The 144,179-nt window shown below is 35.5% G+C and overlaps 2 protein-coding genes, 1 non-coding gene and 5 pseudogenes across 12 annotated transcripts; 7 read left to right on the forward strand and 1 right to left on the reverse strand.

Annotated features, from left to right (window-relative positions):
• The first annotated feature begins 2,617 nt into the window (after positions 1-2,617).
• On the forward strand, positions 2,618-3,369 carry LOC149190521 (pathogenesis-related protein PR-1 pseudogene; annotated as a pseudogene).
• Positions 3,370-17,574: 14,205 nt separating this feature from the next.
• Positions 17,575-18,036, forward strand: LOC149190522 (pathogenesis-related protein PR-1 pseudogene; annotated as a pseudogene).
• Positions 18,037-21,684: 3,648 nt separating this feature from the next.
• LOC149190523 (pathogenesis-related protein PR-1 pseudogene) lies at positions 21,685-22,436 on the forward strand (annotated as a pseudogene).
• An 11,423-nt stretch (positions 22,437-33,859) lies between these two features.
• LOC149190524 (pathogenesis-related protein PR-1 pseudogene) lies at positions 33,860-45,863 on the forward strand (annotated as a pseudogene).
• A 323-nt stretch (positions 45,864-46,186) lies between these two features.
• LOC149190525 (heat shock protein 90-1 pseudogene) lies at positions 46,187-46,900 on the forward strand (annotated as a pseudogene).
• Positions 46,901-48,430: 1,530 nt separating this feature from the next.
• Positions 48,431-77,299, reverse strand: LOC149190526 (vesicle-associated protein 4-1-like). Of its 10 annotated transcripts, XM_089412203.1 has the most exons (4): positions 76,435-77,296; positions 73,808-73,889; positions 70,030-70,139; positions 67,065-69,866 (listed from the first exon to the last, which is right to left on the reverse strand). In XM_089412203.1, exons 2-4 carry the CDS (start codon positions 73,857-73,859, stop codon positions 69,729-69,731), a joined length of 300 nt encoding a protein of 99 aa, XP_089268329.1. In that variant the 5' UTR covers positions 73,860-73,889; positions 76,435-77,296; the 3' UTR covers positions 67,065-69,728. The 10 variants fall into 10 exon arrangements, 6 of the variants coding, with proteins under 6 accessions (XP_089268330.1, XP_089268331.1, XP_089268328.1 ...); XR_016255999.1 differs by lacking the exons at positions 67,065-69,866; positions 70,030-70,139; positions 73,808-73,889 and adding exons at positions 65,399-66,245; positions 70,635-70,725 and having other exon boundaries at positions 76,435-77,290; XR_016255998.1 differs by lacking the exons at positions 67,065-69,866; positions 70,030-70,139; positions 73,808-73,889 and adding exons at positions 65,402-66,245; positions 66,833-67,058 and having other exon boundaries at positions 76,435-77,293.
• A 24,349-nt stretch (positions 77,300-101,648) lies between these two features.
• Positions 101,649-105,686, forward strand: LOC149190527 (chlorophyll a-b binding protein 6, chloroplastic-like). The gene is made up of 4 exons (XM_089412206.1): positions 101,649-101,939; positions 102,369-102,471; positions 104,501-104,789; positions 105,407-105,686. Exons 1-4 carry the CDS (start codon positions 101,743-101,745, stop codon positions 105,559-105,561), a joined length of 744 nt encoding a protein of 247 aa, XP_089268332.1. The 5' UTR covers positions 101,649-101,742; the 3' UTR covers positions 105,562-105,686.
• A 6,241-nt stretch (positions 105,687-111,927) lies between these two features.
• On the forward strand, positions 111,928-112,030 carry LOC149190528 (U6 spliceosomal RNA). Its single transcript, XR_016256662.1, has one exon. It is a non-coding gene; the product is annotated as a U6 spliceosomal RNA (small nuclear RNA).
• Positions 112,031-144,179: the final 32,149 nt, after the last annotated feature.

Consider the following 144,179-nt stretch of genomic DNA (forward strand, 5'->3'; position numbering starts at 1 on the left):
GTTTAAATATAAATAAATAAAGTAAAATAAAATCATTTTTCCATTTAATAAAGAGAATAAGACTTTTATTAATATTTTTATATATTTGAGATAATATCACTTTAAATAAAGATTCACTGATAGATCTATGACTTGGTTATGAAGTATTATTTAAATTATGATCTTCAAGATTCAAATCTTTTATTGGTCAAGCCGAAAAAATAAAAATAAAATCAAGAACCATAACCTATGTTAACATAATATGAATTATATATGGCTATTTTCATCAATAATATTTTTATAAGTTGATTGAATTTTATTTAAAAAAAAAAAAAGAGGAGAAAACTATATTTTTAACATAATTTTGTTCACATACTATGAATTATAGAGTTAATTTTTTGAAATTAACTCAATTATATTAAAATAAAATAACACAACTAGATCTTTTTGTTGAAATTTTATTTGAAATAGAATAGATACACAAACAAATAGTAAAATTAATTGATATGATGATTGTCTTCTTGATGAACATTACTTATATCAAGAGTTCAAATTGTTTCATCATTTATTGAATGATATTTATTTCTTGTCTAAAAATACTACAATATAATTAAGACTCTTCATGTTACTTCAATACTCTATTTAATGAGGTTTATCCACTAAATTCTTCTATTATAATTATATATTTGAATTTCAATTAATTCTCACTAAACATAACATATGTCAACACACTATTAATTATAAAATTAGTTAATTTATATGAATAGTTTTTTTACTATTTTCATTTTAAAGTTTACTAAATTTTATATACATAATCAAGCAATTTTTTATTTTTTATTTTTATCAAAATTTGTTTTGGATAGAATAAAAATACACATGAGCAACAAAATTAATTAATATGATTATTGTGTTCCCATGAATATTACTCATGTCAAGAATTTAAATTGCATTGATTTTTGTTTACTATAGGAAAAATTAATGTGTCAAATATTAAGACTCTTCATATTTTCTTGAATGACCCATGTATTCATTGTGTTTTGCAAACACACTTTTCCCTTTCAACAAGAAATGGGAGCGAGACGAGCCATATATAAATGGAACATATATAATTAATTTACTTTTTGATTTCAAAAGTAGTCGTTATACCTAATCTTGATAGCTAAGGTATTCAATGTAAAACTTGACTAAGAACAACTCTAACCGCGAATTAAGGGTTAAAAACCACCAATTAACCCCAATTTTGAGAAATCACATAAAACCAATTGATGTATGATGATATATTCACCACTAGTCAGCTGTTGGTTGCAAAATGGTCCTCCTACAAAGAGAGTAAGAACCCATTGTTAAATGGATGTCATGTCATGCAGGCATGAAGGTTGGTTGCAAAATAGTCCTCCTACAAAGAGAGTAAGCACCCATTGTTCAGTAGATGTCATGTCATGCAGCCACAAAGCATGAAGGATTGAAACTTCAACATTCAAAAAGAAAAATAAACTGTGGTGGAAAATACAACAATCCTCTTTACTAATCTTCCAACCATGGATGTCAATCACTCATGACTCTATACTTAGCATCCACCTATTCAATCATGCATGAGTCTTGAATTAGTATCTACCTTGTTATTTGATAACCAATGCCATCATTGTAGCCTAATGGAAGTCGACCACTAAGCTGTAAGAATTATTGATATAGGGAAATATCTCATTTTCATAGTGATTTTGATTTATGCTCAATTTACTCCTTAATTGGAAGCCATAACGTGTTATGGCACCAATATAAGCATACTTGGAAAATTAGCACTAAAAAAAACTTTGGTGGCTATAATTTCATACTTAAACTAGAATATAAAATTAAGTGCATGCATACCCATACGAAGCATTGAAAATATATTATTTTACACTTCACATATTTATCTACATTCTTTGGGAATCATATTTATTGAAAAAGATATTCAAAAAAATGTTACCTTACTCATGGAATGAAACACATAAAACACATACGGGAAACGGGGTCCTAAATAACGAAAATAATATTGACTTACTAATTGGTAATAATCAGGTTGCGCAAAATATATATATATATATATTCATGAATGACCTCCCCTATGCCGGTGTGTTACAAGATAATAATGTGAATAACGTGTTGTGCTCGTCTGATAGAAAATATTTTTGTGAATCACACGTTAAGCTTCGCCTGTTTTCACTTGATTGAAGCTTCACTTAATAATTAAAATGCACATCGGGAATTTTGGCGTGCGTGGAAGTTATTTAATTTCGTATCGGTGTTGAATATTCCGGCGGAGAATGATAACGTGCGCGGGCAGGTATTCATATTTCAACTTTTGTCTGCGCATATCGATCGTCAATATCAACAGAGCGAGCACCTAGCAATCTGCAGAGAGGTATCTTGAAATTCAAATACATAGAGTATGACACAAACAAACATGTGAAATTAAGAAGTTATGTGGACGCTCTGATAATCGTCAAGCGTTACCTTACGATCAAAGGAATAGAAATTGCAGCTTCGTCCTCCTTCCGGTTAGAGTAAAAGCTAATGCTGATGAATAACATGTGTGGCTGTGGCTATATATACCGATACAGCTTGAGCTAGTTATACACAGTGGTTGGAGAGAGAAAAAGACCATCTTCCAGATATAGCTTGCTAGTTATACACATATTTGCGAAGAAGCAGAAGGAAGTTAGTATTTTTATTCGGATACTAGTACTAAATTCAGCAGCCCGGGCGATTCACAATACTCATGGGGATAACCACGTTGTTGAAGAGCCACTGCAACATTTCCATTTCCATTTTCGTTCTCATTATGATGACGGCAATGTCATCGGTGAATGCTGCAGACATGAACGGTACTGCCGCGTTTATCGATGGCTTTTTGGTTCCACACAATCAAGCAAGAAATGCGGTGGGAGTTGGTCCTCTTCAATGGGATCGCAAACTTGCAAATTATGCGCGCAATTATGCAAGACAGAGAAGGGGCGACTGCCTCCTACAACATTCGGACAGCCCCTTCGGAGAGAACATATTCTGGGGAAGCGGCCATGGTTGGACCCCTTCGCAGGCAGTGGCTGCGTGGATAGATGAGAAGAAATGGTTTGACTATGCCAAGAATATTTGCACCGGACCTGATTGCACTCACTACACTCAGGTTGTATGGAGAACCACCGCCAATGTTGGTTGCGCCAAGATTATATGCGATTCAGGCGATACTTTCATAACCTGCAATTATGATCCACCAGGGAACTACATCGCAAGCAGGCCTTACTGAAATTTACACGCGAACGTATATTTAAATACGAACATTCTTCCTCATATTACACTCATTCTTTCAATATGAATATTTTTTGCACTTGTAATAAGTACAACGATTTCTTACATGGCTTTCTTTTTTGTAAAACACAGTTACAATCAATATAGTTTCTCTGAGATACGGTGGCAATTAATATAATTTATGTGAAGATCATACCTCGATGCTAATAGAGTGGGTTTAAACAACCCAGTGTCCAATATTTTTTATGTTATATTCTCTAAAGTATATGGGTTTCGGTTACAAACATACCTCTCAATCAATAGTAGGCTCATAATTATGCTTTTATGCTACTTTTTCTTTTTTTATTAAAAATTTCTTTTATAATTATGTACTTGAATTAATATTGATTTGAATAATTTGTTTAAATATAGCTAATGTGAACGAACTCTGAATTATATATTATTAATTTGTATTAATACTTTTATTATTATTTTCATTTTAAAATTTACAAAATTATATTTTTAAAAATAACCAAAAAAAAAAAAAAATTCTTAAACTAATGAACCCACTATTAAATTCTCTCTGTACACTTTGTGTTATGCAAACTCGTTTTCCCCTTTTAGCATTAAGCAATCTACCATTAATGGAAGGTAATGACAAGTCGAGGATTCATATATTTAATGTACTTTTCTATTTCAAATGTAGTTGTTATGCCTAATAATGATAGCTAGGATATTCAATGTAAAATTTGGCCAAGACAATTCTCACCGTGAATTCAAGGTCAAAAGCCACACATCAACCCCACAAAGTAAAAAAATTCTCAACCCAAATTTTGAGAAATCTAATGAAAACAATTGTTGTATGTTGATATATTCACTATTAGTAAAGACCTAATGCACAAGTTTGTTGGAGCAGGGTTGGTTGCAAAATATTCTCCGAATCAAATTAAACATATGTAGTTCCAAAGAAAAAACCACTTAGTAAGTCTAGATCAAAAAATTATTGGCTACTATAGCCTCCTGCGAAGAAGGTAGGAACCTATTTTTAAATGGATATTATGCAGGTATGACGCAAAAGGGTTTAAGGGTAAGACTTCAACATTTGGAAACACAAATAAAATGTGGTGGAAAATATAACAATCCTCTCAACTAATCTTCCAACTGTACATATCAATCATGTATGAGTCTCGACCAGGTATCCACCTAGTGATTACCTTACCAATCCCATCAGTGTCGCCCAATGGAAAGCATATCATTGACCACTGAGCTTGAAGAATGGTTAATATAGGGAACTATTGCATTTTCCCAGTGATTTTGATTTTTGCTCAACTCGCTCTTTAAGTGGAGCTCATAATGTGTTAATGGCATCATTGTTACTGCACTAATGGGCATACTTGAAGAATTAGCACTCAAAATAACTTCGATTTCTACAATTTCATACTTGAAATAGAGTATAATTAAGTGCATGCATACAAACACAAGGCATAGAATATGTATGACTTTGCACTTCCCATATTTTTCTAGATTTTTCAAATCTAGGGAGGTTTTTTAAATAACATCCTTTGAATTTGTGTATTGATATAACTATGCGGATTTGAATTTTTGCATCTCTAAATCTTTAGTGTTCATTTGCACCATACGAGGGCTTAGTGAAAATGAGACTACATTAAACAAATCAATTGTAGATGCATAATAGAAATTAAAGTAAACGCTCCAGGGAAGATAAATTCAGTAGTTGGTAAAGAATTAACGGATACAATTATATGGTGAAATTAAGCATTATGCATCATCTACGTCAACGATAAATCTTTGCTTGTATTTTATTTATTAAAAAAAAAAAAAAAAACTTTCAATTTTGTATCAATTTAGTATTGTAATGCTTTTCAAATTTTTATTCCTTAATAGTAGAGGAATATTTGTACAAGTTGCAAGGTTTTATATCACTTTAAATTTAATGTGAAAATTTGCGAAATTTAGCCTGAAAAAATATTCGAAATTTAATAATATTCATTCAAAAAATGTAGAACATTTTTTGGTTGTGTTTATGTGTAAATATGTAATTCCTTGCTAATTGAGTGAATAGTTCATGTTTTAAATTTCTTCTTCCTTTGTGTTCATAGATGTGGAAAATTTAATTCAATTTCAAGAAAATCACGCCTAACAATAAGCTAACAACTTGGAAATCATGTTCAACCATTTCCTCCTATCACACTAAAATCTTCTTGCAATATTTTAAGTCTTATCACAGTCATTGAAATCTATGTCCTAACAAGTGTGAGTACATAAGTGTACAATTCAATCTTTTTTAAGTAACGATATCTTTTCAGCAAGCCAAATTTTTGCGTTCATGTTGAATGTTTTGAGCACCAAGGAGGGATTAAAATTTTAGACTTACCATAATGGAAACCCTATCACCTTCATTCGATGCCATTTTCATGGGACGTTGTTTGCTTCAGGGCTCTGCCTTTTTTCGGAACCCCGTGATCTTGGTGTTATTGTTGACGATTTGGTAAATTAGGGGAAAAAAATTATTGCAGGGTTCTCCCTACCTCCATGCTAACCCCATCACTCCAAATATCTTTAACTTTAAGGATTTATGAGGCAAATCTCAGGGGTTCTTCCTATATGCAAGTAGACGTTGCATATATTGTCTCTTCACTTGCGGCCAAAATTCAGGATCACATAAGAATCCCATCTTTCTTTATTCAGTTTGCTACATGGAGGTACGCATCTTTAGGAAAGGAAGTCACTTAGAAATTATGACACGGTCAAAGACACTTCAATCTATCTAGTATCAATACTAAATGGTGGAGCCAAACGCTAGGGTGCTTCCTCTTCCTCCCAGTCCAAATCCTTCAAGGATGCCCTAAATGCCATGGATTTTTTTCTAAAAACACCATTGCCATTAATAGAATTGATGTCCCCAAAAAAATGATATTTCAATTTATATGGGCTTAAATACGGAACTGGATATTCATATTATGTTATTTAAATTATATGGATTTTTATTGTAATTAATATGATTTTTTTTCTTTTATGTTTTCTTGGAAAGTTTACTTGCCATGTCTTTTGCAAATATAAAATAGGTATTGCTACCAAGTTTTATGTTCAAATCTCCTAATTTCCTAATTCGTGATTGTCTACTAAGAGAGTCTAGTAAACGCAGTTACACATTATAGTCATAATTTCAATGAAAATATTACTCCAAACATAATATAAACCTAAACCCGAAATACAATAATATTTACATGCACCTACAAAAAATATCGTACTAAACTAGCAACAACTATGTTGAATTTCAAAACTGTTATCGCTATGGGCATGACAAAAAAACAAAATAAAATGATTGAGAGAAAAGAAATTTGAATTAGAACTGAAGGAGAGTGATATAGAACTACAAAAATATACGGCAAGATAAGTTTAACAAACATTTTGTATTATAGAGATGCCCATTAATGCCTCTGTGGTCTTACTCTGCACAAACCTCAAATTTCCTTGCATCCGGCACCGAGTGTGATAGTACATTTGACTTGGTGCTGTGACCAATCACCAAAGCTCAAATATGTTGAGGTTATCGTCAATTAAATCACGACCTTGCCCGATCATTATGCAATCCTTAAAACATAACTATGCAAACAGGTCAATGTCCCAATCCCGACAATGGGACAACTCTTGACAAAGGAAACTCTAGTTGCTCGTGTTGTTAACTGACAACCAAGCAAAAAAAAAGGATGTCGACTACAAGTGCTTCAGCGGTATATGGTCGAGCAATAGAGCGGTCGATGGTAGGTGCTTGGTGGTAAATGGGAGAGTTTTGGCTGGAAGCAAAGTTTGATTTTTCTCATTCACACCAGGCGAGATAAGGTCCATCTTATTTCAATGCACAAATGCTACTATGAACAAGTTCCTATTAAAGTGTCTTTTTATTTGTAGCAATTGTGCATCCAAATACGATGCACCATAAAAAAATAATTGCAACATTTTAGCTCCGAGTGAGGTTCACTTCCAGTTATTAACATTGAATGGGTTAGAAACAACGTCGTGTTAACGAACCTTTTTAGTACTTTCTGACTTATGAACATTAACATTTTTTGCAAAAATATCATTTCCATAATACATTAACTTTATAGCATTAAGATAATAATTAAGTTGAAGCCAAAAAGCGATAATATAAGAAATATCAGTAATTAATTGTTCTAGGACGTAGTATTATGCTATATTCTTGTGCGGAACGCGACAACATTGGAGCGATGGAGCAGCTAACTAGGGTTTTTCTTCTTTTTTTTAGCGAGGAGAGTCGCACAGTCGGAAAGATCCTTATATTTTGGGCGTGGTCGATGGCCTCTGGCGTGGCATGGGAACTTCTATGCAAGTCCATGGTCAAGAACTCACGGGATTGCATATGAGGTGTTTTTGGTTTCCATACATTGCGAAGCAATAAGGATGTTTGAATAAAGCCTAAAATCTAGCCCTCGACAAATCTCCTCTGTTACGGTTCTTCTTATGGATGTTATCTATCTCAAAATCGACGGAAAACCCTTAAGAATCTGCTCTAAAAATATGGTGTGGTCGTGGCAGGAGAGTCCATCTATTCAAATGTTTGAACACATTTTAATCTTTTCTTGGGATTGTATTGAGAACTCCCTCTAGTGTTTTTTGCGGCACGGGATGGAACATGTATTTCTAATTTTGTTCCTTTTTCCTATAAGCATACATTCCTTCGTTTTGGTCGATGACGAGTCAATGGATGTAAATGATCCATCACTGTTTACTGTGGGCGTCGATTTGCATGTGACAAAGATGATGAAAGTTGGCAGATACGTCTCTTATTGGGATACAAACCCACATTAAAAGGAAACACGCCCTCCCTGGATGGTGCCTTTCATCCCTCAGGCATGGAGGGATTCATATTCTTTCGAAGTTTTCATTAAAAGTGTGCATGGGAAGGTGTCCCTATTTTGAATATTTATGTTGTGAAACAGAATATTAGGAGAAAGTGGGAAACTCCCATTGAGGTTCAAAACCTCATACGTGCAGGGAAATTGCTCTAGACTACACACAAATCAAAGAAAATGGTATCTTCAGGATTTAATCCATTATTCTGAATCTACGGTTTCACGGAGGAGCTCTTGGATCCTGGACACACAAAATGGATCAGTTACGTACAAGGATGCAGCTGAAGGAAAGGATTCCCTTCCTACCAATCAACCCCAAAATAGCTCTGGACATCAAATCCAAAATAATATCAACCCCTACATTATTGAACAAATGGAAAATGTCCCCGACACAGATAAAAACCTTACTAAGTTACACGCTCTCTCTTATGGTCTCAAATCGAAGCGTATCATTATAGGTTTAATGGTTATTGGCGCAAACCTAAAGCACTCCATCAATGGATGTAACTAACCCTTTGGACACCAAACTGTGACATTTATTTATGCTCTAAAGGTATTTTCACTATACAATTTGACACACAAAAAGAAATGGATATTGTGCTAAATGAATGGCCATGGTTTTTGGGTAATGTTGGCCTTTTCATTTTGCCATGGTTACCCAATTCGATGCCACAACTATGGTGGTTTATACTATGCCAGTATGGGTGGGACTTCCAAATCTTCGCCTTCCCTTCTAGCACCCCAGTGTCATAGAGGACATTGGGAATACTCTTGAAAAAATAAAGTAAGTGGACAGTGAAAGGTATGTTTATATTCTCTAAATTATGTGTAGATATTGACAAGAGTAAAGGCCTTCTTGGTCATATACAAATGAAATGTAAAGAATCCAGCTGGACATAAGTTTAAGATTATGAGAAGACAGTTTTTAGATGTCACACACGTTTTCAATATGTCCACTTACAGAGCACAAGTCCTCGGGCTAAAAAGAACCCAAAAAAGAAGAAGAGGCAGATAAATAAACAAAAGGTGGGGCAGTATTCAAATCCTCACCGCTCAGACGCAGAGGAGAAGGAGATATTGGAGAGCCAACCAGTCCAAACAGAAGAGGGCGCTCAGACACATCATGGCTTACTCATAATAGGGGTTGATGTGACCAATGTTGATGCTTCTCCTCATCAGAATAGGGTAGATAATGAAACCTTCCTAGTTTCATAACGATAGACTAAAGGGAGACACATGGAGGATGGGTTGGTGGGCTCAAAATGTGAACTTGTATCAGAAAGCTCAGATTCAAACAATTATCATCCTACAAAGCTATCCACGAATGTGTTTGCTATGGTTCCAGTTGGCTCCAATCTAGGGGTTTCATTAGAGGAAATTTCAACCTAAAAGCGGCCTCCTAAGGGAAAATAATAAAATAATAGTTAAAATAATAAAAACAAGAGTTATGAATTTTGGAGGGAGAAATGTGTTCGGCACACTTTTTAATGTATCTTCAATTTTAATCAATGTGGGTCTTCTTAAAAGTGTGCATGATGGGTACTCATTGGATGCATAATTTAATTTCGCATCCAACGAGTGTCTACACTTGAAATTTGAATAAACCTATAAGGAGATAAGCAAGAAATACAATTAAAACCAAAAAAAAGAAGAAGTAGCTTTTCTTCTTTTCCCTCCAAAATATTTACATGTACCTCTTTTTAAATTTAAAATATTTTGATTAGTTTACATATTATGACATGAAAATTACGTGAAAAGTTCATAGGCACTTTTAGGCTAAAATTTCCTCTAATGGGAATCAGGTCCATAAAAAGAAAGGAAAGAAGTGGAGGATTAGTGATTTCCACACTTCTTGATCTTCCCCATTGTACCACATATTTATTTTCTTTCTCTTCTATTTTTATGTTTCTCTTACGTGCCATTTTGGTATTTCTCTGTTAGTCTTTAGGCATATACTTTTGACTACGTATGCCACTCTTGGATGTGGGCATATCCAAGGAGAATTCACACGCCTAGCATGTATATACAAAATGTATTTTCCTTCTATTATTGAATGGAAGTACATGTTTTTTTTTCTCGGGAAAAATGCTTAAATTCTTATCCAAACAAGCATTATTATCTTGTTGAATATTGGAGCATTTTATGTTTTTTCGCTTGAACATATTAAACAATTTAATACTTATTTCATGAAGGTGTTGATATTAGTAAAAGAGTTCCCAAATTCATTGTGGATTCAACATTGAATTATATTATATAAGAACATCAAGGAACGTCATGGTATTTTCTAACTAATTTGGGTTTGGACTCTAGAATGGGAAAAAAATTGTTTTGTGACTCTAAGATATTATTTTTGGAAGATCATTCCAAGAAATCTCATTTTTGTACAATAGAAACTACAAATAATAGTAACAATGATATGGATACTCTAGAAACAAGTTAACACGGAGTTATGCTGTATCAACCCATGAAATATTGCTTATGCAGTTATATTGACATGGATTCGTACATTTTACTATTTTGTTGAAAAGAGTCCAACTCGCACCTTGGTTATTGAGTAGATATTTTGTGTGTTGTTCATTGTGTTCCTTCTGTAGAAAAATGTGACATACAAGATTAGTATTTCTTTGATTCTTTCACCATCACATAGTAATTCCAATTGATCAACTATCACAACCACACATACAAAAATCTAAGTTTCCTCTCCTTTTGATTCTCATGCGTAAGTTAATACAAAGGCCTCTATCCTTCCCACCAAAAACAAAAATCTCGAATCTTCTTTAGTGCTTTTGGCTTATAACCTTTCTCAATGACTCGTTCTTTTTTTTTTCCAAAGCCTCCTTAGGAAGGTGAAGATCATTATATTATCACCTTTCTTACCTTTCGATATTTAAAACCTTGTAATGGGTTGTAAATTTTTTCTCTAAAAACATCTCCTCCCTTTTACTCAAGAGGAATATACATCTATCTCTTAAAGCACAGTTCCTTCTATTCTTGGATGTAAAATAAACTATCCAAAATTGTTTGGAATGTAGTAAGAAATGCATGTTGTTGTCAGTTGATCATTCCTCACCCTAATATAGGTATTGTTCTAGGATGTAAAATAAACTATCCAAAATTGTTTGGAATGTATTAAGAAATGCATGTTGTTGTCAGTTGATCATTCCTCACCCTAATATAGGTATTTTAGCAACAATGGGGTTCAGGGCCACATTCCTAATTCACTTCCACAGAAACTCCAAGATTAATAAGTAACACAGATCTTCATTGGATTTTGAATTGTATTAGCTACTTTTTTTCGTTTGAGATACCTGGGGTTTTTCCTCTGATTAAATAAACTTCTACAGTTTGATACTTACTGTGCAGAAACGTTGCCAGAAATGGCCTCAATGGTACTATGTTGTATTCATCCTCAAACATGATTGGCCTCATATATTTGTAAGCTTATCCAAATTAAGTTATTGTATTTAAGATGTGCTCATTGAGAAATTGTCCTAAGAATGGATAAGGTGAAGTGCATAAATTTGAATCACAATCAAATTTTAGGTTAGATGAAAGATATATTTGGAAAGCATTCCAACCAATCTACCCTATAATATTTTCTCAAAATAATACAAAACCTATCATTGTTTTTTAAGTATATTGTAGTTTGTAGTTTCCCATAATCTTGTATAAGAATTTCATAAAATATTCCAGATCTATGTAGGTGAATGCTTTGATTCTTGAGGATTCCTTGGCAATGATAAAGACCAAGGGGAATTCTACATCCCTTTTTAGGAAATGAAAATTTGGTGATGCTTCAAATAGGAAATAATTCCAATATAGACGCTAGTTGTTTAATTTTTGAATTATGTATAAGGAAATGTTAGTATTCATTATAAAAACATATTTTCATATGCCATTCTTTTGTGTAGGTTAAAAGTCGCAAGTATTTTGGGCACTATCTGGGGGCTTCACCCAATGAACCTTTGACATATCACATGCATTCGTGGCATACTAAAGCTTTATTGCGCTCTGTGAGGGCTACTTCCTGTGTAGTGTTTTGAAATGGTTAATTTGACAAAATAAAATCAATGTTAGTCTATTTTTAAATTCATGAAAATCTATTATAAAAATGTTAATTTCATTATAGTTCCTAGGATCTTAGTTCAAATACTAAACTTTTTTTTCAATCATATGTCATTTTGTTGATAACATGGAAGAGGTTTAGGTTGATTCATGTTTCCTTTTTTGTTTTCAATTGAAATACCAACAATATATACACGATTCTTCCACAAGGTTATTTGGTGCCTATTGGATGTTTTGAGCATCCTCGTTATCTACGCTATAGCGATACAAAACTATGCACCATCAATCTCAACCTGAAAACTATAAACCAACTAAAATCGTCCAATTGACGTACCGGAAAACCTCAGTGCAGTAATCCATAATAGAATTAATGCACTAGAATACCTCAATGCATTAATACTTGGTCAATATTCATTTTGTAACTTTTGAAAATGTCTATTTTGTACAATGAAAGTTTGTATGTGGATATATCGTTATATGCATTCATGTTCTTCACTGAGTACAAAATTTCAATTTGACGAATTGTTTCCCTTTTTATGAACATGAACATACTTCTTTCAATTTTATAATTATAATACCTGTTATCTTTTTATCGAATGCTTGATTCTGCTATCATAACTACAGTACAGCTGATGATTTTTTATAATAGAAAGGACATTTTTTATCCTATAAAGATACAAGGTACCCTCACATATTTACTAGAAATTTCACGAGATTATGGAAAAATGGGCTTCAAATGCAACTACTACTCATTCCATTATTGTTGTACATATGTGAAAATACTCTTTGTTTTGTTGTTTGGAAAGGTAATGATGGTGAGCTAATTAACTAATGAACTTTATATTCTCAACAAAATTGACCTTCTCTAATGGTCGTGACAAGGTATCCAAACAAAAGTCAAATCCAAAGTCTGATTTTTTTTTCCAATTGAGCGGTGCAATTTTAAATATTCTTGGCCAATTGGAATCTGAATCATAGTATCACTACCCTGCATTAAGCATGAAAAGATATGTTAGTGGCTTTCAAAACTCTATTGTTAAATATGTCTTACAGTCCCTCTCAATTCATTATAAGAAAATAAATCTATTTAGCAAAGTTAATTATTATTTTCTTAGGAGGTCATCCAATACCATTATAGGTTCCCTACAAATAATAGTTATCTACTTATTGTGATACATTGAAACTTGGGAGTGCCTAACATTCTACAACAAATGTCTCTTAGTCGATTTTACTCGTCCCTTAATTAGATTAATATTTCATTTTGAACGCAACAAGTGTTTACTGATGAGGAATTTGAAACTGGGTTTTGACCCCAGCCTAGCACATTTTCTCGCTAGAACCGAAAAAGTTCAAAAACTCCAAAATTTGAAGCATTTAATGGAATCTTAAATTATACTACCTCTATCACTTACCTTGTTTTTGTTGCATGTGATTTACCACGACGACTAAAAGCATTAGCGAAAAATGCTAGTTCGCTTCATGTGTCATATCATTGGAACTCTCTGTTACAATACAATTTAGCCTCGCAACAAATGTTGCAGATCCAATAGAATAATTTCAAACCTCATGACACTTGATGCCTTATTTACCTTCTCTCGCAATCGACACATTGGAATATCAGAACTAGGTTTTATCAGAGTGTTGGAGTGTGAAGGGGCTGATACGAATTTAATAAATAACTTGCGAGACCCGATACACTTCTGATATCAGGGTTTCGAAGCTTTGTGATCACATGGCTATCTAGCTCAAAGGATGGTAGGCTGATAAAAAAACTTTTGATGACAAAGATAATGATATTTGGTTTTTGACAGAGTTTTGTAAGAAAGCATAGATCAAAGTAAACTCCACTTGTAACAATGTTTCCAAACTCGAAGGCCAAAAGCAAAATGATAATGACTTCTAACAGAAAAGGCCAAACTCTGAGAATACAGTTAACATATTCAGAAAACTCTGAGAATACGGTTAACATATTCAAAATTTGACCATTTTGATAAATTTAGATGTTATAATTAAATAAATGTGGATATTGATAATGATTAACAATATTAATGCAAATTGAAAATCTCAACATTTTAAATAAAATTATAAGTATTTAACATTCAAATATTTTATTCCATGGGATAATGAATATATATATATATATATAATGTTGTATTTTATAAGTTTTAACAACAAACAAATAAATGTTTATATAAGTGTGTTAGTTTTCCCTTTATTAATTTTGATCAAAATTAGAGTTCTCAAAATAGTTTTCAATTTCATATATACAAAAACATTTGATGGTAAATAAACATTTATAAATGTGAATTCTAATACTCAATCAAATATATTTTCATTGAACAATTGGATATGTGATTTTTAATTATGAATGAGATATATCTTCATTAAAATTTACATAAGGAGATTGTTTAAAAAATGTGATTTTAAATGCCATTTTTAATTATTAATCAATTTCTTTTGACATTTTCATTACAAATTAGACACGTAGGTAATTTACTACCCTTTATTAAATAATTGATTTTTTAATTGTATAAACTCTAAAAAAACTGTTCATTTTATTTTATTGATCTCATTTTTTTTAAATAAAAGTACATATTCAAAATTATCAAATTCAATATTTTTAATTTTCTATTGATTAAGTAGAGAGATGTAACTATTTTTATCTTGTTTTAATAAGAAATGTCAAACTAAAATATTTGATTTTAAAAATTAAATTTTTTTTGGAATGCCACTTGTTTGCCACCTCTCCATCGCTTTAATTTGTATTGGACTAGCATGATCCAACTATCTATCCAGTTATGCTATTTGTGACAAGCATGCTATTAATTAGTGTTCATTTTGAGTTCAATGCTTAGATAGTATCATTTAGTTGAGTTCATAAATTGTGGCAGTCTCTAATTGTGATATCAGGCATAGGCATTATTAGATTGAGGTTATCCACACTATAAAGAGAGAATCTAGTATCCTACAAAGCCTAGCGAACATGTCAAGGATTAATAGAAATGGGAACATAACGGAGGTTAGGAGAAGCATGGTTGATGTGAGGTCTTTACTTCTCGGTCTTATGCGAACGTAAGGGAGGTTAGGAGGAGCATGGTTGATGTGAGTTCTTTGCTTCTTTGTCTTTGTTTAGTTATTGTTTTTCCAGTTCATATCATGCCATATTTGGATTATAATTAGTCCTTTGAGTGGCTAAGGGTTCTTTAAGATCATTTTTTTCCTATTGTTTACTCCCTTTCTCTACATAAACTCACTCATCCCAAAGGCAACCATGGAAAGATTAAATTTGGGTTCTTTCGATTTCTTATTCTCTACCATCTAAACGACAAATTTGTGACCTAAAGATGACACACCTATCAATAAATTCGGCTTCTTTCTATTTCTCATTTTCCATCATCATGGAAACCAAGGTTTTGGTGAATTAGTAAAACATGTCTCTGAAAGCCTTGGTGTCCCATGACCTAGAGAAGTGGGAATCCTCTACCCACATTTCGAATTACACCCTTATATACTCAGAGGAGGTTTGTTGGTAATTTTTCATTACCAAATTAGCCTCCTCTTCCACACTGCCCCGCATTTCTAAAGCTAAAATCTATCGAAAACATTTTTGCACCTGAATGGTTTCCCTCTCTATTGTTTTCCCCGGAGGTAGGAAGAGGCATGCCTTGAAGAATGAGTGTGGCCTTTGCCTCTTCTAAGTGCATTTTTGCAACTTGATTATGGGACTTTAGGCTTTGAGATTATGGCTTTCCTTACTTCGAGCATTGCGATTGAACGGGTTCCTTCTGTATCACTTTTCCGTGACGATAGGAAGAGTGCGCCTTATAGAATGAGTGTAACATTTGCCTCGTCTAAGTGCAGTTTTTACAGATTGATTATGGGACTTTAGGCTCTGACATTATGGATTTCCCTACTACAAGCGTTCTAATAATTTGAATACTCTAAGCATACACCATGCTCCTCACGAGTGGGCTACATTTAATCAACAAAACCACTAAGAGAGTAACGCCTTCTAGTGTAATTCGAATGTAATAGGGTGACAGATAAAGGATCACTCTAGAAATACATCGATCTTGAGGAGTCTTGAGAAACAATTGAGATTTGGTATGCTTTAAGTCACCACCCTTCATTGTCAAATTTTCCTCACTCATAATAACTGGTTAGTGTGTCTTGTATTCACTACCTACCTAGAGAGCTTTAAACATGAACTCACTTTCAATATCTTCCCTCCCCATTTTTTTACCCCTAATTTTGAAAATATTAATGTGAACAACATGTCTAGGTTGGTTAGTTTTTGTTTGGTCGAAGCTTTATCGGGCATTGTTGTTCAATAACGTGGCGGAGGATGATGAGGTACGCGGCCAGGTATTCATATTTCAGCATGTGTCTGCCAATACTCATAGTCAATGTCAAGAGAGCAAAAACGTCCCAATCTGTACACCTAGTGAACACAAAAAATGAACTCCCTATCTTGAGATAGAATGAAACACGAAAAACAATCTCGGACTCTGAAGATATGTATCTTGATTTTTACACATAATAACAGTTCATTTTACTGTCAAAGTTAATTTATTGGAACTTACCTTCTATAACATAACCCCATGATTATCTTACCTTCGTATATTAATGTGAATAACGTGTTCAGCTTTGTCCTGGTTGAAGCTTTACTTAGTAATGAAAATGAACATCGGGCAATCTGGCATTGAAGTTATTAAAATTGATATGGTTGTTCAATACTCTGGCGGAGAATGAGAACGTGCGTGGGCCGGTATTGATATCATTCCGGCGGAGGATGATAACGTGCGCGGGCAGGTATTGATATTTCGGCGTGTGTCTGCGCATACCCATACGCATAGTCATAGTCAGCACCTACCAATCTGGAGAGCTATCTATGTTGAAATAGAGTAAATAGAGTAAGACACAAGCAAACATGTGAAAGCAAGCGTTATGTGGAGAGCTATCTATCTTGACATAGAGTAAATAGAGTAAGACACAAACAAACATGTGAAAGTAAGCGTTATGTGGTCGCTCCCGATAATCATAAACGTTATCTTACCTTACGGTCAAAATAATAGAAATTGCAGCTTCGTCCTCCTTCCGAAAAGCTAATGCTGGTGGCTATATTAGTATATATACACAGCGGTTGGAGAGATGGAAAGACCATCTTCCAGATATAACCCAGGATAGCTTTGATTACTTATATGCGAAGAAGCAGAAGCAAGTTAGTATTATTATTCAGATCATCTAAAAGAAGAAGAAGTAGAAACTAGCATTATTGCAACGCCGGCGATTCGCAATACTCATGGGGATAACAACCACGTTGTTGAAGAGACACTGCAACATGTGTTGCATTTTCGTTCTCATTATGATCATGGGAATGGGAATGTCGTCAGTGACTGCTACAGACATGAATGCTACTGCCGCGTTTATTGATGGCTTTTTGGTCCCACACAATCAAGCAAGAAATGCAGTGGGAGTTGGTACTCTTCAATGGGATCGCAAACTTGCAAATTATGCACGCAATTATGCAAGACAGAGAAGGGGCGACTGCCTCCTACAACATTCCGACAGCTCCTTCGGGGAGAACATATTCTGGGGAAGCGGCCATGGTTGGACCCCTTCGCAGGCAGTGGCTGCGTGGATAGATGAGAAGAAGTGGTTTGACTATGCCAAGAATATTTGCACTGGACCTGATTGCACTCACTACACTCAGGTTGTATGGAGGACCACGGCCAAAGTTGGATGGGCCAAGATTATATGCAACTCAGGTGATACTTTCATAACGTGCAATTATTATCCACCAGGGAACTACGTAGCAGCCAGGCCATACTGAAATGAAATGAAATTAAAGGAATCCTGTAAATATATAAGATATGAACACCAAACCTTCAACGCTACTATCGCGATTTCTCTCAATATTCATTCATTCTCTGTTCATGTACGTACAAGTACAGTGAAACATTTCATATTATCTCAATATAAATATTCTTTGATAAGTAAATTTCACAGTATTTGCACGTATTTATTTCTTATTCTTTAAAAGACCTGGCTTTTGACACCGTTGCCATTAATACAATTTCTGATATTTCAATTCATACCGGCTTAAAATTGGAATTGGGTATTTATTCTAATACAATTTTTCTCATATTTCAATTCATATCGGCTTAAAATTGGAATTGGGTATTTATTCTAATGCAATTTTTCCGATAGCTTAAAATTGGAATTGAATATTTATTCATATTTTTATTATAATTAATATAATTTATTTATTTTATTTAAAAGTTTATTTGATATGTAATTTTGAAAATGTAAAATAAATATATGTTTTTTAGTTTAATTTTTTTAAGTTTATTTGATATCTTATTTCCAAAATATAAAATACATATGAATACACTTTTTTTAATTATTTAATTCATGACCATAAGTTAAGATAGTTAGGTTACTTCACTTAGAGATTATAATTATAATTTCTATAAAATTATTGTTTTAGAAGTTAGGTTACTTCACTTAGAGATTATAGTTATAATCTCTATGAAATTATTGTTTTAGCTTTAACATAAATTTAAACACAAAATAGCATAATATTTAAAAGCAATTTTAAAAATTATGGCAAAAGAATGGGTTTAAAAAAAAAAACCTAAAAGATTGAAAATTTTAGAAAAATGACAGAATTTGAAAATCGTTTTTCAAACAACTTTGAAAACTCAAAAAAATAAAAATAAAAATGAAACGCTTAAAAATATCTTATTTGAAATCATCATAATCATTAAATTTAACCTATCATAATAAGTTTCATATATATTTTTATTATGATTTCATAATTATTTAAATTACTCTATTTTAAATAAATAAATATGTTTTGAAGTGTTTAAATATAAATAAATAAAGTAAAATAAAATCATTTTTCCATTTAATAAAGAGAATAAGACTTTTATTAATATTTTTATATATTTGAGATAATATCACTTTAAATAAAGATTCACTGATAGATCTATGACTTGGTTATGAAGTATTATTTAAATTATGATCTTCAAGATTCAAATCTTTTATTGGTCAAGCCGAAAAAATAAAAATAAAATCAAGAACCATAACCTATGTTAACATAATATGAATTATATATGGCTATTTTCATCAATAATATTTTTATAAGTTGATTGAATTTTATTTAAAAAAAAAAAGAGGAGAAAACTATATTTTTAACATAATTTTGTTCACATACTATGAATTATAGAGTTAATTTTTTGAAATTAACTCAATTATATTAAAATAAAATAACACAACTAGATCTTTTTGTTGAAATTTTATTTGAAATAGAATAGATACACAAACAAATAGTAAAATTAATTGATATGATGATTGTCTTCTTGATGAACATTACTTATATCAAGAGTTCAAATTGTTTCATCATTTATTGAATGATATTTATTTCTTGTCTAAAAATACTTCAATATAATTAAGACTCTTCATGTTACTTCAATACTCTATTTAATGAGGTTTATCCACTAAATTCTTCTATTATAATTATATATTTGAATTTCAATTAATTCTCACTAAACATAACATATGTCAACACACTATTAATTATAAAATTAGTTAATTTATATGAATAGTTTTTTTACTATTTTCATTTTAAAGTTTACTAAATTTTATATACATAATCAAGCAATTTTTTATTTTTTATTTTTATCAAAATTTGTTTTGGATAGAATAAAAATACACATGAGCAACAAAATTAATTAATATGATTATTGTGTTCCCATGAATATTACTCATGTCAAGAATTTAAATTGCATTGATTTTTGTTTACTATAGGAAAAATTAATGTGTCAAATATTAAGACTCTTCATATTTTCTTGAATGACCCATGTATTCATTGTGTTTTGCAAACACACTTTTCCCTTTCAACAAGAAATGGGAGCGAGACGAGCCATATATAAATGGAACATATATAATTAATTTACTTTTTGATTTCAAAAGTAGTCGTTATACCTAATCTTGATAGCTAAGGTATTCAATGTAAAACTTGACTAAGAACAACTCTAACCGCGAATTAAGGGTTAAAAACCACCAATTAACCCCAATTTTGAGAAATCACATAAAACCAATTGATGTATGATGATATATTCACCACTAGTCAGCTGTTGGTTGCAAAATGGTCCTCCTACAAAGAGAGTAAGAACCCATTGTTAAATGGATGTCATGTCATGCAGGCATGAAGGTTGGTTGCAAAATAGTCCTCCTACAAAGAGAGTAAGCACCCATTGTTCAGTAGATGTCATGTCATGCAGCCACAAAGCATGAAGGATTGAAACTTCAACATTCAAAAAGAAAAATAAACTGTGGTGGAAAATACAACAATCCTCTTTACTAATCTTCCAACCATGGATGTCAATCACTCATGACTCTATACTTAGCATCCACCTATTCAATCATGCATGAGTCTTGAATTAGTATCTACCTTGTTATTTGATAACCAATGCCATCATTGTAGCCTAATGGAAGTCGACCACTAAGCTGTAAGAATTATTGATATAGGGAAATATCTCATTTTCATAGTGATTTTGATTTATGCTCAATTTACTCCTTAATTGGAAGCCATAACGTGTTATGGCACCAATATAAGCATACTTGGAAAATTAGCACTAAAAAAAACTTTGGTGGCTATAATTTCATACTTAAACTAGAATATAAAATTAAGTGCATGCATACCCATACGAAGCATTGAAAATATATTATTTTACACTTCACATATTTATCTACATTCTTTGGGAATCATATTTATTGAAAAAGATATTCAAAAAAATGTTACCTTACTCATGGAATGAAACACATAAAACACATACGGGAAACGGGGTCCTAAATAACGAAAATAATATTGACTTACTAATTGGTAATAATCAGGTTGCGCAAAATATATATATATATATATTCATGAATGACCTCCCCTATGCCGGTGTGTTACAAGATAATAATGTGAATAACGTGTTGTGCTCGTCTGATAGAAAATATTTTTGTGAATCACACGTTAAGCTTCGCCTGTTTTCACTTGATTGAAGCTTCACTTAATAATTAAAATGCACATCGGGAATTTTGGCGTGCGTGGAAGTTATTTAATTTCGTATCGGTGTTGAATATTCCGGCGGAGAATGATAACGTGCGCGGGCAGGTATTCATATTTCAACTTTTGTCTGCGCATATCGATCGTCAATATCAACAGAGCGAGCACCTAGCAATCTGCAGAGAGGTATCTTGAAATTCAAATACATAGAGTATGACACAAACAAACATGTGAAATTAAGAAGTTATGTGGACGCTCTGATAATCGTCAAGCGTTACCTTACGATCAAAGGAATAGAAATTGCAGCTTCGTCCTCCTTCCGGTTAGAGTAAAAGCTAATGCTGATGAATAACATGTGTGGCTGTGGCTATATATACCGATACAGCTTGAGCTAGTTATACACAGTGGTTGGAGAGAGAAAAAGACCATCTTCCAGATATAGCTTGCTAGTTATACACATATTTGCGAAGAAGCAGAAGGAAGTTAGTATTTTTATTCGGATACTAGTACTAAATTCAGCAGCCCGGGCGATTCACAATACTCATGGGGATAACCACGTTGTTGAAGAGCCACTGCAACATTTCCATTTCCATTTTCGTTCTCATTATGATGACGGCAATGTCATCGGTGAATGCTGCAGACATGAACGGTACTGCCGCGTTTATCGATGGCTTTTTGGTTCCACACAATCAAGCAAGAAATGCGGTGGGAGTTGGTCCTCTTCAATGGGATCGCAAACTTGCAAATTATGCGCGCAATTATGCAAGACAGAGAAGGGGCGACTGCCTCCTACAACATTCGGACAGCCCCTTCGGAGAGAACATATTCTGGGGAAGCGGCCATGGTTGGACCCCTTCGCAGGCAGTGGCTGCGTGGATAGATGAGAAGAAATGGTTTGACTATGCCAAGAATATTTGCACCGGACCTGATTGCACTCACTACACTCAGGTTGTATGGAGAACCACCGCCAATGTTGGTTGCGCCAAGATTATATGCGATTCAGGCGATACTTTCATAACCTGCAATTATGATCCACCAGGGAACTACATCGCAAGCAGGCCTTACTGAAATTTACACGCGAACGTATATTTAAATACGAACATTCTTCCTCATATTACACTCATTCTTTCAATATGAATATTTTTTGCACTTGTAATAAGTACAACGATTTCTTACATGGCTTTCTTTTTTGTAAAACACAGTTACAATCAATATAGTTTCTCTGAGATACGGTGGCAATTAATATAATTTATGTGAAGATCATACCTCGATGCTAATAGAGTGGGTTTAAACAACCCAGTGTCCAATATTTTTTATGTTATATTCTCTAAAGTATATGGGTTTCGGTTACAAACATACCTCTCAATCAATAGTAGGCTCATAATTATGCTTTTATGCTTTTTTTTTTTTTTTTATTAAAAATTTCTTTTATAATTATGTACTTGAATTAATATTGATTTGAATAATTTGTTTAAATATAGCTAATGTGAACGAACTCTGAATTATATATTATTAATTTGTATTAATACTTTTATTATTATTTTCATTTTAAAATTTACAAAATTATATTTTTAAAAATAACCAAAAAAAAAAAAAAATTCTTAAACTAATGAACCCACTATTAAATTCTCTCTGTACACTTTGTGTTATGCAAACTCGTTTTCCCCTTTTAGCATTAAGCAATCTACCATTAATGGAAGGTAATGACAAGTCGAGGATTCATATATTTAATGTACTTTTCTATTTCAAATGTAGTTGTTATGCCTAATAATGATAGCTAGGATATTCAATGTAAAATTTGGCCAAGACAATTCTCACCGTGAATTCAAGGTCAAAAGCCACACATCAACCCCACAAAGTAAAAAAATTCTCAACCCAAATTTTGAGAAATCTAATGAAAACAATTGTTGTATGTTGATATATTCACTATTAGTAAAGACCTAATGCACAAGTTTGTTGGAGCAGGGTTGGTTGCAAAATATTCTCCGAATCAAATTAAACATATGTAGTTCCAAAGAAAAAACCACTTAGTAAGTCTAGATCAAAAAATTATTGGCTACTATAGCCTCCCTGCGAAGAAGGTAGGAACCTATTTTTAAATGGATATTATGCAGGTATGACGCAAAAGGGTTTAAGGGTAAGACTTCAACATTTGGAAACACAAATAAAATGTGGTGGAAAATATAACAATCCTCTCAACTAATCTTCCAACTGTACATATCAATCATGTATGAGTCTCGACCAGGTATCCACCTAGTGATTACCTTACCAATCCCATCAGTGTCGCCCAATGGAAAGCATATCATTGACCACTGAGCTTGAAGAATGGTTAATATAGGGAACTATTGCATTTTCCCAGTGATTTTGATTTTTGCTCAACTCGCTCTTTAAGTGGAGCTCATAATGTGTTAATGGCATCATTGTTACTGCACTAATGGGCATACTTGAAGAATTAGCACTCAAAATAACTTCGATTTCTACAATTTCATACTTGAAATAGAGTATAATTAAGTGCATGCATACAAACACAAGGCATAGAATATGTATGACTTTGCACTTCCCATATTTTTCTAGATTTTTCAAATCTAGGGAGGTTTTTTAAATAACATCCTTTGAATTTGTGTATTGATATAACTATGCGGATTTGAATTTTTGCATCTCTAAATCTTTAGTGTTCATTTGCACCATACGAGGGCTTAGTGAAAATGAGACTACATTAAACAAATCAATTGTAGATGCATAATAGAAATTAAAGTAAACGCTCCAGGGAAGATAAATTCAGTAGTTGGTAAAGAATTAACGGATACAATTATATGGTGAAATTAAGCATTATGCATCATCTACGTCAACGATAAATCTTTGCTTGTATTTTATTTATTAAAAAAAAAAAAAAAACTTTCGATTTTGTATCAATTTAGTATTGTAATGCTTTTCAAATTTTTATTCCTTAATAGTAGAGGAATATTTGTACAAGTTGCAAGGTTTTATATCACTTTAAATTTAATGTGAAAATTTGCGAAATTTAGCCTGAAAAAATATTCGAAATTTAATAATATTCATTCAAAAAATGTAGAACATTTTTTGGTTGTGTGTTTATGTGTAAATATGTAATTCCTTGCTAATTGAGTGAATAGTTCATGTTTTAAATTTCTTCTTCCTTTGTGTTCATAGATGTGGAAAATTTAATTCAATTTCAAGAAAATCACGCCTAACAATAAGCTAACAACTTGGAAATCATGTTCAACCATTTCCTCCTATCACACTAAAATCTTCTTGCAATATTTTAAGTCTTATCACAGTCATTGAAATCTATGTCCTAACAAGTGTGAGTACATAAGTGTACAATTCAATCTTTTTTAAGTAACGATATCTTTTCAGCAAGCCAAATTTTTAGCTCCGAGTGAGGTTCACTTCCAGTTATTAACATTGAATGGGTTAGAAACAACGTTGTGTTAACGAACCTTTTTAGTACTTTCTGACTTATGAACATTAACATTTTTTGCAAAAATATCATTTCCATAATACATTAACTGTATAGCATTAAGATAATAATTAAGTTGAAGCCAAAAAGCGATAATATAAGAAATATCAGTAATTAATTGTTCTAGGACGTAGTATTAGGCTATATTCTTGTGCGGAACGCGACAACATTGGAGCGATGGAGCAGCTAACTAGGGTTTTTCTTCTTTTTTTTAGCGAGGAGAGTCGCACAGTCGGAAAGATCCTTATATTTTGGGCGTGGTCGATGGCCTCTGGCGTGGCATGGGAACTTCTATGCAAGTCCATGGTCAAGAACTCACGGGATTGCATATGAGGTGTTTTTGGTTTCCATACATTGCGAAGCAATAAGGATGTTTGAATAAAGCCTAAAATCTAGCCCTCGACAAATCTCCTCTGTTACGGTTCTTCTTATGGATGTTATCTATCTCAAAATCGACGGAAAACCCTTAAGAATCTGCTCTAAAAATATGGTGTGGTCGTGGCAGGAGAGTCCATCTATTCAAATGTTTGAACACATTTTAATCTTTTCTTGGGATTGTATTGAGAACTCCCTCTAGTGTTTTTTGCGGCACGGGATGGAACATGTATTTCTAATTTTGTTCCTTTTTCCTATAAGCATACATTCCTTCGTTTTGGTCGATGACGAGTTAATGGATGTAAATGATCCATCACTATTTACTGTGGGCGTCGATTTGCATGTGACAAAGATGATGAAAGTTGGCAGATACGTCTCTTATTGGGATACAAACCCACATTAAAAGGAAACACGCCCTCCCTGGATGGTGCCCTTCATCCCTCAGGCATGGGGGGATTCATATTCTTTTGAGGTTTTCATTAAAAGTGTGCATGGGAAGGCGTCCCTATTTTGGATAAATGCCATAAATACTATTTATGTTGTGAAACAGAATATTAGGAGAAAGTGGGAAACTCCCATTGAGGTTCAAAACCTCATACGTGCAGGGAAATTGCTCTAGACTGCACACAAATCAAAGAAAATGGTATCTTCAGGAATTAATCCATTATACTAAATCTACGGTTTCACGGAGGAGCTCTTGGATCCTGGACACACAAAATGGATCAGTTACACACAAGGATGCAGCTGAAGGAGAAGATTCCCTTCCTACCAATCAACCCCAAAATAGCCCTGGACATCAAATCCAAAATAATATCAGCCCCTACATTATTGAACAAATGGAGAATGTCCCCGACGCGGATAAAAACCTTACTAAGAGAAACACTCTCTCTTATGGTCTCAAATCGAAGGGTATCATTATAGGTTTAATAGTTATTGGCACAAACCTAAAGCACTCCATCAATGGATGTTAACCCTTTGGACACCACACTGCGACATTTATTTATGCTCTAAAGGTATTTTCACTATACAATTTGACACACAAAAAGAAATGGATATTGTGTTGAATGAATGGCCATGGATTTTGGGTAATGTTGGCCTTTCATTTCGCCATGGTTACCCAAATTCGATGCCACCACTATGGTGGTTTATACTGTGCCGGTATCGGTGGGACTTCAAAATCTTCGCCTTCCCTTCTAGCACCCCAGTGTCATAGAGGACACTGGGAATACTCTTGAAAAAATCAAGTAAGTGGACAGTGAAAGGATAGAGAAAGGTATGTTTCTATTCTCTAAATTATGTGTAGATATTGACGAGAGTAAAGGCCTTCTTGGTCATATAAAAATGAAACGTAAAGAATCCAGTTGGACACAAGTTTAAGATTATGAGAAGACAGTTTTTAGATGTCATTCAATCTGTCCACTTACAAAGCATAAGTCCTCAGGCTAAAAAGAACCCAAAAAAGAAGAAGAGGCAGATAAATAAACAAAAGGTGGGGCAGTATTCAAATCCTCACCTATCAGACGCAGAGGAGAAGGAGATATTGGAGAGCCAACCAGTCCAAACAGAAGCGGGTGCTCAGACACATCATGGCTTACTCATAATAGGGGTTGATGTGACCAATGTTGATGCTTCTCCTCATCAGAATAGGGTAGATAATGAAACCTTCCTAGTTTCATAACGACAGACTAAAGGGAGACACATGGAGGATGGGTTGGTGGGCTCAAAATGCGAACTTGTATCAGAAAGCTCATATTCAAACAAATATCATCCTACAAAGCTATCCGCGAATGTGTTTGCTATGGTTCCAGTTGGCCCAATCTAGGGGTTTCATTAGAGGAAATTTCAACCTAAAAGTGGCCTCCTAAGGGAAAATAATAAAATAATAGTTAAAATAATAAAAACAAGAGTTATGAATTTTGGAGGGAAAAATGTGTTCGGCACACTTTTTTAATGTATCTTCAATTTTAATCAATGTGGGTCTTCTTAAAAGTGTGCATGATGGGCACTCATTGGATGCATAATTTAATTTCGCATCCAACGAGTGTCTACACTTGAAATTTGAATAAACCTATAAGGAGATAAGCGAGAAATACAATTAAAAAAAAAAAAAAAGTAGTTTTTCTTATTTTCCCTCCAAAATATTTGCATGTACCTCTTTTTAAATTTAAAATATTTTGATTAGTTTACATATTATGACATGAAAATTACGTGAAATTTTGATAGGCACTTTTAGGCTAAAATTTCCTCTAATGGGAATCAGGTCCATAAAAAGAAAGGAAAGAAGGGGAGGATTAGTGATTTCCACACTTCTTGATCTTCCCCATTGTACCACATATTTTATTTTCTTTCTCTTCTATTTTTATGTCTCTTACGTGCCATTTTGGTATTTCTCTGTTATTCTTTAGGCATATACTTTCGACTACGTATGCCACTCTTGGATGTGGACATATCCAAGGAGAATTCACACGCCTGGCATGTATATACAAAATGTATTTTCCTTCTATTATTGAACGGAAGTACATGTTTTTTTTCTCGGGAAAAATGTTTATATTCTTATCCAAACAAGCATTATTATCTTGTTGAATATTGGAGCATTTTATGTTTTTTCGCTTGAACATATTAAACAATTTAATACTTATTTCGTGAAGGTGTTGATCTTAGTAAAAGAGTTCCCAAATTCATTGTGGATTCAACATTGAATTATAATATATAAGAACATCAAGGAACGTCATAGTATTTTCTAACTAATTTGGGTTTGGACTCTAGAAAGGGAAAAAAATTGTTTTGTGACTCTAAGATATTATTTTTGGAAGATCATTCCAAAACATCTCATTTTTGTACAATAGAAACTACAAATAATAGTAACAATGATATGGATACTCTAGAAACAAGTTAACACAGAGTTATGTTGTATCAACCAATGAAAAATAATGGTGGCCTCTAAGGGATAGCGGAGAAATAATGTCTTTTTCCCTACATAAAATATAGTTTTTCCATGTTTTCAAGATTCCATGCTAATAGGAACTCAAAATGCCACTAAGATTTTGCGAAGGTGCATCTATGCCTATATTGCTTATGCAGCTATATTGACATGGATTCGCACATTTTACTATTTTGTTGAAAAGAGTCCAACTCGCACCTTGGTTATTGACTAGATATTTTGTGTGTTGTTCATTGTGTTCCTTCTATAAAAAAATGCGACATACAAGATTAGTATTTCTTTTCTTCTTTCACCATCATATATTAATTCCAATTGATCAACTATCACAACCACACATATAAAATCTAAGTTTCCTCTCCTTTTGATTCTCATTCGTAAGTTAACAAAGGCCTCTATCCTTCCCACCAAAAACAAAAATCTCGAATCTTCTTTAGTGCTTTTGGCTTATAACCTTTCTCAATGACTCTTTCTTTTTTTTCCAAAGCCTCCTTAGGAAGGTGAAGATCATTATATCATCACCTTTCTTACCTTTCGACATTTAAAACCTTGTAAGGGTTGTAAATTTTTTCTCTAAAAACATCTCCTCCCTTTTACTCAAGAGGAATATACATCTATCTCTTAAAGCACAATTCCTTCTATTCTATGATGTAAAATAAACCATCCAAAATTGTTTGGAATGTATTAAGAAATGCATGTTGTTGTCAGCTGATCATTCCTCGCCCTAATATAGGTATTTTAGCAACAATGGCGTTCAGGGCCACATTCCTAATTCACTTCCACAGAAACTCCAAGATTAATAAGTAACACAGATCTTCATTGGATTTTGAATTGTATTTGCTACCTTTTTTTGTTTGAGATACCTGGGGTTTTTCCTCTGATTGAGTAAACTTCTATAGTTTGATACTTACTGTGCAGAAACGTTGCCAGAAATGGCCTCAATGGTACTATGTTGTGTTCATCCTCAAACATGATTGGCCTCATATATTTGTAAGCTTATCCAAATTAAGTTACTGTATTTAAGATGTGCTCATTGAGAAATTGTCCTAACAATGGATAAGGTGAAGTGCATAAATTTGAATCACAATCAAATTTTAGGTTAGATGAACAATCTACTCTATAATATTTTCTCAAAATGATACAAAACCTATCATTGTTTTTTAAGTATATTGTAGTTTGTAGTTTCCCATAATCTTGTATAAGAATTTCATAAAATAGTCCAGATCTATGTAGGCGAATGCTTTGATTCTCGAGGATTCCTTGGCAATGATAAAGACCAAGGGGAATTCTACATCCCTTTTTAGGAAATGAAAATTTGGTGATGCTTCAAATAGGAAATAATTCCAATATAGACGCTAGTTGTTTAATTTTTGAATTATGTATTAGGAAATGTTAGTATTCATTATAAAAACATATTTTCATATGCCATTCTTTTGTGTAGGTTAAAAGTCGCAAATATTTTGGGCACTATCTCGGGGTTTCACCCAATGAACCTTTGACATATCACATGCATTCGTGGCATACTAAAGCTTTATTGCGCTCTGTGAGGGCTACTTCCTGTGTAGTGTTTTGAAATGGTTAATTTGACAAAATAAAATCAATGTTAGTCTATTTGTAAATTCATGAAAATCTATTATACAAATGTTAATTTCATTATAATTCCTAGGATCTTAGTTCAAATACTAAACTTTTTTTCAATCATATGTCATTTTGTTGATAACATGGAAGAGGTTTAGGTTGATTCATGTTTCCTTTTTTGTTTTCAACTGAAATACCAACAATATATACATGATTCTTCCACAAGGTCATTTGGTGCCTATTGGATGTTTTGAGCATCCTCGTTATCTACGCTATAGCGATACAAAACTATGCACCATCAATCTCAACCTGAAAACTATAAACCAACTAAAATCGTCCAATTAACGTACCGGAAAACCTCGGTGCAGTAATCCATAATAGAATTAATGCACTAGAATACCTCAATGCATTAATACTTGATCAATATTCATTTTGTAACTTTTGAAAATGTCTATTTTGTACAATGAAAGTTTGTATGTGGATATATCGTTATATGCATTCATGTTCTTCACTGAGTACAAAATTTCAATTTGACGAATTGTTTCCCTTTTTATGAACATGAACATACTTCTTTCAATTTTATAATTATAATACCTATTATCTTTTTATCTAATGCTTGATCATGCTATCATAATTACAGTACATCTGATGATTTTTTATAATAGAAAGGACATTTTTTATCCTATAAAGATACAAGGTACCCTCACATATTTACTAGAAATTTCACGAGATTATGGAAAAATGGGCTTCAAATGCAACTACTACTCATTCCATTATTGTTGTACATATGTGAAAATACTCTTTGTTTTGTTGTTTGGAAAGGTAATGATGGTGAGCTAATTAACTAATGAACTTTATATTCTCAACAAAATTGACCTTCTCTAATGGTCGTGACAAGGTATCCAAACAAAAGTCGAATCCACAGACTCATTTTTTTCCAATTGAGCGGTGCAATTTTAAATATTCTAGGCCAATTGGAATCTGAATCATAATATCACTACCCTGCATTAAGCATGAAAAGATATGTTAGTGGCTTTCAAAACTCTATTGTTAAATATGTCTTACAGCCCCTCTCAATCCCTTATAAGAAAATAAATCTATTTAGCAAAGTTAATTATTATTTTCTTAGGAGGTCATCAAATACCATTATAGGTTCCCTACAAATAATAGTTATCTACTTATTGTGATACATCGAAACTTGGGAGTGCCTAACATTCTACAACAAATGTCTCTTAGTCGATTTTACTCTTCCCTTAATTAGATTAATATTTCATTTTTCACGCAACAAGTGTTTACTGATGAGGAATTTGAAACTGGGTTTTGACCCCAGCCTAACACATTTTCTCGCTAGAACCGAAAAAGTTCAAAAACTCCAAAATTTGAAGCACCTAATGGAATCTTAAATTATACTACCTCTATCACTTACCTTGTTACCTTGTTTTTGTTGCATGTGATTTACCACGACGACTAAAAGCATTAGCAAAAAATGCTAGTCCGCTTCATGTGTCATATCATTGAAACTCTCTGTTACAATACAATTTAGCCTCACAACAAATGTTGCAGATCCAATAGAATAATTTCAAACTTCATGACACTTGACGCCTTATTTACCTTCTCTCGCAATTGACACATTGGAATATCAGAACTAGGTTTTATCAGAGTGTTGGAGTGTGAAGGGGTCGATATGATTTTAATAAATAACCTGCGAGACCCGATACACTTCTGATATCGGGGTTTCGAAGCTTTGTGATCACATAGCTATCTAGCTCAAAGGATGGTAGACTGATAAAAAAACATTTGATGACAGAGATAATGATGTTTGGTTTTTGACAGACTTTTGTAAGAAAGCATAGATCAAAGTAAAGTAAACTCCACTTGTAACAATGTTTCCAAACTCAAAGACCAAAAGCAAATTGATAATGACTTCTAAGAGATAAGGCCAAACTCTGAGAATACAGTTAACGTCCCAATCTGTACACCTAGTGAACACAAAAAATGAACTCCCTATCTTGAGATAGAATGAAACACGAAAAACAATCTCGGACTCTGAAGATATGTATCTTGATTTTTACACATAATAACAGTTCATTTTACTGTCAAGTTAATTTATTGGAACTTACTTTCTATAACATAACCCCATGATTATCTTAGCTTCGTATATCAATGTGAATAACGTGTTAAGCTTTGTCCTGGTTGACGCTGGTTGAAGCTTTACTAAGAACAACTCTAACCGCGAATTAAGGGTTAAAAACCACCAATTAACCCCAATTTTGAGAAATCACATAAAACCAATTGATGTATGATGATATATTCACCACTAGTCAGTTGTTGGTTGCAAAATGGTCCTCCTACAAAGAGAGTAAGAACCCATTGTTAAATGGATGTCATGTCATGCAGGCATGAAGGTTGGTTGCAAAATAGTCCTCCTACAAAGAGAGTAAGCACCCATTGTTCAGTAGATGTCATGTCATGCAGCCACAAAGCATGAAGGATTGAAACTTCAACATTCAAAAAGAAAAATAAACTGTGGTGGAAAATACAACAATCCTCTGACTAATCTTCAAACCATGGATGTCAATCACTCATGACTTTATACTTAGCATCCGCCTATTCAATCATGCATGAGTCTTGAATTAGTATCCACCTTGTTATTTGATGAAATTAGTATACACATATTTGCGAAGAAGCAGAAGGAAGTTAGTATTTTTATTGGGATACTAGTACTAAATTCAGCGACGCGGGCAATTCACAATACTCATGGGGATAACCAAGTTGTTGAAGAGCCACTGCAACATTTCCATCTATGTTACCAGAAACGGTACGGGAGCATTCGTTTCCGAAGAAAAACGCAAAGAAAACGGAACGGTACGGAAAACGCCGTTTTGTACGGTCGTTTTCGTTTTTCAATACATGAAACTGGTTTCTCGGAAACGAATGGTTTTTTGACACGGTTTTCAGAAAAACGTTTGTTCTGGTTCATTTGTAATGCTGGTCTCGTTCCAATTGGACGTTGAGCAGAATAAAAAAAAAAAAGGCAAAGGTTGGTTTTCCGAGAAACGTTGCTCTGGTTTGTTTGTAAGGTTGGTTTCATTGTAACGTTGAGTCTAATTTTAAAAAATGAAGGTTGGTTTTGTGGATAGTTTTTAGAGGCGGTTTCATGGTCTGCTGTATTTAGTGTAAAATTTCTTTAACAACATTGTTTATTTAGGGATTTTGTTTGTTAAAATTATATTATTGGGATGTGTTGCTTTAATGTTTTAATTATTTTTTCTTAATTTTTGTGTTGGTTTTATTTAAAAGTGTATTTAGTGTAGAATTTCTTATATAATTTTATTGTATTTAATATTTAAAAATTGTCTCTTTATACAAAACTATCAATTTAAATGCACACTGTTACAAAATATATTATTTTTATTATTATAAAGATTAATTACTATTATAATTATAAAGATTAATTACTATTATAATGGATTAACGATAAAGTTTTGAAAGTTTGATGGTATTTTTTTTAGGTTTTGTCTAGTTGTAGCATTTCTGGTTTTCAACCCTTCCGCTTTTTCTATGCAAAATGTCAATGGAGGGAGCAACACTTCTTCCTATAGCAAGATAGTTGAAGGTAGTAGTAGTTCTAAACAACCCTCTACTTTTGGCTCAATTCCCTAATCCCAATGGAGCTCAATTCAATCTTCACCATCCTATTACCCAACTAGGGAAACTACATCCTAGTAGTTGCTTACCAAATACTACAATATAGCCCAAATTTGAGGTCCGCTCAAATAATATGGGAGAATATACACATGATATGCCAAATCATGTACTCATCAGGAAATTTCTAGGGATATGGCCTTCAAAAAAATCCCACTCTCACTAGGTCCAAATCAAGTGGAAATGGAAAGGTCAAATCAAGCTTGAATTCAATGCCAAAGGTTTCTTCACTATTAAAGGATCAAACATGGGTATTTGCGAATGACCTATGTAAGCAACACAAGCTTTGTTTCTCACTATGAATATTCGAGAATGGTCTATGTGAGCACATTATTGGAGAATGCAGATGATGTATGCTTTGTTTTATGTTTTTCACATTTTTCTTGTTTTTTTCTCTCTCCTCGTTTTTTGAATGCGAAACCTCCAAACTTCGTTTCTCGTCTCGTTGTCGTTTCTCGTTTCGTTTCCGTTTCTCATTTCTAGTAACATAGATTTCCATTTCCATTTTCGTTCTCATTATGATGACGGCAATGTCACCGGTGAATGCTGCAGACATGAACGCTACTGACGCGTTTATCGATGGCTTTTTGGTTCCACACAATCAAGCAAGAAATGCGGTGGGAGTTGGTCCTCTTCAATGGGATCGCAAACTTGCAAATTATGCGCGCAATTATGCAAGACAGAGAAGGGGCGACTGCCTCCTACAACATTCGGACAGCCCCTTCGGAGAGAACATATTCTGGGGAAGCGGCCATGGTTGGACCCCTTCGCAGGCAGTGGCTGCGTGGATAGATGAGAAGAAATGGTTTGACTAAGCCAAGAATATTTGCACCGGACCTGATTGCACTCACTACACTCAGGTTGTATGGAGAACCACCGCCAATGTTGGTTGCGCCAAGATTATATGCAATTCAGGCGATACTTTCATAACCTGCAATTATGATCCACCGGGGAACTACATCGCAAGCAGGCCTTACTGAAATTTACACGCGAGCGTATATTTAAATACGAACATTCTTCCTCGTATTACATTCATTCTTTCAATATGAATATTTTTTGCACTTGTAAGTACAACGATGTGTTACATGGCTTTCTTTTTTATAAAACACAGTTACAATCAATATAGTTTCTCTGAGATACGGTGGCAATTAATATAATTTATGTGAAGATGATACCTCGATGCTAATAGAGTGGTTTTAAACAACCCTGTGTAGGCTCATACATACCTCTCAATCAATAGTAGGCTCATAATTATGCTTTTATGCTTTTTTTCGTACAAAAAAAAGACTTGTAAATTACGGCGAGCCATATTTCCCAGGCTATCGAGCCATAAATGAATGGCGGGTGTTTATGCCCACCGTTCCATTTCGGGTTTAGCAAAAATGGAACGGTGGGCATAAACACCCGCCATTCATTTATGGCCCGATAGCATGGATTTTCTCTATCGCGCTAATTCTTTTTAATAAGTGAAAAGTATTCTCACGAAATTTACATTTTAATAGGAGTAATTTTTTTTTGGTATAATTTTTCAAAGTCTTTTCGCGGTCTTTGAAATTGTAAACTTCAATAAGACTGACGCGTACTAATCGATGTTTTTAGCAATAATATCTTTCTGGCCCGTCAAAGTTTATTCTGGTTATTGAAATATTTTAGCCTCAAAGTAACACCATATTTGAAATGTATACAATGGCAATCAGTTATATATATGTACACCATATCTGAAATGTATACCATTTGTTTGGCGATCAGTTATATATATATATATATATATATATAAAACACTCAATACGAGATGGTTTTGTTACGAATTATTATGTAAATAATCAGATTCAAGTTTCTAATTTTCCATGAATCAAGCAAGGGAAAAAAAAAAAAAAAATGTGGTGGAAAATACAACAATCCTCTCGATTAATCTTTCAAACATGGATGTCAATCACACATGAATCTATACTTAGCATCTCCTATTCAATCATGCATGAGTCTTGACTTAGTATCCACCTTGTTATTTGATGACCAATGCCATCATTGTAGCCTAATGGAAGTCAACCACTAAGAATTATTGATATAGGGAAATATCCCATTTTCATCGTGAGTTTGATTTATGCTCAATTTACTTCTTAATTGGAAGCCATAATGTGTTATGACACCAATATAGGCATACTTGAAAAATTAGCACACAGAATAACTCTGGTTGCTATAATTTCATATTTAAACTAGAGTATAATTAAGTGCATGCATACAAATACAAAGCATGGAAAACATATGAAAATGCATTATTTTACACTTCACATATTTATCTAGATTCTTCAAGAATCATATTTCTTGATAATAAAAAAAAATATCCAAAAAAAAAATTCTAACAATTTCAAACTTCACTTACATAGATTTAACTATCATTTTGAAATTAATCTAGTTGTGCAAATATGTTTCATTCAGGACATAGGACAGACTATGATATGATTTGGAAATTGGAGGCTCCAGCTTATGGACGTGGGCACAGGACAGTAGAGATATGGTGGGCATACATGATTTTTGGGAATTTAAGATAGGGGAGAAGGCTTTGTTTTCGGATGAAGCCTGGCAACAATTGCCTTGTTTGAGTGAAAAAAATGATCTTCGAAATCTCCAATTCTTTACCACCAATTTGGGCACAGTAAAGTTTTTTGAGTATGGGAAGCATATGGACAGGACTATGTTTTGGAGATGATGAAAGGATATGAGGTTTTAATCCCGTATAAAAATTACCTACATACGAATTCTAAAACACAGAAAATAAACAATGTGAGAGCATAACACATCAAACCCCGTATAGAAATTACCTACATACGAATTCTAAAACACAGAAAATAAACAATGTGAGAGCATAACACATCAAACACATATACACAGAGATTTTCCCTTGGATCCCAAAACCAGGACTACCAGCTTGATTTTTCCTTATGTTCCTTTCAATGTTACAATACATATTTATACATGCTGAAGCATCCAATACCATGGACCGAAAACCATCGCGTCCAAAACCATGTGCGAAAATCATGCACAAAACCATAGGTAGGTCTGACCAACCTAATATAGGGTCCAAGACCAAAATTTTCCGGGGCGCTGCGCTGGACCCCATAGAGTGGGGTTACCTGCACCCCTTAAACCCCCTATGACCCTACCCCCCCCCGCTACGCAATCGGCGAAACAAAGGGGGGGCTCCAGCACCCTTCTAACCCCCCGATTAACTACGTGGGCTAGTCGTGAAAAGAATATAACACAACCCAACAGGATAAAGAGGATTGGCCCAATCCTTCACAAGAGTTCCCATGGGAGGCATTTAAGGTCAATGGGGATTCTCAGTTTGCAATACAATGTCTTCAAAAACTCTTGAATGGACAACCTATTGAAAAGATTGTTAAGGGTTGGAGATTGGAGAGGGTGGTGACCAATATTAGTACTTTGATTAACAATATGAATTATGTCATTGTTCAACATTCTAGAAGAAAAAGAAACAGGGTTGCGGATTTTTTAGCCAATATGGGGTGTCGATTCAAGGATTTAACTTTGGATGAACCTTGGCCTCTGATTACTTGGGCTGATGAAATGTAAATTATGCCTAATTTGATAAAGGCGGACAAAATTCCCCAATGGGGGGTTACAACTAGGATATTTGATGGCTTTGGGACAGGCGTTGGTGTAACACTTGTTTCAAGTTGAGGTGGCGGTGGATGGACAAAGTAAATTCATTTCCTTTAGTATGTGTGCCTTAATGAGCTTTAAATATTGGTTCATGACAATGGCTAGTTAATGCCTCAAGCATTTGGTGTATGGAGGGGCGGTCATTACCTCGCCCTCTATCTCTGGGGTTTCTGTGTGCATGATTTGGTGGCCGCTCTATGAGTTTTATTTTCTGCAATTACACAAAATTTATCTATATTTTGGCTTGGGAGTGGATTGCTTGAGAGTAGGTGTGGAGTTTGTTGTTCACCCCTCTTCAGCGGTTTCTTCTTTGGGTGAGTTTTTATTCGTGGGTCTCTGTGTATCACCTTAATTTCCTATTCTTCGGGTGTCTATTTGGGGAATTACAGTAAACTGAAGATAGAACATAAACATAAATCTCGGAAGACAAGCCAAGACAAGAGGACACAAGATGTGGCGCTAGCCAAGGACAAACCCCAATGTGGGGAAACCCTCGATCAATTCTTCTTATATGATCTTCAATAGTTCAGCAGAGAGAGAGAGAAAGAGAGTACATTTACAACAGAAGTCAACAATTTGACTTATCTAAATAAGAGCATAGATCATCTCTAAGAAGATGATATATGAGATCAGTTGAAGACATGCTGCTTCCACTGATTCTCCAATGTGACTCCTTCACCTATCATTGTGTTGCATCTCGTTATCACGCTGCACCTCATGACCATGTTGTACTCGTCATACTGTTGCACCTTATGTTGCACTACTCATACAACATGTTTCATGTGCTAGCAGCACCATGCTTGCCACTGCCATCCATGTTGTACATGCTTGCCATGCTGCACCATGCTTGCCAAGTTGTCCATGTGCCTTTGCTGCCAGGTCACAACTGTTGTCCCACTTTGCCTTGCCATACCTTGCTATTGTCCCATATGTCTTAACATACCTTTTTGTTATCCCATGCATCTTAGCAGCATTATGTCACCTTGTTGTCCCATGCATTTTAGCAACATCATGTCACCTTGTTGTCCCATGCATCTTTAGCTCCACCAAGCTCCTAGTTGTCCCATTTACTAGCACTGTTGTTCCATTTGCTACCTTCACTACTACTTATATGGTGACTGGTTAGGGAATCTGGAAGCCCTTACACACCCAGCTATCAGTCCACAAACAGCAACGTATTGCTCTTATTCTCCTCGGCCTAGCTGCTTGCCTTTCCTACTCTTAACCATGCCTAGAAACATTCCTAAACTAGCCCTTAATAGATCCGTTGTCACCTACAGCAATTGCTCCTATCACAGCCCTCCACGTTGTCTCCTTACGCTTTCCCTTAGAGATGACTATGGCCTGGTTAGGAGGGCCTTTCTAGGCCTCTCGGCCATCTAACTTTCACCTCCCAATAGTTGTTGTAGAAGTCCCTTACTGCAGCCCTATACACAGAGATATGCACCTCAAAAACATGCACAAAACTCACCTATAGTCTGCGACTTGATTAGAAAGGTAGGACTGCTCCAACGTGTCACAAAACAGTTCTCAAGCCATCCTTCTTACCTCTTTCAATATGGCTAAGAGTTGCGTCTCTTCTTCTCTAAAATCTGCACCCAAAACAGTGATCAGATACTAGGGTTGTCTACAAACTCGGCTATCTTCTAGACTGCGTAGATACTAGGGTTGTCCTCCTTGTAGCGTAGGGGCTTCTCACTTGACTGTGTAGATATTAGGGTTGTCCTCCTTTTAGCGTTAGGGCTTCTCACTTGACTGCGTCCTCTAGATTAGGACAGCGTTCTTCTTCTTGATTACGGCTAGGCAACCTCAATCCTCCAATGTCTAGGGCTTCCACTCCTAGATTTCTCTTCCACTAAAACCCAAGACAAGTGGAGAGAAATCAAGATAGAAGTGTGTGTGAGAAATGAATCTCAAGTCATATCCTTTTATACTAAAATGTTAAGCACACGTGGGGCTTATTTGGTTGTTGGTCAACCTTGACGAATTGTCTTATAATACAAATAAATTCATAACTCCATGAATACTTATCGGAATTAGATGATCTTTAGATCAATCCTACACCTCTCGATGAGAAGGATCCAAGAAAAATATCAGCGGCCATAAATAAGATGACCCACATGGATTTTTGCCCTAGTTGCCAATTTTAACACTCCCTCTCATCTAGGGAGTACTCCATCTGTTGATCCATATGTCTGACTGTACTATCTCTGCCATCAGTGCCCTGCACTGCTCTGCTCTATTCTATTGAGCTCTGCTCTGCTGATCTTTGCTCGGCTGAGCTCTACCCTACTCTGCTCTATTATGTTGAACTCTGCTCTGTTGATCTTTGCTCTGCTGAGCTCTGCTCTTCTCTGTTTTTTTGAACCATGAAGAAGAAGAATTGATCAAGAATGTCTCGTACCATTCTCTACTGATCCAAAGTCAGTTTTATTGATCCCAGATCAATATCACAAGAGAGTGTCTCAAACCACTCATACTAATCCCAGATCAGTTTCATTGATCCCATATCAATGGAGGTCATCCTAACATAGGGAGTACGATAGATACAACGATGTGTCCATCGATAGTACTACTATGGTCCCTAACCCCATTTCCCTGCTCATTGGCCAGATGAGAGGTACTTCCCATGAGTCCCAGACTGCATGGGTAGGATGCCTCGACAGGAGAACCACTCATCTTGTCCCTAAGTCGCCACGGGGTATCACAGGGGAAGGCTGAGCCATTCACCCTGTACACAGCGCACCATTAGGGGAGGGTGAGTTGCCCTATGGTCGCATGTTTCTCCAATAAGTACCCCAAGCCCCCCAGAGCTCCCAGAGCTCAATGCATGCATCATGCAGAGCCCTCATAAGAAGGTCTCTCAATGAATCCAAGTCATTTGGGAAAGTCACAAATTTGACCTTTCCCCGTAGCTTTGACAGAATGTCTACGACCTGTACATCAGTCTCAATGCGATAGAGCCTCCTTGCTCATCGACGTACCATATCCTAGATAAGGTGGTATCTGATGTCTATACACTGGAGAAATCATAGAATATGGGATTCCTCAAGAATCGAATCCCCCCCTAGTTGACACAGAAGATCACAGTGATATCCATCAGGTGTACAAACAGCTCGCCGAAGAGCTTCCGCAACCATGCAGCTTCACACAAGGTCATACTCGTAGCTATGGATTCGGTCTCAGTGTTGCTTATAGCAACCGACTTCTGCTTCCTGCTCATCCAGGATATCGAACAGAACCCAAAGAGAATCAGCACTTAGAAGTGCTCTTGAAATCCTCCACACTGCCTACCTGGTCAGCATTCGAATAAACATACAGCTTCATATTTCAAGCAATGTATCTCAATCCATGAGAGATTGTGCCCCAAAGATACCTCAGAAGATTCTTGGCACCAATCTAGTGAGGCTCAATCATATATGAGCTCATCATGTTAACTGCAAAACATATATCCGGACAGGAGTTCACCAATAACATCAATGCTAGCATGAGTTTGTGAAACTCAAAGGCATTTCACAAATCAAGTCTGGTATCCATACCACATAACTTCTTAAAGTTAAGCTCCATCGAGGTAGTCGCGGGCTTGTTGTTCACCATTCTAAATCCGGAATCCAACTCCCTCTTACTTCTGCAAATGAGAGAGTCTGCATCTTTCAGAAAGAGGTCATCCTCATAAAGCGCTGGTATGAGAGGTCTATCATCCACAACCTTCGAGCAATGGTTTTGGATCGGTTTCACTCCTTGTGAATCTCAGCTTCATCAGACAGTGATCAATCCTCTCATACTAATCCCGGGGTGATTTGCTTCAAGCCATAGAGGGCTTTCTTCCACCTGCACACATGAGATTCCCGAGCATGAATCTCAAACCCCTCTGGTTGTTCCAAACCTGTGGACCTGCTACATGAGGGGAATGTCCCCTTGTAAGATTTTCTTTCGGTACATCTCAGAGATGTACCTTCATGTTCTTCTTGAATTCAGGCATCCCTGTCACTATCTGACTCACATCGGGTAGGGCCCCATAAGTAGACCTCCGGTGTTATAGATGAAATATGTCAATTGACGTGATCCCTAATGGACCATCCTGCAAATTGATACAAATTTCCAACGCTGAACCCATGAGAAAAAGCATCTTTGAAAATTCTATTTTCAAAGACGTACCTTTCCATCAATGAATGCCACCCTGAAACCTTTGACTTCCATTACCTAAATGGACACTACGTTATTCTTGTGATCAGGTACATAAAAGAGATTCTGTAAATGAATCGAATTACCTTAGTTCAATTGAAGGGTAACATTCCCTACACCCTTTCCAGGATAGGTGGCATCGACTCCAAGTATAATCCCACGATTGTTTCCGTCTCTACCAAATTAGAGAGAATGCCCTCTTATCCGATGAAGTGCCTTGAAACACTACAATCAATAAGCCAAATGTCTAGTCAATTTAATGTCTTAAATTGCTCTACATAAATTATCAATCCGGGTATCGTAAACTGATGAAGTGTGGTGCACTGTATGTGCTTAGTTAACCTTTCTCTTACTTCGTTGTTTTATAGTTTATGTTGTTTTTGGGGTTTTGTTCTTGTTGGTTTTCTAAGGTCTTAAGAATACTTTTAAAGGACAAGTATGGATAAAGATTTCAAGACAAGGCCTATGTCCTTAATGGTAACTTCCAAAACTTAGTACTTCAAAAGAACTTAAAACATGTTATTGATGGAGTTAGTATTTAAACAAAAGTGTAAATATACAACTAGTTCAATCAAAATAAAATGCAATAATCAAATAATGAGAGAATGACTATGAGACCCAGTATCCTTGCTGCTTCAGCAAAAGGACAAGATGATTCTATCACGTCATTAGTTCATTAAAAGGCTATGTGCATCACTAATCTACAATCAACTTGAAAGCAATTTATGTACAATAATATACATGTTAAAAAGAAAATAAAATGCAGTAATTCAAACTATACATTAATATACATGAAAATCAGAAAAAGAAATACAAGAAAATAAAGTAAAGACATCTGTACATTAATATACATGAAATAAGAAAAAGAAATGCAAGAAATTAAAGTGACAACTATACAAGGCAGGGGCCCCCTACTACCTATGAAATCAAAGCAAAATTAAACACACTTGCATGAATTAAAATTGCATGAATGAAAAATCTAATCTACCTTACATTCTACAAAGCAATATTTACAAAATGAAATCTACTCTACCTTACATCCTAATATGCTCCATGACATCTACTTCACATCTCCTTCCATGTTGAGAACATCAAAGCTTTATTCAATTTCTTCAAAAGTGCAAAGTACAACAAAGTTCTCCAAAGCTTTCAAAAGCCATGGGACTAACAAGCTAAAAGGACTAAGAAAGACTAGCAAATGAAGGAGAGAGATCTCCTATTTATACAAAAAGATGAGAGCCATCTCATTATTGATAATCCATAAATCTCTCCCTCTACCTCTAGAGTCCTAATCAAAATAGGAACTGATAAGACACATGTCTTCTTAGAGTTACAATACAATTAGGAGATGTGACACATATCCTCATGATTCCATGATTCTTTCCAACCAAATTCGAATTTGGCCTTAGAGTGCCACATAAGGGTCTTCTAAAAGTCTCCTTTCAACCTACACATGTCAACAAACTCAACCCATTTGTTAGGTATAAGCATATGCACATTATTTTCTAATGTTTAACCACAAATTCACTTAAAAGGCTTAGAAATAATAATGATTGGAAAAACATAAAGGTGGCCCAATGATAATGAAAGTGGGATGAATGTGGTGACATAGTAGTGAAATGGAGGTGAAATGGAAGTGATATAATGGACATAATAGTGAAAGTGTAATGCAAATGAATGACATTTTCAGGACTCAACATACCCCCCAACTGAAGCTATTGCATGTCCTCATGCAATATATATTACATTAACTCTTTTGATCCTTGAGCTTTGGCTTAACTTTGCATGATATCATTTGATAACTTCATATTTCTGCAAAGTGTTTCACTTGAATTGCAACATGGTTGGTTCTTGTGTTACAACCATTTTTTGTTGCCTTCTATTTTGATCTTTGAACTTTGCATAATGATATTTTGATTATTGTTGCAAAGTATATCTTTATTGGATTGCATAATGGTTGGTTCTTGTGTGACAACCATGATTTTGTTTGTATCCAATTTATCCTTTAAGCACTTTTTCAAAAGCCATTGTATGCTCATAATAGCAATGTAATAATTAATATATGTTGGAAGTATGTGAGCTCTTGAATATAATATGGACATGGCAAGATATGAATATGAATGTATTCCCCCCCCAAATGATGGTATTAGCAATTTTATGAAATGAGGAAGAGAAATGTTTTTCCAACAATTATCATTCTAGCTTTTTATGGAATTCTATGGTTAAAAGTTAGAAAATTCCGTACCTTCACTTACCCTTTGGAATGGATGAGTTGTATGTGTGGTGGCTGAAAACTTCTGATCATTTTCTTCTTCAAGTGGCTGATCAAGAGGAGTCATGGATAGAGAGATAAGATGAATTTTTATTGCTTCTACTAAAACTTGCTGAATTTGCTCCAAAATGCTGAAAATAATAGTCTTCATGTCTTCAAAACTCATTGGCACAATTCCTACTATGTGAAAAGATGTTCTGATGTCGAACATAGTAGGAAATTGTTGGCTTAATGGCCATTAATGGATGCCACTAGTCAACACGAGAACTCTCACCATTGATGACAATGAGAGTCAAGATGCCCAAACACATCTTGCTAGGTACGAATGAATTTGCTGATGTCGAGTCACCTAGAAGATCTAACGAACAAGGGACATTAATGTATTCCCATTGTTTGTCAGCATGAGGACTTTCCATTAAGGCATGCAAGCCTCAAGGTGTTTTTACAAAGAACTTAGACTCAAAGGACTATGGACTCAATAATTTGCATTGAAGCAGGGCTTATTTGCGGAATGAAAATGACAAGGAATGGAAAATGAAAATGGAAAATGGCAATGGAGAACAGAAATGGCAATGGCAATAAGCATGTGAATGAGCCTCTTGCTTTTATTTGTGGGTTATGAATGGACAAAAAGAGATGGAAAGTGTATGTGAATGTAAGTGGAAAATATGGAGGAAAATGGGATGAATGGTTTATTATGAGGTATGGATGTGATGGATGGATATGATGGAGACAATAGTATCTGAAAGTTTTTCAAGTGTTTGGATCTGATTTTACATCAGCATATTTCCTCTTTGTTGTTGATCATCCTCTTATGAAACAAATTGGTCTCTTAGAGAGACACCATTCTCTTGTAGTCATTTGTCCTTCCTCCTGAAACCTGCAAAAAAACTAATACTTCTTCTGCAATGGAATGTAAGATTATCAAAGGAGAGAGGTGATCAATCTCTCTAGTTATGATATTTACACACAAAACTAAGAATTTGTATTAATGAAACAAGTTCTCAAAGGAAAAATCAAAAGAATTTATACCTGCTTTGGAATTGGTGTCCAAGTTGAATGTTGCTTCTTTTCAGCAATTTATTTCATTATTTGCCATTTCAAACTCTAATGATATATTTCTCATTGTATAGATCTTGTTGAGATCTTTCCAATGGTACTTAAATCTTCAAAATCTGATTTTGTATGAGAAAGATAGGCTGATTTGAACAATGAGGTTTTTCTAGCTGCGGAATTGGGGAACAGCTCTGTAGCTAAAAATCTTGAATAAAAAGTTAGCCATTCATCTTTCATTATCAGTCCAAAATTAATCAATACCTTCAGAAAAGTGAGAAAATAACTTGTTCATTTCATTGATTCAAAATTATTATTTTTTCTTGACATGCAGCGACTTAGTGTGGCGACTCAGTGTGGCGACTTTGTGATAATACACAATTTGACTTCCCTTTGACCGGGGTCTTTTTCATCAAATTTGACCAAATGAATAGGACACCATCCATGTACTGACATTTCCCTAGCTACCCATGTGACTTGTTTTGCTTGATGACACCTGCAACCTAGAGTTTAACAAAACAGCTGCGGAATCCGGGATTGGCTGCGGAAAGCCTGTGTGAGCTGCGGAAACGCTGTATTGGCTGCGGAAAGCCTGTGTGAGCTGCGGAAACGCTGTATTGGCTGCGGAAAGCCTGTGTGAGCTGCGGAAACGCTGTATTGGCTGCGGAAAGTGCAGAGTGTAGAAAGTACTATGAAATGGAGTGGCTGTGTGCGTGGAAGAGAAAAAAAATGTGGAGGAGTGAAGGCTGTAACAAATTGCTGTCCAACCTCAATAGATACTTCATATCCAACAAGATCTTGCAATCATTCCAAAACTTGTGATGACTCTGTCTACAAGATCTGGTTTCAACATGCGTATAAACATTGTCTTCTGGCTATAGGCTCTAGCCCCTCCCTGGATATCTTTGCATATGATCCTCAAAATGTATATCGACATATGTAACAAGCAAACAGTTGTTGTAAACCTTTCTTGTTGTGATGGTATCGCTAGTCTCATCTCGTCTGGCGGACTTTTTTTATTGTTTGGTGGAAACTTTGTCAACATCGATACCTCATTCGATGTTTTGATGGATGAAATCGCTTGGGATGCCGGGTGAAACTAAGTACACACAGTGTGCTAACTGTTGGTCACATGAGGCTATTGGTAAACGGACTGTAATCAAGGTTTGAAGCACAGCCGTGGAGTTTGCAGCGGGAGTTATGCGGCTGTGAAGAGCCGTATGCAATTGGCTTACGTAACAGAGCCGTCTTCACTTGGATCACTGCTGGTTTTAATGAATTGCAATGGGTGGCATATAGGCAGAGGACGTGGTGGCAAAGAGTCCAGCACATAATCAAATTGGCGTTATCCTTCTTCAGGCACGCGGAATACATCAAACTGTCAGTTAATAACTCAATTTTTTTACGCGGCGGCAAAAAAGAGGCTCCAAAGAACCGAATATTTCTCCCAGACCGCCACGAATTTTCTCAAACGGTTTCTGGGTTATCTAATTAACCCACCTGGCAAAAAAACCCATGTTTTAGTTTTTTGAAATTCGTCTCCATTTGGGCAAATCGAACGTTTGAAGTTTGACGTTTTTCCTGTGTTTACGCATTTTTCCTGAGTTAACAGTTCTGCATTCGGCTGTGAAATTGATTTTGAAATTTTTTTTTTTATATGGAATACTTGGAGGAGAGGCGGCTGAAGGATCTGATCAAGAAGCATTCCGAGTTCATTAGCTACCCCATTTATTTGTGGACTGAGAAGACCACCGAGAAGGAGGTCAGTGACGACGAAGAGGAGACAGAGGAGAAGAAGGAAGATGAAGGGGATATCCAGGAAGTGGAGGAGGAAAAGGAGAAAGATAAGAAGAAAAAGAAGGTAAAGGAAGTGTCGCATGAATGGAGTCTCGTCAACAAGCAAAAGCCCATCTGGATGAGAAAGCCAGAGGAGATTACAAAGGAAGAGTATGCATCGTTCTATAAGAGTCTCACCAATGATTGGGAGGATCACTTGGCCGTGAAGCATTTCTCTGTAGAGGGTCAATTGGAGTTCAAGGTTGTTCTCTTTGTTCCGAAGAGGGCTCCATTCGATCTCTTTGATACAAAGAAGAAGCTCAACAATATTAAGCTTTATGTGAGAAGGGTTTTCATAATGAACAACTGTGAGGAGATTATTCCCGAATACCTAGGGTTTGTGGACTCCGATGATCTGCCCCTGAATATCTCTCGGGAGATGCTGCAGCAGAACAAGATTCTGAAGGTGATCAGGAAGAATTTGGTGAAGAAATGTATTGAGATGTTCAACGAGATTGCCGAGAACAAAGAGGACTATGCCAAGTTTCCGCAGCTAAGTTGCAAAACCTTATTAAAATAGGATACAGTGTTTTGAAGACCACTACAAAGCAAAACCAGACAATTTTGGACAATTTGAACCTATCAAAGCAGTTGAGTTTCATTTTTTCATCATTTTTTTATTTTTTTTTTATTGAATCAATTGAAATGTTGAAGTTTATTTTGTCTCCTATTTTTTCCTTAACAATTCTTTTTCTGATCCTCCAGATCACACAAAGTGCAAGAGGAGAGCATACTCAAGAATTATTAACCCTTTTTTTTTACTTAACAATCCTTTTTCTGATCCTCTAGATCACGCAAAGTGCAGGAGGAGAGCATACTCAAGAATTGTTAATAATTTTTTTCAGATGTAAGAAATAAGGTCTCCTAATTACACTTCCCCGGCAACGGCGCCAAAATGTCTAGTCAATTTAATGTCTTAAATTGCTCTACATAAATTATCAATCCGGGTATCGTAAACTGATGAAGTGTGGTGCACTATATGTGCTTAGTTAACCTTTCTCTTACTTCGTTGTTTTATAGTTTATGTTGTTTTTGGGGTTTTGTTCTTGTTGGTTTTCTAAGGTCTTAAGAATACTTTTAAAGGACAAGTATGGATAAAGATTTCAAGACAAGGCCTATGTCCTTAATGGTAACTTCCAAAACTTAGTACTTCAAAAGAACTTAAAACATGTTATTGATGGAGTTAGTATTTAAACAAAAGTGTAAATATACAACTAGTTCAATCAAAATAAAATGCAATAATCAAATAATGAGAGAATGACTATGAGACCCAGTATCCTTGCTGCTTCAGCAAAAGGACAAGATGATTCTATCACGTCATTAGTTCATTAAAATGCTATGTGCATCACTAATCTACAATCAACTTGAAAGCAATTTATGTACAATAATATACATGTTAAAAAGAAAATAAAATGCAGTAATTCAAACTATACATTAATATACATGAAAATCAGAAAAAGAAATACAAGAAAATAAAGTAAAGACATCTGTACATTAATATACATGAAATAAGAAAAAGAAATGCAAGAAATTAAAGTGACAACTATACAAGGCAGGGGCCCCCTACTACCTATGAAATCAAAGCAAAATTAAACACACTTGCATGAATTAAAATTGCATGAATGAAAAATCTAATCTACCTTACATTCTACAAAACAATATTTACAAAATGAAATCTACTCTACCTTACATCCTAATATGCTCCATGACATCTACTTCACATCTCCTTCCATGTTGAGAACATCAAAGCTTTATTCAATTTCTTCAAAAGTGCAAAGTACAACAAAGTTCTCCAAAGCTTTCAAAAGCCATGGGACTAACAAGCTAAAAGCACTAAGAAAGACTAGCAAATGAAGGAGAGAGATCTCCTATTTATACAAAAAGATGAGAGCCATCTCATTAATGATAATCCATGAATCTCTCCCTCTACCTCTAGAGTCCTAATCAAAATAGGAACTGATAAGACACATGTCTTCTTAGAGTTACAATACAATTAGGAGATGTGACACATATCCTCATGATCCCATGATTCTTTCCAACCAAATTCGAATTTGGCCTTAGAGTGCCACATAAGGGTCTTCTAGAAGTCTCCTTTCAACCTACACATGTCAACAAACTCAACCCATTTGTTAGGTATAAGCATATGCACATTATTTTCTAATGTTTAACCACAAATTCACTTAAAAGACTTAGAAATAATAATGATTGGAAAAATATAAAGGTGGCCCAATGATAATGAAAGTGGGATGAATGTGGTGACATGTAGTGAAATGGAGGTGAAATGGAAGTGATATAATGGACATAATAGTGAAAGTGTAATGCAAATGAATGACATTTTCAGGACTCAACACCAGATTCCCAAAGAATCTAAAGAAGAAGGCCAATACAAAATAACGCTTCTTTATCTTATCAGAAACAATATTTGATTCTTCATACCTGGGGTTCCTTGCTTTTTTAAAGAGTCGGTTGTTTCCTTAATGACCTGCATTACATGTCATTCCCTCGATCATAGAAGATGTCCCTGGAATGATTGTTATCTTCATCAAGAGATGTGTCCCTGCCATTTGGACACTCCTTCGCATAATGGCCGAACTTATTACAAACAAGGCATCTATCTTTCTTTCCACCCTTAGATCCAGACTTCCCAATGAAGTGGTCTTTAGGTAGGCCATCAGAAGCTTTCGTTGCGCCATTCTGATAATATTCTCTACTTCGATTTCACCATTGGTGAATTTGAAGAGGGATGACAAATCCATTGATCCTTTTGTCCTTTCCCAACTGTCTTCGGTGATTTCTCTTTCGCTCTTGCTTGGGCTTTGTCTTCACCTCGGCACTGATACCATGTTAATTTTAGGTATGTTTTATGCTTAGAGAAATTTATTTCAATTTTCATAGTTAGCTCAATATTTTTTCCAGATTAGCAATCACATCAGCATTAAAGTAAATTGCACATAGAACATAAACATAAATCACAGAAGACAAGCTAAGACAAGAGGACACAAGATGTGGCGCTAGCCAAAGACAAACCCCAATGTGGGGAAACCCTTGATCAATTCTTCTCATATGTTCTTCAATAGTTCAGCACAGAGAGAGAGAGATAGTACATTTACAATAGAAATCAACACTTTGATTTATCTAAATAAGAGCATAGATCATCTCTAAGAAGATGATACATGAGATCAGTTGAAGACATGTTGCTTCAATTGATTCTCCAATGTGACTCCTTCATCTATCATTGTGTTGCATCTCGTCATCATGTTACACCTCACCGCGTTGCACCATGTTGCACCCATCATCACAATGTTGGATCTCATGACCATGTTGTACATGTCATACTGTTTCACCTTATGTTGCATTACTCATGCAGCATGTCTCATGTGCTAGTAGCACCATGCTTGCCACTTCCATCCATGTTGTCCATGCTTTCCATGCTGCACCATGCTTGCCTTGTTGTCCATGTGCCTTTGCTGCCATGTCACAGCTGTTATCCCACTTTCCCTTGCCATACCTTGTTGTTGTCCCATATGTCTTAACATACTTTGCTATTGTCCCATGCATCTTAGCAGCACTATGTCACCTTGTTGTCCCATGCATCTTTAGCTCCACAAAGCTCCTAGCTATCCCATTTACTATCATTGTTGTCCACAACATTGTTCATTGTTCTTCCATTTGTTGCTTTCACTGCTGCTTATATGGTGATTGGTTAGGGAATCTGGCAGCCTTACACACCCAGCTATCAATCCACAAACAGTAGTGTATTGCTCATATTCTCCTCGGCCTCGTTGCTTGCCTTTCCTTCTCTTAATGGTGCCTAGAAACAGCCCTAAACTAGCCCATAATAGATCTGTTGTCACCTCCAGCAATTGCTCCTATCACAACCCTCCATGTTGTCTCCTTACATTGTCCCTTAGAGATGATTGTGGCCTGGTTAGGAGGGCCTTTCTAGGCCTCTTGACCATCTAACTTTCACATCCCAACAATTGTTGTAGTAGTCCCTTACTGCGGCCCTATACACAGAGATATGCACCTCAAAAACATGCACAAAACTCACCTATAGTCTGCGACTTGATTAGCAAGGTAGGACTGCTCCAATGTGTCATAAAATAGTCCTCAAGCCATCCTTCTTGCCTCTTGCAATGTGGCTAAGAGCTGCGGCTCTTCTTCTCTAAAATCCGCACCCAAAATAGTGATCAGATACTAGGGTTGTCCACAAACTCGGCTATCTTCTAGACTACGTAGATACTAGGGTTGTCTTCCTTGTAGCGTAAGGGCTTCTCACTTGACTGTGTAGATACTAGGGTTGTCCTCCTTGTAGCGTTAGGGCTTCTCACTTGACTGCATCCTCTAGATTAGGGCAGCGTTCTTCTTCTTGACTGCGGCTAGGGCAGCCTCAATCCTCCAACATCTAGGGCTTCCACTCCTAGATTTCTCTTCCACTAAAACCCAAAACAAGTGGAAAGAAATCAAGATAGAAGTGTGTGTGAGAAATGACTCTCAAGTCATCTCCTTTTATACTAAAATGTTGAGCACATGTGGGGTTTATTTGGTTGTTGGTCGACCTTGACAAATTGTCTTTAACACAAATAAATTCATAACTCCAAGAATACTTATCGAAATCAGATGATTTTTAGATCAATCCTACACCTCTCAATGAGAGGGATCCAAGAAAAATATCATCTGCCATAAATAAGATGACCCACATGGAGTTTGGCCCTAGTTGCCAAATTTAGCAGGGTATCACATTAAATTCTTGTTCTTGGGGCAGTGGTGTGGACAAATTCAAAGTAGCTAGGCTCTCAATTCTTGGTCCAGTCAAGATCAAGCTTGGAGTCACTTGATTTTACACAATTATATGTCATTTTCTCTATTCACTTATATATTGCAAAGGTTTGTTTGTATGTCTTGGGGCTCTCTTTTATTGGTTTGTGGTTCTTGTGTTGAGTTTATATGGTGGATTTGTTGGGTTTTGCATTAGATATGTAGTGAATTTTATAATATGTTGGTTTGGGTCATGAGGAATGGTTTTGGTTGGACAACCTTGTTTATAAGTCAGGTCTTCAGGGTATTCCTTTTCAGCATTCGGTGTCTTTCATAGGTCGTGGCTTGTCTATTGGTTGTCCTCATTGTCTTTTTTTAGTAGTGCTTACGGCCCGAAGGCAATAGATGGCTAGTCAACGAGGAGGTGGAGGCTATGTGGGACAAAACATATTATGCTTCTTTTCTTATGACTCAGTAGCCATTTCCTTCAACTCAGTGCCTCTAGAGGTTTGTAGGGAGATTTTGGATATGGAAAGTGTGGAGGTTGGGGACTATCCTTATGATTTGGATTCTGAATTTGTTGGTGCAAAGGCGAAGTGGCTTCCAAAGCTTGGTCATTTTTGAAAAAGGAGGTTGAGTTTCTTAAGCTCCTTCGCATTGAATCAACAAACTATACATTTATGTCTTCTACTCAAGGGTAAGCAGGCGGAAAATTATAATGTTTTCTCGTCTTTGGAGGATGTAAAGAGAATGGTTTGTAATATACATTTCTATTTGAACAGTGTGGATTCTCATCTAGCGCAAGTGGAGTCTTTCCTAAACACTGACTCAAGCTCGGGTGACCTCACTAATGCCCCTGCTAACAACGTGCATACCCCAATGTTGTTCGCTTCTGACAATGAATTGTATGGGGACGATAAGTGAGGGTAGGTACTTTTGTGTCTCTTTTCTTAAGATAATTGGCTTGGATTTATTGTATAGCATATTATGGTACTAGTACTGGTGATAGATATGGTAGTTCCCAACACTCTTTGCGCATATGTTGGAATTGTTTTAATGTTGTTTGAATGGATTTAGTGTCAATGGTTTATAATGTTTTTACGCCTTTCTTTCAAAGTCTCCTGCATTTTGAGATATACATTGCATTGTATTGCGGTGGAACTTGTATGTTGATGTCCTCAAGTACTGTTTGGCTCCTCTTTTGTCTCGACAGAACAACAAGAATGTTTATACTTTGTCGTTGGTTGCTGGTTTTCTTTGGTGACATAGTTGGACTCTTTTTTATATAATGATTGTATCTCCTGATGTGTTCTTCTCTGTTGGATATGTTTATGGGAATGGGTTATGTTGTTGTTTGATGTTGTAATCACGATCGTTTTGGCCATGGTTGGGCCCGGGTTCTTGATGTAAATATTTTTTTTATAATGAAATATATAGCTATTTATTTACAAAAAATAATAATAATAAGATATATCTTCATTAAAAAATTACATTAAGTGATCCATTAAAAAATGTGAGTTTTAATGTGATTTATAAGATGTGAATTTTGATGTGACTTTTAATTATTAATTAAATTCTTATGACATTTTCATTAAACATTAGATACAAGAAAAATATTTGTTATTGTTTTTTTTGTGATTGTATGAAGTTCTAAAATTTTGTTTTTTTTTATTAATTTCATTTTTTAAATAAAAATACTTTTTCCTAATTTATAAAATTCAATTTTATTAATTTCATTTTTGAAAATTAAAAATACATTTTCTAATTTATAAAATTCAATATTTTTTATTTTCTATTGATTAAGTATAGAAATATGACTATTTTTATCTTGTTTTAATAAGAAATGTCAAACTAAATATTTGATTTAAATGATTATATCTTTTGGAACTCCACTTGTCCACCACCTCTCAATCACTTTAATTTGTATTGGACTAGTATGATCTACTAGATTCCTAACCTAGTCTATGCCTATCTATCTGGTTATGTTACCTGTATCAAACAAGCTATCATTTAGTCTCCCTTTTGTGTTCAAAGCTTAGATAGTAGCATTTAGTTGAGTTCATAATTCATTTTTTTGCCTATCTATCTGGTTATGTGTATCAAACATGCTATCATTTAGTCAAGTTCAAAGCTTAAATAGTAGCATTTTAGTTGAGTTTATAATTCATTTTTTCACTTTTAACTGTGATCTGTAATAGTGGCATTGTTGAATTGAGTGAAAAAGTTAAGAGGTTGAATTTCTTTACACTATTTATCAATAGTGCTTCTTTAATATTTTCTAACACTCTTAAGAAGCGGGTATAAACAGCGTTGTTTTTATTTCACTCGCTTTACTAAAATTAAAATAAAATATAATTATGTCATTAAAAATAATGTCAACCATCATAGCTTACATGTATTTTGAAATAAACAACCAAGTGGTAATAAGTCACGTTTACATAATTATTCTTAATTTTGCAGTGGCTTATAATATCCCAGCATTCTCATACGATGAAGAAGAACAACTTCCTCTTTATCCCTTTCAACATAAAAGCGAACATTTAAGAATAAAATTAAAATAAAATATAATTATGTCATTAAAAATAATGTCCACCATCGTAGCTAACATGTATTTTGAAATAAACAACCAAGTGGTAATAAGTCATGTTTACATAATTATTCTTAATTTTGTAGTTGCTTATAATCGCCAAGCATTCTCATACGATGAAGAAGAACAACTTCCTCTTTATCCCTTTCAACATAAAAGCGAACACTTAGGAACAGCATGAAACCCCCTCAAAAAGTGACTTCTCGAAGCGGTTTAAAACCCCCCTTATGGCAACCTATAGGGGCGACTTACAACCCCCCTCGTAGCAACTTACAAGGGTAGCTTAAACCTCCTTTCAATCACTTTTGGGGGCAGTTAAAACCCTCCTTGTAGCAACTCAAGAGGCAGGTTTAGAACTCCCTTTTCAAGAACTTTTGAGTGCCTTAGGAGCCCCCCTCATAGCAGCTTTTGGGAGCATTAGGATCCCCCTTGTAGCAACTTACGAGGAGGTTTTAGAACCCCCTTGTAGCAATGCTTGGGGGACTTAGGAACCCCCCTCATAGCAACTTACAAGGGGAGTTTAGAACCCGACCTCCTACCAAATTTTGGGGGCATTAGGAGCCCCCTTATACTATCTTTTGGGGGCGTTAAGAACCCCCTCGTAGCAACTTTTGGGGGTATTGGAAAACCCCTCATAGTAAATTTTATGGGTATTAGAATCCCCCATCATAGCAACTTACGAGGGGAGTTTTCAATGGCAATTACAAACCCCCCTTGTAGCAACATACAAGGAGGTTTGAACCCCCTCAAAGAAGCCTACAAAGGTAGTTTTTAACCCCCTTGTAGCAGTGTTTGGAGGTGGTTTAGGAACCCCCTTCGTAGAAACTTATGAGGGAGGTTTAAAAACCCCCTCTTAGTAGCCTATGGGGTGTTTTCGAACCCCCTCATAGCAACCTACAAGGGAGCTTTAGAACCCCTCATGGCATTATATGGGGGTGGTTAAAACCTCCCCTTGAATAATTGTTATTTCATAACATATATCAATAAGAGAAATTCTAACCTATTATAAATATTTGAAAGTTTTTTTTGCCAAGTAAAAAGAAATAATTCTATTCAAGGACAACGACAGCTACATTCATAATGAGATTGTGCACTTATAAAGAAACAATGAAGATGGATAACCTCGTCTCTTCAACAACCCTAAGAACAACTAGCTATCAACACAAAAAATATCATTTCTGATCTATACAAACACTGCCACTATCTCTCACAAAAGGATAAAAATCAGAAAAGGGATAGTGCTTTAAGAAAACAATTTACATCTGAAAATCTTATAACAAACATAAAACAGCATATCATAACGCATCATTGCCATAATGAGAACAAAAATTGTCCCAGGGGGGCAGCGCAATTGGTGATCGAAGTGATGTGAAATTGTGCAAACCAAGAGATCCAAAGTTCAATTGTGTGATTGTGTTTTATCTCTATGTTTTAGTCTACTCCTCTACTATTAAGAAATTTTGTGTCTTGGTGAAAGAAAGTTTAGTTTCAAATTATTCATCTAAGCAGTTGCAAAATTTCGCAAAAAATTAACATGGTATCAGAGCGGAGATTTGTATAAAGACAAACACACAGAGATCAGTTTGTGAAGAACAGAGACAAGTTTGTGAGTTTTTGAAGAGCGGTTCTTGGGACAAGGAGGATGGTGTTCCAAGGACTAAGAGCAAACCATTATTTAGATGGAACCTCTAAGTTATGCTCATAGAAGAAGAGGATGGCAATAGTGTTGGAAGGTAATTATATTATTCCTCATCTCCATGAGAAGAAGACAGTGTTTGAGAAGTTCAAAGCTATCCTAGATCTCTATCAACGGTCCAGTGATGTGAGAAAGCTTACTCTCAAGGGGAAGCTAAGGAGTAAGCGAATGAGCAAAGGAGAGCTCATCCTCACATATCTTTCAAAGTTCACTCATGTTCGAAATGAGTTAGGTAGTGTGGGTGTGACTGTACCAGACAATGACCTTGTGAGTCTTGCACTAGTAGGACTTCATAAGTCTTGGCATAACTTCTAGGATGCAGTAAGTGGTAGAGAAAAATGTCCTAGTTGGGAAAAGCTATGGAGTGACTGTGTTCAAGGAGAAATCCGGAGAGGGACCAGAAATGGTAGATTAGCAAAGACAAAGCTTGAGGAGAAATTTCCCTTGGCAGGCAAAGTCAAGGGAAAGAAAGGCAAAGGGAAGGTCAAGAAGAAGAAGAAGGATTTGAGCAAAATCCAATGCTTTAATTGTCACAAGTTTGGGCACTATGCTACTATGTGTCCTAATAGGGAGAAGATATCCAACAAGGATCATGTGGCTACATCAGCTGAGGTAGATGGGTTTGCTTCTCAGTTTGAAAAAGATTTCTCATTGATAGCTTGCATGGCAAGCTTAGTAGGTAGCGGCACATGGTACATTGATTCTTGGGCATCCTTCCATATGAAAGGGAAGGAATATTTCCAGTAGTTGGAGGAGAAGGACTTGCAATTTCAGATTGAGCTCGGAGATGATGGCAAGTACACATCTAAGGGAGTTGGCACTGTCAAATTTGAAAGGGAGTTTGTGAGCTCTCTCCATCTCAATGATGTTCTCTATCTTCCAGGCTTGAAGAAGAACCATGTTTCAGTAGCTACCCTTGAGGACAAGGGATATGATGTCATCTTCAGTAGAGGTAAGGCTTACCTCACGCACTTTGCTTCTACACTGGTGAAGTGGATAGGTGTGAGGATGAAGAACCTTTATAAGTCGCAGGTAGAGACATGTGTAGCCTTAAGCAACAAGGCAAGTGATGAGCAGAGTAAAGATGTCAGAGAACTTTGCCACAAGCGCATAGGACACTTGCATCATGGGGCATTGAAGATTCTTCAACAGATAACCACAGGATTTCTCGCATGCAATTTTGATCAGCATGATGTGTTCAAGGGGTGCACACTTGGCAAGTATATCAACACTACTTTTTAAGGCCGAGACAGTAGAGCCAAAGGGAATTTGGAGTTAGTGCATTCAGACGTATGTGGGCCCTTCTCTTCTCCATCTCTTATGAGACAAAGGTATTATGTCACTTTCATAGATGATTATTCTTGTAAAACTTGGATATTCTTTATGAAGAAGGATGAGGTCTTCTCCAAGTTCATGGAATATAAGGCATTGGTATAAAACCAGACAAGGAAGGAGATCAAAGCATTGAGGAGTGACAATGGTAGAGAATGTCTCCAGTGCTTCCAAGGATATGTGTGCAAAGGAGGGCAGCGGGAAAGAGTTCATAACACCACATCACCCTCAGCATAATGGAGTGGCTAGGAAGAACCATAACAATGTTGGAGCATCCAAGGCCATGTTGCATGATCAATGACTACATATGTTCTTATGGGCAGAGGCATGCAACATTGCAATATTTCTGCAAAACTAGAGTTTACACAAGGTGCTTGGATGAGTTACACCGGAGGAGTCCTTCACAAGTAAGAAGCTTGTTGTTTCACACTTCTATATCTTTGGCACAAAAATATATTGCCATGTGTCCAAAAATAACAGGAAGAAGCTGGAGCCCACAGCTGAAAAAGGAATTTTCATGGGATACAGTGATACAGCTTGTGCACACATGGTGTATCTACCAGGACTCAATAAGATAGTTATCAGGCGGGATGTGAGGTTCTAGGAGGACATGGGTCTAAGATATTCCTTAGAGCGAGAGCATATTGGAGTACTTGAGGAAGAGCTACTTGCTCCTAAGCAAGGAGTCTCAGCCAAGATCACAATTTGAGTCTCGGCCTAGTGGCAAGAGGGCCGCAAAGCATGATGACCAGCAGAATGATGAGGAGGAGAGACCAAGACAAGAGTAGATAGCTACTCAATTAGAGACTCCCAGTACAGGGAGGAAGAGAACCAAGTGGGCTAACAGGTTGATTCAAGATGCCCAATAGCATGTTGAGGCTCCTATCACCATGTTCATGAAGAGCAAGAAGCCACAGAGGTACACGGGATATATGGCATTGATGACAAGTTTGGTGGACACTAAGCCTTCTTGTTATAAGGAAGCAACTTCTCAACAAGTTTGGAAAGATGCCATGTTGGAGGAATATTCCTCCATGAAGAACGATGTCTGGGAGATTGAGCCATGACCAGAGGGAAGATCAGTGAAGCATGGAGCAAATAAGAGTGTGGAGAAGTACAAGGCCAAGTTTGTGGCCAAGGGCTTCTCACAAATTAAGGGCATAGACTATGATGAGACCTTTGCCCCAGTAGCATAATATTCATCCATTAGGACAATTTTGGCACTTGCAGCACAGATGGGGTCTAAGATCCACCAGATGGACGTGAAAACAGCACTCCTCAATAGAGTGGTCGATGAGAAGATTTATATGGAGCAGCGATAGGAGTTTGAGCACTTCAGCAAAGACACGCGTGTGCAAGCTTAAGAGAGCTCTTTATGGGTTCAAGCAGGTTCTTAGAGCATGGTACACTTGTATTGACAACCACCTTCAAGGATTGGGCTTCACTAAGAATGAGGCAGATGCCAACCTGTACTACATCATGGTTGGAGGGCTTCCGTTCATTCTAGTGCTCTATGTTGATGACCTTATATTGACTGAAGTAAACAGCGTCATCTAGGATTGCAAGGAAGACCTTGCCAAGGAATTTGAGATGAAAGATATGGGGTTTATGTACTATTTTCTTGGATTAGAGGTTTGGCATGGTGATGATGAGATCTTTGTGGGACAAGGGAAGTACACTACAGAGATTCTTTGGAGATTTCATTTGCAAGATTGCAGGCCCATGGCCATGCCTCTAGTCACAAACCAGGGGAAAGTGGATGCTAGCATAGCAAAGCGAGTAGATGTTATACAATATACAATCATCTCATTGGGTCATTAATGTATTTGGTCAACACACGTCCTGATATTTGTTTTTCACTGAACAAGCTGAGTCAATTCATGGTGGAACCGACCAGAGTTCACTGGGTTGCTACAAAGCATGTTTTGAGGTATCTAAGAGGCACAACATATTATGGATTATGGTACAGACATGTTGATGGAATGAGGCTTGAAGGCTTCACAAATGCAGATTGGGTAGGGAGCTCCACAGATCGGAAGAGTACTTCAGGTGGTGCCTTCAGAATTGGGTCAGTAGTTGTTTCCTAGCACAGCAAGAAGCAAAGATCAGTTGCACTCAGTTCAACAAAGGCCAAGTACATGGCTGCCAGTTTGGTAGCATGCGAGGCTATTTGGATGAGGAAGTTGGTTGTGGGACTTTTCTGATAGGGGATGGAACCTACTGTGATACATTAAGATAATCTGAGTTTCATTACACTCTCTGATAACCTAGTTTTTCATGATCACTCCAAGCATATCGAGATCAGGTACCATCATCTCAAAGATTGTGTGTGGAAAGGGATAGTGAAGCTATCGTACGTTCCGACATACGAGCATAAAACAAATCTTGACCAAGGCATTGGCATGAAGTAGTTTCTTCTATTTCAAAGACAAGTTGGGAGTTGTACAGAATCCCTTCCTCGCTAAGAGGGAGTGTTGAAGATGGTAGCTAGAAGGTCTTCTTTAGCTCGTGCCTTAGCCAAAAATACCATGATTTGTCTTCCTTTGACCATGGAGTGAGTCTGGAGACGGCACATTCATGCGTAGTGTTGGAGGACTAGTTATGTGGACCTTCTTCAGTTTGACTACAGATCAAGTGGCAGTTGTAAGTTTCGAATAGGACGATTGGAGCTTCATTTCTTGATTGAAGGAAACATGAGTTGTAACTCCAAGTTATAATTGGAGAGAGAAGAACCAATTCGACTCAGTTAACTTATTAATCACGAGTTTTAAATTTGTGAACTGCCAGTTTTAGCATGGATCGAATCAATAAAATGAGGACGAAGGCACATGTATGTATCATTATTGTATGCACAAGTTTGTGTGTGAGAGAGCCTTGTTGTGAGAGCATACCTTGGAGGAGCCAATACACAATATTGTAGAGAGACATTGTTGTGGCAGTTTCAACGGTAGGATTGAAGAGGTATGTCCTAAAGAATAGGGGCCTTATTGGGCTAGGAAATAGGAGGAGATCGGCACAAGGAAATAGGGCCAAGCAAGTCGCAAGGAAGTAAGAGTTGGATCAAGTGTATGCAGGGTGTTTCAAGCTAGGTTAGCAGTGATAAAAAGTGTGTTCTCAAAGTGAAACAAATTGCCTTGTACGATATTCCATTACTCAAACTCTATTAATAAATACTACAGCAAAGAAAGGGGTTTTCCCGGTTGGGTTTCCCAAGAAAAATAATTGTGTTGCATTGTTTGACTGTGTTTTATCTCTACATTTCATTACGTTGCTTACCTATTGTTAAGAAATTTTTTGTCTTGGTGAAAGAAATTTTAGTTTCAAATTATTCATCTAAGCAGTTGTTGAATTTCGTGGAAAATTGGCATGTTATCAGAGCAGAGATCCACATAAAGACCAACACACAAAAATCAATTTGTGAAAAACAGATATCAGTTTGTGAGTTTTTGAAGAGTGGTTCTTTGGGTAAGGAGGATGGTGTTCCAAGGACTCAGAGCAGACCATTGTATAGATGGAGCCTCTAACTTCTACTCATGGAAGGAAAGGATCACAATAGCATTGGAAGGTAATGGGGTGGGAGAGTTTATCAAGCAAGTTATAGCACCACCTCAAGATCCCCAACAATTAGCCCAACATAATAAGAATGACTCCAAGGCAAAGAGGATTATTCTATAGGGGGTCAAAGATCATATTATTCCTCATATCCATGAGAAGAAGCCAGCATTTAAGATGTTCAAATCTATCCTAGATTTATATCAGGGGTCCAGTGATGCCAAGAAGCTTGCTCTCAAGGAGAAGCTAAGGAATATGTTGATGAGCAAAGGATAGCCCATCATCACATATCTTTCAAAGTTCACTCAAGCTCGAGATGAGCTAGGTGGTGCTGGTGTGACTGTACCAAACCGTGACCTTGTGAGTCTTGCACTACTAGGACTTCATAAGTCTTGGCATAGCTTCTAGGATGCAGTAAGTGGCAGAGAAAATTTTCCTAGTTGGGAAAGGCTATGGGATGATTGCGTTCAAAAAGAAATCCGGAGAGGGACCAAAGATGGTAGATTAACAAAGACAGAGGTCGAGGAGAACTTTCCCCTGGCAGGCAAAGACAAGGGAAAGAAAGGCAAAGGGAAGGTTGAGTCCAGTCAGAAGGTTGAGAAGAAGAAGAAGGATATGAGCAAGATCAAGTGCGTTCATTTTCACAAGTTTGGGCACTATGCTCCTCTGTGTCCTAATGGGAAGAAGAGATCCAACAAGGATCATGTGGCTGCATCAACTGAGGTAGATGGGTTTGCTTCTCAGTTTGAGAAAGATTTCTCATTCATAGCTTGCATCGCAAGCTTAGTAGGTAAGAGCACATGGTACATTGATTTTGGAGCATCCTTCCATATGATTGGGAACAAGGACTATTTCCACTAGCTAGAGGAGAAGGACAAGCAATTTCAGATTGAGCTTGGAGATGATGGAAAGTACGCATCTAGGGGGGTTGGTACTGTCAACTCTGAGAGGGAGTCTAGGAGCTCTCTCCATCTCAATGATGTTCTATATCTTCTGGGCTTGAAGAAGAACATTGTTTCAGTAGCTACCCTTGAGGACAAGGGATATGATGTCATCTTCAGTAGAGATAAGGCTTACCTCAAGCACTTAGCTTTTGTATTAGTGAAGCAAATAGGTGCAAGGATGAAGAACCTTCATAGGTTATAGGTAGAGACATGAACAACCTTGAGCAGCGAAGCAACTTGTGAGCAGAGTAAAGATGTCGGAGAACTTTGGCACAGATGCATGAGACACTTGCAGCATGGGGTGTTGAATATTCTTCAATAGATAACCACGGGATTGCCAGCACACAATTTTGATCAGCATGCTGTGTGCAAGGGGTGCACACATGGCAAGTATGCCAAAACTTCTTTTCAAGGCCAAGACAGCAGAGCCAAAGGGATTTTGGAGGTGGTGCATTCAGATGTATGTGGGCCCTTCTCTGCATCTCTTATGACACACAAGTATTATGTCACTTTCATAGATGATTATTCTCATAAAACTTAGATTTTCTTTATGAAGAAGAAGGATGAGGTCTTCTCCAAGTTCATGGAGTATAAGGTGTTGGTAGAAAACCAAACAGGGAAGAATATCAAAGCATTAAAGAGTGAAAATGGCGGAGAATATGTCTCCAATGCCTTCAAGGATATGTGTGCGAAGGAGGGCATCGGGAAAGAGTTCATAGCACCACATAACCCTTAGCAGAATAGAGTGGTTGAGGAAGAACCACAACATTACTGGAGCAGTTAAGGCCCTGTTGCATGATTAGTGACTGCATATGTTCTTGTGGGCAGACACATACAACATTGCAATATTTTTGCAACACTGAAGTCCACACAGGGTGCTTGTATGAGTTACACTGGAGGAGGCTTTCACATGCAAGAAGTTTGTTGTTTCACACTTTTGTATCTTTGGCACAAAAATTTATTGCCGTGTGTTCAAAGATAGCAGGAAGAAGCTGGAGCCCACAATTGAAAAGGGAATTTACAAAGATACAGTGAGACAACTCAAGCATACATGGTGTATCTACCATGACTCAAGAAAACAGTTATCAGGGAAGATGTGAGGTTCCAAGAGGATAAGGGTCTAAGGAATTCCTTGGAGCAAGAGAATGTTATAGTACTTGAGGAGGAGCTACTTGCTCCTAAGCAGGAGTCTTAGCCAACATCACAGATTGGGTCCCAGTCGGGTGGCAAGAGGGTCGCATAGCAGGATGACCAACAAAATGATGAGGAGGAGAGACCAGGACGAGTAGACAGCTACTCAACCAGAGACTCCCAGTATAGGGAGGATGAGAGACAACTGGGCTGACAGATTGATTCAAGAGACCCAGGAGCATGTTGAAGCTCCTATCACCATGTTCAAGAAGAGTAAGCAGCCACATAAGCACACAGGATATATGGCGTTGATGACAAGGTTGGTGGACACTAAGCCTTCTTGTTATAAGGAGGCAGCTTCTCAGCAGGTTTGGCAAGATGCCATGGTGGAGGAATATTCCTCCATCATGAAGAACAATGTCTGGGAGATTTTGCCACGACCAGAGGGAAAAACATTAGTAGGCTCATATTAGGTGTACAAGGTAAAGCATGGAGCAGATGGGAGTGTGGAGAAATACAAGGCTAGGCTTGTGGCCAAGGTCTTCTCATAGATTAAGGGCATAGACTATGATGAGACCTTTGCCCCAGTAGCATGGTATTCATCCATCTGGACAATTTTGGCACTTGTAGCACAGATGGGGTGGAAGATCCTCTAGATGAACGTGAAGGAAACAATCCTCAACGGAGTGGTTTAGGAGGAGATTTATATGGAACAGTCAGAGGGGTTAGAGCACTTCGGCAAAGACACACATGTTTGCAGGCTAAAGAGATCTCTTTATGGGCTCAAGCAAGCTTTGAGAGCATGGTACACTCATATTGATAGCCACCTTCGAGGATTGGGCTTCACTAAGAGTGAGGCGGATGCCACCTTGTACTACATCATGGTTGGAGCGCTTATACTCATTCTAGTGCTCTATGTTGATGACTTTATATTGACTGGAGTAGACAGCGTAATCCAAGATTGCACGGAGGACCTTGCAAAGGAGTTTGAGATGAAGGATATGGGGCTTATGCATTATTTCCTTAGATTGGAGGTTTGGCATGGTTATGATGAGATCTTCGTGAGACAGGGGAAGTACACTACAAATATTCTCTAGAGATTTCATATGCAGGATTGCAAGCCCATGGCCACGCCTCTAGTCACAAACCGGAGGAAAATGGATGCTAGCATATTGTAGCAAGTAGATGCTACAGTGTAAAAGCAGTTCATTGGGTCGTTGATGTATTTAGTCAACACATGACCTAATATTTGTTTTGCATTGAACCAGCCGAGTTAGTTCATGATGGAACCGACGAGAGTTCATTGGGTGCCTGCAAAGCATGTTTTGAGGTATCTCAGAAGCACCACAGATTATGGATTATGGTATAAACATGTTGATGGAATGAGGCTTGAAGGCTTTACAGATGCAAATTGGGTAGGGTCACGTGGCATCTTCAGCACTGGGTCAGCAGTTGTTTCCTGGTACAGTAGGAAGCAGAGATCTGTTACACTTAGTTCAGCAAAGGTCGAGTACATGGTTGCTAGTTTGGCAACATGTGAGGCTATTTGGATGACGAAGTTGTTTGTGGGACTTTTCAAATAGGGGATGGAGCCTACTATGATACACTATGATAATCAGAGTTGCATTAAGCCATCTGAGAACCTAGTGTTTCATGATCGCTCTAAGCATATCGAGATCAAGTATCATCATCTCAGAGATTACGTGTGGAAAGGGATAGTGAAGCTACCATACATTCCAACAGAGGAGCAGAAAGCAAATATCTTGACCAAGGCATTGGCAAGAAGCAATTTCATCTATTTCATAAACAAGTTGGGAGTTGTACAAAATCACTTCCTCACTAAGAGAGTGTTGAAGATGGTAGCATGGAAGGCCTTCTCTGACTTGTGCCTTAGCAAAAAAGACCATGATTTGTCTTCCTTTGACCATGGAATGAGTCATGGAGATGGCATATTCATGCATAGTGTTGGAGGAATAGTTATGTGGACCTTCTTCAGTTTGACTACAGATCGAGTGGCAGTTATAAGTTTAGAATAGGATGAGTGAAGCTTCATTCCTTGATTGAAGGAAACATGAGTTGTAACTCCCAGTTATGATTGGAGAGAGAAGAACCAATTCGACTAAGTTAACTCATTAACCACGAGTTCTAAATTTGTGACCTGCCAATTTTAGCATGGATCAAATCAATAAAAGGAGGACAAAGACACATGTATGTATCATTATTGTATGCACGAGTTTGTGTATGAGAGAGCCTTGTCATGAGAGCGTACCTTGGAGGAGCCAATACACAATATTGTAAAGAGACTTTCTTGTGGCAATTTCAGTGCTAGGATTGAGGAGGTTTGTCCTAAAGAATAGGGGCCTTATTGCACTAGGAAACAGGAGATCAACGCAAGGAAATAGGTCCAAGCAAGCCGCAAGGAAGTAGGATTTGGATCAAGTGTATGCAAGGTATTCAAGCTAGGTTAGCAATGAGAACAAGTATGTTTTCAAAGTGAAACAAATTGCCTTGTAAGAGATTCTATTGCTCAAACTCTATCAATAAATACTACAACAAAGAAAGGAGTTTTCCCAGTTGGGTTTCCCAAGATAAATAATTGTGTTGAATTGTGTTACTATGTTTTATCCCTCTGTTTTATTTCGCTTCTTATCTATTGTTAAAAAATGTGTCATGGTGAAAGAAAGTTTAGTTTCAGATTATTCAACTAAGCAGTGGCAAATTAACAAAAACGACCCCTTGGTAGCCCAAGGTGTTTATCCTGTAAAACTCCTAACAGCATTTATGTGTACTTAAGGGGTCAATGGTTATAGCTGTCCATAAATTATGTTTCCTTTTTGATTGGAAAGAAAAGGGGCAGCCCACCAACAGCATTGAAAACTGAGTTATGGACAGCAAATAAAAGAGGGGTTTATCGCACTATTTGGCACTCCATGAAACTTTGCATGTCTTCATTATATATATTGCAGTCCTAAGATTACACTTTAATGCAGATTTTAAATCATTTTCAAACTAAAGGGATACCTTAGCCTGAGCCTTACTATGGCAGCCTCTTGATGAACCATGGTTATGACTAAGGAGTGATTGATAGCTAACATCTGAAGTAATCCAAAGCAATCAGCAATTGATAGCTAATATCTTGTTTTGTATGCACACTTGAACAATTAGACTAGTGTAGCACTCTTGAGACGCATCAATTTCTTGTATAATGTAAGTGTAGCACTCTATCATTCAGCTAGGCCATATAATTCATATTTGTAATGAGTTGATTATGTTCTCTTTTCAAAAGAGAGATGCGAATGAGTTGACCAGCTTCTCATTATTTCTTTGGGTTCATGAATTTGCATCCATTTAAAACTATTATCTCTGAGTGACAAAATATGAGATGAGAATCCTTGTCTCCTTGGCATGAGGAGAAAAAATGGATCTTGTTTTGGCATCACATGCATGAATGCCTAGGAAGGGTGAAATAACAATACAAGAATCAGTCCCATGTCTGATAGAGCTGGAGAAGAAATCTGGGGCAGATCTGTAGCATACATTTAAAAGAGTGACAACTTGAGTGGTGTAGATCCTCCCATTCTTAGCAATTGTCTAGGTACATCTTTGAGGGAAAGTGTGAACTTTAATAATTGTACATTCCATACACAGTAGTAGCTAATGACAACCATTGGAACAAGGAGGATTACCCTACTTACAACCGGATTGGAACTCTGATCTTGTCCACTGGAACAATTTCATATCAGCATTTCTGTCCTCATCAAATCTGAGCACAGTTTGAAGGAGATTTTGGTCTTCTTGTATACCCAGATCATGCAACAATGTCCCTTTTAGCAGCATTCCTAAGAATTGAATACCCTGCGTCTGAGGAGATTATTGTCACCTACAAAAGTTGTAAGACTTGGGGTTATTCTTGACAAGCATAGAGCAACCAATTCGTAGTCCAAATGTATATGTTGTAGTAGAAGTCCTTTTGAAAAAATTTGTGGTCACCCTCTAAAAGGGAACTTAGAAGGATTTCATGAAAGGTTGACCACAAGTCTGAAAAATCTTTTAAGATAATGTGAGCATATGGTTGGTAAAGGGGTGATGGGTATACCTTAACAATGGCATAGTTCAAAAGGGAACCGTATTTGGTTTTGGAACAATGGCTGCCTCCCACAACCAATAGACACTTGCAACAAATACGTAAAATTGGTAGCAGACCGAAGAGAAATTCTATGAAGGCCAAATCTCATGTAGAGGAAACAGTGAGCCTTTGAAGATGTAAGAGCACAGTGAAATATGGGTATTGTGGTAATAAAAGCTTTGACCCTTTGAAGCTTCTTTCATATCAAAAAACTTGAGTTTTTGAGTCACATTTTGGGAGAATCTTATTGGAGAAATGAGACACTTGGCACACCTTGGTCAAATGATGAAAGATAGAAAGTGGCGCTTGTAAGTTGTGCACTGAAAAATAGAAGGCCACACCTCTATGAAGACCCCTGGCCCAGCTTTGAAGGAAAATACTTGGCAGCAGCTGAGGACCTTTGGGACAGTTGACAGCTCCTCATTGAAGGAGTCATGTAGTAGTTTGCAGGAATTTGGGGTATTTGAACCCACTTGCAGCCTTTGACCAGCTCTCAAGGGAACTTTGGAGGCCTTTGACCAGCTGGAATGGAGTTAGCCTTTAGAAGAATCGTGCTCTTGATCTTTACTGCATGGCCATAGGTATGGAAGTTAACCAATAGAAGTCTTGCATATTGTTTCATATTTTTATGGGAGGAAAACAAAGATAAATAAAAGAAATTATTCCCTTGTGGGAAGATATTTTTCAATAAAGTCTCAAGTATCTTTGTCATCTCCCACCTTCCTCTTAGCCTTTATGACTTCCTATATAAAACAACTTCTTACTTTGCTTACCTTTCTAACTAAAGTACAGTTAAGGTTGGCCCTTCCCCTTTCGGTTCCTTCCTTTGCCTTTTCCATAATATTATAAATGAAGGGGCCAAGTAGGGTCCAACAGGCCTCAACCACAACCATTGATTCATCCCAAATCAATCTTGCTGCTATGACTAACCTTCAAACAAAGGAGCCAAAAATGGTACAATTTGTAGTGTTTTCTCCATTAAAATTTAGAGTTTGTCAATTTGCTATTGCCACTGTTAAACAAGGACAAATGCATTTCACAAAATGGCCTGGACATTTGTTCTCTTTTTAGATCAGTAGATAGGGTTGTAGTAATTGCTTATCAATCATTGTCTATACAAGACTCCCATTGTTGTAATCTCCTATCTATCTCGTGTCTTTAGATGAAGATACTCGACAATATTTTTCTCTGTCATGAATTCATTGATCATCATGTAGGATCCTGTGTTAATATTCTAGGATAAGAGTAGTGCAATAGTCAACATGTACCTAATTAAGTCTTTCTTGTACCAAATCCTTCTAACTATGTATGTCATTGGAGGAGTCCCATCTAGTCTTGGACTTCCATGAGAATTCTTTGGCTATCATTTATGGTATTCAAACAAGCTATGGTGGTCTTGACATTTATGATTGTAAAAAGAACCTGAGCAACAGTTTGCTGCCGGTCCTAAGTTTTTGCGTGTTAATTGGATCATAGTTTTTCCATTTTTTACAAGTGATTCTCCGTACTAATACAATATATGGAACATATTCGATCAAAAGTCAAATCAAAACAAACTTTGCCAAACTAGAGATGTGCTACCATACGTCTGGCTAAAGGGTTTGTATCTATTTATTACTACTAGTTTTTTCTTCCCATTCTTATTGTTGATGAGTGTGGTCACCTAAGGTGAGAGATAATTAGGTCTAAAGCTAGTAATTTGGCTTTCGTAATTCTATTCTTTCTTTCACTGAACTATTTAGCCATTGCCCAAGTGCATCAACCACATGAGCTATGCTAAACATTGTCTTTGTTGGCTAGTTCTACATTTTAGTTACATGCAGAGAAGGAACTCTATGGAGAATCCAACGGAAGGAGGCAACAATGGCCCATGATTACTTGCACTACCTAGAACCATAGGTTGGAGCATGTTGGTTGAAACCTATTTAGTATTTCCTCAGTACGTCATGGCACTTCATCTAGGGTGGCATTCAGGACTTCAATAATGGGATACTATTATGTCAGTGGCTCCCCTCTAAGCTTTGTATGTCAAGTTGTAAGCTTTTTCAAACTTATGGAGGACATGAGCAAACCAGGTTATCCAAGTGCCTCAACACTTATTAAAAAAATGCCTTTCTAGTTAATATTGCCTTGTTGTACAGAATGGTTGATGTAAATATATTTTATATGATCATCGTCAGGCTCCTTTGTAGCATTATAAGATTTTTGGAATGTTGTTTTCTTGAAGGAAAAACTCACAAAAAATCCAAGGGATGTTTAAAAGACATTTGTGATGATATAATTGATGACTGTTTGTAAGTCATGGCAGCTCTTATTTAAAAGGGGGGAATTTGTAGCAGCTCTTTCCAAGATTTGTCCAAAGGTGCACCCAAATTTCAAACTAATCTTGTAACAACACTCAAATTGGAAACATATGAAAAATTAAGATGAAGATCTGAAACAGTGACCACTAGATGGATGTATTATTTCAGTATTCTTGAGACACATCAATTTCTTGCAGAATAAAAGCTTAGCACTCTATCACTCTATCACTCTGATCCTTTGGCATAGTTTTTCTCCATAAACTAGATGAAGGAGGATTGTGTGATGTTGAGCAATTATTGCTAAAGCCAACTTGAAGGAGTAATAGGATTAGGGAGAGTGTTATCTCAAAAAGGCTAGAAAGATTTCTAGTGCTAGAGCAACTACTAGACTCTATGGAGAACATTAGATCTTGGTTTGAAGAAGGAAGTCCTAATCATGTTCCTTTTATAAGTGGGGCTGTCTACCCATAAATCCCCCAATTTTCTTTAAATTAAAGTCATCTGGCTAATAGATCCAGGTTTCCGAGTATTGGTATTGAATGAGTGGTCTTGAATTAGTGGAAGTGTTCGGATAAGAGAGAAGAGGACTCTGGTATGTTTCAATTTAGTGAACACCTAAGAGAATTAGAAGGTTAACAATATGAATAACCTGGTCCAAGAAGAAGTGCAAAGACTCAGAAGAGAAACTTTGCATTTTAGAGGATATGGCAAACATTTTCAATTCCAATATGAATGAAGTGTTCAGTGCAGAGGACATGCAAAATTCAAAGTTGAAGGAAGCAACAAAGAAGGTGATTGTTGATAGAGAGGAAGCAGAATGGAGACAAAAAACTCAGATTGCCAATAGGGATGAAAACAATAAGTTTTTCCATCATTATACAAAAATGAGGCAAAATATAAACACCATCTAGAGCATCAATAATGAAAGTGGGAATTAAGAATTTATCATGAGATGAACTAAAAGCATGTTGGCTATTATCTGGTGCCATTTTACCTCGCAAGGGCGTTGAGGATCCAGAAACACTACTTGCAAAACTCTTTCCACTGCCACTAATTCCTTATGCTCATCAAACTTCAGTAGGGTTGATTGCAAGGGATTTTGATGTTACAAGACAAGGAAAATAGTTTATTGATTTTCACACAAAAAGAAAAATTTATAAACTATGATTTGAATCATAAAGCTTAGATAATAAAATTTTAATTCATTGAGCAAAAGCAAAATGCACGAGTCTTACAAGTTCTGAAGTGAATTCAGACCCTTCCTTGACTTTCAAACTAACAATCCTAAATTTGTCTTTTGTCTTTTTCTCATTAGGATGCTCTGGCTGCTCGACAAACTTCATAACTGTGTGACATCTCTGTGTGTTAAAAGATCTTACAGGACTGTCTAGATTACTTGTACCAGACTACATGTATTTCAAGCAGACATGCATCAATGAGTAAAAATTTCTGGTTGGCTTAGACTGAATGATCAATGTTGAATTAGACTAGCTTGTCTGTAGTTATGCTTCATCATAGGATAGTAGCAACTTGTATGCTTTCCTTTGGCCATACTGCAATAGAGACATTACATGTGCAGCCAATGTTCACAAGCAACAACCCTATCTAACACAGGAAACTGACTTAACCCATCATGCCTTTAATTAAATTTATTCAAAAATAAGAAGAAAGCAAGGAAACCACAAACTTGCATACATACAAAACACACAATAGTAATGGGAAATATGAGATATTAACATATACATAAAGAAGGCCAGCCACATTAGGTATCAACAAAATAGAATAAAATACACTTCTATATAGAAATTGCTTGAAAGTCAAACAAGAGAAATTCTGTTACCTGTCCCTGCAATTTTGTTACCTGTCCCAAGACAGAATTTGTCATTTACGCACCAACCTTGATTGTAACTAATATTGCAGTATAAATATATCTTGTGTCACCAATCAAAGTAAGAAAATTATGTCACATAAATGTCTTAAATAACTAACTGGATACAAAACTTGTAGCAGCACCAAATTGAGAACCAAAAAAATATTGCAAAGCTCAATGTCTGAAAATGAACAAATTTTGCATTTGACTACCTTTTTGTCAGTTTTTGAAAATGAATAACTTCTATGATTTTGCTGGGGTGTTTCCCTTTTCTTTTCTAACAATTCTACAATGCATGTAAAACTTAGCTAAGGATGTCATAGTTCTATGAGCAGATGTGTACGTTACAGAAGATCTCTAAACATGAAGGATTCCTCACTAAAGTGTGCAGAATGAGCTGCAAAATGACGCTATCAAAAATAAAATGCATGGCCAAGGGGAGAGGTTTCGTGATAAATTGCTTACATAATTATCTTAGCTGCATCTGGCTACAAAGCCTACAAGCACCATTCAGAATGTGGCAAATCAAAGATTTAAATTATAGTAGGAACCAATGTTTTAAAACTAGGACTCAGCCGATCATCAACTTGGACTTGGACTCAGACTTCGCTATGACTCAAACTAATTTGAATTTAATGACTTGGTTTACTAAAAAATACATAAAATATTTAAATTTTAATGGCAAAAAAACATTTTAAAGATTCCAAACAAGCAAAGACAAAATGTGCGAAGTCTGCTTATGTACATGCCATGTAAGGGTGAATATCTCAAAATGCACATAACAAGGTTTCAGGGTGCTATGAATTAGGGTTTAGGTTTTTTTTTTCTTTCAAATTTTTCCCTGAAAAATAACTCACCCATGTTGGACCGGTTTGGTACTGAACCAACTGAGTCATGCATTGATTAGACCAGTTTGGTACCAAAACCAGTCCCCGAACCAAGCAGAAGGTCGAGTTGACTTGATTTGGGGTCAACTCAGTTCAGCCAAGTCTGCGTCCAAGCAGGCCAAGCTTAGAAACACTGGTCGGAACAACTACTGCAATGTAGCCCAGGAAAGAATGAGAACGAAGCTGAGGTTGGGTTGAGGTAGAAAATCATTCGCTGTTGATTGTGCTACCAACCAATCCAATCAAAGAAGGTATTGAGACAGAAGGCAGTATGATCTATGATCAAGAGGAGATTATACGCAAGGTAGCAGTTATTCAACAGTTAAACAATTTCGTTGCTAATTTAGTCCAAATCCTTCTCAGCACACTCAACACATGTCTGTTGCCTTAATTGTTAATCCTCAAGAAAAACAGAAGAAGAAATTAAAACTAATACCAACTTCAAAGTGGCTATAAAACAGTGCACTGATCGAGATGTTCTGAGTCCACGAGGTGTCTTCCCGTAACAAATGGTTATATATAATGAAAGGTTGTTCATGACAGAAGAGTGGTCAATGACTGCTTTATAGAGCTTAGCTTGATAATAGAACATCCAAGCACCAGTCTTGATGACCTTGACAATTATGCATGCCTGAAATGGCACCTGCAACATGCTCAGGTATGCAAGATTTAGAACCTATGCAGCAAAGCAGTGGCTTTTGACATGGAAAGCACATCAGTCACTTCACAGAGGCTGTCACAGGCAACAGTGCAGACAGAACCATCATGCCAAATCTAGGTCATTCACATGATGCCCATTGCCTAGCACCTACTATCATGGGACCATGTGTTAAAGATCTGTTCCTTGATGCTGATGTGGCATCTCCAACTTTTTCTCATAGTTATTGCAGACTGATCACAATTTTATACATGTCATGTTTTGTATACTATGAAAATAGATGTTGGTCATTGGAGCCTTGTAACCACTTCACTTAATAAAATTTTACATTCAGAGCAAGCAAGCTATTCATCTCAGATCATGTGAGTCTGAATGGGGTAATGGTTTAGTGGTGATGACAGTTGCAATTTCAGACAACCCACCAAGGTTTCCCCAAGACACTGGCAGTTCATGTGAGGTTGCACTGAAAACTAAGTTGCATGATATAGGGAAATGGGTACAAGTACGAAACATGACCCCCCCCCCCCCCCCCCCCCCAAATTTTGGAAATGGAGAAACGCTATATATATATATATATATGTTATGACATTTAAGAAATGTTATGTGCAATCATAAATCATACATGATACATTATTACATTATGATTACATTGTCCAATGTCATTGCATAAACTATAAGTCTATCAATTATACATGATGATGAAACATACTAACATCACATTTACTCATGAATGATCACATAATGAAAGTAGTAATATCCAAAAACAGCCTTGATAAACGAGGTTTATTATAAATATATATCCAAAATCAGCCTTTATATATGAGGCTGCAAGTACAATGCTACATCAACAAGTATCAAACTGTGGACAATAAACACATATAGAAATAAAACATGAGCTCATCTAGTAAAAAATCCGTGTGATGAGGGAAAAAGGCGAGAGCCTTTTCATAACATGCGAATGACATCTAGAAACATCCACACATTATTTTAATCACCAAATAAAAAAGTTAAAATGAAAAAGAAAAAAATAAACAAGTTTTTTTGCCAGAAACACGGCCATACAGGCCTGAAATGCGTTTCAGGCCATACAGGCCACGTTTCAGCCTCGTGAAACATGTCTGTATGGCTTGAAACACGTTCCAGTGCTTCGTTTCCGTTTCCATTTCCGGGCTAAAATGCCTTCCTGCCCGGTGTTTCATGCAACATAGACTGAAAATCAATTGGGTATCTCATATACTGTTATTTATTCTATTGAAATTTACATGAAATAAAATTTCAAAACCCATTCCTAATGAATTACACATCTCACAACTGTATGAGGTCAAGCATAATCAATAAAAAGAGATTAAAGTCCTAATTAATTAAACCGTAAATCTTGTCTCTCATAGATTTGAAAACTTTAAAATTTATTTTGTTCTAAATTTGATTGAGACCTTTGGAGTTTAGCATCTAAGCTGCAATGACAAATTATTTGCAGAATTTCTTATTTCTTTTCTACATGGCGTACACTGAAGATTATGTAGTAAATCTTTTTATCTTATTGTTGTCACTATAATTACTTTCAGTCTAGAAAAGAAGAAAAAAGATGAAGCCCTTACCTGTTGCTAAAATTGACTCTTTTGGAGCAAGAATGCCATTAGGAGGCCGCATAAAACAACTTTTAGGAGCATTTGTCTGGAACTGAAACCACAATTTCAAACAATTCATAACAAGTTACTTCAAGTTCAAGGCATAAATAACTTTTCAAGCCATAAATCCAGCTTTGCAAATAATGGAAAACATGGTAAGTCCTGATCTTGAGCTCCTGATCCCCATTGGATAGTCTGGTTATCTTTGCCTTGTCTTAATTTTGTTTCAATGCCAATGATTTGTGTACATGCAACAACTTCTTTGAAACTGTCTTTCTAAATGTTTCATACTAACTATTAGGCCATATAATAGTGTGATGACTACACGAGAGAAACATATTGTGACAACTCCATAAAAATTCAGCAAATCAACAACAACAGCTAACATTAGAACTAAGCAATACCTAACAAACATGCCAAACCAGAAATACCCACTAACAATTAGACCAAATCTACTATCCTGCCAAGAATGGGAACAATAGTACAAAACTACTTGGAGATCGAGGCCACAGTTCGAGTATTCCAGTACACTGCTTTTGCATTGTCCTCATTGTCTCCAGGATTATCAAATGCACAAGGCAACTCAATGGCAACAGACGTGGTAAATGGAACCTTGTATTAATCATGTCCAGTATATCATATCTACATGCAAGAACAAAGGAAAATTGACTTAACAAACACCATCGGTTAAGAATCAAATGAAAATTATTATAGAAAGAGCTCATGTAATCCTCTAGTTTAGAAAAAGGGGAGCAGTATAAGCTGAACTCTAAGCGACTGAGGCTTGTTAAAATAACTAGGTACACTATTATAATTACATCTTTCGATCCAAACCCTACTGCATGAGCTAAGCTAATGACTCATTGAAACATGACCCCATACACGGTAGCCACTACCATTAGGACCTAAATGTAGTCTGTACATGTGATAGCTCCATGGGAATTGATCTCACTGTCCTCCAACAACCAAACCTAAATAATCCTATTAAACAATCACAACATACTTGACAACAAAATTGTAGCCAGCAACGATGAGTCAATGCTTATGGAACTAACACACCATTCATTAACAGAGGGATCAGATATGCTAACAGATAAAAGAATTTGTCAATCATTGCAGACTCCATTAGGTTCTATGACAGATAACCTAACACATGCCACTCAATAACCTGCAGACCAAACTTGCTAACAAAACTACCCAAAAACCATTAAATCAGACCTTCTAACAAATAGGCCCAAACTATATCGTGCATCACTTCAAACTTCACTGGAACCAGCTAAATCATCACACCAATTAACAAATAGACCAAAGCTGCCAAACAAAAACACAATTTTTTCTTTGCACCATTCTAGAATCCTGGGAATCAAACTAAAACAACCCACTAAGTAACAGTTCTTTAGACCAACCACTCTAACAAATATGCTAAATAATGACATGTAGATTCCACGGAAGTTGACATGAAACATGCTACACTAACAGGTTAGAACTAGACCAAAACTTATAGTGGTCACAGTCTCACAGATATCCAACTATTTTGACTCCAACATTATACACTCCATGGGAATTGGCTTAGCCATGAGAGGTTAACCGGACTGCTGAGAAGTAATGTCTTAGCCCCCACCAGGATTCAAATCACCCCAAAGTGGCTGATTCACCCCTGCAAGGGTGGCCAATAGGCAATAGAACTATCATCTCCGTTAAATCAGGCCATGTGGATTAGGATTTAGGATCGCAGATGATGGCTGTAGATCGATGTGGATTGGCAATAGAACTATCAGGTGATGGCTGTAGATTGGGATTTAGGATCGCAGATGATTCCCTGGAAGAATTCTCAAATCCATGTGACTTGGCTTCGATCCAAGCAAACAACCAAACCAAACCTGCTAGCAAATATCAAATTATTCGGAACTCCCTTTGTAGATTCAACAGGAGCTGATCTAACACAAGTCATCCACTAACACTCAGACCAAACATTCTAAAACTATATGATAAGTCATCACAGACTCCATGGGAGATTCCTTAAAACATACTAGCGAAGACTAAACCTGCCACAAAATACCCAAAACTATTTTGCGTGCAACTGCGCAAAATCCATGGGAATTGACCTCATAAAAACCACCCATAACCAATTTGACCAAAGCTTTTTAACAAACAGATCAAACAATAACCCACCGGACCTCCAAACACACAGTGTGAATCCCGATGCCTAACAACAACGGAGTTATGTTTGGTCCTTCAGCTTTAAAATCAAACAGTACTCAGAGAATCAAACAATACTCAGAGTCTATGGATATTGTCCTCATACAATCTATCTATCCACTCACAATTATTAGACCACAATCCGCAAACAAATAAACCGAACTGTTTCATGGAAAGAATCAAACAGTCCATATGTAAGTTCCCAAAGCATAAACCCCATTTCACCACTCAGTCTTCCATAAACCTTTTCAATAAATTGCTGGCAAACAAATTGAACGCCTACCTTGAATGCATTGTAAGATCAGCTCACGTTTTTAATCCAGTAACTCAAATCTCAAAAACGATAACAAATTCAATCCAGCTTACATAAAAAGCAGAAAAGCTCAGCGGGCACTTACATTGAAGTTACATATGAAATAGAGTTTCCAGTCGGGATCGAACTGCAGGCGTTGCCTGTCAAGAAAAGATGCCTTGGCAATCGCCCGCACAGATCTGTGTTTTGTATTTTGTTGGTGCCGATTCTGTTGGGGTCACGATCAACTGACCCCCTGTTGCTATTATTACCATTATTAACGCTACTGCTGCTTCCCCCATTGTTCAGCCAGCGCATAGGGCAGAGATTCCAGCCCTTGGAACTCCGCTGCGTTGTAGGACCCCCAAACTCAGCTGTGGCCATCATGCAACCAGTGTTCGAATCCCTTCCCTTCCCGGAGCTTATAGAATTCGGTCATATACTGAAGAGGCGGGTATGGCTCTGACGGACAGAATTAAGCATGAAAATAAGACCTTTTAGATGAGAAATTGCAGGCAGATTGATGGCAGAGAGCTGGTCGGATACGAATTCAGCAACCTCGGTCCGTTCCCTCAAATCATTCGATGCAATGGCAATCCAGGGAGCATCTTCTCCCTTGACTTTGCCATCCTTCTCATAAACTCAGATAATGTGTATTATAATCTCAAGCAATCCGAATTGATAGATCTATCGCTCAAAGCATGGAACTTTTTGCCACCCCATAGGCTTTCCCCGTTTCCCCCTTTCTCCTCCTTTCCTTCGGATTTTAGCAAAGCTTCAACCTTGATTGCACGCTCTATCAAGCTAAATTGTTATTTTTTGGGCCAGAATTACAATCTTCTTTACAACTTCGACTTTAAGGAGCTTCCATGGAGTTGTGGGTAAAAAGTCACTTCCACTCGGCTTCATATACGCAAGAAGACTGCATCAACCATGTAGTGAATAGTGTTACATGGGAAGCAACAGCGTTAAAGGTTCATTCATCCGATTTTAAAATAACTCTAAAATGTTCACACGTGTATTGATATCTTATGGTTTATTGGACTCTTGTTAATCCTGTAATAAAGGGATTTTCTTTGGATAATAGGGCCTGTCAATGATATAATAAAAAGATGTAGGGTTTCCAGATTTTAAATGAATTAAAATCTTTGAAAGATATTCCCATACCTTTAAATTGATTACAGTTTTAATAAATAAATTTTAAACAAATTAGAGAATGTTTTATAGGTGTTTTATTAGTTTTAAATGCAGTGAAAACCACTGACAATTCAACAAAATAGAAATAGAGATAGTTTTAAAATATCAAATAGATATAGATATAGTATCAAAATACCAAATGTGAGTAGTTAAAACCACTAACAGTTCAGCAAAATAGAAATAGAGATGGTATCAAAATGGGAGTTTCAGAAAAATAGGAGAATATATATATATATATATTTATTGAATGTAAAATTAGCTAATTATGTAAATATTTTGAATGTAAAATTAATTATTTATGAAATTTAGGGCTTGTCATTTAATTTAGAAATTATGTTCCAAAAATTGCATAAAATATTATAATTTACATTGGTTTATACTAAAATAATAGTGGTTAATTTATGAAATTTAGGGCTTAGTCATTTAATTTAGAAATTATGTTCCAAAAATTGCATAAAATATTATAATTTACATTGGTTTATACTAAAATAATAGTGGTTAATAGGCTGATGGAATGTTTAGTCTTGCTTTGGGATGAACTAATAAATTGAAATGTGGAGGGGATAAACTAGCAATTGTAAACGTCTTAAGGCATAAATTTGAGAAGAATCCTGACATATAGAAATCACTGGAAAAAAAATAGTTACAAAACTTCATTCAAAGCTAGAAGATAAAGAGAAATACTTACATTATGTCAAATTTACACATTCTGTTACATTTCCAACATAGATTGCCTCTCAATCTTTAAAGATGCTCTTTCAAGTTCCAATAACAAATATTTGATCAAAAATATGTTCCTTTTCAATATTGAATTGTCTCACTTGACCTTTCCAACATAGATTCCCTCTCAATCTTCAAAGATGCTCTTTCAAGTTCCAATAACAAATATTTAATCAAAAATATGCTCTTTTTCAATATTGAATTGTCTCACTTGATCAAAAGCTTATAGTCTTTTACCACTTGCTCTTAAGGTGATTGGATTTGCCTTTGTTTGTCCTTGCTTAACTTCTTTGGGCACTTGGACTAGTTTTTGTGACACAAGAGGTTTAAAAAGTAGATATATCAATATAAAAAACCAGCATTATGCATTACATGTAAAAGTGTTGGGATCAAGCCAAGAGTTTCTCTCAAATGAAAATTATCTAGTTTTGGATAAGTATCTAGGGTGGTTGCTTATCTATTTTTGGATAAGTGTGAAGGTGGTTGTAACAATTGATTAGAATTTGTCATCATGGCTGTTGATATAATTGATTGGAATTAGATTTTATGGCACTTGTAAGTAAGGATATGAATTAAAATAATTGTAAGATGATTGATTTAATTGTGAATTTGATGTAACACCCCTCCCTCGTATGTAACACTCTGCTAACCTAAGCTAAGAAAAGCTAGGTCCAAGGTGTAACAATGAAAGTAAATACCTTATTTTTAAATAAATAAAGATAATGTAAAACACTTGGAAAACGAGACACCAAGAGATCAGGTTCTTGCCAAACGAAATCCAATGCAGGAGCCTCTGACCACGCTTAACCAAAATTTAAATTTAAAGCTGTGAAATGGGAAATGTGGACAATCATTATAAACCGAGGAAAATTTTGTTTAAACAAAGCTAAATTGATGGAATTGATAAGTCTATGAAAGGTTTGATTAAATGTAATTATCTGCCATGCATGCGTATAGAGAGATTTAGGGGTTTGATTGAGCAATTGTGGGAGAAACTCATGGATCTTAAACGATTCCTCCCTTTGTAATTTCCTATATAAGAGAGTCTGTGTTGTGTGAAAGGGATAGATAGAATATGCAATGTAGCCGCAGGGCAATTTGTGACTCGGGCCGTGAGGCCTTAGCCTGTAATCGAATTCTGTTTATAATTGAAATATGTGTGTTATTATACATCTAGGTGAAGTCTGGATTTGTGTGTCTGTGTATTGTTTACCTGTATATTCTTTACTGTAAATTGGTAAATTGTGTGTGCGAGTGTAAGGGATGAAGTTCCTATGAACTTCGCCTTAAACCAGTATGGCAGAGATAAATTTGTGGTAATGTGAATTCCACCGATAAGCGAACGAGAGATCCGAGAACAGATCGACGGATGATATTGATGGAAGATGAATGGCGGAGATCAAACCACATGTTAGCAAAAGGATGGAGCGGTCTTGAAAAGATGGTAAGTGGTATCTCGCACGCCCTAAAAGTTGTAACCGGTATTTCTAAATTCTACGCGATTAACCTTAGCGGGCGACACGTAGCACGAGAAAACCACTTTTCTCGCGCGCTCTCGACCTGATATCGATCATGCAAGATTTCATGTGAGATTGTGTGATAGTCGTTGGATCATGCAGGATTGATCGACGGTGGAGATCAGCCAAGCTGGTTGGCGAGCGGACGACGCGATAGCCGTTGGATCGGACGGGGCAGATCGACGGTGGAGATTTGGAGCGCCAAAAGTCAAGTGTTAAAATGAATACGTCAGTTGTGCAACATGCGCTTGACGGTGATTGGTCAGGTTTGTTGTGAAGTCCGTTGATTGAAATGCTTCCAATGTATACGTGGGCCCATAACCCACAGGTCAATGCGCAAATTATGTAAAGTTGTAGTTTTGCTGCATCAAAATCCCATTGGTGAATGGGAATAGATAATTCTTTCGTGATAAGACTCCTAGATCCAATTCTAGATAAGCTTAATGGATTTGGAGATAAATATCCATTAAGCTACTTAGCTGGAGAAAGATGCTAAGTTTAAGAAAAACATAAAATCCTTGTGGGAGAGAAAGGCAAGCTTTTATGAGGAAAAGCCTTGCAGAAGAGAAAGGTGAGCTTTTTTTAGAAAAGCCTAGGCAAATGGATAAAAAAGATCCATAAAAGTGAGACTTCGCTAATGGAAATCATATCATCAAAGAGGGTATTAAATACCCATGGAAGAGATCAATAGAGGCAGTTGATCCATGACAAGAACTCTCAGCTTGGGGGTGAACTGGAGGAATTCAATTATAGGTTGGGTGGTGGTGCTCAGTTTTCCAAGTGACATTCTCTCTTCTACTCTGGTTTGATTCAATTGCTTGGATGTACTGTATGTGACCCCTTACTCTTTATGTTGTCACATCTTTAAACTTATGTGTTGTATCTGTTTTTAAGGTGGTGAACATTTATGCATGAGACAACTATGAGGAATAATTATGTTTTCAAGGTGTGAAATTATATAGCATGTAGTTCAGGTTGTTTATGCTATGCATTATGCATCATGAGGCTTGTTTTAGCTATTTATTCATATTGCATAAGATATATGTTAGCAATATTTTCAACTATGCCATTAGGACTATGATTATATGGCAATGCTAGCTACAGTGTATTCATGATAACACTCCATTAATGCTTGTGTTGGGTCATCAAAGGAACGAAATTCGAATGCAAGAAATTTTATTATGTTAAATGCACGTGATTGTTTCTTTTCTCCGAGTTGTAATGTATGCATAAGGGTTGATTTGGAATCTAAGGTTATTAATTGAACCTAAAAGTCCACATCATGGATCCATTAGAGCATGGTAGGGAATTGATAGTATTGTGCCCAGGGGGTTTGTGACAAATGGTGACAAATGGTATCATAGCTCTAAGTTCAAACATTTTGGCCTATGGGCCAATCCACCTTTATAATATATGAAGAAGTTGAGGGTACTAGACTAGGTCCTACACAAATAAGAGGTTCCAATGAGAATCCATAAAGGTTGAAATGAGATCTTAAAATGATTTATTGGAGGAGGATGAAATCAAAGATGATTTTGAACTAGGGTTGTTATTCCCTTTGAATTAACTATCTATTTATGTTGTAAATCCTTCTTATATTTAATGGTTGTGAGTAAATGAACTTTGTTCAATAGTAAGATAGGAGGAAGTAATATAAGATAAGATAAAAGATGAAGAAAGGTAAGTGGAGATAAGTAATAGTACAAAAAAAGTAAATGCAAGTAGCAAATGAAAAGTATTAAATAGTTAAAGTATGTTAGAGAGTAATAAGTCAATGCGTGGTATCATATTTGAATTCTGATCTTAACCCCAAGCCACACATTTCACCAAACCTTGGTCAAAAATTTCATTGCCTGTTGGCAACATATATGTTAATCTCTAACTACTGGAATTTCTCTAATTTTGGTCTTTGACCACCCGTGGCTTTTGACCACTTAAAGTCAAAAAATTTGTTGAACAAAGAATATCTCTCCTGCAAACATAAATTATATCATACACAGGAAGGAATTGTTAATGATGTTTTTGTGTATAGTCTTGGAAAAAATAAGGGAACCAATACCGTGTTGGACGTAATTTTTAATGGAGCTAAAAATAGAGTACAAATACAAACATGGCAGGGAGGTTTTGGATATGCCAAAGGAATAATTTTCCAAAATCTGAGCATGACTAATGTCTCAAATCCTATTATTATCAACCAATATTACTGCTCCTATGCATTGCCATGTGACGATAAGTTTAAACCATGCTCAAATTATGTAAGTACAATTCGCCTCTCATTTCCTTGAAACAAGGGAAAATTCGATAACAAGTTTTTGTTTCAGAGCGTTGAGTCTTCTCGTTGTTATGTTGAATATAGACTTCGACTGTTAGTATTAGCAACAACAATAAAACTTGCGCATAGTGACACTGCCCATAAGTGTTCACATGCAATCCATGTGTTACAGAAGATAGAAATGCTGGTGGTTGGTAAATTAAAATAGTGGGCACAGTTTTGAACGCAAACCTAGGCATCACACAAATCTTGATCTCTATGACTGAGCTCAAGAAGCTCGCCTTTTACTGTTACCTGAGATGTCAACCATTGTTGGGTACAGACTATAAACACACAGGAAAATTGCTTCGACAATGATTTCAAGATCATTGATGGCGGTATCTATAAGTTCTCGATTTCAAAAATCTATGCCCCACCGCAAGCCTGCAATCCCAACACTCCTCCCCCTTCTCTTGCTCTTTCATTGTCCCTGGGATAAAATCATCTCCACCAGTTTTCTTGTAAGTAATCGTGGGATAAGCGATTGTGTGTGTATACACCAAAACTATAATAGTTTAAATGAATGACTCTGAGCGATGATGTTGGGTTTTGGCAGCTTTATGAAGTGCGTGGATGATTGGTAGTTTAAAACTCAAACAACACCTTTCTGATTGGATTACTGTTGTTTTCCTTTCAATGCATTTTTTATTTTTGCTTGCCTTATCCATGGTTCTGGAGGCGTTCGATTAACTGTTGTTTCCCTTTTGTTATGAAACCAACTCACAAAAAGATAGAAAAGATAGATCAATAACTTAGAAATCAACCTCTTCGAGGGGGCAACCTCCTTTACATTACACAAATGAATAATTCGTGGATGATACAAATGACAAAACCTCATTTCTATATATAGGAGTCTAAGCAGTCACAATATAATCAAAGCTGACATAACAATAATAATATAAGGGCACAAAAATAATAATAGTGGGTTTCTATGGGGCACAATAATAACAATATGGGGACAATAGGGGCACAACAATAACACTAAGGGCTACAATGAAATAGTAATGGGGGAATCACTAGTATTATAGGGACCTAACATGCCCCTCTCCTTCAAAAAAGTGTTGTCCTCAACGCTTGAGTAGTTCTGGATGCTTCTGTATAAAATACTCATTCTCCCATGTGGAATATTCAATGGGTAAGTTCTTCCACTTGATGAGATACTCTGAAATTGATCGCTTTCGTCGCTGTCAAGTTCTTGTTTCTGTGATTTCTTCAGGTTCCAATATGATTTTTCCTTCCTCATCAAGTTTGGGCAATATTGTTTAAACTAGGAGCTTGTCACCTATAACCTTCTTTAAGCATGAAACATGGAAAACTGAGTGCACTCGGGAAGCTAAAGGAAGCTCCAATTTGTATGCCATAGTACCTATCTTTTGCAACACCTTGTGCGGACCATAATACTTTGGTGATAATTTATTATCCTTCTTAGCTTGCTTGAGGGACATTTGTTTATATGGTTGTAATCGTAAGAATACCCAATCACCTACATCAAAATTTCTTTCGCTGCGATGTTGATATGCCTGTTGTTTCATTCTTTTATGCGCCAAAGTGAGGTTATCCTTTAAGAGTTGGATAACTTGTTGATTGATGCCCTGAAGAAAGAAAATAGAAACACCTAGTAAGCAACCTGAAAGCTCTAGCATGACTAATGAAGTAGTGGAAACACCTAGTAAGAAACTTGAAAGCTCTAGCATGACTCATGAAGCTCTAGCTTGTAAAAAGAAAGATGTTATGTAACCAACTCACAAAATAGAAGAAAAGATAAATTAACGACTTAGAAATTAGCCTCTTCGAGGGGGCAACCTCCTTTACATTACACAAATGTACAATTATTGGATGATACAAATGACAAAACCTCCTTTCTATATATAGGAGTCTAAGTGGTCACAATATAATTAAAGCCGACAGAACAATAATAATATAAGGGCACAAAAATAACAATAGTGGGCTTCTATGGGGCACAATAATAACAATATGGGGACAATAGGGGCACAACAATAACAATAAGAGCTACAATGACAATAGTAATGGGGGAATCACTAGTATTATAGGGACATAACACCTTTCAATGCGTTTTTTTTCCTTTCCTTATCCATGGGTCGGGAGGTGTTCAATTGCGGATAAAAGCAGGCAGTGTGGATAACGGTTATCTCGATCTTCACATTGACAGCGTAATCTTATCCCTATCTCTCTTATGCATGGTACGACAAAATCATTCTAAAGCCCTCCTATATCTAGTCGATCTGAGGTTATTGATGTCGGGTGTCATCTTCGAACTCTTCCGCAAAATAGCACGAGGACCCTGTTGCCAATGACATTAATGAATACAGAAGAGATGCGTCTTCACAGGCAAGCAAGTGGCTCATGTCATGGAGCGTCTAACTCATTGAGTCGCCTCATTTCCCAAGGGATATCAGGAGCAGACCAAATCATGGAAGCTATCTTGGTAGGCGACAATATTAACATGAAGAACCCTGATTCTAACAAGGTTGCTCAATTTATGGTTTTTGTCTCAGAAGAAGAAGCTATGCGCCATTGCTTGGATGGGATCAGAGTGACAGGTTGTTGTGGGTGTTTGAAGCCTGTTAAGGTCCAAAGGCTGAACATATGCAGTTCATAAAGGGCCTCTTGGCACCATATGAAGTCGCAGTGCAATGGGAGAGCAAGCTCAAGAAGGACCAGGACGCGGACACAGATATCAACGTCTCCGATGCCAATTGCACTCTGCCTGTCTCGTCATTGTTACTTGGAGTTGTGAAGGGGAATTACGTAATAATCTATATCGTTATGTTGTTTTCTTGCAAGTGTAAATACTACTAGTTAATTACATAGATCATGAAGCAGACGAATTGTATACCTGATTTAATTTATAACTGATACGTCTATAGTAAGCACCAAGTATGTAATCTTTAGACATAGGCGGTTTCATTAACATATTAGTAAAGCATGGTTAGAGTAATGATGCCAGGTAAATGGTTAGAAGATATACCTATGCATGTGCTCTACTGCAACTCGAGATGGTGTTATGCCATACAGGCTGAATTAACATAGATATTCCAACTGCAATAAAACCTTGGATGAGACCAAACATGAACTGCAAAAGAACCATTCTGTGTTGAATCGGTTTCCATTAAGTTTTGTCGATTTCAATTATCCTCTTAAGGATCTGAAATTATGCCATTATCTCTCATATTCACTTTTTTTCACAAGATAGTTAGCCTGGAGCGGTTAGGGGCGCGACTTAAGAACATCTACGCATAATTGTGTGAAGATTCGAACCCCACAGTGGACAGTTTTTAAAGGGCAAGTAGTTCCAGAAAATCGGCTATTCGACTCTTCTTACGAATTGCAGTGATTTTCAGATGCAGTAAGTAAATTGCAACCCATAAGAATATGAATAATTTCTGTTGATTAGGCTTTGAAGATTGTATGGGTATATTTTCTCGTTTGGCATAGGATGAGTGGGAAAATGCATTATCACATCAGCATGAAGACTTTTATTCCAACGTCAACTTTTGTATTGGCAAAGTTTTTGGTGCATGTAACACTTCATAAACCACATCACAATTGTTGTCAACATGATTATTAGACACACTCACATCCATTATTTTTGTATTTTTTTTGTTACATGATTATAGTCATAATAATGTGGTGTGAAATCCTCAAAGTTGGATTGTCCATTCTATAAAAAGAAATAGAATAATCAACCATAGTGCTAATGACCAAACACATTCATATACTTACATGCAAATATGACACATTGTGTGCTTCATGCAGTGATGGCGCAAATTTTCATTAATTATCCTGGTTTAAAAATTGATGTACGACACATTACACATGATAGACCAAATTTTAGTATATATATATATATATATATATATATATGCCACCATTAATGGCAAATACCTATTGGTATTTTTTTATGGAGGAGGACTGTGCTACACATGTTTTATTTTGTTAATGTGAGAAAAACATCAAAACATGTATAAACTCATCGACATAGGTACCACGGTTTGCTTAAGTGCAATTTCCTTGATGATAAGGATATTGTTTCAGATTATTATGCATAATTATTTTAAGCAGACATTATCAGATTAAATGACATGTGGCCACTGTGTGTGAAGACAAACTACACAGAAGAGTGTGTACAGTTTATATGAGTTATTTGTTATTTTGTTTTATGCATAAAACAGAAGAATATGAAGACTTATCTTCGGAATTGCAAATTTACATTTTGATTGAAAGGGATACTCATGATGTGATTACATGTCTATGCTTACATATATGTGTATGGCTTGCATGTAGGGCTCATTTGCATGGTTACAATGAGATGCATTGGTATGCTTACATGCATGGATGGATTAAATTTCTCACAAATTAACATGAGTTAAAAACTGATTTAAGATGCTAAATATCATAGTAGAACGGGAGGAATGAACAAAATTGTAACAATTATGTGGTATTGAAAGGAGTAATGGTAGTTTTAAATTCTATCGTTAATAGATCTCTCCTTCCATATTGTCCTCAAATTACTTTCTTATGTTAAAGTTAAATTATGAGTTGTATAAATGTGAGGAATAAAATAAAACTAAGATAGTCTAGTCAAGGACATAACTTAATGAAATAAAGTTTATGCGTATAGAGATCTTGAAATATGAACCGCAGGTTGAACCCGTATGAGATAAAATGACAAGTGCTCTTTGCCATAGGTTATGGTCAACATGAGGGAAAAAAAAAAATATGTAGATGGAATCTATATAAATCATTCGAAAGAAGTTCATAACATTCTATCAAAAGTATTTGAAATTGATGGATAATTAATTGAGTATATGTTCAAGAAATTCCCATGAAAAATCATTAAACTCAAGAAAGACAGGTCTTTGTATGTGGTATGAGACTATGTATTTTAAAATTGTCTTTCAATTTAATATTTTAATTGGTACATCTGCGTGTAATGATGTAGTTCATTTCTAGATGTGGTGTTGCCACTGGTTGAATCGTTAATGGAAAATGCTCCAAATATACACTCTTGAAGGAAACTAGACCTTAGTAGGTCATTATTCAAACATTCAGTAGCAACATGCATACCTAATTAAATATGCATAGTTTAGAACCCACTGGTTCTTTTGAGTAAAGCAATATCTAAATAATTGTAACTAATTATAAATAAGAAGCACAAATTATATGTTCAATCTAGACTAAACTAGGGTCAAAGTTGTGAAGAGTAAGCACACATGCAATACAACTTATTGTATGCATGAAGACATCATTAATAATTTTATGACTTTAATAAGAAGGTCAATGGGATTGACACCCAAAAGTACATCTAGAGTAAGCACATAATGGAAGTGTAAAAGAATCTCCTAAGGATCGTGATTAATATTATTAAGACAATATTAAATACAAGTTCAAGGACACATTCGTAAGTTTACTCAAATTCCAATGTGTCAACTCAACGCATGCAACCTCAAACTTCACAATCTTGATGTTCATCTCCATCCAGGTATAGATGGGGTTCTGTTGATATCTTACAAATAGAAGGATTTCAAATCTAAAGCAAGAAAAAGATACTTTTAGTAAAAGGATTATAGATCTTGCAAAGGCATTTAATATGGGAAGTGATAAGATTAAAATAATTTGTGTGTATATATAAACTTTATGAAAACAGAAATGACAAACATATTGGATATGGTGGTGTTGGATGCACTTGAATTAAAAATAGAGCAATTCAAATGCAACCTAATGACTAGTAAGAAGTACACTAGATTCAGAGCATGACTTGTCTGAATTAATTAACAAATTCTTGATAAACCCAAAAGGTTTCACATTAAAAAAACTTATGAGGATCTAAGGATCTTATGCTAGTAATAAAATAATACATGCACCAAAGGAGTGACATATAAAAGGTTCTAGAAGAGAGAATAATAAATCATACAACAACTCATTGTTGAATCAATAGGATGCTTTAACCATATTGGATGGTTAAGTGGGACTGGTAAGCAAGATTGTTGCGCACAAAGATATTGGGATCTAGCAATCTAATCAATTAATTCACAATCATACCAGCTGGGATGCATATGTTGTACCTCTAATTCCTACCAAGCAATATTGGGAAGTTTACCTCTTAGATTTCATGGATAGTGTTGTTTGGTTCTGAATAAGGCAACATAACAATTGTTGCATAAACGATGTGGAAATTCATGTTAATAAATTTGATAATTGATAAATGAGTTATATTCTCTTGTTTTCTAGGGGTGATTTAATGTTTAAAGTGAGGTGTAAACATGTAAATCACCTAGGTTCACACCTTGGTACACATAGTGCCTAAAAACTTGGAGGGTGTGGAGTTGAGAATATTGTAACCTTCATTTATAACTCATGTATGGGAAATGTATGTACTTGCATACTGATTGTTCAATTGGTTTTAGACATACACTGAATTATTCATGGCCAACAAGGTGTTGGAAGAAGTGTAAAAAGAGCAACAGTAAATCATATGACATGATTTGTTTAAGTGTGGAGTACTTTTTGAGTACCAAACAATTATGTTCTTGGCTAAAGACAAGTTAAGATTGTTATTAGACTTCAAATATAACATTGAAGTCCATACTAGACTAACTATCATAGTCAATAGTCTGCTTTATGATTAAGTGAAGGTCATATTTCGCTGTTATTAAAACCTTGTCTATGGGACAAATTCAATCCTGAAACTCAAAATTATTGGTTTTGTAAAGTTGTATTATGCATCTATGTTATAATTTTGCTGAAAATTTCCTGCAACCACAAGATACATGAAAAGGATTAGCTAAATAAAAGCACTTGAATATTCTAACATCAAAATTTTCAGTTTTTCTCTAATCAACAAACCAAACATGGTCTAATTGGACTTACCTAAAAGTACTGTGAATGAAAGATTAAAGGAATTTTTGGCATAATACTAACATGGTTAAAAACATGTGGATGAAGTATATGTCATGCAGGTGATGCTATGGACATTTGGTATTGGGTACACGTGTACAGGTGGTACTGTGTACAAACGATACATATGGTACTGGTATGGATGCATGAATTGCATGAGGATATATGACATGTATAGTTGTATGTGTGTAATGCACACTATGTGTAGATGCACATGGTTGAGGAAAAGGCACTGGGTGATTGCCTGGTGTGGAAACCGATCCAGAGTGCGTCAGAGGCAAGACCAAGGTGGAAACTAAGGATTGGTATTGGAAACTAGGGATAAGTATCTGTATTTAGTTTCAGTCTTAGTATACATATGACATATGATGCTGATTTATGATTTTGATGGTTATGTTTGAGCTAACCTGATATGATATTTTATACATGTTGATTGGTCAAATGTGCTAGTTTGACTTATTGTGACTAATGCAGGGAAACTACAGGAAGCAAGTGTTCGGCAAGAACACAAAGGCATTGGAAGAATGCCTTGGAAGAGCATGCATTTCTATTATTTAAATACAATGAAATAGAGGAATCATAGTTAAATGGCGGGCAACATTAAGCCGTAGTTACTCATGTAGTAGTACTATTACATTAACTATGGTAAACAAAATTGAGTTTCTGCATCTGAAAATCTCTCACAAAATTGATTGACACAAATGTTATAGGTAGCAATGGAAGGAGAATTGCTGGTAGAACTCCTTTGTAACCGATACATATCGGAAGATCTGATTTAGATGGCAAGGCCATGGGAGCCTGTAAATTTAGAAACAACTACTTGTGAACGAGGAATAATATTGTAAGATGCAGTAATACACCGAGGACGATGTAAATTTAAGGGGGGAGTATGTAACACCCCTCCATTGTATGTAACACTCTACTAAGCTAAGAAAATCTAGGTCCAAGGTGTAACAATGAAAGTAAATACTTTATTGTTAAATAAATAAAGATAATGTAAAACACTTGGAAAACGAGACACCAAGAGATGAGGTTCTTGCCAAATAAAATCCCATTGGTGAATGGGAATGGATAATTATTTCATGATAAGACTTCTAGATCTAATTCTAGATAAGTTTAATGGATTTGGAGATAAATATCCATTAAGATACTTACTTGGAAAAAGATGCTAGGTTTAAGAAAAACATAAAAGCCTTGGGGGAGAGAAAGGCAAGATTTTATGAGGAAAAGCCTCGCGGGAAAGAAAGACAAGCTTTTATGATCCAGATTTAAATAGGAACACAACAAATTACAGAGATAACCATAAATACAAAGATGCAATAGAAATAATACTTCATTTCATTAATGTAAAATATTGAAATATGCTTACAAACAGAACTAGAAATAAACTAGCTCGGGCGATGGTAGCTTATCTTTGAGGAGAGATGTGGCAGCTACATGCCTCTGAAATGTCTGACAATGAGGCTCGAAGGCCTATTTATTGTTGAGAAATAATGGAAAACACTAAACATCCAAAAACCTAACCATAGGAGATGAAGCGTCAAACTAAGGGCCCCGTTTAGGTAAATTGGTACATCAACTTCCCGGGGTCGTAACTTTGGCATACAATCTCCGTTTAACGCGCACAATATCTCATCAAAAAGATCTATCTGAGGACTACAACTTTGGGATGAGAAACATTGGTCCATGGACCTATGTTGCTACCAATTTTTCCAAAAAACGTCTTTTAGGGCCTCAAAACGGCTCCAGAAGTTCAGAACCTGAAAAACTGCTAACAATAGTAAATTGTGCTACAATTAACGAAACTAAAAAACTAAAAGAAACAAGGGTGAGGGTCCAAGTGGAATTGGTGGGTGGCCACCAATATCCACCTGGATAATTCCTCCCCCCTTAGGAAGCAATGGTCCCCATTGCGTTAAGTTCCTCTATGAGATGAGGAAACTTCTGCTAAACTTGGTCCCTGGTGAGCCACTTGCCTTGGTGAAGGAGTTTGCCTGCTTTGACAACTCGATACAGTTGGATCTTCTACTAGCGAGTGTGCTTGATCTGCGTGTCCATGATCTAATTAGTTGCAGATTGTTCCATGCAATTTGGATTTAACTCTATGGGTGTGAATTGTTTTGCAATGTCGGATGTGTCTAGTAATGGTGGAAAGTATGGACGAAGGCAGTCCACATTGAACACTGGGTGCAGGCGAAGGAATGGGGGAATGCTGAGCTCAAATGCATTGTCTCCCACAACCTTGGTAATAGTGTAAGGACCATATCAAAGTGGTCTGAGTTTCTGATAAGCTCCAATAAGGCATTCATTTTGAAAATGCAACCAGACTTTGTCGCCCACTTGAAACTTGTGTAGCACCCGATGTTGATCATGTCGCTGCTTGTACTTGGCATTTGATTTCTCCATAATGTCGTGGAACTACTGGCGGATATGTTGGATGTGTTCAATGAAGTTGTTTGCCTTATTTGTTTCAGACTGGACATGAGCCGAATCTGCCTGAATAGCTGTAAATGGCATGGCCACATCAATGGGACATAGTGGCTGGAATCCCAAGCCCACCTGAAAAGGGCTATGGCTAGTCGAGCTATGGAGAGGCTGGTTATAGTTGTGTTGAACATAGGGGAGGCTCTCATCCCATGTGCGTGGATGCTTTGAGTTGTACATGCGTAAAATGTGTATGATCATCCTTTTGACAACCTCTGTTTGGCCATCAGTCTGGGGATGGAAAGTTGTGGACTTAGTGAGTTTGGTGTCCAGCATCGACCAGAGACTGGACCAAAATGTACTGAGGAACCTGCTGTATTGATTTGAGATGAAAGACTGTGGGATCCCAAAGTGTACCCACACTCATTCAAAGAAGAGTTTAGCAGTGGCTTCTGCTGTGATATTCTTCTTGCATGCCGTCATAATGGCCATCTTCGAGAACCTATCGACGACCACAAAAACACAGTCATTTCCATGCTTAGTAGAAGGAAGGCCCGACATGTAATCCATGGAGATTGATTTCCAAGGTCGACTAGGGGTAGGCAATGGAGTATAGAGGCCTTGCTTCTTGATGGTCGGTTTGGCAATGATGCAAGCAGTGCAGGATCTGATATACTTCCCGACATCTTGTCAAAGATTCGGCCAATAGAAATACTTCTGAAGTACTGCCACCTTTTTCTCGACTCCGAAATGCCCAACAACCCGACTGTAGTGTGCTTCCCAAATCATCTTGGCATGCTTGCTTGAAGGAACACAAAGGTGGCCTAGGTGGCATAACAGGGCATCTTGTAGGTGAAAATATGGAATATGCCGACCCTCTAAGAGTGTCTGGTATGTGTGGCTGAATTATGGGTCACTTTTGTAGAGAAGTGGCCAATCAGAAGTCTCATGCCCATAATAGTTGAGCACGGTGGTTAACGCCATGATCGATGGTTGATTGAGGCAACCTGCAACATTATTGGTATTGCCCTTCTTATACTTGATATTCAAATGGAACTGTTGCAGGTATGTGGACCACTTCTGATGGCGATCATTCTGCAACTTCCCTTGGGTTTGTATGAACTGCAGGGGCCGGTGGTCTGTGTGGATGACCATTTCCTTCCCCATAATGTAATGCTTCCATTGCCGACAGGCCTGCACAATGGAATACATCCCTTTGTCATAAGTGGGATACTTCTGGACTATGTCTGGAAGTGTCTCACTGTGATATGTCATTAGATGCTTGTGTTGAGTAAGGACTACCCCAATAACATAGTTAGAGGCATCTGTCTTGATCTCAAATGGTTGTTGCAAGTCTGATAATGCGAGCATTGGTGCCGAGAAGAGGTGATGTTTCAACTTTGTGAATGCCTTTTGTTGAGATTCAGACCAAAAGAATTTTGCTTTGGCTCCTCCCTTGGTGACTTGACTCAAGGGCCAAGTGATATGAGAAAATCCCAACATGGACTTGTGGTAGAAGTTGGCAAGACCCAGAAAGCTGCAGAGCTCTGTCAGAGTGGTTGGAGATGGCCAATCCCGGATGACTTGGATCTTGGCTGGATCCACATGCACCCCTCGTTCATCAATAATGTATCCAAAATACTAAACTTGGGTCATGCCAAAAGGGCATTTCTCCAAATTGGCACATAACTTGTGTTGCCACAGTGTTTAGAGAACCTATCAGATTTGGTGGAGGTGTTCTTCCCAACTCTAGCTGAAGATCAGGATGTCATCCAAGTATACCACTACAAATGAGTTGGTGAATGGCCGCAATATGTCATCCATTAGCCTCATGAAGGTTGCAGGAGCATTCGTTAACCCGAAAGGCATAACCAACCATTCGAAAAGGCCCTCCTTGGCTTTGAAGGTAGTCTTCCATGCATCAGAGGGTTCGATTAGTACTTGGTGATATCCTGACTTCAAATCGATTTTGCTGAAATATTTCCCTCCCTTCAGTTGGTCTAGAAGGTCATTAATCCGTGGGATCTAGTACTTATTCCGGACAATGATCTTGTTCAACGCCTGATAGTTAATACAGAGTCTCCAAGTCCCATCCTTCTTCTGTACCAACACAATCAGGCTCCCATAGGGCATTGAACTCGGTTGGATGTGACCATTCTGCAACAGCTCCTGAATCTGCCTCTTGATTTCATCGTTCCCCAGAACAGAGTGCATGATCTAACAATGCAGAGGAACCCCTAAAGGGGAGGTGAAGATGTCCTCGTACTCCTCCACAACCTTGTCCATCTGTAGTTGTCGTGTGGAGGGGCCCTATCTGGAGGTCGTGGCCACTGTCTTCTTCTTTCCTTGAGGGCGTATCATTAGGAAAAAAAATTTCCTGGTTTTGGAAATGAGTTTATTGCATTGTTTTGCAGTAGCCAAAGAGATGGAGTAGGTGGTGCTACCTTCGGTATCCTGTACAACTTATTTCCCAAAGTAACAATAACAACACAAGACCTTGACTCATATACCACATGTCACTTCCACAAGTATAGTTGGCCTAATAATACATCACAAACATCAAGGAGAGCAACGTCACACAATACCTCATCCATGAAGGGCTTGATATTGTATGGAAGGCGACACTACTGGCTCACGCGAAGATCCCGTCCTTGGTGAAGACACCCGATGGTGTACGGTTGTGGATGTGTTATGGTCAGTAAGCCTAGTCGCTTCATGACCTCTACTGAAATGAGGTTCTTTTGGCTCTCGCTTTCGACAATGAATTGTAGCGGGGAGACCTTTACTCACATCTAGGAGTGGAAGAAGTGTTCCTCCTCCTCTGGATCTTCAAGTTCCTCCTTTTAGATCTTCGTGGTGGCAACGGTGATGTTGGGCTCCGCATCAATAACCTGCTTCCCTTTGTCATTCCCCTTATCGGGTTCTGACTCAGAGTCGGAACATGCATTTGATTCCGAAGACTTTAGCTCGGCCACTAGTGACTGCTTGGCCCGACACTCACTTGTGTTGTGAGTGGAGCTCTTATGGAACTCACACCACTTTCCCGTGTCCTTCTTCGGCTTTGTGGTGTTGTTCTTTGCTTGCGGCTTTGGCGGGTTGTCTTGGGCCACCTCGCCTTGGCTTTGTCCTTTGTTCAGCGGTTTGGGGGTGCCTTTCCCTTGCTTCGGATTTGCAAATCCAAAGTCTCGCTTCTTCTGTTTAAACTTCTGCTTGATCTTGATAGTGTATCAGTACGCCGTGTCGAGCGAGGAGATGTCCAGGAACTCCATCTCGTCCTGGATGTACCTGTGTAGGCAGCCACGGTATTTGAGTACCAAATGCAGCTCAGAATCCTTGATACCCAACTTTGTGCGAAGGGTATGAAAAATATTGGTAAACTCTGGCACGTCTTGGTCCCTTCCCTGCCGCAGCGTGGTCCACTTTATGTATTTATCCTCATAGCTTCTAACAGGGTAGTACTGCTCCTTGATGGCATTCTGGAATGAATTCCAAGTGGGTGCAGCTGAAAACAGTGAGGCCGTACTTTCATCCTTCTGCTCGCAGTAGGTTTCCCACCAGTCCTTGACGTGGGGAGTGGCTTTGAGAAGAGCGAAAGTAATCTTTTCTCAACCAGAAAAATAATGAACAGAAAAATACCCTTCTAGCAGATTTAACCATTTATCTATAGCGTCTGCATCTATCTAACACTCAAATATGGGAATGTCAAAGTTAACTTGTACCTTAAAGGGTGTGGCGCTTCCAGAGTAGCTGCTGGAAGAAGATGTGTCACCCTTGGGCCGCCGCTGAAGGATCTGGGCAAAGTTTTCCATCATCATGTTCCTTTGTCGCTCGAAGGCCTCTTCGAGCAAGATTTTGATAGGATCTCCTACCCCCTCGTCTATCTTTTCATCCGCCATGGGAGGGTGTCAAGATTTGCGAGGCTGGTATTGCAAAGGTTCGACTTGTTCAAGCCCTAACTCCTTATATCCCAACCTTGTTGGGGACATGCAAATAAAAACAAAGAAAGAGCAGACCGCTCTGATACCACTGATCCAGATTTAAACAGGAACGCAACAAATTACAAAGATAACCATAAATATAAAGATGCAACATAAATAATACTTCATTTCATTAATGTAAAATACTGAAATATGATTACAAATAGAATTGGAAATAAACTAGCTTGGGCGATTTATTGTTGAGAAACAATTTAAAACCCTAAACATCCAAAAACCTAACCTTAGGAGATGAAGCGTGAAACTAAGGGCCTCGTTTGGGTAAATTGGTACATCAGCTTCCTAGCGTCATAACTTTTGCATATGATCTCCGTTTGACGTGCACAATATTTCATTAGAAAGATCTATCCGAGGACTACAACTATTTTGCTCCCAATTTTCCCAAAAAAACGTCGTTTAGGGCCTCAAAACGGCTCCGGAAGTTCAGGACCCAAAAAAGAGTCAAAAATAGTAAATTGTGCTACAACCAAGGCAATTGAAAAACTGAAAGAAACAATGGTGGGGGTCCAAGTGGAATTAGCGGGTGGCCACCAATATCCACTTGGATCATTTTATGAGAAAAGCCTAAGCAAATGGATAAAAAGATCCATAAAAGCGAGACACCGCTAATGGAAACCATATCATGAAAGAGGGTATTAAATAACCATGGAAGAGATCAACAAAGGCAGTTGATCCATGGCAATAGCTTTCGGCTCAGGGGTGAAGTGGAGGAAGTCAGTTCTAGGTTGGGTGGTGGTGCTCAGTTTTCCAAGTGACGTTCTCTCTTCTACTCTAGTTTGATTCAATTGCTTGGATGTACTATATGTGACCCCTTACTCTTTATGTTGTCACATCTTTAAACTTATGTGCTATCTCTGTTTTTAAGGTGGTGAATATTTATGCATGAGACAACTATGAGGAATAATTATGTTTTCAAGGTGTGAAATTGTATAGCCTATGGTTCAGGTTGTTTATGCTATGCATTATGCATCATGAGACTTGTTTTAGCTATTTATTCATATTGCATAAGATATATGTCAACAATACTTTCGACTATGCCAGTAGGACTATGATCATATGGCAATGCTAGCTACAGTGTATTCATGATAACGCTCCATTAATGCTTGTGTTGGGTCATCAAAGGAATGAAATCTGAATGCAAGAAATTTTATTATGTTAAATGCACATGATTGATTCTTTTCTCCGAGTTGTAATATATGCATAAGGGTTGATTTGGAATCTAAGGTTATTAATTGAACCTAAAAGTCCACATCATGTATCTAATAGAGCATAGTAGGGAATTGGTAGTATTGTGCCCACGGAGTATGTGACATTCAATAACTTGTGGAAAGAGATTAAGGATGAGAATTTATTACTAAAGATAAAATTGATAGGCTATTTAAGTTCAATCTACTCATGTCTTGTATATTGGCAATATCCCATAATATAAAATAGATTTTTTCATCCAATATTAACATTAAAACAACAATTAAATTCAAAATATCATGTCTTCATGGAATATTTTGAATTTTGAATTTTAATATAAATAAATAAAAATCAATAATATAAAATGTAAAAAAACACAAATAAAAAAACTAATAAATACATATTACTAATATAAAATACCAAAAAATATAGATAAACACAAATCACTAATATATTCATGTATAGGTAATTTCAAGATTCCATCCTTACCATTCTATTTCCAGATATGAAGTTTTGAGAGGTGAATAACACTCCCTTCCCCTCTAAGCTTTGCATGGAACAACCAAGAGAACTCGAGCATATGCATTTAAATCCGTCAAATTGATATTTTAACATTAAAAAAAATAATCTTTTTCAATATTTTTAATATTTTAAATTAATTATATAATAAATTGAGATATTGATAATAAAAATCTCATTGTATTTGTGTATTTTAACTACATAAACATATGGACAAAACTTGAGCACTCAAGGAAAAATCCAGGTCTCGGTCACGCCATTGAATTAGTGTATCATTCAAGTTCACTGGCGCGCCACCCAAAAATGGTTTTCGCCTTGGAGTGCAGTAAATAGATTTCCACCTCTGCACTGTATAACGAAACCTGTCAATCCATCTTCCACAGCACAGCCATAAATCATGCCAACCTGCAATTTTTGAAGTTCAATTTCATCAATATATACATGAAATGAAATTAAAGGAGAATTAAAGCTAAAAGTGCAAGTTGGATACGCCTCTTTGCCCCCCACATGGTGTTCTCCTCGTAGGTGCAAGATCCCCTGCATCTTCGATGGACTCACATGAGATGTAGAACTGGAATAGTCTTTAACAGATTTGGAGGACGTATTCCTTAGTTCACTCCCACATAAAGCATCCTGGTGGTGAATGCATCCAGTGCCTGCGTAACAAAATACCACCGTGCTACCTGGGAGTGCGTACAACTTCACTGCATTAATGTTTGTCTTTGGGGCAAGGGTTGGATTATCGACGTCCTTCTAAAATATAATCGTAGTCATCATCATCATATGGGTTGATAATAATGGTGTGCGCCATCTTATTTCCATTCGCTACAACATTCCTATCATTTTCTGTAGCTAGAAATCCCAATTCTAATTCTTTTCACCCCCAAAAACAACAACCATTTTCTGTAGCTGGAAATCCCAATTCTAATTCTTTTCGCCCCAAAAACGGCAACAAGAGATCACCCATATCCTCCTCTTTCGGAGAATTAATGTTCTTGATGATCTTACACATGAATTATTCTCCCAGGACTCCATCCCTTTGACAAATATAGTTGTGGCGAGGGTGCGAATAATGCGTTGCATCTTTATATAAACGACCTCTCTCACGAACAAGATGTTCCGGCCTAGAACGGAACCTATGACTAAAGCTGGACTCTCCAAACAACAAAGACTTAAAGCTCCACTACCATTGAAGCCTGGAATCATCCATTGCCCAAAAAAAAATAAACAAAACTCACTTCCACAATTCCTAAAACAGAACGAATCAATAAACCTTTAAAACTGGATGAAGGCTAAAAGAGAAAAGGATCCACACCCCTGCATTTCAATCAAACATAAGCTTTAAATGGCCATTTTTTCCTTGGAAAGAAAATGGTGACTGCATACTTAAACCGTTTAATGAAAATCCCCAGATCATTTACTCAGGGATTTGAAACACCGCACTAAAATGTTGACTCTCTAGTGCCCTTTGGAACGCCTTTAAAGGCATAAACTAAGAAATCCGATTTCCTTACGAATTTGACACCTCATCCACCGCATGCAGTGCCTCTGCCTCTACACGATCAGCAGTGCAAACACCGCTGGCAAATCACCCGCTACAGAAACGACTTGTTGCACGCTGGCCACTAGGAAGCAAATCGCATGCTGATCATTAATGTTCTCTGCAAATTTTGTAGCCAATCGAAGATTTTCACTCAGACGACAGAATCCACCGGAGCATTTGCCTTGGAAAATCGCAAAATCATCCACCTGAAGCAGGCAAGAAGATATTCTTCCACTGTTTCCATTCAAGACTGAAAAAGCAGTTCGTCGCACTACAATTTCTGGGCGTATTTATCAAAAAGAACATGAGAAAGGCGGCGCTGGATGCATAAATGGACAAAGGAAAATAGAACTCTCGATAACTACAAATTCATAACTCTCAATAACTACAAATTCATCGAAAAATTGCAGTATTAGACACCTAAAGACCAGAACCATTTCTGTAATTCCGCAAAAGCTTGAACGCCAGACTCGCTCACCAAGAAATTGTGGTCTAGGGTACCCAAGGATAAACTCTAGACACGACTGTTCCAACTTCACTCAAATTGTGACGGTTAAACAAACTGGAGTGAACCAAGAATTTGGTTAAAAGTTCAACGGTGGATCCGACGGTGCAAAATGTTTTAATTGTTTAACGCTCAATCCAACGTTGTAGACCAATACACAGGGTTTGGTTAAAAGTTCAAAGGTGGATCTGACGGTGCAAAATGTTTTAATTGTTTAACGGTCGCTCAATCTAACGTTGTAGACCAATACAGAGTGGTAGTTGGGAGAGTTTTTTTTGGAAACATTTTACTGTCTAATAATTAACTTGGTCGTTCATCATGCGTACCTTCAAAGGTCCTTCAGAGGTAACAGGGGGAAAACTCCAATTCACAAAGTTGTTCGAAGCGAACATACATACACAAAGACCACACAGACCCTCAAATGTGTACTACTTAGGTCGAAGATATTTACTAGTATTTGCGAAACGCAGAGGTGTGGATTGTATATATCTCACCTCTTTAAAACACAGTATAATAGAAATAAACCCTTGCATTGTGATGCATATTTTATACAGATGATTGAAAAAATGAGTGCATCAGTTTGTAGGTTCATCAAATAGCAGGAACTATAGCCCATCCTTAGGACGTATTTGTATTTGTATAGTATTATGAATGCCAACAACAATACTTACCCCTGTTAGCTTCGATGTTGTGAACAATTATCTATTATAAATAGAAATTGATCATTCTGCAGAAAATTAGAAATCAAAATGTTGTGAATTAATATCCGGAAAAAAGGAGAGATATGATAGGTAGAAGGTGATTTTTTTGCAGCTTAAGAGGCTGAAAAAAAAGTAATACATGTAGAAGAGTTGATACATTGGTACAACATGGTACTATGAATTCACTGTTGGTGTTGAGGGCGAGTCCATGGAGACAAATTTCTCCTTTAGTCTACATATTGACATTGTTATATTTTTGTGTTGACACTGAAGTGCTAACACTCATGACAAGATGACAATATATGTATGTAATCCCTCTTAAAAATATACTATTTTCTTCTTTAGAATAATAATAATAATAATATATTAAAAATAATATGATATTATTTAATTAATAAATCACAATTAATAATATTAAAAAAACATTATTTTAAAGTATTTTTTCTTTACTCTCTTTTTTTAACCATGATGAATTGGTAACACATTAGAGTAATCTGACAAAAATAAACTAGATATACTAATAATAAGCCAAAAATGTTCCTATAAAATTTGAAACCAAATAAAAATAATGACATCTTATTGTGCTAAGACACTCTCCCTTATTAAAATATTAAATTCAAAAAACAAAATCCTTTCACGTGCAATAAAAATCCCACTTCTTTTGTGTCAAAAGTCACTTTAAAAAAGATAAGACCCTTCCACAAGAAATGAGGTTCCTATTTGTTCTCAAAAGATAAGATCCTTTCTCACGACAAGAGGATCTTATTTATTTTGTATTAATATATATACTAAAAATTTCTATCACCATCCAGTGGTGTTTGAAATGAAGATCTATTTATTTTATATTAAAATTTAAAATATATATACACTAAGAATCTATATCATCATTTAATGATGTTTGAATGTATTTAAAATATTTTATTAGCTTAAAGTTAAAATTTTATTATTTATATAAATTTGTTAATTTATTTAAATTATTTTTTACTAGGAATCTCTATCACCATCCACTGATGATTGAATGTATCAGAAAAGTTTATTAAGCTAAAGTTAAAATTTCATTACTCAGGTGTGAAAGGATCATTTATGAATATTATTTAAAATTAAAAAATATTATAAATATATATATATATATATATATTTTTTATAAAACCATAAATTACTTTTTATTTTGTAATTTTATTTGAAGTACATGTGATTTAAATTTATCTTCTTTTGCTAACATCTTGCTTTATGAATAAAGGCGATTCTTATTTTCAACCCTATAACAATATAAATGCTATCTGATATGCGAGGGAAATAGCCATGGAGTGCCCTCTCCACGGTCGCCCACTCTTTCCACGTGCTGTCACTCAGAGGGCAATGACTATTCAGCTCTCATGTCAAATAGCATTTATATTGCTATAGGCTGTCACTCAGAGGGCAATGACTATTCAGCTCTCATGTCAAATAACATTTATATTGCTATAGGGTTGAAAATAGCTATTTCCATGAACAAATACACACTTACAACATCATCGGTAAGGCATTAATTGAAATCATTTGCCAAGTGAACACAAAACAGGCGTAAATCCATCTGGAGAAGGAAAGGCATTCTCGGCCACAACTTTCTCTTTCAATTTGGTGGCGAATATTGCTTCGGACCACGCAGGTTCCTATCGCAGCATTTAGCGTTCTTGCAGATAACACACGGACTCCCTCCACGTGTATCAATGGTATTCGAGCAGGCACCCCCTCATCCAATGAGGAGCTTGCTCTAGATATAGTCTATCTAATCTAAACAGTTTTCTTCATGTCTAAGCGCATATCAGTCTATCTATACAATTTTCTTGACACCCAGGCACCATAATCTTGGAGATTAGCTAATCTAGCTTTGGAAAACATGGCGACCGCCGTGGGATGTTCGCCCGCTGTAGCGCCAGTTGCATTTGCAGGGGCATTTTCGTCAGCAAAGTCCCGATTTTTCTCACCAACTAGCAGCCTTTCGTTGGGCGTCAGCAATGGCAGCAGAGTGAGCATGTCTGCCGAATGGATGCCTGGCCAGCCGCGCCCCCCTCATCTCGATGGATCAGCCCCTGGGTATGTGATCAATGAATTTTTAGTGCCACTTATATTTCTTCCATTTCTAGGCAACTGGATCTGTTTAGTACTGAGGTGATTATTACAGTTATCACTATAATCTTTAGGTGTATAGATATGTTTTTTTGGCAGAAACATGTGAATGGAGGATTTGAATTTCAAAAAATTTTAACTTCAAAAAGTAAATTTTTTTTTGAACTCCCTCAAATCTCTCCACTCAGATTACCACCACAGTAACCCCTAAATACCTGTTTATACCTTTATCTCAAATCTCTTAATATATAATGCTTCATTTTCATGACCTTACCAATTGAACTGTCCATGGAGCTGCCACTTCTATTTCTTATTATGAAACTGAGATGAGTTTGGTTTTTGAATTATTATTATCAGATGGGTTTCCAGCTTTAACAGCGTGCTGTATATTTGCAGAGATTTTGGATTTGATCCACTGCGTTTGGGAGTCATACCTGAGAATCTGGAACGCTATAAGGAGTCCGAGCTGATTCATTGCAGATGGGCAATGCTTGCAGTTGTAAGTATAGTGTTTGCGTAATAAAATTTTGGCTTCTGTATTGTTTCTCTGTAGATCATGTGTGGTTTTGCTGTCTTATGCATCTCAGTTGATAATGTCAGTTTCCTCTCATATTCATAAAGTTTTCACTGGAAGAATTAGCGAAATTAGATATGACTTTAGCCTCTGCTTTTAATATGCAGTTGACCAGGTTCCAGGTTTCGTTCTTATGGTCTGTTCCTGTACCTTGACATAGTCATGGAGCCACATAGAAGTAAAGGTTAATATTAAGTTATAGCCTTCTTTAAGATATTATGGAGACAAGTCTTAATCCATCACAACTAGCCCAAGTTAAAAGAATAAATTTATTCACGGTGTGAATAGAGGCTGTTTAGAGGGGTTTGTACTATGTGGGAAAAGTTGGAAAAGTGTTTCTGGTGAACACTGAGATATGCATTGGATGGCCCAGCTACATGCTCAATGCTGCTTATTTTAGAGTGAATACTAATAAACTATTTAAGCAACAAAATTTTCAAGGAAGCATAATATAATACAATACTATCATTAAACTTCAATAAAACCAGAAACCGCATTAAAGTTACTCTGTTTGTTATGTCACAATCTCGGGAATGTCATTGGCTGGCATGCAGCCTGAGTCTATTCAGATTTACTCCATCTCTTTTTCCACAGCCCTAGAGCCTTCCATTTCAACTACAGCTAGTCCTCAGTTTTTCTTGGATATGCAACCCCATTTCCTTTGCTACCCTATCTTGGTCCTCTCAGGCTACCCCAAATCACCTTCCTCCTGGACTATCCCTAGCTGTGAATTGTTGAGCTATTCAAAGTTGTTTCCAAACGAATTTAAACATTTTTTTTCCTTTGAATCTCATAGAATTTATGATCATAAATTATTAAATTTGCGGATGATAAATTATCATGTCAACTAGATCTACATCACATCATTATTAGTTAATTATGAATGACCATGATTGACTATGTCTACTGAATCTACTCACATTAATTATTAATTATTATGTAGAATCTAACGAACCATCTCCTCTCCTAAATTTATGGGTCTCTGCCTTTTTACCACTTAGTTGTTAAATACTTACTGTTGAAATTCAAGAAAATGGTAAAAACTATTTTTTTGGGGTTTTAAAGTGATGTGGGGGTTGCAAACTACTCAGGAATGCTCTGCATCATTGGAGGTAGCAATTCAGGTGAATAAGAAACACTACTTAGTATGAAAAGGGCATGTAGCTTATGGCAGAGTTACGTAACTCGTTATTTTTTTTTTTTTTTTTTTTTTAAATCATAATTTTATTCTTGGTGTGGTTTATTTTTATTTCTGAATAGAGATTATATGTGCATTGAATTGTTGGAGGTAGCAATCCACACACTAAGTTGAACCAGTGCTTAGTTTGAAAAAGTCATGTACCTTAATTATAGAGCAATCTGTTCACTCAAGCTGGAATTAATAAAAAAGTGTTTGATTTTAAAAGGGATTATGCATGTATTGAATTATTGGAGGTAGCAATCGGCACCATGAGTTGAACCAGTGCTTGGTATAGAAAGACCGGGTAGCTTAGTCAAAGAGCAGCCCCCTAGATGAAATTTTAATTAATGAAAAGGGCTCTGTTAATTGGTAATTTCCCTAAATTATTTTATTTGCAATGTTCTGGTTATTCCCTGCATTTCAAAGCATTGTATAGCTCATTTGATGTTTATATAGTCCAGAGTCTCCCAGTGAAGCTCAGATTCATTTTCATAGAGAAGGCGATTTGGATAATGCAAAGTTCACAATACTAATTCGTGGACCTCCCAGGGCATGGAGGCCACTAATCAGTAGACAGGTTTCAAAGGAAAAACATAAAAACTTATTATCCTTACATATTGGGTCGCTAGGATTTTAATCCAACCCATTCATTGCATGTCATCCCTATAAATTAATTACTTGTCTGCTCAGTGTTGTTGATGTCAATCAAATGAATTTATGGTTTTGCTCTTTTATATGTACGGTTTTCTTCTAATTCTTTGTTGATTGTTGCAGCCAGGAATGTTAATACCTGAAGCACTGGGACTGGGCAACTGGGTTGAAGCTCAGAAGTGGGCTGCAATACCTGGCAGCCAAGCAACCTATTTTGGTGTCCCTGTGCCATGGGGATATCTTCCCATCGTACTTGCTGTAGAGTTTCTTGCAATTGCATTTGTTGAGTCCCAAAGAAACGGGGAACCAGATCCTGAGAAGAGAAAATATCCCGGTGGTGCATTTGATCCTCTTGGATTTTCAAAGGACCCTGTCAAGTTCAAAGAATACAAAGTAAAAGAGATAAAAAATGGTAAGCACTCATCCTTATTTGAATTAGACATAAAAGAAAATTCACTGGGTTTAATTTTTGAGTGAACTATATATTCCAACCATAGTAAAATAGGCAATCATTGCTAGCTGAATTAAGATCCCATTGTAAGATTTGCTTAGATTCTTCACACCATGGCTGATTGCATATGAAATTACATATTTGCAAACAAAATGTGATAAAACAGATAAATGAGATTGGAATTTATCTTTAAAAAAATATAGTAATTTCCGGTGAAAATTTGGAAGATGTAAATTTATTTTAAAATTTATAAATTTTGGGGGAATTTTTATAATCTAAATTGTAAAATGTTCGATAATCAACTAATTTTTTTGGAAAACCAAAATTAACCTACCAATATTAATTCCTAAAATTTTCCATACCAATCCCAAAAAATTAAAAAAAAGCATTACATCTTCAACAGATTTATGTGATCAATTCTGAGAAGCAAATCATGCATGATTTTGGTTTGCAAGATTTCTGAACATGTATTTAATTTTGATGGCGAAGACCATGTGAGACTTGCTTTGATATAACACCTGTGGCCATTGACATGCAGAATGATTCTCATCATTAATATGTGTTGTAAATGCTTTTAGGTCGTCTTGCACTTTTGGCATTCGTTGGATTCTGTGTTCAAGCTTCAGCGAACCCTGGAACAGGACCATTGGAGAACCTGGCTACTCATCTCTCTGACCCATGGCACAGAAATATTGCTGAGATTATAATTCCTAGATCTCTATTCCCAGAGTAAATTCAGATTCTAATGTCGTAGTTATGGGTTTGTGAACCGAAAGGACTAAATTATGCGTCGTCTGTCTGTGTATGGATACATTGTAGAATGTTTTTAATGCTTATCAGATTACGTTCTTTTGTGCACCACCTGAATTATTGAATGCATTTATGGCCAAATGCGTATCATTGCAGTATTCAAAATTAGATTACAGTGTGTTGTAGGGATTCAGATAGAAAATAGAGATACGGATATTATTCTCTATAACTGTACAGATGAGCCATAGTATCTTGCTTTAAGGAACACGCCCATAAGCTGTATTTTTCAAATAGTGTAAGTGCATTTACCCAAAACGGTTGGTTATACCATTTCACAAATTCACATAACACCTGCCATACTGTTTATAGATTATCTCACCAAATATGTTATAAACTCTTTAAACTATACAGATGAGCCATAGTATCTTGCTTATTGGACACCCCGAGAAGCTTTGTTTGTCAAATAGTGTAAGTGCATTTATCCATATTGTTTATAGTTTATCTCATCAAATATATTTTTATTTTTATTTTTACATTAATTTTTAAGATTTTTTTCTTTTATCTAATTGAGTTTTTATCAATTTTTTTAATTGTTTTATCTAATTGAGCTTTTTTATCAATTTTTATTTTTTATATATATTTTTTAAATTAATTTTTTTTTGATTTCACTCAAAGATAATTTGAATTTTGAATCTCAAAATTTATACCATATATTTTAACATGACTATATCATTTAAGTTCCTCCCATAAGCTTAATTTTATTTATTTTAATTTAATATAAATAAAATATATAATTATTTAGATTTCTATACAAATTTAAAGCATAACGCATATATAACTATAACTAGAGGTGAAATTTTTCTTAGTTTATTTATAAATACTTCTTAAAAAGTTCTTTATAAGCATTAAAAAGGTTATAATACAAAATTAAAGCATAACACATATGTAATTAGAGGTGAATTTTTTCTTAAAAAGTTCTTTATAAGCATTAAAAAGGTTAAATTTTTCTTAGTTTATTTATAAATACTTCTTAAAAAGTTCTTTATAAGCATTAAAAAGGTTATAATACAAAATTAAAGCATAACACATATGTAATTAGAGGTGAATTTTTTCTTAAAAAGTTCTTTATAAGCATTAAAAAGGTTATAATACAAAATTCAAAATGATGTTTATTATATATTTGATAAGATATAAATAAGATAAAAGTAAATTTTTTATTATTAAAAATAAAAGTAATTTTTTTTTATTAAAAGTAAAAAAATTCTGATTTGATTGAAGTATTTTTTGGATTTAGAATATGTCCTAAAATATGGTTAAGAGCTCATCTTTTTTGGATTTAAGGAAATAAGTTAATGGTCAAAGATTTATTGGTCCAAGTGACATGGTTTTTCTTGAATAACACCGATGGGTGAGCTTACATTCGTGAAACAACCAGTGATGATTGTCCCCACTACTAGTTTGACAATTGAGTTATGATAAGTTTTTCCCAGGGTGTGAAAACGAAAAGAAAGAAAAGAAGTACTCTTCAAAGAGTGTCAAAAAGTTATTGTACAGATTGCAACAAAGATGTTTATCATATATTTGATTAGATATATACAAATCAAAAAATCTTATTTTGCTGATAGGTATTTCACACCTTATTGATAAGTGTTTTTGACATTAAGGAGTTGTGTAACTTTTTTAGTGCTTAACGTGGAGTTGACCAAGTATGTATATATATATATATATATAGAATTGAGGGTAAAAAAAAATTATGGTTATTTTTTTTTTAATTATGATGGAGATATATAATTTCTTCCATGATCAACACATAGGTGACAACTTCTATGTTGACATGTAATTTAAAAAAAATATAATAAAAAATACAGTATTTCATTATCACCCATAAATAAAATATCAAAATGTGCATATTAACCTAAATATTTCATCTTTTTCTTCTTCATATATATATGGGAAGAAAAAAACAATGTTCTATTAATAGATGCTTTGAACATTTCAATAAGAGGGAGGTGTATATTTCCTTTGCTACTTGAATTACACATAGCATCTTAAAAAGAAATAATCAATATCAACTTTCTCTTTCTATATATATGTGAGAGAAAGCAAAACATTTTTTATGGTTTAAATATTTTAATAATACATTAATCAGCATAAATAAGTTGTGTACTTTCTTTTATACTTTTTATGAAATTGACTCATTATAAGATTTTTCCTTTCCTTATTTCTTATTTTAAATATTTATACTTTTCATGGAATTAACTCATTATAAGATTTTTTTTTCCTTATTTATTATTTTAAATATTTATAAAAACATTTCTTTCTTAATAATATAAAAAAAAATTCCCCAATTGGGGTGGGAAGTATCAAGAGGGGCTTGATGGGATCCGAGCGCATGTCAGGTGGCATAATTAGTGTGAGGATGGTGGTGGGGTGGCGTGGAAGCCATCGTACTGGCCACAACATGCAACAATTAAACGCATGTAAGGGAAATGACGATGAGGCTTTAAGCCTAGCGAGGTGGCTGAAGAGTAGGATCTTCAAACAAATTCGACCTCGGGGTAAATAGAGAATGCCATTGCTTGGGTTGGAGTATAGAACTGTAGGTTTGGGAGGAAGTGCTCAGCAGGGGAGATGACAAAGAACGACCGAGACTAGTATTCAACACTACAAGATAGAGAACTTGTGCCAAATCCATCACCTTGGGTATGTAGGTAGTCCCTTCATGCCCTTCATCACATGGTAGTGTTTTCCAATGAAAAGGTTCAGTGGTTTTACAATTACTTTGGTTTTTTTTCTTCGCTGCATAGTTATAGTGAGTCGTAGGTATGTATGTGTCTCCATTGTAATTGTGTCTGATATATATTGGGTTTGGGCACCTTCTTGTTCTTGGGTTTCCATGGAGGGTTTGGATATGGAGTCTAGGTGTTTAGGGGACCTCTGTCCAATTTCTTGGGGGTTGGGATTGGATATCTATGGTGTTAACTTTGCATATTTATGGGTCAGAGCTCTTTGGCACTATGAGTACTGTCACTGGCATGATGCTTGCTTCATTTTTATGGTATCTTGGTTTGGTGATGCCTGCACAGACAATGCCAAGTTGGGCCCTTTATACATCCCTTTTTTATATTTGTAGTCAAAGGTTTATATCAGAGTCCACTGAGTTCATTGGGTGGTCCACACATGGTCCATTGGGGGGTTAAGATGAGGTCTTTGCATACTCCGAGGGTCTAGAATTTTGCATGCACTAGTTTCATGTTATGTTTGATGAAAAATTTATGTGTTCATGTGTTTATTATAGGAGGCAGAAACCCGTTTGTGTTCGTCACTAAAAGGGCCCTCTGCATCAAAGTACCTACCAACTTTCATGGTCTTCTGATCTCAACGTTCTCTAAGAAGGGAATTAGCACCCATAAAATTTATTGGCAGTGTGAACAACCAGAAATCATGGCTCAAACTCCTACTAATCGCTATAGAGGGGCTAGAATAGGTTGTGGTGGGGGTCGAGAAAACCTCTCCAACCGCGGTTAGGGTAGAGGATGCATTGAGGAACACACTGATATGGTCAGGCACCAATATACTTCCACCACCTCAACCTCAACTAGATCAAGGATTCAACAGTTAGAGAATAATGTAGGTATGATGGAGGTACCAGAGGATCATGACCTCTTCGCTGAATTATTGCAGGACCTAGGTAATACAAGAGGCAGGAGGACATTTCTCTTACAGTCTCTATTGGTTTACTAGAAAATGAAAATGTTGTTGGCCAGTTCTTTGGCTACACCACAACAAGGGAAAGCAGGGATTTAGGATGTCTTGGGGGATCTCAAAAGGGATATGTAGTAGGTGAAATATTTTCTAGTACAACTGAACGCTTGCATAGTTAGATTAGAATGCAATTTTCTTTGCGTAGCTCCCATAGATCAACCCGGAACAAGCACTAAGGATCCCGCACTAGTTGATTCTTCAGATGAGTAGTGGTTTTCTTTACAGTCTTTAGTCTCTTTTTTAGTGGTTTTTGGACTAGCTATGATGCAACCATATGATCAACAAACTTGGTTTCCTGCAAATTGAAGCTAGACAAGTCAAGTCTATCTAATTTAATAAACAATCTTATACAACATACTCTTTTTTTAGAAAATAATAAAAAAATTCACTTAATTCACAATAATAATAATAATATCTATTTTTTAATAAAAACAAATTAAAAATAAAATATGCATTATATTATATTATATTTTTCTATTTATAATTATTATATCATATTATATTTTTCTATTTTTTTTAATAAATTCATTATATAAAAACTTTCCATCTTAAAAAACAAATTAAAAATAAAATATGCATTATATTATATTTTTCTATTTATAATTATTATATTATATTATATCATATTTTTCTATTTATAAACTAACTGTATAAAGACTCCATCTATTTGGGAAGTAGTTTAAAGTGACCTATATAGTAATAGAAGTGTAATGCATCAAATCACTTTTATTAGTCAGTTATCTTAAATAGAGAATGTTTTTAAGCATCAAAACCATCCCAACATGTATGTATACATTGGTTATATCCATTTTATTTAATCTGTAATGTTTTTAATCATCAAAACCATCTCAACTTGTATGTATACATTTAATTATAATTAGCTCAAACATGTCCATGGCTATTTGTGATGAAGATTAATGTATTAAAAGGTCCATTTTATTTGATCTGTAATTAGCTCAAACATGTCCATGGTTATTTGTGGATGAAGATTAATTGCATTAAAAGGATTTTTTTATTCATTCGTTAAGAAATGATTAAAAGGAAAAGTAACGTGCAAGGTTTATATATATATTATATTATATTTTATTCTATTCAATTTAATTTAATTTAGATAAAATCTTAATATATTTAGAATTTCTAATATATATAGAAAGGGTTAAGTTATTTGATTATGTTGAGAAGTTTTTTATGATTTAATATGAAAGAGATTTTATAACGTTCATAAATGAGTGTAAGCATTTAAATATCTATTTATTATTATGAGAAATGTTATACTCTCAGTAAATTAAAACATTAAATTTAAAAATAATAATAATAATAAAACATAATGTTAAATAAATTAAAAATAATAATAAATAATAAATCAATTCGCTTTAATTTTTTATATTGTAATTTTGTTTTTATTAAAGACATTTTTTTCCCAAAAATGATAATTCATATTTATAACCACCATAGTTTCATATTTAAATTTAATTAATAAACATATAAAAATTAAATATTTATAATAATATTTTTCTCCAAGTTATATTTCTATCTACATATATATGCATCTATTTATCTATAGCATCAACGGTATTGAGCCTAGAGACTCATTTTACAACCCAGTGTGAAGACAATGTGTAAGTATGCCCATCCTCAACTTGGAGTTGACATTGTCCCTATTAAAAATAAAAATAAAATATTCTCTAAATAGATCCACTTATGTGAATTCAACTTCATTATTTAGCAGGGAGGCTCATTCTACAACCTAGTAGGAAGACAATGTGTAAGTATGCCACTCTTCAACTTGGTCCCTATTAAAATAAAAATAAAATATTCTCTAAATAGATCCACTTATGTGAATATCAACTTCATTTATAATTATATATAGAAAATAAATGTTAAGAGATTTTTTTTTGCACTTTAAATAAGTTTGCACTTAAGAAATTTGATCCATCTTGGCTCATGTTAGATCCATGCTTAAGATGGATATATGCTTGTCCATGTCACATTAAAAGATTAAATTAAAAAAATTAAAAAATAGGTCAAAGAAAAATGCCTTGATTCTTCCTATTATTATTAAAATACAACTTCAAAAATATTAAATTAAAAAAATTATAAAATATGTCAAAGAAAAATGAAATGATTCTTCCTATTATTATTAAAATACAACTTCAAGAAAAATAAATAAAAGATAAAAAGTTAAAATCTCTTTTATTCTTATGCATATCATATTAAAATAAATGTAAATAATAATAATTCATAATGAGAAGAAAACATTTATGGAGAAAGTGTGTTTACAATTGGTCAAAAGCATGAGTGAACACCCTTCATCCATATCTTTCTTGCTTCATGCCCTGATGATGTGCGAAGGGTTCACCCGAAATATCAGACGTTTCAACAATTGTAAACATAGTTTCTTCAAAAATATTTTCTTCTCATTATGAATTACAATTTTGGAAATAAGCCTTTGAAAACAATAATTCATATTTGTAATAATGATATTTCAGGACATATAATTAATAAACATATAAAAACTTAATAAATTTAATTAAATAGTAGCTATAAATTAATATATATTCGAGGATAGAATTACAATAATGACGTCTCTTTGGAGACATCCGATAAAATTGGAACGATACAGAGAACATTAGCATGGCCCCTCCTCAAGGATGACACACACAAATTGAGAAATGGTCCAAATTTTAAAGCCCCAAGGGTTAGCTCAGTTGGTTGACCAGGGTGACCACTCTAAAAAAAAGGAAAAAAAAAATTACAATAATGACTGATATTCATAACCATTATATTTCAAAACCTCTTATTTAAATTCAATTAATAAGCTTATAAAAATTCACATACACATAATATCAAGGTTTTAATAAAAATAAAAATAAAAATATTTCTATCTATAGAGATATGAAATTTATATAAATGTAAATGCTTCTTATGAGCATATATCCATGTTAACTCTTGATATACTATCAATCTACTAAGCATTGAGAGGAATCAAATATCAAGGGGCAAATATTTTCTTGAGTTTTTACTCAAAAAAAGCTTTGCATTTGGAGAGATTAAGATGGATCTATGATGATAAAATAAATTAACAATGGAATGAATCCATAAATATGAAATGTTTCACTTTTAATATTGGATTTTTTTTTTTGACATAAATTTGTAAATATTTATCCTTTTGTGCAAAAATTGCATATTATTAAGCAAAATCCTAGCTCTAGATATCATTGAATAAAACAATTTATAGTCAATGAAATCATAGGATAGGGGTTCCCCTATCTATAATTGAATGTCAAAATTATAACACAATCACCCATCTGAGTCACGATTACATTTTTGTGACATGTTGTAACTCACTTCCTAAATCCATTCAAGGACACATTGTAAATTTGGTTTAGGGGAACAAAAAACAAACTAAGTAGTATAAATGAGTTCATAAGCTCTAAAAAGTATGTTTGGCCAAGTTTAATGTGATCATGCTACCCATAATAATTTGAGCCAATATTTTACAAAATTGACCCCTTTATGCAAAAATTGCATTAGTCCTTACTAAGAAAAACCCTAGCCCGTGATATCATCAAATAAACAATTTCTAGGCAATGGAATCATGGGATATGAGTGCCCTAGCCCTAATCCAATGTTAGGAGTCCAGTGTAATGGAAGGTTCTCCCATCCATCATAGTTAGAGTTTTATGGTACGTTGCAACTCAATTCCTAAATCCATTCAGGGACACATATGGGAAATTTGTTGCATTATCTCCCAAAGGGTAAAACCCTAGTCCATAATTGTGCCAAAAAAATAGTTTGGACCATGCAAAAAGTGAAAAAATGTTACCCCTAATGGCAATATGTTGTCAAACGTCCAATAAATATGAATATTTTTCTGCTCATTGAATTTGTTGCATTTAATGTGAGTTTCATCTTGTGCCCTCGACTTATTTTAAGACACTAACCAAACTTCTCTTGGGATCATCAAAAGAAAATAGAGAAGCATAATTGAGTTTCCTCAAATCCAATGTGTGTTTTTATATTAGGATGCAACAAGGATATTGATGAAACACATAGGATGCTAAAATGACTTAATTAGGATGATAACACAATATATTTAAGACACATATGTGATACCTAGAATACAAAAATAATGTATGTAGGATGCTATGAAGATGTTAGCAAGGCACTAAGGAGACCCTAATACCCTAGTAAGATGGAATTGTGATGCAAAATATGACTGCAAGGACATTCAAGAGACAATAAATATGATCTAAGGACACAAATGAGATGCCACAAATACACTAATGTAGATGCTAAAATACTTATGATGACACTTAAAGGATGCAACATGAATGGAAATGATGCATAGTAAATCCATAAGACATGGCATTTCAAGCTTTAGGACGGAAAAGATTCAAAGTTGCAATCTAAAGAAAGCCCGCAAATCTAAACCAGGATGCATATTTCCCTTGAAGCATCTCTTCTTCAATTGGATCTTTAAAAATAGTTTTTTCTTCTTCATTTGGCTTTCAACATCAATTACTCAATTTTAAAAGAGATAAAAGAGCAACCCAAGCAATATGAGAAAAACCTTGTATGCATGTATGATTTTCAATCAACATTGTTGTACTTGTAATTATGAATTGTACTTTGCATAGGGCTATTTTTTGGGTTCAAATTTAAAATAAATATGGGGATTTTGTACAAAGGTGGAAAACCTCATTTATTTCTAATCATCAAAACACGGGTTTTCCTAAAAATTCAATATAAGCTATAGTTTTGGAGAAACATTAGAGGAGTAAAGAAGCACTTACTCTTGATAAGGTTTTGTGGAATTTGAAAGCCTTAGTTTAGTTGGATTACTTGATGTGGAAAAGATAGAAGGATATTATCTTGTACACTTTCTGATGCTAGTGAAGATGATAGGGGGGACGTTTTTGTGTGTTATATTTTCTTGTTCTATATCTTCTACGAAGAAAAAAATGTTAAGAACTTAGGGCACCTATGTTAATTCTATAATATTCATTATTAGTTTATTTTTGCTATATTAGTGGGTCAATAGAAACTTTCATTTTTACCCTCTCATCATAATTGTACCCTCTCTCTCTCTCTCACACACACACACACACCAAGAGACCTAGTCTTAGAATCATCATTTTTGTCTTATACATTGGATTGATTGTAAAACAAATATCTCCCTTGAAGTGGATGATATTTATTTACTTTTTTTAAATTTTCAGGGCACTTGGAGCATAAGCTTTGGTATTGGAGCATATTATCCTAGGGTTTCTCTCCTCAAGAAAGATATCTTTTTGCTATAACATTTTCTCTAGAAGTTTCATACAACAAAACTTTTATAATACTAAGGTGAAATAGTGAAGTACTTGTGACAAAATTTCAAGTTCTATTTTAGTAAATTTTTTTGGATATAGCCTATGCAAGTTAATGCTTGTGATTAATCTCGATATTAGTCTGAAATGAGTCATCATTTTATCTTCACTATTTTCTGGGAAGTGTCAAAGAGAATTTTTTTTTGAAGACTAAGTACATGTGGTAAAAAACTTAAGTTCTAATTATTATTTCAGAGATATAGCCTGTTGAAGCTAATTTTTTTGAATATTCTTGAAATTAATCTCAAACATGTAATCCTTTTCTTTTTACTATAACTTCTTTTCTATGAGGTTTTAGATAGTGAATTTTGGGGAGACTGAAGAGGAATATCATATTATAGGTGAGATTTTTTTTAGATTTAAGTTATTTATAATATCATAGATATAGTCTATGGAACATAGAGTTTGAAACTAATCTTGAAATCAATTTTAAAGGGCCATCTTTGAATTTTCTCTATAAAGATTTTTTGGTAAATTTTTAGACTCTAAAATTTTCATAATTCTAAAGAGACATAGAGAATGACATGTGAAAAAGTTTTTAAATTTTGGCTCATTATGTTTTATGAGATATATAATGTGGAAGTTTTGGTGAATTTAAGAGTTTTTTCTAGTGTTGGCAAAGCTCATTTTGTATTTTATAATTTTCTCTGGAGACGTGTTACACTATCTCTAAATAACATAGTAATATGTTGTTTAGTATGTAAAATTTTAGTAGGGGAAGAATACATGTAGGAAATACACATGGTTTCACCTTCTTGGAAACCTCTATAACCCATTTTGGCACCCCTTCAAGCAGTACCACATTAGATAGTACCTATATACAAAATATCACTTACATGTACCTTTAGGTATATAGGAAGTTCCCTAGGTGTACCTAAAACCATCTTTAAATAAATTATTTGGCCATATTGTTGCTATAGTACATGGAGAATGGAAATCCAAGAGACCACTCTCTAGTACTTGGGTAGTTGGGTAGTATGACTAAGGGCGCAATTGGGCCTCCTTATTTAGTGCCCAGAGATATTGGGCCAAGTTATACAAATGGAACCCACACATATATTAGATAGTTGTAGAACCTACAACTCCCTTGTCCTTATGACCTAATAACATTTCCCTATGGCTCTAAAGAAATATCAAAAAATTACCTCTCCAATTAAACCACTAGAAAGCTCTTCCATTGCTCAGGAAAAAAATGAAGAGATACAAAACCAACTATCCAAATTGGACAATGAAGTCAACTAATTGAATGATAGGATAGTGAAAAGGAATAGTTTTATTAATACAAAGATAAATGGAATGAAATATGGAAAATAAGACGGATGAAATAAGGAATAGATGGAAAGAAGGATGAAAATTCAAAGCAATTAGAAAAAATGATGGATGGAATAAAGAATCATTGAAATTCTCCCTAAATATGATCATACAATGCTTATATGGGAGGATACCTAAAATTGATAACATGACTGAAGGGACCAATGAAAATAAAGGTAGTGCTCAATTTAAATAACTTTCCAATAATAAGAATTGTTAATGGGATTTATATCCAATTATGGAGTTACTTATGGATGGTTTCCAAAGGGAGGGAACTTTCCCAAGTTTAAATTAAATAAGTTTAACGAAACAAAGGTCTTTATCTTAATGAATAAATACAAAGATATTTTGAATTGCATAATATTATGGATGATAAGCCTATGAATGGTATCAATGGTATCAATGTGTAGTTAAAGAAAGCCCGATTATTGTCATCATACATGGGGTTTATTTACAAGAGACTTAGAAGCACAATATCAAAAAGTTTGGGAACAATACTAATTCATTCAATTGATAAGAATAGAATAGTTAGGTGATATTGAATATTATAATTCATAATTTCAAGTATTGGTCAGAAGGGTGGATAAAATAAGTGATGAAAACTTGTTGGAATACTACATGGGTGGATTAAAAAAATACATTAACTATGATTTTTCGCTAAAGCGTCCTGAAAATGTTATGAAAGGTAAGCAATTTTCTCATTATAATCAAGCCCATAATAAGGCTACACATGAGTCTACCATTTGGAGCATATTCAAGAAGAAAATATCATTTTAAAGTTCATATGACAACCCTGTCTCAACCTACTTGACTGTAATAAAAGGAAATGGAAGTAAGAAGAGTAAAATGATTATGCTTTGGTTGCAAAAACAAATGGTCAAAAGGGCATATATTTCAAGTAACAAAATTTTCACCTTGGAAAATAATGATGAAGAGGAAATGGAGGCATATACACAAAGAAATGAGGAAGAGCTTGTTAACTTATAAGAGAAAGAAATATAGGTTGAAGTTGTGCATAACATTGAGTTAAACAAGTGTGAAATATATGTTCATGAATTGGCAGGTTTGTCAACACCTCAAACCTTAAAGATTATAGGTTACATTAAGAAGAAAAAGGTCATAATGATTATTTACTTCAGTAATACCCATAACTTCATTGATAAAAGATTAATAAAGCACCTCAATTATTTTGTATATCCAGTGACAAATTTTCAAGTTTTGGTTGCTAATGGAGGGGGTATTGATTATATTGAAAAATGCCACAACATTAAACTAAGTGTGGAAGAATATAACTTAGAAGTCCAATTGCATGCCATTCCCATTGGAGGTGTAGCTGTTTTTCTATGGATCTAATGGTTGAGAACATTAGGTACAAATTATACAAACTATAATGAATTATTCATGATATTTTACTTGGAAGGAATTCAATACAAACTGAAAAGGTTAAAATCTAGACCTTATCAAGTCATCAACTCTCATAGAATGTAAATATACTAGAAAAGGGAAATAAGGGAGTTGTGGTTAAATTTTTTTCTTTGGAAGTTAAGTAAAAAAATGAAAATATTATAGAGGATTAAAATGCACATTGGAAATGAATTATAAGGTCTTCTAAGAAATTTCTAAATGGCTACCTCCTTATAGATATCATGACATCAAATCAAACTAATACCTTGAAGTACTCTTATAAAAAAACACTATATATCTCCTCATCAACAAAAGGAGGAGATTGAGAAAATGGTACAAGACATTCAAGATTCAAGTATTCTTCAACCCAATAGGAGTTCATTTCTATCTCTAATAGTAATGTTGAGTAAAAAAGATAATTATTGGTGGTTGTGTCATGATTATAGATATCTAAACAAAAGCTCCATTAAGGATAAACTCCCCATCCAAAATATTTATGAGTTATTAGATAAACTTCATGGAGTTCCTTAATATACAAAGCTTGCTCTTAAATTAGGATACCACCAAAAAATATTAAGAAAATAAGGTGTTCCGAAAATAATTTTTAGAACACATGAAGGACACTAAGATTTAAGTTGGTCATGCATTTTAGGTTAGCAAATGCTTCTACTTTTCAAATCCTTATGAACAAATTTTCTGTTATGCAACCAGATCACAAAATATAAGAAAAGATAGATCAATGAATTGAAAATTATCCTCTTTGAGGGTGAAACCTCCTTTACATCACATAAATGAATAATTCTTGGATTATTTAAATGAAAAGACCTCCTTGGTATACATAGGAGTCTAAAGGGTCACAATATAATCAAATCCTACATAACAATAATAATTTAAGGGCATAAAAATAACAATAATGGGTTTTTATGGGGGCACAATAATAATAATATGAGGGCTACATGGGCACAACAACAACAATAAGGGGGCTACAATAAAAATAACAATAAGGGGGCTACACTAGTATTATAGGATCTAACATGCCCCTCTCCTTCAAAAATAGTGTTGTCCTCAATGCTTGAGTAATTCTAGATACTTATGTATAAAATTCTCATCCTCCCATATGGAATATTCAACAGGTAAGTTCATCCACTTAAAGAGATAATTTGAAATTGATCGATTTTTTAGTTGTTGGGTTGTTGTTGTTGTGACTTCTTCAGACTCCAATATGACTTTCCCTTCCTCGTCAAGTTCTAGAAATATTATTTGAACTAGGAGCTTGTCATCAATAACCTTCTTTAAGCATGAAACATGGAAAACTGGGTGTACTTGGGAAGATGTAGGAAACTCCAATTTGTATGCCATAGTACTAATATTTTGAAACACCTTGTAAGAACCATAATACTTGGGTGATAATTTATTATCCTTTTTAGTTTTTTTGAGAGACATTTTGTTGTAGGGTTGTAGTCGTAAAAATACCCAGTCGCCTACATCAAAAATTCTTTCATTGTGATGTTGATCTGCCTATTGTTTCATTTGATTTTGTCAGAGTGAGGTTATCCTTTAAGAGTCGAAGAACTTGTTATTGATGCTCAATGTGATCTTCCACCGCTTGAACCTTGAACAATCTCAGTTTTCCCATCAGATTAAGGATGATAAGATGAGCTATGAGCTAATTGAGTACCCAAACAAGAAAATAATTCCATCCAAAAAATTCCAGTGAAAATGGTATGTCTGTCACTTTCAATAATCTTTTGGTTTCCATGTAACTTTTGAATTGTTTCCATAAATGCAGTAGTGATTTTACTGGAGTTAAAAGAATGAGATAATACACAAAAGTGTGCATACTTGGTAAGTCTATCAACTACCACCATGATGAAACTGTTTCATTCAGACTTGGGCAAACCTACGATAAAATCCATTGATACCTCCTCCCGACACTGACTTGGAATGGATAAATTTGTAACAAACTTGAGGTATTAATTATCTCAACTTTATTTTGTTGGCAAAGCAAACATTCTTCCACAAACTTTTGAATATCAAATTTAAGTCCATCCCATAAAAATTCCTTCTTGACCTTGTGGTAACTTTTTAAAAATCCTAAGTGCCCTCCTAAAGAAGAGGCATGTAATTTTAAAAGAATCTTTTGTTTGAGTTTGGAATTATTACATAGACATAAGTGATCTTTGTATCATAATGAGTCATTTTTCCAGATAAGCGTATCAGATGTACTGTGATCTTGTTGCAACTTTGAATGAGTGTCTACACCTCTTCGTCATTCTTCCATTCCTCCCTTGCTTCAATTATCCAATCAGGTTGGATAATAGAAATGGCATAGAGCAATTATTCCACATCTTCATCCCTTCTTGAGAGTGTATTTGCGACAACAATTTGTTTCCATTTTCTGTTGATGATTTCAAAGTCATAACCCAACATCTTAGTGACCCATTTTTACCGCTCTTTTGAAGATAATATTTGTCCCAAAAATTATTTAAGACTATCATGATATTTTTTTACCTCGAAGTGTCTTCCCATGAGGTAAGGGCACCATTTCTTCAGGGCATGTAGTATTTCCAACATTTCCTTCTCATAAATAAGTTTGTGTAAATATTTTCCCTTGATTGGACGACTTTCAAACGCATTGGGTCTTCCTTCTTGCATTAAAACAACACTAATTCCATTTCCTTAGGCATCACATTCCACCATAAAGGTTTTTTTGAAGTCGAGTGTAGCTAAAACCAGAGCTTGGCACATTTCCTCTTCAAGATGTTCAAAGGAATTAGTTACTTATGGAGTCTAAAAAAAATGCATCTTTCTTTAGTAATGTTGTTAGAAGTGCTTTTATTTTCCCATAATTCTTAACAAACTTGCAATAATACCATGTCAACCTGAGAAATCCTCAAATATGCTTTATGGTTGTATACAACATGACCCAAATTTTCCACCTCTTGTATCTCGAAGAAACATTTGGAGGTTTTTGCATACAATTGTTTCTCCTCCAATAGTTTGAGCACCCTGTCAACATGTTGAACATGATCCTTCCAACACTTGTTGTAGATTAGTATATCATCAAAAAATACTAACACAAATTTTATAAGGAAGGGTTTGGAAATGGAATTCATCAAACCTTGAAATGTGGAAGGTGCATTAGTAAGGCCAAAAGGCATGACCAAAAATTCATAATGACCTTCATGAGTTTTGAATGTTGTTTTCAGAATGTCTTTAGTATTTATTCTAATTTTATTCTATACTGAATGAAGATCTAGCTTGGTGAAGTAAATTGCTCCATGTAATTCATCCAACAATTCGTCAATGACATGAATAATAAATTTATCTTTAATAGTGAGCTTGTTGAGCTCCATATAATCCAAACACATACGCCATGATCTATCCTTCTTATGTACCAATACTACTGGAGCAGAGAAAGAACTTTGGCTAGGTTGAATTATACACACCTCTAGCATTTTTTTCAACCATACATTCAATTTCACTTTTTTGGGCATAGGGATATCTATAAGGTATGATGTTTGAAGGAACACTTCTTGGAATCAAGTGAATAGTATGATCATTATCACAAATAAGTGGGAGGCCTTTGGGAGTCTCAAATACCTTGGAACGATTGTCCAAGATTATTTGGAGATCTGGAGAAATAGATGATTTCGATATTTGAACATCTAGTGAACATAATTGTGAAATTATGCATTGCTGTTATTTCTTCAAAAGCTTTTTCATGACATTAGACCTGACTATCTTCCTTGGTTTCCCTGAAATTCCCCTTAATTCATTTTCCTTTCCTTCCCAGAAAATTTATTGAAAATTAAAATCTATCATCCCCAAAGATTGTAGCCACTGGACTCCTAATACAACATCAACAGTCCACCCATTGGAATGGAAAGAATTGGTATATTCAATACATATTCCCCCATGATTAGATTGATATTATGGCACTTCCCGGAGAAATTTATAGTTCCTCCATTTGCAACCATCACTTGACACTCTGGTGCTAGATATAGAAAGCAATTCAATTCCTTGGCTATCTTACACTGAACAAAATTATGGGTACTACCAAAATCAATCAATACTATTACCTTTTTTTATATTTATATATCCTTCTATCTTGAGAGTTTGAGGAGTGATAATTCTTGCCAATGCATTAAAAGATATGGTTGGATTCATTTCTTCTTTCTCTGGGGTTGTTTCCTGGTGTATATCCTCTTTCTTTCATGTTTCTTGTTCCTTTTCCTCCTCCTCTTCACAATTTATGTAAAATAATCTATTCTCATCACACTTATGACCCTTAGTGTATTTTCTATCACAACTGTAACAAATACCTTTTTCTCTTTTTTCCTCCAGTTGTTGTGGTTTAAACCTTGTAGGTTGTGGGAGGCTAGGAGTAGAAACACTTCCATCTTTATAGTTGTGAGTGGTAGAATTCCTTGTTGCCATAATTTTTCTTTCAACTTTTCTTGCCACCTTGAATGCCTTCTCTAATGAATTAGTTTCCCAAAGTTGAACCTCATGCTGGATGTTATCCTCTAAAGTCCCTATGAAGACATCAATCCTATGCTCCTCCAGAATATCATTTACCTTGATATTAAACCTTTGGAAGTCCTCAATGTGCTCCACCATTAAACCCTTTTTTTAAAGATTTATCAATTGGCTAAAGAAGGTATGCTCTTTGTATCCTTATAATGTGCTACCAATTCTTCCATAAAAATTGTCCAAGTGACAATTTATTTACGAGAAAAAAGTCATGGATACCACACAAACTGATTTTGTTTTAAATATAAAGATGCCATGCATACCTTTTGTGTGTGCAACACATCATGTAGATCAAATAATTTCTCCATTTGCAGTTTGTTGATTTGGGGTAGCATCAGATGTGCTCTAGGCCTCAAATTTTGCAGGGAGGCTTGGGAACATGTATTCTAAAGAACCCATAAAGCGTTTTAGGGAATTCCACCCAGAAATGATTTTATTAAAATAATTAATATTTTTTAATGGGACCCTAAGTCTAAAATTAGGAAATTAAAAATATTAATGGGTATTAATCTAATTGTGGGTGTAACTTCTAACAGAAGATGAGGATCAAGCTAAAACGATCTTAGCCATTAATTAGCTTTTAATTTGGGCTGCTGAATGTCAACGAGATGATTATTTAAGGGAGCATGAGGGTCATTTGGAAAACACACTGAGGGATCAAGAGATCGAATTTTTGAAGTGAGAAGTTCTCAAGAGGAAATTTTGATCGAGGAGATTTCTTGCAGAGAGGGGCAGTGAGTATCTGGAAGAAGGAAGTTTTCCTGGGTTGGAGAGTACAAGGCAGAGAGAGGGAAGAACGACGTCTAGAGAAAGGAAGACACTATCCCACGCAGAGCTGACGCAATGACAACACAGGCCTTAGAGGGAAATCAAATTCTTGCTGAAGAAATCGAGTTTCAGTAGCTGAGAGTCAGGATGTGAGATAGGGAGGAAGGGATTTGGATTTTTCATCCAACAGAGGGTACAGAGAAGGAGCAACGTGATACCCAACAGGGGTGATGCAGGAACTGCGTAGGAGTGAAACAATTCTACGCAAAGGCTACACAGAGGCTCCAGTTTAACGTGATCAAACTCATATTCTCCCAGTTACAGGGTGAGATCATTTCACCATTAATTTTGTCCAGTTTCTCTCTGTATCAAATTTCTAGTTAAGCATCGAAGGATTGTACTCAGATTTTCTCCTACATAATAATAAAATCCTCAGATCTATTGCACTGTTTTCCCGCATTGGGTTTTTCTAGGGACATTTGTCCAAAAATAACGGTGTCCATTGTGTTGTATTTTCTTTCTTCCTTAGTATATTGTTTATTCATAATATTTAATTAAGTGAAGGCTTTAGTGTATGTATTATGATATTTTCCATAGGAAACTGCAAGTAATTTGTTTAAAGGAATTAACAAATAGGAGTAATGTCATCAGTTGATGCAGTAGGGATTTCATTTGTGGAATTTTCACACAGTTTCCATGTTACCATATCCTTTCCATCAAACTTCTGAATATCAATATTTGGAATATGGTTCATCTTCATCCTAAAGTTGGAGTCTCTAAAGTCATGATTCACATTTCGTTTGTTTTCTTCATGAGTTTCATGAAATACCTTATCACCGCCAAGAAGCCTTTCTTCTAGAAACTTTACCAAACTTTCCATGTCTACTTTTAAACCATTCATGTCACTTTTTATACCATCCACGTCCCCTTTTATTTATGCTTTGAAACCATCCATGTCCCATTTTAGTTCATCTTTGGTTTCTCTTTGTGAAAGTGAAATTTGTTGCACTTGGTCTAGTAATTTTGATATATAATGTTGCAATTCTTCCTCTTATTTGAGAGACATTTTAGAACCAAATACTAATATTTATGCTTCAATATGCCCTTTAAATCACTTCAAACTGATTTTTCAACCAAAAATGCAATTTAAAAAAAATACAAACCTTTTTCTTGCTTTTAGGATCTCAATATTAAAATTATTGCATCTTTTTAATTCGACTCTCCAAGGTCTAAAATTTTGTCATGGTGTCCCTTTGAGTCTTCTTTCTAATGCCAGAAGTTAGACCGATATTGGTTTCCCCATGGTAAATTTATGCCCAATCTCCCACGACGACCTAGTTATGGACTAGTTAGTAGACCGAACTTGTATGGAATGCCAGGTGTCACTGTTTCAACCTTCGGCCATGAAAATGATATCCAAAAAAATAAAGTCTGTGTTATTTCATTTAATTGTTATGAAATTCAAATCCAATGCTCATAGAGAAAGTTATGACAATATTCCCTAGGTCTCCTGTTTGAAACTGAATTTTGGAGCATGCAGAAACCCTAATTTCTTTGGACCATATCTCAGAAAATATAGTGAATCAAGATATAAATGTTTTACAAGAATTTTAGCAATATTTCATCTCCATGCGGTTGAAATTTCTGCTTTTGAATACTTGTAGAAAAAAAAGTTATAGTGAAAATTCCAAGATGACCTATTTGAAGCATCAAAACCCTAGAATCCAAAGCTATGATAGCAAATGTTATACAGCCAGGTCACAAAACGAAAGAAAATATAGATCAATGACTTGAAAATTTACCTCTTCAAGGGGAAAACTCAATTTACATCACATAAATAAACAAGTCTTGGAATATTCAAATGACATGGCATCCTTGGTATATATAGGAGTCTAAAGGGTCACAATATAATCAAAGCATACATAATAATAATAATGTAAGGGCACAACAATAACAATAGTGGGCCTCTATGGGGAACAACAATAACAATATGGGGGCTACATGGGCACAAAAATAACAATAAGGGGGCTACACTAACGATAATAATAAGGGGGCTATACTAGTATTATAGGGACATAACAATTTCCAACCCCATCTTAGAAAATTTGTGTTGGCTTTCTTTGATAATATACTTATCTATAGTGAATCATGGGAAGACCAAATTAAACATGTGGACAAAGTTCTACATATGCTTGATAAAAATCAATTATATGTAAAAAGTTCCAAATTTTCTTTTACAAAACAAGAAGTAGAGTATTTGGGTCATATTGTTTCAACAAAAGGAGTTAAGTTGGGCTCTCAAAATATCCAAACTATTACAAAATGGCATGTTCCTAAGAACATTTTCACAACTATCATATCCAATTACAGATATTCCAATCAATTTTCTTTTTGGAATGCGACTTTTAGTAGTTAAGCTTTGAAAAGAGAATATTTAATTGACAAAATTAGGATCCAATTTAAGCTTGGGCTTTAATTACTGAGTGTTTGGATACATATGCTAATTAAATTTTAGTAGGAAGTTTCTCACGTACTTAACATATGCAAAAAAAGGAAACTAAAAATATCACACTTCATAACTTCAATATTGAAAAATAAATATACAATCCGAAAATAAAACAAGGGAGATAGAGTAGTTGTCTCATACTACCATAAAGGCCCTTTGAAATGAACTTTAAGAACAACCTTGATAATCCCTTAAAATATAGTCACGAACATATTATCAATTTTTGTCTATTAAATAATTTTTCAAATCAAAATGATTAGAAAATGACAACTATCTCATAAAGCATTTAGAAATATGAGGGGAGACTACTTCATATGGAATTAATGTAGATTTTCCATGCACCGCCATAACCAAAACACATGCCCCATCCAATCAAAAAGGAGAAAGGAGATGAGGAATAGGTCTCGACATATACAATAATTAACAACATTGGATCATGAAAAGTCACTGGCATAGCTTTACTACTTAGAATAGCTAATAGCATTAAAATCTATCTATATTTATACAACATTACAAAATTTTATAGGAAAATGATATATAGGATGAAATCTAGATTAAAAACATCAAAGGCCAAATTTATTTTCTTGTATGTGCTAAAGTAGGATGGAAAACAAGGAACTTCCCCTAAGATTATAATGGTTTCTTTTTTGCACATATGTTGTCATTTATGTAAACTATAGTGTGATTGATATCCAAGGAAGTCTTGTGCAAGTTTGCAGTCTGATTAATGTTAAAGGAAGTGCACAAGGAAGTTTAGGTGGAGCCAAACCAATATCAAGCAACAAAAGCAACATGAGGGATTTTTGAGTGTGTGTGGTGCATACCATATTGTTAATGATGTCAAATATGTTGCCATAAATGTTTTCTAGCTTGTTTTCGAAGATGAAGTTGCAATTTGGGTGTCCTATCTCTAAATGCTCTTCTTCTCTAGTTCCTTAGGCCAAATGAGAATGATACGTGTGTAATTCACAACTCACTTTAAGACCTTTCCAATGGTATATGGAACTTCTCCTAACTCCAAAGGAATTGAAGAGAAAAATGTGTTTAGAGTAAATATGAATTCAATCGATATTCCATATGGGAAAGGTTTGGAAAAATCCGGGCATCCGATCATCCATGGTGCACTAAATCATCACGATTCCACTAGGATATTTAAATACCATATACATTTAAACTTGTTCCTAACATATGGGCATTCAAGCATTGAGGGGTGCAACAAAGAACAACTTAAGAAAATCATTAGATCTATGGATTTTTGTCTATACTCACAGGTGGCACCGAGTGACATAATTCATCGATGTGGAAATCGAATGTAATGACATGTGGCACTCAGTTTTGGCATTTTTGGGTGGCCAATTGGACATTGGTAAATGACACATGGCATAAACATGACTTAGTAGATGACTTGGTATAGGCATGGCAGAGTTGAATTAGAAAAGAGGACTATGTGGCAAGTTCTGATTGGTCCATAGAGGATCGATGTGACAACCTCTAAGGCCTCGATATTTTCACCAAGAGACTCGTTTGGTGAATTTTTATTGTGTATGTTTATTTTCTCGAAATGGATGATAAACAATAGTTCTATGCGAAATGGAAGTTCCATAAGGGAGAATTCACATTGGGGCCATTGTTGGTCTATTTGGACATCCAAAAGTATTCATACATCTAGGCATTTAGTGATCTAGCGATGCATGCAATATGTATTTGAGTGAGCGTGAAGAGGTTTGAACAAAATTTTGGGCCAAGTGAGGTTCCATGTGGAGGATACATCCATATATCCATCCCTTTCGGCATGAAGCAAGTTCACTGCTAATAGAAAACCTAAATCAATATTCATAAGGAAAAAAAATGGTCAAGGTTCCATTTTAGGTCATTGTTCCACAAAAATAATGAAATATAACCATCCATTCATATGTGGGTGAATAGAGTTAATTGATTGAAGTTTAGTGTAGATCTTGGATATATTAAGAAAGTTGTTTAAGCCTATGGTCCGAGACCCAAGTCGTGAGGTGTAACATGTTAAGCTCTCGACATTGAAGGAAGTTTAAAAGGGATATACATGCATATGAGCTCCACTTGTATTCGATTTGTTATTACTAACAAAAGGGTAAGATAGTGGCTTCATCACAACAATGTTAAGATAAGTCCCTAGTTACAACAATAGTTCATGTGGAAACGAGGATGTAGGAAAATAAAGATATGGCTTAAGGAAAGGAACTAAATTCTCTTGCGCCATCTATAAATTCAAATTTATGGTAAGAGGTGAACTTGACGTGAAATAAAGGAGTGTTTTATATAAGAACACAAGAGAACTATGAAGATACTAGGTGTGAATAGAAGGTGGTCATTGATCTAGTCAAGAAGATTATGTGATCTAATGATGTTATAATTCCATGCGCCAATACCATGGATCGATACCCATGGTAAAGAAGGGGCCAAAACTATAAAATCACAAAAAAAAGAATGGTATGTGGTGAGTTGGAAGAGTGAAAATGTGTAGAAGGAGTAACAAAGAGATTAAGAGGTGCATATAAAAGAGACAATAATGTTCTTGAACTAATTTATGGTGATAACATAAGAGGGACAACAAGAGTGAGTTGTATAGAAAATATATGTGCAAAGTAACTTCAAAAGGTGGAATAGAAAGAAGAAAAAGTGTTTAATGGAGAACATACCATATTACAACATTTCTTTTTATTGAAAATCAAGAGCGAATTGAAGTTCCCTATTGGTGGGTGCCTGCAAAAAATTGGGGATTGGTGTCTCTAATGGGTTGGAGCCTTGAAAATTTTGAAGGGGATATGTGTCTCTTACAAGTGGGTGCTTATAAACTTTGTAACTATGGGTTAGTGCCTACAATCATTATTCAAAGAAGAAATTGCTTTGTAGTTTTCTCTATTTATGGATTTCCATGTTTAATCTCTTGTGTTTTATGTGTTCATTTGATCATGTGTGGTTTTCTGCTTATTTCATAAATGAAAAAGTGATAAGTATTGAAGCGATTTTTTGTTTGTTAAGTAATAAGAATATTGATTTACCCCCCCACCCCTTCTCAGTATTAAACATGGTTCTTCTTTACAAGTCTAAGAAATCATAGGATTCCAAACTAGATCTGGAATCATTTTGATCCATATTCTTGCAAAGGAAGTTTTTAGTGTAAAATGAGTTTCTACAATATTTATTTTTACTCATTTAAAAGGTTGGAAATCTTGTATGATATAGCTATCTCTTATTTTCATGAAATAGAAGCAATACCATCCTAAAAATTACATAAATTGGTTACTCACAAGTGGCAATCTCTAGCCTCTTTGTGGTAGAATATCTTCGTCAAATAAAAATAAATGGTTTACAAAATCTATGTCCACATACTTTTGTAGTTGTATTTCATCCTAAGCATATCCATACAATACAAATTGTTTACTTTTTTCAAATTCATCTTACCAGTGCTAGTTTCCACCAAGCATTAAGATATGGATTATTGGAAAAAACATGTAATGTTTCCTTTAAATATAGATAGACTTCATACGAAGCTTAGGAATGCTAAGCTTTTCCTTTGATGCCTCTAGGTGATAACAAATATATAAGAAAGGATTGTTCTTTCTCAATCTTATAGATGTTCCTTATATTTTAGAGTAATTTAATTTGAAAAAAAACATATGTATATACCTTCCATTTTTAAAATTCCACTATTGTTAATAAAAATGAGTAGAGATATCTGATGGGAAACTAGATTGGCACGATAAATGATATTATTGATAGGACCATGATATAGGCCCATGTTCTATGGATTTTTGATCCTTGTTAAAGTGGGTTTCTTGGCAAGATTCTAAACAAATTGAGAGTAAATGTTGGCTATCTTTCATGAAAAACAGTGTACATTATATTTTTCACAGCCACATTTTCCTAAATGGACCCTTTCTTTTGCCATTATTCAATCCAATGGATTCCATATTAGGGATGAAGCATATCTCACTTTTCATATTATTTAGAGATGGGAAGTTAACACCATTGAAGGTGCTTATAAACTTTGAGGAAAACAAAAGTCTCGGGACAATATTTTGGTGTTCTCGTGCCAATAAATTTTAGAATTTTGGTAAGACATTAAAGTGTAATGGAGACCATACCAAAAATTGATTATCTTTACTGTCATGACCCACTTGGCCCCACTAAGAACAATGGAAACAAAAGAAGAAATTATTGTGAGGGCATTCATAAAATCAAAGGAAAACAATATCAAGAAAGAGCCTAGATGTAAAGGATACACAATGGAAAATAAAAGTTGCATTCACCATAAAAAATGGATGTGAACATCCATGAGTGCTTTGTAGGTCACAATGGGACATGGGAATTTACGTTGGGAAACATGGAATAAATATAGACTAAAATCTAACATAAATTGGAGTTCAAGAGCGTAATGATCCAATTATAAGCACATCCATAAATACTATTTAAAATGAAACAATATACATAATAAAAAATGTATGAACTAGTATACAAGAGCTTAAAGCTAAATAAGATGTATCCCTACTATGTGAAGGAATAAAGTTTGGAGAGGATGGAACTCAAGAAGATAAAAAGAACTAAGCCTTCCATGGATCATAAATCAAATAACGAGAGAATTTTTCATAGGTGATAATTTTCAATAGATATAAAATATTCATTTTCCTAACAAATACCATACATATTTTGTAAATGAAGAAATGGAAACAATGTTGAAAAAGTGTATGTTTAAAAAATTGCAAACTAGTAAAGAAAATGAGACTGAGTGATTTCCACCCAACCATAGATATTTCACTATGGAATTCCACCCCCTAGCCAAGCTATGATACCATTAAAGTGAATTAGGAAAAATGATCTCTGAGTTCAACCTAAATGGGGTCAAAACCAATCAATTTTCACTACCAAGATTTTTCAAGGAAGATCAGCTTTAGGTGCCCACTTTACCCACCCCTCACAACATAAGGAGGACTTCCTTCTCTTATTCTAAAACACTAAGCAAATTGCCTTAGTTTATTGGATCTTTACATAGGTGTATTTTATTTTCATAGTTGGTCTGATGTAAAATGGTATTGACTCTTTTGCCTATTGTTCCAATATTTATAACTTCATTTTCCTCTCTTTTTCTCAGTCTCGTTCTTCGCATTCAAATTTCCATACATAGTTTCTCAACAAAAAAGCCCCCCCACTACTTCTTATTGTTCATGGAATGTGAATAAGACACATTGTTAAAGTATAGGGGTGATGGCTTAACTCTAGGAAATGGTTTTCTCAACTACTCATGGATTAAATAAGTTAAATATGGTAATGTAGAACAGATAGAAAGAACATAGGATTTTCATACATGAATAAATTCCTTAGACTCCCTTACCTTTCCCCACTTGTGGAATCATAGCATGTATAGGCGCTCATTGTCTTATGGTTTTGGACATCATCATTTTATTAGCTGCAAAAGTAAAAATATTTACAAGGTTTACAACACCATGGTATATATACCTCATGGTGATCAATATAACATCAATAAAATATCCATTCATAATTTTTAACAAGTTTAACTACAATTTTTTCAAATAAAAAAATTTGGATATTACCAACATCAAGAGTCTTAAAGAATATTTGGGACTTATAGGATATTATCATAAAATTGTTACAAATTATAAACATATTTTAGGCTCACTCACATCTCTCTTGTAGAAAAATTCATTTGCATGGAATGCTGAGGCTACTTTGGCATTCTCTCTGTCAAAGGATGCTATATCTTCTACACCAATATTGGAAACACCTAATTTTGGTAAAACATTCATGGTAGAGTGTGATGCATCAGGACAAACAATTAGAGGAATATTGACACAAGAAAGGATACCATTGGATTTTGAATGTAAAAAAATCAATGGAAAATATTCGGTTAAATCTACATATGAAAAGGAAATGGAAGCGATTTTACATGCAATAAAAAAATGGCAATGGTATCTCATTGGGAGGCATTTTAAGGTCAAGATAGACCATGATAACATGAAATATTTTTTGAAGCAAGGATTGTCATCAAAAGAACATAAAAAATGGGTAGTAAAAATGCAAGGGTTTTATTTTGAAACAATCTACAAAAAGGAGAAGGGAAATGTAGTACCATATGCTATTTATATAATAAAAGAAACCTCAGGTTTATATCCTATTACATCTTCTATTCTAGTGTGGCTAGAAGAAATTTTCCATGAATGGAAGAATGACAACAATACTAAAAAATTACAATGCATAAAGGAAGGGATGAACTCTATAGAATAATGGGAATGGAAAAGAGACATACTTTGGTAAATGAGTAGAAATATTGTATACATTCAATCAAAGTTTAAGAAATAAATGTCTAGGGAGTCCCATGATTCTCTGATGGTGAAACATGTAGGGTTCCTTAAAACATATCAAAGGATTAAAAAAGGGTAAAGGAATGAAGAAAGATATCCAAAAATTTGTAAGAGAATGTCAAGCTTCCCAGAGAAATAAAGAAGAGATGGTAGAAACTCCAGGATTACTTTAGCTATCACTCATACCTAATTAAATATGGGAAGAGACATCAATGAACTTCATTACAAGATTAACAAAATATGAAGGTAGGAATGTCATTTTTGTGATCGTTGATAGACTCACAAAATATGCATGTTTTTGCATAATTCAAAGTACATATGTAGCAAGACAAGTGACGAAAGTATTCATGAAGAAAATCCATAGACTTCATGGTTTTCCTAAAGTAATGGTAAGTGACAAAGATACAAAATTCACATGAAATTTTTGGAAATAATTATGGAAGATGAGTGGAACAACACTATCTACAAATTTAGCATATCATCCACAAACAAATGGTTAAACAAAAATATTAAATGAATATTTATAGGCTTATCTATGATGTTGTTCTTCATACACATGATCTCAATGGATGAAGTGGCTTCCTCCAATAGATGGTGATATAATACTACCTATCACACATTTATTAAAATTTCCCCATTTTGAGGTCATTTATGAATATCAAGTTCCCAATATGTAATACTCTTTGCAAGATAAATCCAAAGTACATGCAATAGAGTCACATATGGAGAAGGCTAAAGAAACTTTGACAGTCCTTAAGGAAAAAATTCAAATGGAACAAAAAAAGATGAAGTGGTGAGTAGATCAACATCGAAGTGAAAGACAATTTGAGGATGGTGGTTGGTTATTTTTTAGATTGAAACCTTATAAGAAACTTACACTCAAGCAAAAGAAAAATAAAATATTCACTCCAAAATTTTATGGACCCTACAAGATCATTCATGGGATTGGACAAGTGCTATATGATTTATATTGTTGTATTCTCTCATTCATATGGTTTTTCATGTATATTGCCTAAATAAGGTTTATGGAAAATCCATGCTAGTGCAAATAGAACTTCCATGATTAAATAAAGAAGCAAGGAAAATTTTAAGGATGGAAGTTTATCTTAAAGTTTAAAAACCTTGGCGAATATTACTAGTCCCTAATATGCAAATTGTAAAATGTTTGGCAATATTTTTGTAAAATTTTTTATATTTCTAATGATTTTATATTAGTCAATATAAAATTTTGGCAACTTTTAAGGTAAAATAATTTTATACTATAAAATGTGGGCGAATCATTTTTAGAAAAAATGGAGATTGGCTAATCTTTTTTTTGGAAAAAACATGGAAAATTAGCCCACTTGTGAATATTAGCCCCTAAAATTTTCCTTGTGAAGAAGGGAAGTTAATGCTTGAACAAGGAAAAAAAAATAGGTCATTATTCTTTATCTCTTCATAGTAGAACCATTATGGAGTGCCTAATCAATTGGAAGAATATGACTCTAGAAGAATATACATGGGGAAACGATTAGTTCATGAAGAGACACCCTAAATAACAATCTTTGAGGGAAAACATTTTTAAAAGAGGGGAGATAAGTCATGAACCTAGTAAGCATTCATTATTAGTTTATTTGTAGGCTATATAGAACCTTCCATTGTACCCGTTTATTATAATTGTTCCCATTTGTCTCTTATATATATACCAAGAAGACCTAGCTGAGGATAATCATATATTCTCTTATACATTTTATCTCCTTTAGTTTACCCCTCAAAGTGGATGGTATTCATTTATTTTTTATCATTTTCAAGGCACTTGGATCATAACTAAAATTCTTTAGTTGGGAGAGATTCATTGGTAAGAAGATTTAGTGGCTAAGATTTGTACTTTTTGGTGGATGCCTTATCTAGGGTTTGTAGAGTTTGACTTGTGCCAGCTTGTACCAAGCTATGGTATGTACCTTTAGTTCATATTATATTGATCCATAAACTTCCATAGGTATTCATCTGGACAGTTTGTCACAATAGTTTTAATAAAAATATACTGAAATTTGAAATCTATACTATGAGGGTTAATTTTCCTTAGACTTTTTGGATTTATTAAAATTTTATTTTATTTTTTCGTGTATGAAATATATAAAATTCACAAAATATAGAAAAGATAAAATAATCACCCACAAACCATAATAAGACTAGTATATGACATGGGAAACACTTTTGCGAGAAAACCCAGATGGAAGGTAAGGCTACTATGCACTCTATTTCTCTGAATGGAATTGGTGCAAATATGGAGGAGTGTGACATATGACCCATGGGATACTACATAACAAACACCCTCTATCTTATACCATATTTCTATTCACTTTCATCTATTCTACCCTACCATGGAACAAAATGCATTATAATAGTATCAAACCACTTTTCCTCCTAGTGGCTTGTTATAACATGGCCCAATAGACAAATATGGGTTAATTTGATTGATTCAACCCTCAATATGAGTTAAAAAATAGATACTTCTATATTTTTATACATATTTATTAATTTTATAAACCATTTTCCATGAGTAATGGGAGCTGACATGACATATTCTCGAATTACGTTGGTCAAACACAATAGGTCAACTTTCGAGATGCATAAATTTTGTGATTTGACTTTGATTGACATGATTATTGCACCATTAGAAAGTTCTTCCAATTTATAATAGTGGGATGGAGTGAAACAATTACATAACAAAGCTTTAACAACCAAGAAAATGTCATTTAAGGACTTAAATTGGCCTCATAAGATATTTTACCCATATTCTCCAAACTAGGTCTCATCGCTAAAACTCTTATATAAGTTCATTTATTTAATTTGTTCACCCTAAAACATCAATATGGATGAAAAACAATATTATTATCCAATCCATAACATACCTCCCCATTTTTGGATGCTTTTGGTCCCAAAAATATTTTATTAAATAAGGTGAGGAATTTTTTCCTCTACCTTCTCCCCGGAGTACCATTTAACATTGCTTAGACGTTGTGTTTTCAATTGAATTTACCAAAGGCCATGCTTCCCATGTCTCTTAGTTCTTGAACTATTTTTTAGAATTGTATACTATATCAACTCTGTTTTAGCATCTAGCGTTAAATCATCTATAGAAGGTGGTAACTACTACTCATCTTGATCTAGCATGAATGGTTCATAGAGTTTTGAATTTTCCACACTCACTACTAAGTAAATGTGAATATACAGGTTTAGATTGAGCCCATAGATGTTATCTCCCATATTTTCCATTATCTCAGGGGGACCATATTGCAGTTCCTTGATTTTATTACCATGGCCCTATAACCTCTCCTTGTTCAATTGTAACCATACTCTTATCTCCCACCTTGATTAACTTTTTTGTTCTATGTTATCATGCCTAGCCTTGTACTTTTCCTATGACTTATTCAATGTATCTTGTACTTGCAAATGGATCTTCTTGATCTTATCCACAAATTTCTCTACCCATAAAGAATCCCCTATGAGATCCTCCCTCACTCCTCCTTGATCCCTAGATGAAATATCCAAAGGTGAGGGTGGAAAATATCCAAAACAAGTTTCAAATGGAAACTTACAAATAGAGGGTTGGATTTCTCTATTATAAGGGTGTTGTAGATATACCATATTTTCATCACAATTCTTTCGATAGTTCTAATTGTAGCGCCTCAAAAGCTGCATCAAATTCTTGTTTGACTACTTTTGTTTTCCCATCTATTTGTGGATAGAATGTTGTAGACCTCTTTAACTTCATGCTTATCTTCTTTCATAAGAAATTCCAAAATGAACTTAGAAATATGTGCCCCTATTTGAAATGATGCTCCTTGGTATCCTCAAGTGCATCTAGACGTATCCAAAGAACAATTTTTTTGCTTCTTCCTGTTGATAGTCTTTTTATAGGGCATGAGAATGCACATCTTGTTGAACTTGTCAACTACCACAAATATATAGTAATGTCCCTTCCTAGTTTTTTATAAACCTCCCATAAACTCCATGGATATGTTATCCTATGAATGAGTGGGTATAGGTAAGGGATGGTATAGGCCTTGTTTCATGTTGCTAGGTTTGATGGTACAACAAAGCATATCCTCTTATGAACATAGCTACATATTCTTGCATATACGGTCAAAACATATACCTCTGTAATTTGGCCATTGTTTTCAATACACTGAAATTCGCTACAAGCTTTTTGGTGTGAGCCTCTCTAATTAGTTGTAGTAGCTCAAATTTAGGAGCCCATAACTTGTCCATCCTATAAAGTAACCCATTATGGAGATAGTAGTCAATTGTGCTATCACCATCATGCACATGATTTTGGATGTACAACTATTGAAACACCTCCTTGAATTCACCATCCTCTATGTATGCCTCTCTATACGCATTGTGGGTGAAATTCTGCATGTGCATTAGAGTTCCCAAAGATGTGATATTTAATGTGAGTGGACTTGAAAGTATGTAAATGATTTTTTTTGTGTTTCGATCCTTGTACATCATTAGTAAATGAAACTATTGTAAAAAAGCCCATTCACTTGTAATGCCTAGTGTATTGTAACTTACTATGGGTCTACAGGTAGTGTAGTAGTTGGTGATTGTGTGAATTATTATCTCCTTTCCCATCAAATAGTGTTTCCACCTTTTGACATCTTATACTAGAGCATAGAGCTCCTTTCCACAGGTAGGGTAGTTGATAACCACCCCATGAAATACTTCAAAGTGGTAGTATATAGGCCTTCCTCCCTACATCAACACCTCTCCCATAGCATACCCATTGGCATATATATCAACATTAATTGAATGTTGCAAGTCCAATAATGCAAGAACCAATGCTTGACCGATTTTCTACTTTAACTTCTTAAAGGAATTTTGTTGACCCTTAGCCCACTACAAACTATTTCCACTCATTTTTATGTCATGGAGTGTTGTTTCTACTACTAAAAATGAGGCTATGAATTTTCTTAGGTAATATGATTCCCAAATGAAACTCTTGACCTAAAAGACATTGGTAGGAATTGGCCAATTCAGGATGGCCTCCATCTTGGAATTATCTATCTTCATCTCTTCTCCACCAATAACATATCTTAAATACACCAAATATTGTTGTGAAAAATCACATGTATTGAGATTTCTAGTAGTTGATGCTTCTTGAATGTCTCTTGCAACTACATTAAATGTGATATGCTCTCTTCCCAAATAGCACTATATACCAGTATATCATTCAATACCCAACAACAAATGAATCTAAATATGAATGCAATATATAATTCATTAATCTCATGAATATAGCTAGTGCATTACATAAACCAAATGGTATGAATAACTACTCTTACAAACCTCACATGGTTTTAAGGGTATTTTTCTTAGTATCTTCTTCTCTAACTTGAACTTGGCGATAACTTGATTTTAATTCCAACTTGGTGTAGTATTTTTCTTTCCCCAACTGGTCAAACAAATCATTTATCCTTGTTCTTGAGTTTTATTTTGTTCAACACCTTGTAATAAATGCACATTCACCAAGTCCTATCCTTCTTAGGCACAATTATGATGGGTGACTCACATGGTGAGGTACTTGGTACATTTCTCCACAACTACTACAATTTTTTCTTCACCTTAATTACTTATATTATAGACTGAATATACAACTCAATGTTTGGAAATCCGGAGTCCAATGATAGTTGGACCCCATTCTCCACATATCTCATTATAGGTGGCCCTATAGGCTCCTAGAACACTCCCCTATATGATGGTAGCAACCCTTCTAGTTGTATCTCTATTCCTTAGTGCACCCCTCCAACGATTCCTTTATTTTGAATGACTCTTCTACATATCAATTTTCTCTTAAAATAGTAAAAATTACTTTTTGAAACTTACTAGTGAAATTTTAGACTTTCCCTTCTGCATATTGATAACGAATGACTTCATTTCGTTAATGAGGTAATATTGATTAGCTCTTTGCATGGATATTGCACCATGCATCTAATTCTACTTCATTAATAAAATCAACACTAATAACAAATTTGATTTTACGTTGTTTTGTCACCTTGATTTATATATATTTATTTTACCCAGTCCAGTGGATATGTTCTTGAATGATCTCAAACCTCTAATCCTAGTTTGTTGACTATCTCTATTGCAATGAGATTCACCTCTGATTCTAAGTTAAACAAAGCATCAAATTTTGTATTCTTGATTCATATCTTTATATGGAAGAGTTTAGTCATGTCCTTATCTTCCTACTGTTGAAGGAGACATAGATTCACCTCCTTCTACATTGAGGTGCATACAATATTCTCATCCATATCCTAGCTACTCTCCACTTTATTGTTTGAATTTTTGGCCATGAGATTTTTCTTCTTCTTGTCCTTTTTTCGATTCTTTGAATTGAGTTTTGGATGTAGTTTCCGAAACTTCTCCTCTATGTGACAATCAACGTTACAAAAATTGCAGTGGTTATTGGGATATTTATATTAGTGTGTTGTGGCTATTTCCTTTTTCTCCTTCCCTCATTTATATCTATTTTTCCCTTCTTTGGAAGCTTCCTAGTGTTCCTTCTACATTGAACCATTCAAATTCCTATGTTTTCAAGGTACTTTTCCTTTACACAAGCCTTATCCATAATTCTGGGTTTGAACATCATCACTTGGTTTCACAAATGGCTATGTCGACCCCTAAATACTTGAGGAGTATGTATGGTTTCTTGGGAGAGATACCCAACATTATTTTCATCTTCCTAAATTATGTTGTGTACTCTTGTACACTCTACCCCTATCTCTACCTGAAGTAATGCCACTAGATTCATTGGTCCTATACATATTGATATGGTAGAATTGGGACTTTGTGAGAGTTTTAAATACTCCCACTTAGTTACTAGAGGATCCCCATTTAGAATTAGGGTTTTTGTGTGGTTTTCCCACCAAGTTAGGGTATGGCCCTCTAGTTTCAAATAAGTTTTTTTTTTTTGTTCCTCCTTTATATGGTGGACACTAAATTAAGCCTCTAATTGCTACAATTGGCGATTTGATTTCAAAACTTCAATATCACCTCAATATTTATTAATGTTGACCTTCACTTCCATCTTAAATTGGGACTATGAATGGTTCATGGAACTTGAACTATGTTTTTAATTTCAGGTTCCTTCTTAGACTCATTCTCATGTTCTTCCAATCCCCTGATTTTCCCTCTAATCTAAACTTTGAGCTGGAACCTCCATATTTTCGGATTCCAAGGTTTTTTTTCTAGAGCTTCCATAAGGAGATTCATATTACAACTAATATATGCAAGCTTCCCTTCCATCCTTATGAATATCTCCTTTGTCAAATCTTGAGGGTTATTAAAACTAGATCCATTAGGCATAACTGGGGTTTTATGATTTTTTGCTTAAATTGATATAATCCCATGAAAATCCCCACATATACCCAAATAAACCTAATCTGATACCAATATGATCCATAAACTGCCATGTTTGTTCCATTGGATAGTTTATCACAACAAATCTAATAAAAATATACTAAAATCCAAAACATATACTATGAGGGTTAATTTTCCTTCGATTTTGTGGATTTATTAATTTATTGTTTATTTCTTATGCATGAAATATATAAAATGAAAAAATTAGAAAACAGATAAAAAAATCACTCACAAACCACAATAACGCCAAGATATAACATGGGAAACCATTTCAGGAGAAACCCCATTAGGCCTTTGTTTTTCTATGAATGGACACTACAAGAAAAAAGGACATTGGTGAGGGTCATGCCTGTGACAGACCTTTAAGGTTCATCACCAATGTTGCATATGGTGACGGTCCTTAAAAAAACATTGTTGTAAGTGCATATAGTGACGGTCCTTTAAGGTTTGTCACCAAAGCCATTTTCAATGACACTTTTGGTGAGGGATGTTAAATGCCCATCACTAATTCTCTCTTTGGTGACACTTATAGTGACGATCTCTTATTGGCCCTCACCAATGCTCTTTTTGGTTACTTTTGGTGACGGTCAAAAAATTCCTGTCATCATTGATCATTCCAATGAGTTTTTGATGACATTATGTGACTGTTGCTATATTTTTTGTTAAAAGATAACAATTTAAGACCATTGTTATGGAGTTTTTTTCATTATATATCGAAGGCAATAGTGGTTAGAGTCAATCAAATTGTTAAGAAGTAATTAGTGTGTATTATTTCCCTCCAGTAATGAGAATATAGTTTTCCTATGAGTCAACACAAGATTCATCATATAGTTTTCCTATGAGTCAACACATGATTCATATATGTTAGGTTTATTATCTAGCAAATTCCCTTTAGATGAAGTTCCACTAATGTGTGTAGGAACCATATTATTTAATACATAATCAATCTCAGTCAATTCTATTAATGTGAGAGACCTAGTGCTCCTCAAAAATCCTAGCACACCTTGACATGTTTTTGCACACACTAACATTCCTTGGCATCTCATAAGTCTTGGAACATCTTTGTACCTAGAACATCTTGTCATGACTAGGATGCCCAAGCACACAGTGGCATTCCCTAATACAACATGGAAGTCCCCTAGCATGTGTTGGCATGCCTTGTAGTCCTTAGCATGACCTGGAACACCTTGGCATGCATTGGCATACATTAGCACTTGACATGTATTATAACCTATTGTTAGTGTGCCTAGCACACCCCTTTTAAAAAAGGTAAAGTCTTGACTCCTTAAACCTATTATACATTCATTTCCTTACATTTTAGCTTGGTTCTCCCTTTTGTTGCCTTGACCCTCCTTGACACATGTTGGCACACCTTGTCACCTTGCTCATCTAGGCATGCCTTAGCACCTGGCATGTCTCGGCATGCCTTGGCACTATTTGGCACATGTTACCACACCTTGGAACTCCCTAGCACACTCTAGAACTTCTTGACATGCCCTAGTATTCCATAGCATGCCTTGGCATGCCTAACACTCGTTGACACTCCCTGGCACTTGGAAACACACAGTTCTCCTTTGTGTTTCCCTAGTACTCCCTAACACTCCTTGGTATGCATTGGGACTCTATAGCACACCTTAGTACTCTTTGACATGACCTTCCACTCTATAGCATGTGTAGCACTCCTTCACACACATTGGCACTTGGAAACTCTTAGCATGCCTAACATGAGTTGAGATGCCTTTGTACATTTTGGCATGGTTCGACATGGTTTAAGAATAAATTTATTTTATATCAAATATTGGAAAGTAGGAGGGAAGCAACATAGGAATATTTGACACTTAAGATGCACTAAAACTTGGAACTTGGCACGTATTGGCATCTACTCTACTACAAAAAGGCCTTTAGGGGTGGTTTGTCTTGCGACGATCTTGCTAAAACTGGTCTAAAAGTGTTTTTAGGTATTTAGGGCGGTTTTGTACCCCCCACCCCTAAAGTCATGAAAATTTAAACTTTTTCAAGGGGTTTTCTAACAACCACATCTAAAAATGTTTTCTCATGACTTTTGAAGGGTGTTTTTAAATTATTGCCCCTAAATATATTTTTCATGGCGTTTTTTTTAAAAAGCCTTAGAAAGTTAAGAAAACTGAACTTTGGTGGGGGGGAGGGGGGGGGGGGGGGGTTAAATGACTTCCCATAAATATATTTTTCATGGCGGTTTTTACCCCCCCAAAAGTCATGAAAATTGAACCTTTTTTTGTGCAGGGGGTTTCTAACAACTGCCTCTAAAAGTGTTTTCTCATGAATTTTGTGGGTGGGGGGGTGGTTTAAATGATTGCCCCAAAACATATTCTTCATGGTGGTTTTTTGACAACCCCCTAAAATTCATGAGAATTTAACTTTTGGAGGCAGTTTTCGAAAACCCCCTTCAAAAAGAGTCATGGGAATTGAACATTTGGAGGCATTAATTTACGACCACCTCTAAAAGTTCAATTCTAATGACTTTTTTGGGAGGGTGTCCAAAACCACCTCCAAAAGTTCAATTCTTGTGATTTTTAAGGGGGGTTGTATGGCAACCCCCCTTAAAATTCACAACAATGTAACTTTTGGAGGTAGTTTTGGACAACCTCCCACCCCACCCCAAAAGTCATTAGAATTAAAATTTTAGAGGTGATTGTTAAATTACTATCTCCAAATGTTCAATTATCATGAATTTTGGGGAAGGGGATATTTTGATGTATTAGACGGGGCAAGGGGACATAAGGGTAGCATGGATGGGTAGAAGTGAGAGGTTCAGGCATGGTTTACTGAGATCTATAATCCTAACATTAAAGAATGAGAAGGGGCCTTAGGACCTCATGACATAGGGGATATGGGGCCTAGAGGGAAGGCAACAAGAGAAATTGATAGGAAAACCCCCAATAGTTGTGATAAGAAGATTAGGGGCCCTATTATCACAACCCATAAGCCCTTAACCCATAACCACTAAATTCTCTATCCCCTTAAACCCCAAGCCATAAATCCCTTAACACATACACTCATAACTCATAACCACCTTAAAAGTCATGACAATGTAATTTTTGGACCCCCCCACCCCCCCCACTCCCCCCAAAAAAAAAGTCATTAAAATTAAACTTTTAGAGGCGGTTGTTAAATGATCACCTCCAAATGTTGAATTCTCATGAATTTTGGAGAAGGGGGATGTTTTTGCATATTGAACGGGGCAAGGAGACATAAGGGTAGAATGGGTGGGTAGAAGTGAGAGGTTCGAGCATGGTTTACTAAGATCTATAATCCTAACATTAGAAAATAAGAAGGGGACTTAGGGCCGCATGACATAGGGGCTAGGGGGCCTAGAGGGAAGGTAGTGAGAGAAATTGATAGGGAAACATCCAATAGTTGTGATAAGGGGATTAGGGGCCCCATTATCACAACCCATAAGCTCTTAACCCATAACCACTAAATTCCCTATCCCCTTAACCCTGAAGTCATAATCCCTCAAGCCCTACACTCATAACTCATAACCCATTAACCCCTTGATCCCTTCAACCATATGTCACTAACCCCTTAAACCCTAACCCCTAACCTCTTAACCCACTGACACCTAAATCCCATAACCCTTAAGCACTTAACCCCTAAATCCCATGACCCTTAAGCCCTTGGTGCTTAATTGTTAACCACTAAGCCATTAACCTTTAACCACTAAACCTCCTAGACCTCAACCCCCTAACCCTAAAACCCCTAACCCTGAAACCCCCTAAACCCTAACCCTTTACCCTTAACCCCTGAATCCTAGAACTCCTAAGCCTTTCTCCTAAACCATAGGTGCTCCAACACTAATCTTCTTCGTCATATTAGGTTTGTTTCTACTAACCCCTCCAAACAAAACCTCCAAGCACTACTAGAGTCCAAGGAAAAGAGCCACAAGGTCCCCAAATCTGATCTACATTTTATGGATAGTCACATTTCCCCAAAAATATCCTCCATGTATTTGTTTTCAAATGGAAACAATATGGTCTTCTAATATCCACAAATGCATCTAAGTTCATAGGAATAAAGTAAGGTTCATCTCCATGCACGACCCAAATGTAATTCATGTCCACTTAAAATAAAAAAGAGGATATAAGGATGTCCCTTTAGCTATCATCATCCTTTAACGTTGATCCATTCTCTTACCAAGTGTATGGGTAATAGTCCCATACAAGTCTATAATATTTCTCAAAGGTTCTGTCCATAACATGCTCAAAACAACATTCAAATTCCCTTAGTTTTCTCCAAGTCTATTCGAAACTAACACAAGCAGTCCTCAACTACATGAATGGTGCAATATTGAAGCTATATATATCTAGTTTCATCCCCTTTTGACCCCTTTTTTTGTGCCTTCAATACAAAGTTGACCAAGGACATATTACAATTGGATATACAATGTTCATCTGGTGAGAATATGGCCTCATTCTTTAGGAATGGCTTGCTTCGAAATAGAATTACACTAATACTCTCAACATATGTGGGGCTAGAAGATACATTAAGAGGAGAAAACATAGGTCAAACTCAACCTTATTGTCAAACATAGGTCAAACATATATAAAAAATTAAATAGTCTACACATGTAATTCTTACATTGTTGGATGATTTTGGACTAACTTCACCATTTCATTTCCCCACCTCCATGGTAGCTTTTCATTTCATTAATTCTTCAATAACTGCTTTTAATTTTCCAAGTTCCTTGTCTTTTTCTCTCAATTTCTCATATGTATCATGCAATTAAAGTTGATTATTGAACCCCCAATAGTTGTGATAATGGGATTAGGGGCTCCCTTATCACAACCCATAAACCCTAATGCATTTAAGCCCTTATCCAAGTAGGGGAAAGGGTGTAGTTGTAGGGGCATTGGCACCAAACTTGGGGATTCATAACATTAGGAGAAGTTGAATGGTATGACCAAAAAGGTGGGAGGGCTATATTCTTGTGTATTGAATGTGGAAAGGGGAGGTCCAAGCATGGTTTAGTAAGATCTATAATCCTAGCATTAGAGAATGAGAAGGCAACTTAGGACCTAATGTCATATGGGCTAAGGGGCCTAGAGGGAAGGCAATAAGAGAAATTGACAGGGGAACCCCCAATAGTGGTGATAAGGGGATTAGGGGCTCCATTATCACAACCCATAAGCCATTAACC

The sequence above is a fragment of the Pinus tabuliformis genome, chromosome 3_1 (genome assembly GCF_031772625.1).
Source record: "Pinus tabuliformis cultivar Carrire ecotype Pingquan chromosome 3_1, CPIR1, whole genome shotgun sequence".
Classification (NCBI taxonomy): Eukaryota; Viridiplantae; Streptophyta; class Pinopsida; order Pinales; family Pinaceae; genus Pinus; species Pinus tabuliformis.

What these genes read in the sequence shown, in the direction of transcription:
- LOC149190526 (XM_089412200.1), bottom strand. Translation starts at nt 76,715, where the DNA reads ATGATGGCCACAGCTGAGTTTGGGGGTCCTACAACGCAGCGGAGTTCC. An exon ending in ATTTCATATGTAACTTCAAT is followed by an intron (nt 74,480 to 76,434) that starts GTAAGTGCCCGC and finishes TCTTGCATGTAG; the next exon opens with ATATGATATACTGGACATGA.
- LOC149190527 (XM_089412206.1), top strand. Translation starts at nt 101,743, where the DNA reads ATGGCGACCGCCGTGGGATGTTCGCCCGCTGTAGCGCCAGTTGCATTT. An exon ending in CTCGATGGATCAGCCCCTGG is followed by an intron (nt 101,940 to 102,368) that starts GTATGTGATCAA and finishes GTATATTTGCAG; the next exon opens with AGATTTTGGATTTGATCCAC. An exon ending in GATGGGCAATGCTTGCAGTT is followed by an intron (nt 102,472 to 104,500) that starts GTAAGTATAGTG and finishes TGATTGTTGCAG; the next exon opens with CCAGGAATGTTAATACCTGA.